At 44.9% G+C, this 107,258-nt stretch overlaps 6 protein-coding genes across 32 annotated transcripts in view; 3 read left to right on the top strand and 3 right to left on the bottom strand.

Annotated features, from left to right (window-relative positions):
- Positions 1-6,664: 6,664 nt before the first annotated feature.
- On the bottom strand, positions 6,665-25,721 carry clcn5b (chloride channel, voltage-sensitive 5b). Of its 4 annotated transcripts, none has more exons than XM_029137630.3 (17): positions 25,387-25,721; positions 24,734-24,883; positions 16,691-16,857; positions 16,237-16,336; positions 15,525-15,709; positions 15,179-15,301; positions 14,082-14,288; positions 13,602-13,682; positions 13,112-13,346; positions 12,830-13,005; positions 12,475-12,615; positions 11,939-12,125; positions 11,044-11,186; positions 10,730-10,879; positions 10,496-10,601; positions 10,143-10,359; positions 6,665-7,681 (listed from the first exon to the last, which is right to left on the bottom strand). In XM_029137630.3, exons 2-17 carry the CDS (start codon positions 24,870-24,872, stop codon positions 7,591-7,593), a joined length of 2,448 nt encoding a protein of 815 aa, XP_028993463.1. In that variant the 5' UTR covers positions 24,873-24,883; positions 25,387-25,721; the 3' UTR covers positions 6,665-7,590. The 4 variants fall into 4 exon arrangements, with proteins under 4 accessions (XP_028993463.1, XP_028993455.1, XP_028993471.1 ...); XM_029137622.3 differs by lacking the exon at positions 25,387-25,721 and adding an exon at positions 24,963-25,358; XM_029137638.3 differs by lacking the exons at positions 24,734-24,883; positions 25,387-25,721 and adding an exon at positions 18,994-21,531.
- Positions 25,722-27,300: 1,579 nt separating this feature from the next.
- On the bottom strand, positions 27,301-68,993 carry shroom4 (shroom family member 4). Of its 6 annotated transcripts, none has more exons than XM_029137283.2 (13): positions 68,859-68,993; positions 66,625-66,844; positions 54,106-54,257; positions 41,796-42,008; positions 34,936-37,858; positions 33,138-33,199; positions 31,885-32,661; positions 31,131-31,790; positions 30,139-30,268; positions 29,950-30,051; positions 29,695-29,865; positions 29,462-29,604; positions 27,301-29,390 (listed from the first exon to the last, which is right to left on the bottom strand). In XM_029137283.2, exons 2-13 carry the CDS (start codon positions 66,745-66,747, stop codon positions 29,234-29,236), a joined length of 5,613 nt encoding a protein of 1,870 aa, XP_028993116.1. In that variant the 5' UTR covers positions 66,748-66,844; positions 68,859-68,993; the 3' UTR covers positions 27,301-29,233. The 6 variants fall into 6 exon arrangements, with proteins under 6 accessions (XP_028993116.1, XP_028993125.1, XP_028993136.1 ...); XM_029137292.2 differs by lacking the exon at positions 68,859-68,993 and adding an exon at positions 67,063-67,185; XM_029137303.3 differs by lacking the exon at positions 68,859-68,993 and having other exon boundaries at positions 29,950-30,048; positions 66,625-66,932.
- A 30-nt stretch (positions 68,994-69,023) lies between these two features.
- On the top strand, positions 69,024-71,681 carry bmp15 (bone morphogenetic protein 15). Its single transcript, XM_029137888.3, has 2 exons — positions 69,024-69,417; positions 69,863-71,681. Exons 1-2 carry the CDS (start codon positions 69,024-69,026, stop codon positions 70,861-70,863), a joined length of 1,395 nt encoding a protein of 464 aa, XP_028993721.1. The 3' UTR covers positions 70,864-71,681.
- A 4,419-nt stretch (positions 71,682-76,100) lies between these two features.
- leap2 (liver-expressed antimicrobial peptide 2) lies at positions 76,101-77,774 on the top strand. The gene is made up of 3 exons (XM_029138439.3): positions 76,101-76,284; positions 76,380-76,564; positions 76,824-77,774. Exons 1-3 carry the CDS (start codon positions 76,228-76,230, stop codon positions 76,876-76,878), a joined length of 297 nt encoding a protein of 98 aa, XP_028994272.1. The 5' UTR covers positions 76,101-76,227; the 3' UTR covers positions 76,879-77,774.
- A 2,529-nt stretch (positions 77,775-80,303) lies between these two features.
- Positions 80,304-93,494, bottom strand: phka1a (phosphorylase kinase, alpha 1a (muscle)). 15 transcript variants are annotated; one of them, XM_029137351.3, is made up of 35 exons: positions 93,203-93,494; positions 92,484-92,642; positions 92,280-92,327; positions 91,627-91,795; positions 91,450-91,532; positions 91,236-91,316; positions 90,334-90,432; positions 90,090-90,236; positions 89,924-89,977; positions 89,612-89,734; positions 89,425-89,520; positions 89,233-89,340; positions 89,054-89,132; positions 88,839-88,973; positions 88,631-88,740; positions 88,292-88,436; positions 88,132-88,210; positions 87,878-88,026; positions 87,576-87,737; positions 87,374-87,468; positions 87,086-87,231; positions 86,775-86,928; positions 86,463-86,621; positions 86,266-86,395; positions 86,083-86,184; positions 85,773-85,888; positions 85,567-85,602; positions 85,236-85,271; positions 84,982-85,017; positions 84,764-84,799; positions 83,904-83,948; positions 82,749-82,910; positions 82,491-82,544; positions 81,996-82,196; positions 80,304-81,916 (listed from the first exon to the last, which is right to left on the bottom strand). In XM_029137351.3, exons 1-35 carry the CDS (start codon positions 93,278-93,280, stop codon positions 81,743-81,745), a joined length of 3,786 nt encoding a protein of 1,261 aa, XP_028993184.1. In that variant the 5' UTR covers positions 93,281-93,494; the 3' UTR covers positions 80,304-81,742. The 15 variants fall into 15 exon arrangements, with proteins under 15 accessions (XP_028993184.1, XP_028993177.1, XP_028993213.1 ...); XM_029137344.3 differs by having other exon boundaries at positions 85,561-85,602; XM_029137380.3 differs by lacking the exon at positions 85,567-85,602.
- Positions 93,495-94,649: 1,155 nt separating this feature from the next.
- Positions 94,650-107,258, top strand: part of hdac8 (histone deacetylase 8) — a 17,051-nt gene continuing 4,442 nt past the window's right edge. The window contains exons 1-11 of one of the 5 annotated variants that reach the window (XM_055507004.1): positions 94,656-94,813; positions 94,915-95,017; positions 95,102-95,154; positions 95,569-95,699; positions 96,188-96,329; positions 96,607-96,719; positions 96,825-96,902; positions 96,995-97,103; positions 97,211-97,383; positions 98,056-98,150; positions 104,652-104,757. In XM_055507004.1, coding sequence (XP_055362979.1) covers positions 95,108-95,154; positions 95,569-95,699; positions 96,188-96,329; positions 96,607-96,719; positions 96,825-96,902; positions 96,995-97,103; positions 97,211-97,383; positions 98,056-98,150; positions 104,652-104,757 — 994 coding nt within the window. In that variant the 5' untranslated portion in view covers positions 94,656-94,813; positions 94,915-95,017; positions 95,102-95,107. Of the gene's footprint in view, positions 95,018-95,101; positions 95,155-95,568; positions 95,700-96,187; positions 96,330-96,606; positions 96,720-96,824; positions 96,903-96,994; positions 97,104-97,210; positions 97,384-98,055; positions 98,151-104,651; positions 104,758-107,258 lie in introns of all 5 variants that reach the window. The other 4 variants (XM_055507003.1, XM_055507001.1, XM_029137934.3 and 1 more) reach the window with 4 other exon arrangements.

Consider the following 107,258-nt stretch of genomic DNA (forward strand, 5'->3'; position numbering starts at 1 on the left):
TGGACCCCTCTCAGACCGAACCACATGCTAAAGACAAAGCACAAATCCACATCCAGTATGTACTGTAGCAGCACAGAGTGCCTAAGAGGACACAAGTAAACACACTAAGCTGCAGCTTCCCTGGTGACTTAAAAACAACCACCCACATCTTTTAACACAATGACAAACAACCATGCGCACACACACACACACACTCACACCTACAAGCAATCAACCTGAACGCGTGTCTGACCATGGGAGGAAGCCGGAGAACCCGGAGAGAACCCCTGGGCACGGGGGAGAACGGGGGGAACATGCAAAACTCCACACAGAGTGTGAAAAATGACGCTGGACATATGATTCGCTTTATCTACTTTTCTTTGACCTACTGTGTTTTTATATGAGTGTTAACAAAAGGCCTATTGGCTTTTCTGGCCTCCCGATACAGGAACACCCTTCCTGACACGCATGCACACTTGCTCACCTACAGTAGTTATCTCCATATCAGCATTCTCCTCATACTACACCCGTTTTCCCTCCGTCCCCCTATTCTCTCACACACACACACCAACAACACATCCATCACTGTGCTGTCAGAAAGCCTTCACATCAACAGCGCTGCCGTTCTCCCAACTTCTCCTTTATTTTTGCTCCACATACTTTCTGTTTTCTTTGGAGCCAGCCAGGAAATGATTTTTATAAAGCTAGAAAGCGCACACAGAAAAACCCAAAACATCCTGAAGAGACTAAGTGGGGCCAGACAGGCACTCAACCTGACACACACACACTTTTTTTAAAGAGAACAATACTACTGTTTCAACCCTGCTGCCCCAACTACCGGCCATTGGAAACGGGGAATTTCAGAATCAGTGGGAGTGGTGGTGTCAGAATACCTTGCAGGGCACCTAAACAATGCAGTTATTCCTACAATAAAGAAACAAACATTATTAAGCTTTTGATAAGGTCTTTAAAGGAGCCTCTGTGGCACAGGGGGCTTGTTGCAGGAAGCTGAAGGAAACAGCCCGTGGAGAATGAGAAAATGGAAAGCTGCTGCTTTTCCATGCACAGCTGACGTGGAGAAGCCAATCGTGACCACTTATACAAATCATTTCTTTAGAAAAAGATTTGTTAACATCATCTAGTCCAAGAACACACTACAAATTAACAATATACAGTATTATAGTGACAAGGTGTGCATGTTTAACATGTTTTTCTTCTCTTAATCTGAATCTCTCATGTAATAACACATCAGTTCAGATAACTGTGAATAACATCAGATTTAGAAAAGTACAATAAAAAGGAACATCAGATCCAAGACAAACAGGCCGAAACTCTCTCCAAAGAGGCTATTTTCTGAAAACCACACAGAAAAAAAGGATTTCCATGAATGCAAACTCGGGGCATCATGAGAATGATGGAAGCGCTGGCAGTGAACTACTCACACAGGACCCATAAATCACTGAGAGGTTTTATAAACCTTTGTGAAATATTAACCAAATGTCATCTTATATCTGCTATTTTAGATATTTTAGACATGTTAAATCATTTAAAAACACATTTATTTGGGGGCATGTAAGGTTTCTGTAACATGGCGGTGGGCACGGACATAAACTTGACTGGAGGTCCCTGTATTGGCTGCATGAACCTCGCTTGGAAAAGTTTCAGATACAATATATTGTAGACATTAGGACACACATGTGATCCCAATTCCTGTCAGTACCTACAGTTATTTTATTAGGAACAGGAGACGTGTTCCATGAGTTTATGGATGTGGCGATGCAGTAAAATGGTGGTGCCACCGATTCTGCTACATGAAACACGTACAACATGTCTGGTCCGTGGTCGATATCAGACCTCCAGGAAACATTTGAGACGGTTCAGACTAAACATAGAACCGCAAAGAGGCTGCTAGTGCTAAACAACTCTCAAAACATACCTTCTCTAAGTTATTGAAACATGGCGTCTGCTGAGCTTTTTAATGTGAGAACCCATCCAGGTATTGTCAGTTCAACAAACATAACACAAGCCATAAACACACAAAATTAACCACAAACACATTTTCTGGATGAGAAAAAAAAGAAAAAAAAAAAGAAAAGCCATAAAATACATGTTCTGACATATAAATTACTATGCTAACCTGACACACAGATGCACTATAGCATTTTATAGCATTAGCGCTATACAGAGAAGACACCATACATCAGGAATGTGAATGAATGGCTGATGGTCAAATATGCACTATGCAGGTGTTAGCACATATTACAGGTTAGTTAAATAAAAAAAATACAGCAAGCACATACATGTTTCAAACGCAATACTGCAGAAATAGCAGTAAATAAATATTATCTTAAATATAGTGAAAGTATCAGAAGCTCCACAACTACGTTTCATATTATGGCAAGAATTAAGAATAATAATTATTAACAGTAATAAGACTGTATTGTATTATTTTTCTTCTTACAGCTTCAAACAAGTGTTGCAGTAGTAACCTAGCTAACCTAGCTAACAAGCTAGCGCTAGCTTAGCATTAAATAGTTTAACGTTTCTACATTTTCTATGACGTTAAAGCTACTTTGTTAGCTATACTGACATAGCAAAATTGTGTCTTGCTACAGACACAAACGTTTACAACATTTTTACCCTACACTAAAAATATCAAAATCCGAATTTAGCTGGTTCACCTACTGGACACCTGACACGCGTCCCTCAGCAGCATTTACCAAACGGCGTCATCTAACATCATCTGCATCTAACGGCATTATCTAGGGCATTAATATTAAAACAATAGTTTTGGTTTGTCAGATTAGATACTGTATGAAACAAGAATAGTGTTCAATAATAAAACAACCATTTTAAGGTGCTCCGTTTAAAACGCTAGTGTCACATTTTTACACATTTTGGCTGTAACACTAAACGTGTGGAACAACATCAACACGGCTCGTCTCTGTTTCCATAAGTGCCCACAATGCGCAAACAATAAAAAGCCACGTGGGGTTGATATCAAAGCGACCCATGGAAGAATGTCTGCGCTTGGCTGGGTCAAATGTCAGGCATTCATGCTGGGAGGTTATAGAAAGAGCCCGGCTTCTACAGAAATAGGATTAAATTGCAGCTTGGGGGACATAAATTGGCTCATCGCACTGCGTGACCTTGAGCGAAGTTTCCAACGCACCACAGAGGAAATGTTCAGCAGTGGAACAGCCTGTTGGACCGACACCAATCTGATTTCATCTGCAAACAGGCCTCGAGTTCACTGGCGATGGCGCTGAGCAACCTCTCAGTCTGACAGCGTCTGGTCCAGTACGTGATGCTTCTGGAGTTAAGTTCAAACCACCAGAAACAGTTGACCGATACGAACCATCATTTAGAACCTCACTCCCCATTTCCTACGGCTCTGGAATCAATCACACCCTTCTCACCTCTTTACACTTTAAGGTTCTTCAACATTTCTGCTTTACGAGCCATTAAAGTGAAGCGGCGCCTGCACTTGTCACCCTCTCTGCGGCGTCATTTGCAATTCAACCACAGGCCGACTTCCAGCCGAGGTCCAGAGGCCCGAACCGCCTCACAATGTCATGCAGAGTCGAAACCATTTGGGCTTCAAACACGACAAGGAATTTGGTTTGTCATTACCTGACCTTTCCCCAGAAATGAGTTCAGGTTCAGTTCAAACTATTTGATTACCAGTTCAGTTAGTTCTGCAGGGAGAAATCAGTTCTCGAAAGCCCGTCACAGCAGTTCCCCAGTGCCATTACAATATAAACACATCTTCAGGCTGCAATCGTTCTTCTCTGGATAAACTGTGGTGATCTGTGGGAAACCAGGAGCCTGATTATTTTTAGTTTTTATTTACCTGACAAGTAGTGCTGCAGTAATAGAAATCCCTTCCAATGTGTACTTGGCTTCGGCGAAAGGTCAGAGTTTTTATTTAGTCTTAAATGAGCAGTGGAGGAGACAGAAAATAGCAAGTGGAGCTGTGGGAACTTCCACATCATAACCTCAGGTGAGGCCAAGATGGCGGAGAAGCCACACACACTGGGGAGCAGATTAGATTGCATTCCTTGAAAGACACACACACACACACACACACACACACACACACACACACACACACACACACACACACACACACACACACACACACACACACACACACACACACACACACACACACACACACACACACATCCTAAACATTTGTTTGCTCTGTCCAGCCCTCTGGTAAAAGCCCTTACAAGCTCTGAAGCTCCTTCCTCACACATACATAACTCTCACATACTGATAGAAAAGGTAAGTGGTGTAGGATGACACCCTGAATTGGCCCATTACCACACTGAAATGTTTTTGGGCTTTGTAATGTGCACCGAGACAATGGCAGGCCTGGGAACAGGTAGACATCACAGAACATGAGAGAAGCCATGAGGTAAGCAGTGTTAGAAGAAGAAGACACCTAAAAGAAAAATAGGTATAAAAATGAAGCATAGTGAAAATAATGTCAAAGTGTGTGTGTGTGTGTGTGTGTGTGTGTGAGGTGCGAGTATGCAGAGGCCACAAGCAGGTCGGTAACTCGAGCCCCATGTGAAGCCTCAGCTACAGGAACTGAGCTCAGGAATACAGTCATTACCAAAAAGCTACAGTACAAGTCACTCACATTCCTTGATGCACACACACACACACACACCCAGAAGTTCGTTTGGTGGCACGTTGCTGCCAACCACGCACAAAAACTGAATCCATATGCAAACACCCACTCACCTTTAAACACACGTTATCTCCATTTCAAATGCACTAATTTGACTTCTCACAGAGATTATGTGGCGAATGTGACTCAGACGGTGAGTCAAGAATGACTACATGACTCCTAGGCGGCAATGCTACAAGTGCTTATAGCAATCAGCATTAAAACATTGTGTTCATAACACAAGGCTACAAACGTTACTTCAGAACCTGCCACAGCCCGAGTTAGTGATTTGTCTGATGGTCGGCCCCAAGTGACAAACAATGTATTAGTGAAGTTACAGTTGCTTGAAACAGCGGCTGTGGCTCAGCGGCTCCCAGGCCTCTCGGGGACTGTGGGTTCGTGCCCAGTCGGCCTGTTCGGTAATAGATCTGCAGCGTGTGGGGTTATGTGTGAATTATCTGCTGCGGTTTGGAGTCCATCCGTACAATTATCTGTAACAAACACATTATTAAACGGGTTTTTTCTCTGGCAGTGACTCAATCAAGTAAATCACAGTGAAAGCCAAGGCTAATTCATTCACTGGATCTGTCATCTGGAAACACATTCATCAGTAAAGACATTATTCATGCAGGTGGGAAATCAAAACGAACAATGCTCCGTTTGATTCGACGCACTCGAGATTCAGGTTTGTTGAAACTATGTCTGTGTTGGTTCATGACAGCAGATCTGACAGAACATTAATTATTAACCAATTAACCTTGAGTCTGAAATACCCAATCTGTTGAAAATGTCTAACATATATAGGCATATATATATATATATATATATATATATATATATATATATATATATATATATATATTTATAAAGACAAGTCTAACAACAATAAGCAGCACTGAAGTAAGAATTGTTTTCTAGGCACTGAACAATCAGAGAAAATGTCATTCAAATGTTTGGGTTCAAATGATGTAAACACAAAGCCAATGTATTATATTAAAAGCTTATATTTCATTTGTGTTGATAAAAGATGATATGGTTGTTACGTTAAAAACATGCTTATCTACTGTATATTATAATGCCTCTGTATGAAGCAGCCCCTGTGGCTTAATGTGCTTATCTGCAGCACCACAGTCAATGTGATACATTTAAAAAATTGTGTTTTTATTTATTTTATATTTATATTCATTTGCAGTCATAATTTTCCCCACAGAACCTAATTTTGGGTTTACAATAACCCCTTGGGGAAACATCTGACCCTTGGTGGTGAACAGTTTGAGGACCGTTTTTGCTGAAAACAACACTGTGAACAGTAAAAGCAAAGCCATGCAATGAGTTTAACAATGCTAAAGTCAGGTGGACGTTATTTGTGTCTCATCATTACAAATGTGCTGTGAAAGCGTCTGAAAGTTTGAACTACAGCTGGTTCAGTTCGACACTGCCCTATTTTACTGCCTGCTCGGAGCAGCTCCCAGGTTCCACACAGTGGAAAATCAGTTCAGTGGATAAATAAAGAGCTCGGAGACCTGGACTGAAAAACCAACTCCCTGCTAGAGAGAGAGGCCCAGACGCGCTGACCTGCTGAACCTTCAAAGTGTTAAAAATAGTGCAGAATAACATTATTCTGTTTATGATGGAGAATTAGCAGAGAACTGGGTTGTGATATAATGTTTCAAATTTCATGAGCTGCTGTTCTCAGGAACCATCATGTGGGTTTAATAGTTGAATTTCAGTTTCACACTAGAGATGTTGTCTCTCTCTCTCTGCCCCTAAGATGACTGCGAAACACAACTCCCACAATACAAGGTTTTTTATCTAATTAGCTTAAATTAAATCTGCAACTCATATCAGACAGAGAGATGAGGAGGCGGGTTTTCTGTAGACGCCAATTAAAAAATTATAGTAACAAATGGAATGAAAGCATTACTTACTTACTTAAATAAATGACAAGGCAATAAATCAGACACCAAAGACCAACAAGTCAGTTGAAATAATTTAGTAGGACAATTTAACATTTACATCTATTAATTTATTTAACTTATGATTCTTTGTGTTTTACCAGCCCTTCCACAGAAGCCCAGGAAAACATCAATCTTTCTCTAAGGCATGACATGATTTTAGTTATTTTTGTATATGTGTAAATTTTATATATACAGCCCATCTGAAAGTCTGTATAATAAGACAACACTGCATAGTTCTCAGGCCTGACAAATTGTCTGTGTGACATAAAGACACGTCTGGAATTCCCAGGCTGAAGTTTGAATAGAGGGTAAAATCAATGTGAGCTTCAGATCTTCTTCTCACACTCTCGTATCCTTCGCCCTAAGGCTGCAGGATCCCTCGCAGTGGGAGGGAGGGAGGGAAGAAAAAACAAGGGGAGGTGTCTGAGGATCCATCAGCCTCACTCTGGGTGCGCTGTCTGGGCTTGCTGCGACAGCCAGAGGGCAGGTACGGAGCTCCCCAAGCAAATGTCTTTATCCCCCCCCCCCGCCCCTCCTCTTGTCAGTACCTATAACAGAGGATTTTCTCTTCTCGTCTCCTTTTGACCAGTTTCCTCTCAGGTGCAGCGGAGCAAGATGGCCAACGGGGGAGATGCAACATTCAAAGTTTCTGTGCGCTCCACCAACAGGCCGACGGGAACAAATGTGATCATCCACTGCACATCTGTCCTACATCTGGGTCAATGGGGGGCCAACGGTGTCAGTTAGGATGAGTCATTGTTTCTGAGTTTTCATTCCCAGAGTTGCACTGGCTTTCACAATGCTAAATACGCCCCCAACCTACAAAAATATATCCTTTGTCTTCACCTGTGCAAATGCAGCTCAACAATCAATCAAGTTGAAGCAATAAAGGTGCATTTCTTTCAACTGTACATGCTGATGTCTTCTTCCCCTGGTCTACAGAGAGAAGGTGAACAGGAAGGATGGAGGGGTTCAGTTGAAGAGGATGGAATCAGGGTCTCTGTTTGCCATTTGTGCCATGTGTTTCAATATGTCCTTTTTAGTGATGATGCCCAACAGCCTCCTAACGACACAGACAGAGACAAGAACAGAAAAATAGATGTTACTTTATATTGCAGTCAAAAGAGGCTGAGAGCGCGGAATGCATTTATCAGACCAGGGTCTGACTTTGTATCTTTACACCGTGATTTGGCTTAGTTTTATCTGTCCCAAAGGGGAATCGCCTCATAGCTGGAGATCAGCGTTCCCTCTCTGTTAAAACACAGAGAGAGAACAGAGTCTGCTACATTTGCCATTAGATACAAATTAAATACAGGCTTTCACTCTGGGTGTTCAAAGCAACAAGTTCTTCATGTGCAGTGGAGATTGTGTGACTTTTGGAGATTTACACACGCTTTACACCTCGGGGTCTCTGCTGGATATTATATTACAAGGCTAGATCCCAAGTCCCCATCTACTTACAGCAAGGCACCCAGAGAAACTCACTGTCTCTGGGTGTCTCTAACGTTTTGTAGCAAAATGTATTTAATAAAACGAAGGGTGATAGCACTAAACAACAGAATAACTAAAAGCATTAAGTGATGTCAAGGGTGGGAGGATATTTTTATGATCTCTGTCATGTTTCCAAGTAAAGCTCTTTAAAAACATGCCTGTTTGTGCATAATGGATTGTTACTATATGTGACCTAATAAACAAAAAGAAACAAAGGGAGGTGAAGACTAATTTCAAGCCCACATACCAAATAATGACACTACATGAATTGACCTTTAACTAAAGTCAGTCTGGGAAAAAACCTTTGCTGCTGGTGAAATAACAGATACAATTTATACTGCCTCAAGGTTTTCTTTATGTGTCAAACCATCTCCATTCCCAGACAATAAGTGACTCGCCAGCTTTAAAGCTTCATGGGAAAACAGATCCTGTCTCATCAAGCAGCCCAGACGAATGTTTTTCCAGGTCAGCTTCCTCTTTCTCACTCATTGCCCCTATTAGTTTTCAGTGTCATAAACAATGTGTGATTTGTCCATTAATATCTGCGCTGGTAAAACCTCAGCCTCTTTTTGTTGGCCTTTAAGCAGCCCATCTGAATTAAACATGTGAGAGGTCTGCAGCAGCCTTTCAACAGTCATGTGTGCTGACACAAGTGCCCATAGGCAAGGCAGCGAGTGATTAGAAAATTGCTCAACCACAATGAGATCTTCGAGGGGAAAGGAGTGGCTGAGCGCCCAGTGTAAACATACAGAGCTGAAACGACAAGCATTTCTGCGAGTTTTGTTGAAGGAGGCTGGTTTTCATTTCATGTCCTCTCACATTTGTTTGAGGTGCCGCAGATACAGGACAGAAATGATAGGAAATGAAGGGAGATAGAGATGAGAGCAACAAAGCCGCACAGTCGCACGCGAGCTGGGGTGGATGCAGCTCATGCTCAGTGTCTCCATCCCTGGGCCGTAATGGCATCAAAGCGTTTAACTGAAATAAATCTAGAACATCAGGGTGAGTGTTCCTGAAGTAGCTCTCTGCTCTTACACATTCTGTTTTCATGGCTCTGTATTTGGATCCTCTCTCATCCCTCCTCTACAACAGCATATTTATGTACTACATAATACTACGTGAAATGCTCAATAAATGCTTTGGGCCCATGTACTTCTACAGGCTGCTCACAGGTGAAGGCTGAAAATATTTGATAGGCCATTCAGACACAAACACAGGTAAAATAATATATAAAAATTCATAATTCAGTTTCCAACAGCACATCAATCAGGGCCTGATCACATTAAATCACTTTCAAGTGGAAAACTTCAAACTCTGAAGGATTTTATGAGCTATACAAAACACGAAAATAGCCGGAAACTGGTTTGATGCCAAAACTTCCCTGTTAACTGGTCTCACGGGTCAGATATCCGGCAAGAATTAATGCTATATCTGTAACATTTTTCATCTGGCCAACGGGAATGTTTTCCATTAGAGGGGTCTGCATACGGTACAGGTACGATGATGGACAGGGTCTCTAAAAATCTCCTCATAAAGTTCGCGATAATGGACTTGGGGTCAATGGCAGTGCAAGGATTTAGGCAAAGACACCTCGAGAATGTTACTGCCTCCTCCTCCATTATCAGCCACTCTTGTTCTCCATACGTCCGGTGCCTCCTTTCTTTGCCTTTAATGCATGAGCTGACAGAGGAATGATGCAAAAGATCTCTTACACATAAATCGTTCACTCCTTCACTCCCTGGAAGCATAATTTCCTGAAGATGTCTCACTTTAATGTCTTCAGAAGTAGGAGTGTGGCCACTTAGTGGATTCATTTGTCCTCCCTCCCATCTGTCAGTCCCTTGTTGTCAATACAAACACGAGCAAATGCCACACGAGCAAATGAGAAGACACTCTAGCCTAACAAAATTGTAGTATGGGGTGTGAATTCTCATTATTTCTATATTTCAGGGACTTTTTGAACTACACTGCTCAAAATGAAAACAGATATAAAGCCAACGCCTACTGTGTATGGACAGAATATGTGTTCTCACCCATTGTGTGTAACTAGACACTGGCGCAGCCCCAATTTCCTGAAAATATCCACAGTGATGTCCATGGGCGTGAGGTCAGTGACGGTGAAGGGACTGAGGTCCATGATTCCTCTGAGGCGCAGAGGGGGTGGGGCATCAGGAGGCTGGGAAGAAGCATGGTCAGTAAAGACCACCTTGGAGGCACTCACGACACCCTCCTGACGCTTCCGGGCGTTGTCTGAAAGGAGCAGAGAGCAAAATTTGAAAAAGCCTGTAGCAAGGTTTAAAATTTCAGATTACACTCAGTCACTTTTAGCTTTCACCTAATGTCACCTCAGCTGATTGTAAAGCAAAGAATGAAAGGTTTTTCTGACCTATCGATATGAGCAGATCTCTCCTGAAAACGAACCCAACGAGCCTCTGGGACTCCTGTGAGATGACCACAGGGAAGCCGCTGTAGTGTGTGGTCTCCACCAGGGTCTGGTAACAAGCAAACACTATGTTAAGTGGAGACATACGTGCAGCATTTGTGTAGAATAACATTTATTCCATTTGTTTGTCATGAGTTCTAGTAGGGGCCCGGATCCGTGCATGTGACTTCACTGTACCTCCACCTCCCCTACAGTCATGCCATCTTGGGTGAGCACAGCCAGTGCCGGGTCTGAGCGCCTTGGCCTCATTACGTCCACAGCCAGGCTGCTGTGCTCGAACTCTTCTTTGGGCTCCAGGAACGGGTAGCCATTCAGCCTGATGTGAGCCTGTAAACACAAATTTTTGATGCACTTTTAGAGGACGTACATGTTTAACTCAAAAGGAAGCAAGTCTCATGTTTAGAGTTTGCCAGAGTAACATAAAAGAAAACCTCACAGACAGAAAGAGACATTTAAAAAATCTTCAGCGACCACAAAGTTGCACATCTTACCTCATAGATTCCCTCTCTTCCAAAAGCATCTGCAACCCATTTGCTGGTCATGGTCGCAGCCATGAGAGGGACAATGTACTCTAGACCGCCAGTCAGCTCAAACATGATGACTACCAGCGACACAGTCATCCGAGTCGCTCCACCTGGAGGGAGACAGGAGGTAAAATACCCTTGTCTTTGACTAGACTGGAGATGATTCATCTTGACTCACTCATTAAACACAGCAGCTTCACATCCTTCATGTAAGTGAAACCCATCAGTCACATTATGAAACTATTACTGGCATTAATACTACAGTCTAGAGCCTGTGTGTGTGTCTTATTAATGAAACTATTTAAATTATGAGCTAACGGAGAATCCATTAAATGCTGTCGGACACTTTAAACTGCTTTTGTATGAGCGTGTTGTAGTTAAAGTCAGTGGCTCATCTTTGGACCCAGTTGTAGTATATTTTCCTCTGTTGCAGCTAGAGACAAGGAATAGATTTTAAACTTGATGCCACATGTCAGAGCTGTGGCTTCCTCCATCAAAACAACTGGTCTAAATCTACGTTTCACTGTGAGTGTTATATGTCACGTTCCAAAGATATGTAACACAACTCTTTTATGTATTAGTCGGTATTTCACAACTCAAAATGGAAATGATTATACTGTCTCAAAACGGTCCCCGATGTTTAATTTTCAACAGTAAAACAACTCCAGGACTCCACTACAGATACGGTACACTTCAGTAGATCGATGTGCTTGTTGTGGCATTGTTTGTTATAACCCCATGTCACCTACAAAACTTCCTGATAAAATGTCCAAACAACAACCAGTTTTCTTTTATTGACTGCAAGTTTCACCTCTGGTTACACAGAACAACAGTAACAATCAAGGGCCAGAGCATGTCTCACCTAAACATGCAGCAGCACCGACCATGGCGTAGAGCCCTGGTGTGATGCAGTCTGCTCCAGGTGAGCACCACCCTTTAAAGATAAGCCAGTCGTGGTGGTAGTAGGCCAGCTGCTCCATCCCAACGCCCAGCAGCCTGCCAGCTATGGCTCCAACAGCCATGCTGGGGATGAAGAGTCCAGAAGGAACCTGGATGAAGGAGTGGAAAAAGAAAACAGCAATTAGACCATTAGATCAACAGTTTTACACCACTGTACATTTCATTTAGATGTGTACTAAATTAATGATGTCAGTGGAACAAAAAGCTGCAATCACAGCAGCCTCCAATCTAAATAAACGAGTAACAGACTTTGATGATGACAATTAAATAGAAATATATCCTCATCCTCTTGAGCTTTTATCCCAGATGGTGCCCGGTTTTCTTCCCTTTCAAAGCTTCTGCCTAAATCTAATAATGTAAACCCCAAAGGCATCTTTACAGTACTAATAATGCAACACACATTGCACTACTTGTGTATGCAGATGGGTTCACACCAACCTTCATGCCAAAGGTAATCACAGTGATCAGCATCTTGAAGATTAAGGCGAGGGCCAGCTGCCACAGAGCTGTGTAGAGGGGAGCTCCTGCTGGCCGGTCTGCCAGGCTGTTGCCCACACCTGTTTCTGATGTGTTGGTTGGCTAGCAAGTTTGTGTGAGATGTACAAAAGGGGAGAAAGATAAACATGGAGAAACAAAACTAAGAGGAAACAATTTGAAAACTGAAGAGGCATCAGGAGACAAGCACAAAAAAAAACAATGGCAGAAAATTCATTAAAAAAGAGTAAAAAAAGTAAAAATCACTTTATTTGCTTAATGAAAAATCTAACAAAACTCTCCAAGGTGAAAAGCTGACCTGTTTGTAGCCGCACAGCTGAGAGGAGTCAAGCAGGGAGCAGTCGTTGAACAGCTCAGAAATCAGCTCAGAGCCGCTCATCCTGGTATAACTGTTAGGAAAGGCGAGCAGTGCAGTCAACGCAGCTACGGCCAGTACCTCAATGACAGGGTAGTGTCCAAGACGAGTGGTTTTACCTTGTGAGGAAAAAGACACCAAAGGGTTAAATGGGTGCTCAGGGTCAAAAGGAACCAATAACCCACCTGTTTATGGCACAGGCGTTTACTAGGCTTCACTACTCACGTATCCTGCACCATGCAATGTTGGCCCTGATGAACATCGCCCCCCACAGGCCTCCAAATATTCCCAACAGGATGAAGGGACCCAACTCCACCAGGTGCCAAGGAGCGTGAAACTCCACGTAGAACAGCACCAGTCGGCTGTTTCCAAATGGGTTGATGGAGCGTAGTGTGAAGGCTGCAACCAAAGCAGCAAAGAACGACCGCCACAGAGTCTTCAGAGGGAAGTAGTAACTCACCTGGAGAGGAGAGGGGCACGTCACACCTTCACATGATAACTAGTCTATCTGATAAATGAATAACAACAAAAGAAATAAAATGCATTTAATTTGGTTTTCATCTAGTTTGTGCATTTCACTGGAAAAGTCACTTTTAGATCCCATCTAGCATCAGATTATGTTTCTGATAATGAGCAAACAAACTCAGAGAGAGAATTAGCAGGAAATTCACAGCACATGAAAGATTTCATATGTCAGGATAATAATACTACCTACCTCTTCCAGACTAAATAGGACTCCTCCAATTGGAGCACCAAAAGCCACGGACACACCCACTGCTGCTGCTGCAGAGAGCACCTAAATCAAGACAAGGACAAAAAACAAAACCTTTCAGAATTCTTCGTGAACAGGGAAGTACTGCTACAGCTTTTTGACTGTCCCACAGTCAGTGGCATTTAAATATACAATCATATAAAGAGAAAGAGAGCCCATCTCTACAATACTGGAACTAAATGCGAATTAAAAGACATTTGGGTCTTTTGTATTTACAGTTTCAGATTATATTAACTGGAAAACACTAAACATTTGTAGTTTACATCTGTAAACTACATTGCAGGCACACTACCAGAACAGTAATCTGTTGGTTCTACTGGAATGTTTTTATCTACTGGACAATATTTTTTCATTATCTGTATTTAGATTTTGAAACACTGAACTGAATTTAAGACCGGAGGGTAGAATTGCCCAAGAGTTTACCTCCCGCCTTTTGGCCTCATTCTTGCGGTATTTGGTGAACAGATGACAGAGTATATTAGCACAGCAGCAGGCTACATGAACCAGGGGGCCTTCCTTCCCCAAACTGAGCCCAGAAGAGACAGCTAAAACCAGGGTGATGGTCTTTATGATGAGCGTCCACTTCCCCAGGTAGCCTCGGATGATGAACCCGCTGAGGATGGTTTTAATCTGAGAGGAGACGGAGAACAAAGGAAGAGTTTATGTGTGTGTGAGGAGAGGATCAGGGTATGTTTGTGTTTGTGTGTGTTTATGCAAGGGAGGGATCCGTTTAGATAAGCCTGTGCAAGCACATAACCAGAAGAGAGAGTGTAAACATTGATGCAAAGGAAAGAGAGAAAATAGAGCCTCCGCTCAGAATATTTTGCTTTTAAATAAGTGTTGATGTGGTGTGTGAGCCCACTGACCATTGTCTGACCTCACAGTGAAGAGGTTTTTACAAGAAACTGATTCAAGTTCACTGAAATCCAGGAAGAGAGGAGTGCGAGGAGCGATTTTTGTGTATACAGGAAAGAGCGGCGTTTGTGTGTTTTGATCTGTATATATGAAATGGGTGAATCCATTTGGATGTGTGTGCCCTCAATCTGGTCTTCCAGTTGTATTTTCAGATAGTAGGCAAACCTTCAGCTTTCCACTTCCTCAGAAGAGCGAAAGAAACGGAGCAGAAGACAAAGTAAATACAGAGAGCTGGCTGTTAAAAACAGAGCAACGGATGCTGTAAGGAAGAAACAAAGCAGTCGCCCTGATCCACAAAAAGTTTTTAACAATAAACAAACTGAATAACAATATTTTTAATTTCATAAATTAAAAATAAAACTATGCTGGAGTAACATTACTGTCAAAACAAAGAACTTAGCCAACATCAGTAAATTGTTTATTCCTGCCTCATCACTTGGGTGATTACATTCATTTAAAAAGATTTTAAAAAAAGATAAAAACTAATATATGATATTGTGGAATTTTATAATAAACTCTAACATAAACGAAATGTAGAATAGAAGACAAAGAATCTCTCACTGAAGAATCAACACAAAACTACACCGATCAGAGGGCAGCCTCACCTCAGGTATTCCTGAGCCACAGGCATAGGGAGCGAAGGCCCGGACCAGCGTGACGGCCAGCAGGGAGAAGAGCAGAGCCCAGAAAATGTACATCAGGTAGTTCATGATGTAGGCAAACGCGCCCTGCAGGTGACACAAACCACACATTCACCACATGCACACAATGGACTTATGTGCTATGACTGCCTCCAACCAGCAGATGGAAGCAAAGCAGCATTTACTAGTTCAACAAGGATACAGACGCCTATGAAGGATGACAAACCCTAATTTTTTTATAATTTTGGAGCAGACAAACTTGTGTGCAAACTCATTAGTTTACTGCAGCATAGTGTTGCCATTCTCCTACCTGTGAAGTCCCAGTTATCAGCTCAGCCCAGCTCTGCCACTCTGGACAGCGGTCCCTGTCCTCGAAGGTCTCGTTGGACATCCAGCAGCAGTGCTCATGGTTGAACCAGAAACCAGTGAGACACACCCCGTCCTTCATGTCTGTCAGCCAATGGGCTGCAATATCGATGCCGGCAGCCAGAGCACCTGGAAGCCAGCAAAAGAGAGAAAAGGTTAGAAAACGCAAGGATCTTCAGACTGGAAGTGTTATCACCACAATCAAAACCTTACGAAGCCTTTGTGGTTAAAGGTGTGTTCATGTGTACATAGCAAACACTCAATATCAAATAGCTGGTGCATCATTGTGTTCAGTGAAAAATCCTGACATTAGGTTTTTGCTCACCTGGAAATAAAATAAAAAAAGAGAAATATAATGACCCTCCAGGAGTTTTGGCAACGTAATAGATATTTTCTCAGGTTATTCATCACCCTGGCTATTTGCAGATGCTATTTTCTGGTTCTACACCTGCTGTCTGTCACGACATGGGAACAAACCTTCAGACGATGCAGGAAGCGCAGAAAATAAGAGGAAACAAGATGAACACGCGCCAGTCATGTTGTGTTCAATGAAGAATTTTGAGGAGCTAACCGTCTACACTAACTGGTGATAAATGCTGCATTGTGTCCTAAGATCAGGGAGCATGGGTGCGTGAGCATGAGTGTGTTCACGCTACCTGCCATGAGTCCCACCAGCAGCATGAGGAGCCACCCAGAGAAGGCATCGCCGAGACTGAGCAGCTGAGCCACAGTCGACTGTCTGCTCTTATTAGCGATCTGGAGGGAAACGGAGAAGAACGTGGGTTAAAAGTAATCAACACCACTATGATGTTGTTTTCTGTATTACATTAGATTATATTTTATGTGGCATTGCACAATTTATTTTTCGGTACTTAATCTCAATCTAGAATTTAACTCTCAACTTGGATTTTCCCACCCTTTCACTAAATGGGGTAATTTACAAAGCATAGAACTATAATTCCCAGTTCTATGTGTAAAAACAAACATCATGAGGGTAATTACTGAGTGTGACATGACATAAACACAGGTTATAGTGGTGGCAGGTTCTCACTCACTTACTCACTCACTCACTCACTCCTGAACTGCGTGCTGTAGCCAGCGTTCCTGTACCTCTCTGTGTCTGTCCCGGTCCTTGCTCTTCTCTCTGACCCAGTCGATAGTGTTGAAGTCTTCATACGTGCCGACTCCCGGCACTGGGTCGTCCAGTGGGTCCACGAGTCTGCTGGGGCCGTTGCCGTTCATACCTGCTCTGCCGCTGCTGTACTCCTCATAACCTCCTGAGTGGGAGAAGCGGGGGGTGAGAGAGCGCTATGGTAGACATGGTCACACACAAACACCAGCTTTTCTCTCACACCACACTGCTCTTCACTTCTGAAGCTATTCCTTCCAGTTCTTAAAATTATATTATTAATACCACTAATTTTGAATTCAGATGTAATATTCTGTTTGTGTTGTCAGCCGAGATCAGCAATAACAGAATGGATCAACCCTGTGACCGCTTTAAAGACGAGGAGGTATAAAGCGTCCCGTAGTGCTTCCCACACATACACAGTGCTCAGTGTGACTTACAGTAGTATCACGCATGCCTGGCGTGAAGCTATTTCAACATATTTCAACACCCATTTCAAATAAGCTCACATCCAGGCCATTATCTTAGGAGCACAGGTTCAGCCAGGGGTTTAACTTAAGGCATATTCGTGCTCGTCTTACAAGTCTTTCAAGCAGACTGTAGATTCTTCTTGGGGAAGAGAGAAGTTACAGATCAAACAAACCATTTCTCAGTTTGGAACTATAAAAGCTAGATTCGGGTATAGACTGTACACGGCGGGTGAAATCCATTGCAAAACTCTCAGCAAACGTCTTCAATTTGAGTTCAAAAGCATCCGACATTTGCTGTTGTACAAAATGAATGAGTCAGGCCTGAATATCCATATTGTGCACACACACATTGGCCTTGGGAAAGTGCTAGCAGCACACTCATTGCTATTGCTGACCGTTGCTATTGAGTTAAGTAAATTAGTAGAGCAGTGCACAAAAAAGCGGGGTGTTTGTTCATCCTAGTAGAAGCTACGAATATAAATGAAAAATACATGTAAATATCAGTGTTTTTTTTGTTCTGACAGCACATTTACATGCAACCCAACCAGCCAGGCTTTCTAAGTAGCCATCGTTTAAAGCTGTATTTCATCCTGTGTTACAGTCATGTCTGTGTTAAGCTCGTTCTCACATGCAAGATACCTCAATCAATAGAATCATCACATTTAGAATGTCAATAACATCAACACCGGACCAGAAAGCATCAACATCTGCAGTCCTTTACCTATAAGCGTTCAAATCTTCAATGTGGTCATCATCACCGTATTCCCTGTCGTCACATTGCCAAGTAGACAGAAGAAATGAAACCTGCTACACATCAGAGTGTGTACAAGTCTGGGCTGGCTGGTTAGACTTGTTTGAAACATTTTGTAGATACAAGAATAACCTGGGTGAGTTATTTAAATGCTTTACCTTGTTCTGTGTCTGTGAATGAACAAAAAGCCCAGAACACATTTAAAATATTTAAAGCTATCATTTCATTATTGAAAAATGCCAAACCAACCAGACACGGGCAATGGTTTATAACCATTTATGGATGCACATATCTAAATGCTCAGTCTCAAACATTATGATGCAGTTGGGAGTGACAGTGCCTTGCTCACAGGCAGGCTGACGACAAACCATGTGAACCAGGGTGGCAAGACATGTAGCGTTTTTACATTACAAAACTCTGTTTCAAGTTACACACAGAAATACAACACTTACAACACTCTCTATGACAACACTGCATGTCTGGTGTCTGCAATGAGAACTAGAATGTAACAAGTGTGAGTGGGAACGAGGACCATCACTCTGCGTAGAATTATTACTGCACGGACGTTCGGAATGCTTGACGCAATTGTCTTCCAATTGTTTTATCACAAATATTCAGCTGTGACTGACCTTTGCACCCAATAAAGTTCACATGACCCCAAACATCCTCATAGAGAAAAATCAAATTCAGACATTAAGATGAATAAGAACATGGATTTAACATACAATGGAACAAGCTACTATGACATGAAGCTGCTTGAAACAGTGAGTTACACAACTTCACTGTACACCAAACACCAGAGGCGAGTAGCAGCAGCTGTACTGACCTCATGACTCAGTCCCTGATGGTAAATGGTCTTAATGATTAAACTCTGCTGTGTTAAAGTTAAAGCTATCAGCAAAAACACCACAAAGACTGTGTGCCTCATCCAACGCAATTCAACACACCGAAGGACCGACAGACAACGACACACAGGCTCCTTTAGTGAAGAGGATGAGGGTATAAATGTAGCAAGTGAAGTACAAGCGTTTGAGTAAAGCCACAAACACACTATCAAGCTCACCACTTTCAACCAGCTCCTCTTCGTCCAGCTGTTTAGTCCAAAATTCCCATGACATCTTTCTAACAAGATCCCCCAAACCCATCAACAATCAGTCACACAACTCAAACTGGAAGCTCTTGCCTGCTCAAAATCACGCAGGAAATGGACTTCGGCAGGCCACTCTCTCATTGGCCACAAATCCCAGAGAGGATTGCTAATTGGCCACTGCGTCCAGGAAGTAGCTGAAGATTTGCTGAGTGGTGAGGGACTGTTTATAATAAGCTGGGAGACCCTGTGACTTTCAGTGATTGGCTAAGGTGGGTCAGTGCGTAAAACAAAGTTATGTGCGTTTAAAAACCTTGTGGGATCCTTGCAGTTTCAGGACGGGTCACAGTGGTAGGACGCACTAGGTTCATTTTAAACCAGCCCAGTCGGTTGTTATTGTAAACTGGCTTACGTGAAACAATTTGGAGGAAATTAAAAACATAAATCAGATATAAGATTAGTAAAGTCTTCCATAAAGTTCAGAATAAAGGACTAAACTTCACTAGAACTGCAGTGACATGATCCTCACCCTGCTGTGACCTCAGGAAAACTCTCACATTAGTTGTCCCCACACAAACGATCTGGGCCATTTGACAGTGTGCGACTGCATGACTAGTACGATTTCTGTTCTTTCTTATGTTACTTTATTTATTGTTAAAGTGTGATGTCTAGATGCAGATTCTTTTTACCTTTCAGAGAGAAACAGGAAGCCGTGACAGAAAGAGGGAGGTGTGACAATGACATGCCTCTACAAGGGTCCTGCTGGTGGGGTGGGAGGGATGTGTTGTGACCGCTAACAGAAGCTGATAATGTGATGTTAGAAAACAAAACAACAAATCTTGCCTTTAATTAAAATGCCAGAGGAGAACCTATCCAGACTAAATGTGCCCTGCGCAAACTCACAGTGTTTGCGGTTGTCAGAAAATAGGTCAGGAACAGAGTCTCTGCAGCAACCCTGATTGTTTCCAGCATGATATTTCATGCTGAGCTCAGCACTCACTGTGTGTGTGGGGGTGAATCCTGAAGGGAAAGAGCTGATCTTACGCTTCCACAGAGTATCAGCACATAGCAAAGCATAACCCTGGCAAGCCGTCTGCACTGCTGTCTGCCATGACTGACAGTGTCAGCTCGGGCTGAATGATGTGCACACACATGCACAAACGCAGACCTTCACAGACACACAAACATACCGTCTCCAGTGAGGGTCTGAACCTTGAACTCTTGAGACCAGGTCGCCATGGGAACCGGCGTCTTAAGTGACCCCTGTGACGCTTGGTGACTACAAACAAGCATGTCTGGAACAAGGTTAATGTTGTGTACCGTCATTACTGTACTGTACTTTACTGAGCTTATGCTTATAAATCATATTTACTGGGTCAGAGGAAATTGAGTAAAGTAGGAACAAGCGACCCTGCAGCTGATTCCAATAAATATCATGTCCACAAAATGAAGTTTTCCACTTGTGGAATAATTCTAATTAGTATATGAGGATGCGACGCAGCTGTGGTGCTAGAAACTCTAGATGCACACAGAGATCTGACATCACAGCAAAAGAAGCTGAAGAGAGAAGCTCTTTATATAAGGAAAATGTTTAAAATTTGAACTTCTAGTCAGTCGATGCACAGCGTGTACCACAGAGCCTCTTACCCTGGCCAGCGTCCTTGTTGTAAAGCAGACGGTATGAGGACTTTACTGTAGTAACATCAATGACTTTCACAGCATCTGGACAGGATTTCCTGTGTGCAAGCTCCGGGACATGGTTTGATCTCTAAACAATGACTGATCCTACACATCCAACAGCTATTTATTCATGACAGGAGTATATGGGAACCAGGGTTTTACTTTACCAGTATGTGTTAACTATTGATTGCATCCTTCCATGACCGCACAGAACACATGATCATGCTATGGACACACGCTGGGATGAATTCCATCAACCTCACACTGACAACCGACTGTAAACAATCACATAACAGCACCAACATGATGTTAAGGAGCACCTAACTCATGATTGGACCTATGGGGCATCTCGTGTGGTTGAACTCAGCATTGTTCCTTGAGGAGATAACACATTTTACTATAGCAGATGCAAACCCGTGACTAACAGACAGCTCTTATGAAATACACGGTTGTTAAAAAGTTCCATGATGACTTTTACTTTCTTCACAAAGCAGTGTTGTAACATTTTGTTTTTTACAGAAGGAAAATGGTTTTGAGAAGTACATGATGTATCGTCTTTCCTTCTCAGAATATACAATACCAGCTTCCCTTGGTTCATTTGAACACATCTAGTCTTTACAAAGATTTATTAACTAAAAGCTCCACATAGTCAAAATGTAGCTAAACCATTGGCTCATTCCCTGTCAATCATTACATCCTACAGCTACCAGCAGTTAAAGCTTTGACTGTGTAGCTGAGAAAGTCCACTGTCTACTGCAGCAGAACAGAAAAGATTTAATGCCATATAACCAGCAATAATAGCTTTATTGTCTGCACAACAGCAGCAGTGAAACACAGCTGGAATGAAACATGCCCAGCAACGAAACAAGAAATGTTAGCAATCTCACCACAACTGCATAGGACAATGTGAATTAACTGTTAATCTCATCCCCAAAACACACATTAGTTAGCTTCAAGCAACCTCCTCCCTCAGTGATGACCCAGGACATCAACAACCTCTTTTCTACCCTCGGCTGGTTGCCTGGATCACGTGAACCCAGACAGCGCAAAGCTGAGAGACACCATCTCAGCAGATGACAGGGACAAAGGGTGGAACACAATGAGCTTCTAATCAATCTTCTAACCTCAGCATGTGCCACAGACTGAAGTACGTTCTCCACCTTAGAAAGGCCAAGAGATCGCTGGTTTCTGACTCTGTCCAGTTAGTGACTCTATAAACTCAATCAGGAGCCAGGTCAGTCATGCTGCCTAGACAGAACGCTCAGTTCCTCAGAAACAACAGCAAGAAGGCTGAGAGTAACACATGCGTGTGTTAAGGGGAGATATCATCATCAGTACACCAGTGATTATCTGTCATACAAACCTCAGCAACAGCAGCCTTTAGAGGAGCAGCATTTGTATGAGCAACTCCGCCCCAGCCTCAAGTGACAGGTCACATGAGGCCAAGTGATTACGGCTACACTTAGGGTGGCTGCGTGGAGCCTGCCTGGCAACGGGTTCAAATGCACGCTAATGAGTAGTTACACAACAACATTAGCCTGAAGGAGATCAAGAGTGAAACTAAATAGTCACAAAAACCTGAAGGTTTGTCTCTCACTGCATTACAAGCATCCACCAAATTCTGCCTTTGCAACCACAAGGCAAATACCAACAGTTAATACTGCAGCTTGGCTGATTCTGCTGTTATTACATATCGTTAATCACTGTGCATACACTCACAGCCCACTATGTAATTTCTTGGCTCTGTTTCAACTAGAGGATTAATAAAGTCACAGTGATATCAGCAATAATTAAGTAGTTCAGCTGACAGTTAAATGATTGAGGCTCATTATTTATTCATCTTGGTCAGCAGTTATGTTCAAGATTCTATGACAGTAGTAAAACCCTGACAACATCCGTCCCTGTGATTTCCACTGCACTTTCAAACAGCTTTTAATTAGATGCTCTATTTCCAGTGAAATCTAGAAGTGTCTTACAACAGTGTTTACACATGCATTTAAGCATAGCTGCTTACTGTCAACAACTTAAGCCACTGTATATGAGAGCACTAAGATTTCAAGCGTGTTTTTATCAACACTCCCGAGGAGCAGACAGCTTTGACTGAGGCGCTAGCCAAGTTATCTGTCTGTTTAGACGCAGAGATGAGGAGCCATCCAAATAGTGTGACAATATCAGCGGCCTTTTCTTGGTTTATAGATATGCACGGGAACAAACGACATGCATCACACTTTACTGCACCGCCTAAAGGACAAGCTTCTCTGGCTCAATATATGAGAACAAAGGGAACTACAATACTGGATCAATACAAGTCACTCTGCTGGAACTGTTGCCAGAACCTGCAGCTTGGAAACAGATGAAAAACGTCTTTTTTCACAAGTGATAAACGCAAACGACCAGCTCATATAGATGAACTTCCTGTAGAAGCAACACCACAGAGAATTGCTGTGGTTATGCAAAGGGGTCAAGATGTCGACAGATTCATCAATACTCATTCACTTTAGATATTTAACTGTAAATGTATCGTTGGCCTTGTTGGATGAGACAGACGTTGCGAAACCGATGACATCATCAGTAACCGGGCAGAAACATGGATTTGAAAAGCGAGGAGAGAGGAACTCAGCAAACTCTGTGGATCATAACAGTTTGCACGGTGTGATGTGAACCTAAATAGATTAAATAGCTGATAGCTGACTAATGTGATTATAGATGCTTAACTGCAGGAAGACTGAGAATGAGCAAGTATTAACTAATCACTATGACACACACAGCTCTCTGCAGATTTACTTGACCTGAAGACAGTTACTTCAAGGGCACGAATGCTCAGAATGGACTCCACTGTCTTTTCACATTAGTAATGTGCAGGCGCAGGTTCTTGCTGCAGCCTTTTGTGATCGCTCTCCGTTTGTGGTGGTTGGGTGTTTTATTTCCTATTTATAACTACTGCGTGTCACTGGCAGCTAGTTTTGGTGGTTACGTTAGAACCTCTTTGATCATGTTGAGAGTTCCTATGTTCGTTTTTACACCTGGATTTACCCTTTCACTTTCACAGCGGCTGCATCATCATAACCATGGAGTTGACTCCTCTGTTTATCCTGCTGATCTCGCTGAGATCCAAGGAAATCTACTTTGTGCGGGACTTTAAGCATTTGTGCGCAGAGAGAAAAGATTCAAGCTGCATCATATCAACAACACACGGCGTCATCCTGGACTAGTAACAGTCAAAGGGCAGGTTTGCAGCTCGATGTCAAGCTCCCGGTCGTGGAACCCCGTCCATAATACTTGCCCAGAGAGTTTTCACACGCTATACTCATCGCCGCCATGCAGACGTCAACTCCAGACCAGACCAGACATCCCGACACCTTCTTTATGATATCTGGAGACTTGAATTACACCAGCATCACAAAGTCACAGTCAACATTCACCTAGTTTTTGAGTTGTCCCACCAGGGGGTAGAGAACACTGTTTGATGTATGCTAATGTTAGAGAGACCTATTGTTCCACTGCCCTCCTCTCTCTGGGTAAGTATGATCACAACCTGATTCATCTCCTGCCATAGCACACACCATTGATTCAAAGTCAGCATGTCGTGAGCTACAGGGTGTGCAAGAGCTCAACCTGGAATCTGTTGAAAAGACTCATTATATTTGTTGGCCCTGTCTCCAGTCCCCTCAATCGCCTGCACACCCCTCCACACTTCCCTGGTATTGTTACGCTAAAGGTTGTGTTCCCGTTTTCTCCTGTAAGCCTCTTTCACTCTTCCTGATAGCACTCTCTGGCCACTTTCTGCCTTCCTGACCTAAATGTTCTTTTTCAGGATGACTTTGATGTCTTCAGTGACCCGTGGCTTGTTGTTGGAAAGCCATAAGTGGTTTGAGTTGGTACCTGGGTGTCCAGACAGAAACCAATGTAGTCTACAATGCACTCTATCGGTCCATCAATGTGTAATAACTCTGTAACAACATATAGATACTGTGACTTCCAAGCGTTCGTGCAGCCCCGCGTGGAGCTCGCGCAACAGTTACACGCGTGTAGCTACCGCTGCTCAGAGGAGGGACGTCGTCCGTGGAGGAGAAGTCCAGCGTGGCTCCTGCGATGTCCACCAACTCGTCATCATCATCGTCACTGGGGAGATGAAGGCCGTCAAAGCCCCCCCTGTGGTACCCGGGGTTGTCCATGCCGTCAAAGCCTGTTCACAGCACAAGGGCGGGTCAGACACCGGCGGCGCGCTGCGGAGCAGCAGGTTCGAGCGCGAGCCCGCACGGTACCTCTGTCGTGTCTCCGGAGCAAGTTCGCCCTAAAGTGAAACATTCTGAGATTCCACTGAAACACGGCAAAACGGCTAAAATGGCCCCCGTGCTTTAAAGCGGCAGCTTAAACTGTTCAGCATGACAAACCCGCGGCTCGTGGGTCGTTGTGATACTTAATGACGACAAAGCTACTTTCGCAGGGAACTTTTCGCAACCACTTCCGCTCCTGCCGAGCGCGTCGGTTCCTCCTGTGAGCTGGTGGCAGGAGCCGGACCCGGTTCGACGGGAGCCCGGACGCTGGCGGTACGGTTCGGTGTAGCTGCGGCTCCTGTCAAACCAGTACAACTGCTGCGTTACGCTACGCTAGCTTTACGCTGCGCCCACGCCTGGTCCGACGCTACACACTCAGTTTTATACGTAACGGCAGAAAGCACCGACTTACGGGTCCGCCGTTGTTCCGTCCCGCGGAGGAAAGCGGCTTCAGCTCAGGCAGGTCTCGTGACTCGGATTTACGCCGCCGTCCAGGCTGCTGACGACGGGATCGGCGGCCAATGTAAACTTTGACGCTGCGTAACGGCAGCTCAGAGAGAATCCACAGAATCCTCCAAAAAACTGTATTAAAACGCAGGGCGGAAGTAAAATACCTGAATACAGTCAGCAGCCTTCGTTGTAAATCACCAATAGTACAATTATGTACTAGATACGTGATATTTATTAGCCTTTTACACAGCAAGCGCCAAGATGGCGTCAAATAGCGTACATAACATTAGTTACGACTTCCGTTTAAGACCTTATAGACAATTGCGTCACATTTCTGCTTTACGTCATACATTTTATAAAATACTATGCGCATGTTGACTCTATAGCTGTAATATGTGCATGTTGACGCTGTATATTATTCGAAATGTTAAATAATTTGTATTTATATACATTAATAATCTCGTCGCTTAGACTACTTCTGTTTTATTTTGAAATCCAAATAACCCCTTTCTTTTAAACGGTGCAATCACTGAGATGACAAACTAGGAAAGTTAGTCGAGTGAAGATTTGTCGATTCTCCAGTTGTGTCAACGGATCAGTTCGAGTAGTCGATTCCCAACAGTCATTTGGGACTGTCCGGAATGAAGTTCGTTATTAAAGGGGCAATTGTTAGCAAAAGTAATAAAAGACGTGTGGTCTGTGTAAGCATGAAACTACAACTAACTACGTTTTACTTATAAAAGCATTGGTGACTCGGCAGATACTTGGTGAACGTGCGACACCTTATGGTCACGCGTGGAAGTGAACGACCGTCCTTTATCCACAGCAACAGCAAAGACTTGAACAGCGAAAACGACACTGCAGTGTGTTTGCGTGTGTAGCAACAAGGGATCCCAGTTTTTACCCGCACAGCTCACATGATGACGTGATGAACTGGTTCTCTCTGCCTCCCACTCATTCATGCTCTTCTCTTTGTCCAGTCTAAAACAAGCAGAAACAGGCACCCAGCCTGCCTCCCACCGTGTTTCTTCCCTAAGAGTTTATTTTGCCCCATTCCATTTTTCCTTTCACTAATTCAATCAGTTATTCATGTTTACACCCTTTATATCCCATAACCCTCCCACTTAACGATATGTTCTTCTTTTTTCCTTACATTCTCATCGGTTCTGCTCTCCCAAACTGCACATGCTTAAATTTGACAATAGCTCTTTCCTATATCATTTCCTCAGGCCAGTTCACCCACTTCCCCCATCATCACCACCAACCCTTCGCGTTGCTGCAAGTCCAAACCACATCCGCTTTTTCAATCTGCGTTTACATTATTTAGAATGACCTCAGCAGCATTGGGATCTATTTACGGATCCCCCACAGGTCAAGAGCTAAAGCGTGTGTAAGATGTGAACTCAGGGTGATGTGTGATGAAACATAGTCTCATACACAAACAGAGCTGTATCCTGTTAATGATGCTGAACACTGAAAGGTAATAAACATCTGGACTTGCTCATCATTAACCACTTTTTGCTCGCATCATGTTACATGACACAGGCTTCTGCTTCGTGTACCACTGCTGTTTTATGCTGGTGATTTTTGATCTCGGGTTCAGTCTCCTGCTGTGTTTTACAGCTCAACTGAACTACACCCTATTAATGATATACATACTCCATCCCTCGCATTACTTTCCTGACTGAGACTCTCCAGCTCTTGCAGAGGCTCTGAAAGACTCTCTCATCATGTGTCAGCCTCCATTTACCCTCATCGTCCCACCACATTCACTCGACTGCTCCCCAGAAGGACATAAATTTCAGCACTGGACATTGAGGCGGCACAGAGAGACCACTAGCTCCGGAGGGCTATAACTCACAACAGTAGACGTAAAGAGAGTTTAAAATATTATTATTATTTATGGTACTTTATCATCACACAAGTGTTTTGGCAGATAAAAAATGTTTTTGTGATTTTTTTACATGAATGTTTTTTTAGATAACCCAAAATAACATATTAAAACATGAACAGAAGAAAAATACTGATCCTACAAGCACCTTCTCTCTTAAGTCAACAAGTTACCAGTCAGTCTAGAAAACAGCTGATATAATACACAATTACAATGTAATATGTACAGACAGAGTTAGGCTTATATGGACATTGTCAGTTCTTGGTATTAAAGCAGCAGGAGTCATCAAACAAAGGAGAAATCAAGAAAATGAACAAAACAACAACAAAAAAAGTAACATCTGTAACTTTTAACATTTTTTAAGCTGTAAATGAGCTGCTTCTTACCAGAAGAGCTGCTGCATTATCACGTAGCCTGACCCCACCCTTCATCAGGTAACACACACACGCGCACACACGCACTCCTCCAAAGCACCATTATCACTGTTAGAGCTGCAGTCGAATACATCAGCCGGTGCTGAACACCCTCGTTCAGGTCCACTACAACTGGTGAAAGAGGAGCAAATCACGAGGCATCAAGCGAGACGAGGGCTGAACGGAGAGAACGTTGAAAGTTGTGGGACAAAAAAATTAGAGATGCTTCAGGCACAACTGCTCAACTATTTATTGGCCACTGTTCTGCTGCTTTTCATTGTCTTACAGTACAGATTATATAGTAAATCCGAGCTTGGAGGGTTCGTGCCTAGCTACAGGATGCCACCGTATCATTTTACATACAGATATGAGTGCTACCAATCGCCAACACTCAGCAAACAAACTTTCCAAAAAACCTGTTGCAACCTATGCTTTCTCTGAATATTAAGGGTGATGAAAATATAAATCGGGAAGAACAAAAAAAATGCAGACCAACAACATAAAATCTGCAACTCTGGTTATGAGATTCATTTCCATCAAAATATACAGTAAACCTTGGCTCTTTTTTTGTCTTTCCTTTATCGTTTACAACCAATTCCAGTCATTCAAACCCTAAACTCACATATACACATGGTGGACATTATAAACACGAGTCATCATGTGACAGGATAACCAGAAGGTGGTGTCTCAAACTCCACACAGTGAAACAGGCAACAGCCACAGACATTACAGTAATGAGCAATACAACGTGATATGATATTATGCTTGATAATACAGTATGTGTTTGCCCAGTGCGGGTCTCAGCAAAGGATGGCAGGTTATAGTGCTCAATAAGGCATATCGCTATAGTGACTTTAGTGTTAATAACAGAAACACAGTTTGTTGGTGGGAAGCACCGAAAAAGTCTCCTTTAATTCTCTGAACCAGGAGACAACAACAAAACAAACAATGCAAAACAAGCAGCGTCTCATTGACACATTCAACAAATCTTTGGCAACGTCGTGCGTGTGGAGCCTTTTGTGTCACTAGGACAGTGAAACACACACACAGGCACCAAACGTGTGGCCTCCAAGGCAACTGTGATAAACAGACTTCATTCCATTCATCTTATGAGACTTTGGTTTGTGATGAATAAACAATGATCTGTTGCTACTTTGAGCCTTTCACTCGGAGAACGAGCCTCGCGTTCGGAGCCCGCGGTTTCCCTTTCCATCTGTCAACGTGTCCTCAGCTCTGGAGATGAGCCGCGAAACGTCTCTGTGGTATTAGTAGATTTATCAGGTTGTTGAAATCTCTGCTTGATCAAGTGTCGTCTTCTTCCTCACGCCAGTGTTTTTTTCTTCTGTGTGAAACATCAGGCTTTTTGCTGAATGGACAGACTCCAGAGGCAACAGAGGCATTAACCAAAATACAAACTCTTTTAAGAAAAGAGCAGCTATTGTGTACATTTTGCACTGGAGCGCTTGTGGTCTTCATATTCTTTATTGCTTTGGTCGTTCTTTGTTTTAATAGTGTCCATATCCCAGCGACATGCCCATTCCTATCCCCAGCCCCAGCCCCAGACTTTCCCTCAGCCCCCTCAGCTGTTCCTCCCCCAGCCGGATCTTGTCTTCCAGCTGCCTCTGCTCCACCAGCAGCGCGGCCTTCATCTTCACAAAGTGGCTGCGGAGACGAGAACAGCGATGAACACTGATGCAACGCTAACCTCTGTGAAGCCGTGCGTGTTTCAGTACCTGTAGTCTCGGTGGTGCTCGGGGGACAGGCAGCGGCCCAGCACGCGGCTCACCGCCTGCTCTCTGCGGTCGACGTGGTCCTTCAGGTCCTGGGCCTCAGACAGCTGCCGCATGAGCTGACGCTTCTTCTCCTGCAGAGGGAGCTGGAGGGCAGCGAGAGGGGTCAGAGCGTCAATAAGGACAACAGCTCCTCCGAAGAGGAGGGGAACGTGACCGCCACGTCCTGGGCTCACCCGCTCGTCCTGCTCCGTCTCAGGGTCCAGTGCATCCAGCGTGGCCTCCACTCGCAGCAGCCGCCCAGACAGCGACAGCAGCAGGCTCACCACCTTGTCCAGGTCGCCGATGAACATGCGGAACTTGTCCACCTCGTTGGGTTTACACACCGACACCACCATGCCCTCCACCTGAGGAGGAGCACGACACACAGCTCAGCGTGACTCTAAACTGCAGGAACGGAAGCAGCATGCGGGTCGTCTGAGGGCCCCCACCTCCTCCCCCAGCTGTGCGTTGGCTCTGATGTCCTCCTGCAGCCCCCTCTGGGCTTCTCTCAGCACGCCCAGCTTCTTGCGGAGGCTCTCCATCAGCTGCTTCTGCGACAACAACACGAGAGCTGTTTGAGGGGGAAGAAAAAAATAACAAAGCGAAATAGTACCGAGACGGTAGCAGCCCCGCGCTACCTTGTAAGTCAGCTCGTCGTCCTCGTCCTTCTCTCTGGTATCAGCCAAGTCCTTCATCTGTGACAGGAGCTGAGCTTTGCCTGCCGACGTGCTGTAATAGGACGAGCAGCTGGAGCTGGCCCCGGAGCGCCTGAGGGCGAGAGAGGGGAGTTGATTTGATTTACCCAGAGGCCGAGCGATAAAACAGACACAGTCATAAAACATAGTGAAAACTGGACATAAGTATATAAGTAAGAGACCCAATCAATTATCTGGGCTGAGAGAGAGAGAAGAGTGAGGAGCAGATGTAAAAGGTCTAAATGCCAAGAACCAATCAGACTAAACTGTCAAACATTCACCAGTTTAAACTGGATTAATTCCACCAGTGATTTATGTCACTGTAAACTAAATATTTTTAGGGTTTCCTTTTGACAAGAGGTCACTGGAACATGTCAACAGGAAACATCTATAAAACAAATCATATCAATCTGACAAAGTAGACCGAGGAAAGGTTCATTTAATCCTAATGAAGTCTAAGTCTGTTTGAGGTCTTCATGCACACAATCCATTCATTTTGCCAGTAACCTGTTTCGATTCAATGTTCAGGTTTTATACATCACACTTTTAAACAATGCTGTTAGAAAAACTGCAGTTTTATCTAAATAACTGACAGCTTTGAGCGAATTACGGAGGAATGGGACCAAAGTGATCAGACAAACTGCGTCTTGGTTAGGACGCTGTTGACGCTGTCTGCGTTGGTTAATGAACACTCGCTCCCTCGGCTGCCTTCATGGTTTATGTAGTAACTAAAGCCCATCTGGCACCTGTGATGACAGAAACACTATCTTGAAACGGCCAACGGAGAACTGGCTGCAGCGCTGGTGGGAGCGAGAGAATGAGCTCAGTGACAGCAACAGTTGGGTCTTGTGCAGATCAAATGGTGTGTGTAATTCCTACACAGACACATTCCGGCGCTGGGAGTCGAGCGTGTCGCTGCCCCGCGCTCCCGTTACCTGTCCAAGCTGTCGGTGCTGGGCTCCATGGCCGTGTAGGCTCCTCTCCACCCGTCGGGACCCGACTCGCCCTCGCCGCCGTGGGGGAAGAGCTCCTCCAGGCTCAGCCTCTCCCGGCCGCTCTCCGCGGCCTCCAGCTCCTCCTCCACGGAGCTGCTGTCCTCCCTCGTCCTGCCAGACGACGACGCCTCCGACTCCGGTACCGCGTCCATGTCCGTCTCCAGCACCGTGACCGGCAGCGCGAAGCACGGGAGCTCGCTGGTGATGGCTTCCTCCTTCACGGGCAGGTCTTCCTCCTGGAAGTCGTCAATGTCCGTTTCCATGGGGACGTCCAGGTCAGCCTCCAGGCTGTGTGCGGGACTCGCGCTGAGGGTGGTCTCCGATTCCGTTCCCGCTTCTTGACTCTTGTGCTGCTCGACGCTCTGGAAGCCTCTGTCCATAAGCTGCTGCTGTTCACAGTCTATAGCAAAGTAGGATCGGGAAGGTAACGCTCCACCAGCGTCTCCACTGTCTGCAGCAGGAAGATGGGGTGTGCTGCTGTGCATTATGGGGGATGGTGCTCTCTGCCACTCAGCTCCAGGTCTCACATTGTGATGTTGTTTGTCTCTTTCTTGTGCTCTCTCCTGCTCTGGGCTGTGGCTGACGTCAGTCACAGATAAACTGAAAAAAAAAAAACAGATGTAAAACATAAACTTATATTGAATAAAAACTGTAGCTAAACTATCATGAATTCATATTAATAATTATGTCTCACCTGCTCTCTGCTGGTGGGGGGGGCAGGAACAACAGCTCCTCTCTCTGGGTTGGGGTGACTGGTCTGAAGGACCTCCTGGAAAACCTGGGACTTGGTGGAGCAGCAGTAACGGGCTGTTGCTGAACGTGAGCCGGATTCTGGTTATAGTGGTTGTGGTAGAATGGGTGATGCTCCTGCAGCTGCGCCTGATTGTGAGCAGGAAGGTTGTGGGCAATTGCACGTTCCTGGGCGTGGGTTTGGCTGCAGCTGCATCGAGGGCAACCCTCCGGCGCTTCCTGCCGCTCGGGGGGAAGGCTGTAGGACCGCTGCCTGGACGCTTCAGGCTGCGGGATGAAGGAGGAGGAGTGCGTCACGTAGCGTCCCTGCGGGTGTGAAGCAGCAGATGAGGGGGAAGGGGTGGCGAACAGGGTGTGGTGGGAGGCGCGTCTGCGGTGGAACTGCTCCCACTTGGGAGGAGGCGGGCGTGGGGGGGGCGGCGTCCTCTTCTTGTCTGGCCTGGCGCCGATGGCCGCTTCGCCCCCTCCCACGCCGCCCACGCCTTCCTCCAGCTCGTTCAGTGTCTGGCTGGTCGCCGTGGAAACCGAGGGCGACCAGCGCTGGCTGCTAACGTATCGCAGGTCGTTCTCGGACATGGCCCGTCCTCGGTGGGACAGAGGAGCTGGGGCCGGAGCCGGACCACCGCGGCCGCCGCTGCTGCTGCTGCTGCTATCGGTCTGTCCCAGGCCCCACTGAGCCCGGTGGTGCTGGTGCTGGGAGCTGTGCTCCTGTCTCCAGTCCCTGAGAACAGAGACATGGAGGCTTCCTTTGAATTCTATACGATTAAAGCAAGAGCTCAACATTTTGAGGATGAACAAAAACAGATGCAGCGACTGGTCGACTTGCAGGGAATATTTCCCTTTCACATTCCAGCCTCACTCAACTGTTTCAGTTTTACAAGCCATGCATGTCCTAAATGCCGCTACGTGCTAAAACACAGGAATGAGCAATCATGCAACCACGTCATTACGGTCACATCTATGATTGCCCTGCACACTTAAAGCCCATTACAGTCCAGCCAGGCATGACTGAGTGCCCGTCAGCGCACAGTTCGCCAAGCCTCCTGAGAAACACTTGCAGATAATCAGACGGAGGCGAGCGAGCGAGCGAGCGAGCATCTGCGCTGATGTGGAGAAGATAATCACACCAGAGAAAGGAAGATTGCTTCGGATGACGCTACGCTACGCGTCTGTGGTTTGCTAAAGGAAGCGGCTCACCTCTCGGTCAGGCTGTACTTCCTGTTGAGTTTGGTTGTGTCCTGTTGCCGGGCAGGAAAGGTCTGTGGAAGAGATTTAAAGCCGGTTAATAACTCCAAAGGAATGAAGGAAGGCCGGTCCCAAGCGTGGGTCAGGACACGTTCCTGCTGATGGGGAGTGGGTGTGTTCCTCCACCCTGCAATGCAACGCTGACAGGACGGAGGGTGGCTCAGTTCATATCAAAAGCATTTGTCTTCAATATATCAACCATCATCTACTAATCATTTATTGATGATTATGAACATGGCTACAATATAAACAAAATTTAATACATAATCTTGCCCAACAGTTCAACAGTTCATGTGACCCATTTCCAAACACCAGTATAATCAAACAAGCGGCCACTGAGTGAGTGACCACAAATAATAATGGTAATAAGTTAAAGGCAGCCTGGCGATAATGTTTCCACCTGCCCTTTTCTTTTTTCTACTGAGCCAAATCACACACACTAGAACACAAACCCTAAAGCATGAACCCACTTTATTTCCCTGTTTGATCGTGTTTGTTGCAGTTCTTTCTCACAGTTCTCATGTTAAAGATTCTGGACGCTGAAAGCAGCGCATATGAACCAAGACTTGAGGGGTTATCCATGAGGCATCGCACTGACAGACTTAAAAGGCAGCCGGGGTCAAAGACGCTGGGGTCCGAGGTTTGTCTGAGCTCTCAGCACCGCGCAAAACCACACAGAACCAACACAGCAATGTCAGCTTCGAGGAAACCTGCCCAAAATACATTTAGCGTCCGACGACCATGTTTTTAATATGCTGAAGTTCACAGAAGCTTCCACAGTTCACAGGAGGGGCTGCACCCCCTGCCGAGTAACTCAAATGTGCTTGCGGTAGAGATGTAACCCAATGCCGCCGTTACTGCTGACACAAGTGTCCGGTGATGTTGCCTAATCTCCCTCCGTTCCCCGAACGACTCCAATAATCTGCTGAATTTGACAAAGTCAGACTCCAACCGCACGCAGGATGCAAGGCTCAACTTTAAACCAACACTTCAGCCACAGGCTGCTTGGAGCGACGCGCTGCTTTGCTCCAGCATCCAAATGTGGCCACCCGATCCCTCTCTGGTGCTGCTTCACAGAACCAAGATAGTTCTGGGTCTCCCGCGGTCGTTTCAGTTCAGCCCTAAACCACAGCCTCATTTCACTCAGCTGCAAAGTTTATCTTATATTCTAAAATGACGTTGGTGGGTTTCAGCGCTGGGACACAGGCAGTAATTTAGCTCCGAAAACCAGCTGCTGAAAATTGGCCAAGAGACTAGTAAAATAACTGTAAATGGATCCAATTACAACTACCAGCATGTTTACTGCAGATAAAACAGGATAATTGCCTCTAATACTGTACAGTAAGCCGAGGCCAAGCTCCGCTGTCCACACTTCAGGTGCCTGTTCCCCTCACTGTATGTCAGGTACCACTGCTCTGCTGGTTTTCCACCCCTGCCCAGAAGCTCAGAACCGAAGACATGACATGACATGATATCTAGATTCTGACTGACTGATGTCACCTGATCCAGGCTCAGCAGTGAGCAGGACAGGGATAGCTGGACTTCAGAACCACTACACTAATTAATCTAACAAAACACTGATGGAGGAGCTGTAACCATGCTCTTCATGTTTAGTCCACCTGAATGAATAGATTTCAAACCCACTATTACCTTTTACCCTATTTTTCTTTCGTCAACAAACCCATGAGCGCTAACCAGGCAACCTTTGACCTTTTACCACAACACAACGCTGCGATGTGAGGAGCCTTACCTCTGTAGGTGTGTAGCTTCTCACTGCGTAGCCCTGGTGCAGAGGTTGTTGGTTCTCCGGGGGGCGAGACGTCACGCTGACTGGATGAAAGGCTGATCGCGGGACTTGATTCTGGGCCTGGCTGTGGGAGAACACCTGTGGCCTGGGCTGGAAGCTGTGGAAGTTGTCTTTGTGTTGGAACTCTTGGTGTCTGTCTGTGCTGTGAAACTCCTGATGTGAGACGAGCTGAGTAAGTTCTTCCTTCCGCCTTTCTAGCTCTTTCTCAAACTCCTTCTCTCTTTCTTTTTTGAGTCTTTCCTTCTCTCTGACCATTTCCATCTCTTTGTCTCTCTCCAGCTCCAGCTCCCTCGCTCTTTCCATTTCCCATCGTCTCACCTGCTCCTCGCGCTCTCTCTCCCGCTGAATCTCCAACAGCCTCATTCTCTCCGCTTCTAATTCCCTCGCTTGTCTTTCCTTCTCTTGCCGCCTCTCCCTTTCTCTCAGGCTTTCTTCCCACTCCTCCCTCTCTCTTGCTTGTTCCCGGGCCTTTTCATTCAGCCTCTCTCTGCTAGTACTCACAGACTGCCTCCTGGCTTCCATACTGTTTGAAAACTGGCCGCTCTCTTGCTGAAGACCTCCCTGGTAGGAGTATCTCCTCTGTGTGGAATGCACTCCAAGTTCCCCTTCATGTTCAGGTGGGTTGGGGGGCTTCTTTTGCTTGTGACTTGGTAGACTTGATATGTTTGGTCCAGACATACCCCTGCTTGTCTGCTCGAAAAACTTCATTCTATCTGCAAATGGTAGGATGTCACATTCGTCCTTCCGGGAAGAAGAGGAGGAGCGACTGTAGGAAGATGTGGAGGTGAAGGCACAAACCCCATGTCGTGACCCTGTGACCCCTAACACCTTGTCATCCGGGGCTGGACACCGTCGCTCTGGTTCAGTCTCTGGTTGGAGTTTATGCTCAGGAGTCCAACGCCAGCGCCGGGCTTTGCCAGCGGGGGCTGGTTCTTCCACCACTCGGATGCCAACGCCAAAACTGGGAACACCAGGGTCCAGAACATGAACAGATTTTGAAAGGTTGTTGTTTTGAGTGTAGGTTGTTGACTGAGCCTGACTCTGATCAAAACTATGCTTTGATTCTCTTGAGGTGCTGGATTTTTCAACAGAAGCTGCGATTCCTACATTAGAACATACAGATGAGGGAGTTTCAGCCTTAGTATGACTTTCCTGAGTACACAGGTCTGGGTCTGCTCCCTCCTCATGGAGGTCTGGACCCTCCTCCTCCTGGACAGTTTCACCACTACAGAGCAACCCTCCTGGACCACGGCTCCTCTGAAGCTGGGCCTTTTTTCTCTGAATCTCATTACGAAGATTGGTAGCAAATCGGTCACTGCGACGCCGGTTCCGTCTGTGGTTCCTGGATGTGTTCGACTTCTTCAGAGATGACCCTGCCTCTACTTGCTGCTCATTTTTTCCTGCAATGCTCTCCCTGTCCACTGATCTCTGCTCTTCCAGTAACGTGTCCATACTGGCAGCAGAACTAAGTGGCTCAAATTCTCTCTCCGCTATCTGGTCAGAGCTCAATGTCTTCTGGCTCGACAGTCCCTTGGAGTCCCCTGGTACACTCACAGAGCGGCCCCAGTGGTGGGGAATCTGAACTGGGGAGAGGCGCCCGCCGTTTACACCTGCCCCTTCAAGCCTTTCACCCGTATCATTAGCATCCTCTTCAAAAAAAACAGATCCTGGGGTTGAGCACCGACTGCCTCCCCATTTGGCTGATGAAGCATGGAGAGGTTCCTGAGAAGCTTCCTGGTATTCCTTGGCTTGCTGGTATGATGACTGGGAGCACTGGCTGCTATGGGACATGGAGGATCCAGACAGGTTCGAGGTTTGATTGTAAGGCTCTAGTGAAGTGCTGTCATTGTCAAACTTTAATAACTGTAGTTGTGTAGCGAGGAGCTTTTCAGGAGCACTGTGTCGATGCAGTGATGTGGAGGAGTGCTTGAGCTTGGATTGAGTCTGACACTGCTCTTGAGCTTCCATGGAGGTTTCTGCTAATATGGGTCCAGTAAGACAGGATGGGCTGGGGATTAACAAGGTTCTCACTTGGTCAGAAAGTTCATCTGAGGCGGTTTCTGAACTGTGGTCTATATTAGCACCCGTGTCACACTCAACATGTCTGTCTTTAGGATGTCTTTGGATATAGTGCAGGTCTAAAGTATCCTCCTTAAAGTTCCCAACTTTGTCACCATCTTGGGGTGTAGGAAAGCCATTCTGACCCCCCGATTCAACCATCAGAGAGGAGTCGCTCTCTTTACAGTAAGAAGGAACACTAGAAATTTCAACAGGAGCCGAAGAGCAACGTTTGTTTGCAATATTACGGCGACCCCGGGTTGCCCGAAAGCTGTCCTTCCTGGTTGGAGGCTGAGGAGGATTCATCTTTCTCTCTAATCCTCGTCCATTTCTTATGATCTCGTAGTCTCCCCCCCTCGGTTCCTTCTCGTAACAGCAGGAGGAAGGCCTCTCTTTTACCTCAACAGGCTTTGGTCTCGGCCTGGTCAGTGACCTGGACTTGTGTAAAATGGCTTGTGCCTCATCAAGGACCTCGCCTGATGAACCCCCCAGGTTTGAGGCGTCACCACCAGGGTAGCCTCGACAAGCTGGCCCCAGGCTCTGCAGGAGGTTATCCATGGAGCAGGACTCACCGGGCCTCAGCGCTACAGTCGTGTAGTCGGATGTGTTGGAGCTGGCAGAGAAAGAGCTGTACGCAGAGTCTCTTTTGTTGTTAAAGAGGGTGGGGTCAACAGGTGAATTATGGGAGTCGGAGTATGGCTGTGTGGCGGGTGTCGGTGTGTCTAAGCTCTCCATGGAGCCCAGGGAACTGCTTCGGTCAGTAGAGGAGTATGGTCTGGACAGCTGAGCCCACTGCATGGACAAGTCACTAAAGAGGGACAGAAACACAGAAGGTCAGAAATGACATTTTACGGACGCTGCTGAAAAACAAACACACAAATAAAGTAGTATTAAAGTAAAGTAAAGTATTAAAATATTTGTTTTTGTCATAAGCAGCATGTGGGACAAAATGTTCACGCAGTATATTATATTTCATTTTCAAGTGGCAAGTTCCAATTTCCCCCCTCAGACAAAGGCTGAAGTCAAAGTTTTAACAGCACAGCTGGGGAATGTGTTTCCTATCAGTGGTCAGCTGAAGATCACAGCAGCCCCATGTGTTTTTAAATACCCTGCGAGGAAGCCTCTTTAGGTGGTGAGGGATTTCCTCCTCATCAAGTCCCACTGCCTGAAGTCAGACTCTCTAAGTCATCCCTTGATTTCTTTTGATCTCCTTTATTTCCCTTCTTCCTCCTCTGGAACCCTCCAGTCCCATCTTCTTCACATCAACTCTACATTTATGCCAAAAAGATAACTGCCTTTAGCAACAGATGAAACTTGGTCACTGCATGTGATTGACAGCATAAAATAAAAAGGATATTTGCTTATTTTTGTTTTTGCTGTAACAGCTTGAGAGGACGTATTCACTTACTAATAACAAATGTGTGTTTAACCACATTATTTTATATAAACACAACAAAAACAAGTTACAGTATTTTTCTATAAAGATAAGAAACTTGTCATCGACTTCTCCGGCTCATTTGAACACAGAGGAGAGGTTACAGCTGAAACACATCTCTGAGGGACTTTGATCTCAGACGATCAGGAGGAGAAGCAGAACAGTATCTCCAGGCTGTTTCTGTGGAATTTATGGTTTACAATGAAGGCCATCAGGGAAGAATGCTGATGGGTGCTAACTCGTATCAAAATATCATTTCACGCTCATGCAACGTCTTCATGCAAGCCACCCTTTTCTTCCAGTCGTGAAGCATGACGGTGACTAAGAATCACGTTTTAACTGTTGTTTTATTTGCCTGGTGCCCATTTACCAATATTAAAGCCTGATTTAGTTTCAGAAGTAACTTTTATTCTTTTCATTTACAGTAGACTTTGTGATATAAATACTAACAACGGCTTAATTGATGGGAATTAGTTCAAGTTAAGAAAATAGACTTCAGCACAGAACAAATTTCACTGTAATTATGTTCATTTGTAAAACCCTGATTTCAAAACAGTCTTTTTAGAATGAATCCACAGTAACTGTAAGTAGACTGTCAGAAGCAAGTTTCATCATCCATATGAGAAAGTGAGACGACGCTGCTATAAAAATGACCTGGGTGGAAGAGAGCAGAAGAGAGGAAATGAGACGGGAGCTGGACAGGAAATCATAGTCACTCTTGTTCAATCAGAAGTCAATGTGGAACATGTGAGAGTGCGGCCTGACACAGATAAACCGGTTCACACACATGTTGCTCCGACTGAATGAACGTCCAGTGTAAACACACACAAGTTGACTTCATGTACTGTAAAGTTTGAAACTCAAAAGCTGCTAAATCTTGTCACAAAAACACACACTGTGTGAAATGATGGCACACACAGATGCACACTGGACAAAATGTCCCACTGCTTCACACAAACAGTTTATTGAATGTCTTCCTCTCTTTGTCCACATGTTCTGAGAGTCACATGCTATTGTCCAAAGTTATGCTGGAGCGGCCTCCTCATCAGATGCTTTTTACGCGTGTGTGTGATGAGCTCAGGCCTGAGAGGCTGTGGGAATAAGAGACCCATACACGCTGTACGTGGCATGTGCGCGCACACACACATACACACAGTGAGGACCTCCATTGACATAATGCCTTCCCTAGACCCTGACCCTACTCCTGACCATCACAACTAAAGGCAGACATCTAACCCTATCTAACCCACATCTAACTGGCCAAAATGTCCTCACTTTGTCAAAATGTCCTCACTTTGGTAGGAAAGTGTTTTGGTTCTCACTTCAAGTACAAGTACAAGTACAAGTACAAGTACAAGTACACGCACGCGCGCGCGCGCACACACACACACACACACACACACACACACACACACACACACACACACACACACACACACACACACACACACACACACACACACACACACACACACACACACACAGGTATCTATCTATGCCATGTGCGACTATAAAATTCAAGAGCGGTACATCATATCAGTCATTCTTATCAAACCCCTGACGACCATGAGGCTGACAAACAAAGGCTCACAGGCTATTTTAGTTATGAGTTAACCACACACTGTGGTCACTTCCTTTCCCCCTTGAAGAGTTACACTTTAGCTTTGTGAGCTCATGCTGTAATACAAAGCCTTCTGTATCTACATGCCTTGTATTGTATTCACTGAACCTGACGTTGGCCTAAAAATACCCATCACTGCATTTAAAGATGAAACAAATAAATGAAGCAATTTAAAAGTGCAAACCCAATTTAACCTTTGGGTCATTTTTCATCCGTTCCATAGCAGACGTTTCTATGAATAACTGAATATTTTAGGCTTTGCTTATAAATCTGGAGATGACACCTCCAAGAGAGCTGTGCTGCATATTTTCCATGTTCCAAAGACCAAATATAGATGATAACTCAGGTACATCATTTATTATACCACACTTCATGATTTCCTAGCCCTGTTTTTCCACAGCTACTTTACAGTGAGGCTCTACGCATGTTATGAGGACAAATTCCCCATACTATCAAATTCATCACACTCATTTTGGCACTGTATGAACAGTAGCACATTTTGGCTAAAGAAACGTTGGGTTAAACATCATTTATTTATTCATCATTCATCCAGTCTGTTGCCTGAAAAAACGAGTAATCGACTTTTCTGTTTCATTAGATCAAATGACACATGCTGACTTTGTCATTACAGTGGAAAATATCCATCTGGACACCAAAGACAGACCCCAAGACAGAGAGCAGGTCACCAGAGGAGCTGATTGGTTATCATTTTGTTCAAATGGAATCTAAAAATAGTTCAATGGGCTTCCTGCGTGGGCAGTGTTGACGTTAGAACATGATGATTTCACCTATTTCCGGGCTACTGTTGCGTCTATGGGCCAAAAATCCCCCAACGTCCCGTTTGGGGACTTTGGCTTATTTGGATTATTCTTACAGCCAGTTTCGTAAGCCGTGACAGAATCACTGCGTATGAATCAAAACCACAGTATGACACACTCTGGTGAATAAGCAATGTCAACACGCACATTCACATGAAAATATTTGCGTTATTTTCCCAAATTCTGAGAATTTTGAGGGAATCACCTTCTGAGTGTAATTTATCTGTTGCAGTATTCATGACTATTAAAATAAATTAAGTCTCAAAGGTTGGTGACCAAATCACTTACTCTGTGACTAAAGAGGAAATTCACATGAATTTTGAGAATTGTGAAAGCAGCTGGTTTGTTTTAATATTAATTGTTCTCTACTCAATAATTGTGACTATTTTCTGTATTTGCCTGTAAACGGGCCACTAAAAAACACACAATCTAAATAGGTGTTAAAATTTTGCAGCCCATCGATCAACAATGACGAACCAGCAAAGACAATTGTGACTTTGTGACTCATCATTATCAGTTGAGCCCATTCACACAGGACATGACATGATCGTAGTAACAATGACCTCACTAAATAAATGGGCTGTGCCAGGAGAAGAAAGGTGTTAAAGTGTGCTACAACAACAATCTGTTTATGTCAAAGGGCTATTACTCAATGATTAAGGCTCAACGATTAATATCACCACCACAAACATACTGCAGCTTCATAGTGTGAGAGACATGAACATAAAACTGACTGTAGGGAATAAATGGTTGAAAATATTAACAAAGACAGATTTCAGCAGTGAACGTAATGCATCAAAATGTATTAAACATTTACAAAAAAGGGGAAGTAATAGATGACTGATTATTTATCTGAGTGGCGGTATCTCACCTGGTGTCAGATGTGTGCCAGGGTAGTGTGTAGGGGCTGGGGTGGAGCTGCATGGCAGAAGGAGGTGGAGGAGGGGGGAAAGGAGGGGAGTCCGTCGCGGTGGGACCGGCCAGCGGAGGGGGAGGAGATGGGGGTGGGGGAGGCGGGGGAAGGGGCAGCTCCGATAGCTTTGCCAGGTGCCACGAGTGAGGCCTGATGAGAGGAACGCTGCGTCTGTGGAAGAGACAGGCGGGAGTTACCAGCAGTGACCAGTCCACGGGGGGGGACGCTGGGCGGGTGAGACGGGGGTCCACCACCTGGGAACACGGGCAACCACTAACGCCTTCCCTGCACTACATCCTCATTACATCTTCAAAAAGTGTGACATTACATAAAAGAAATGCTCTCTCACCTCTGACATGAGGTGTATTTGTTACTATAAATACGTTCATATGTTACTGTAACATGGCCACAGACTTGGATTCAGGGTTATGTCCTTATCCTTTGTATCTGCTTATGATGGTTCAACCAGTCAAGATAATTTACGGTCCTCATTTGCAGCCACAGTTGTGGTGTGGAAGGTAAGGGTTGCGATAAAACTCTTTGCCAACGCAAACTCTGTGGAAACGGCTTCCCAAAGTTATTTGGACTTCGATGCGCTGTCATTAAAAACTAATCTAACATGGACAGTGAGTTCTGCAGTCTGATCTGAAGCCAGGCATTCCAGCAGGATCCCAAGGCGTTCACTAATTCCCTTCAAGCAGACTTCCGATCGGACACGCCGGCCAGATACAACCCGACCTCCCGCAGACTGAGTGTGTGTGAAAGAATTAAGACAGAAAGAGGAAAAACAGTCCGATATAAACGTGACACCCTTGGAGCGTGTGCTCAGCTCTATGTGAGTAATCCAACCTTCAGACACCGAGCAGGGAATAACTTTTTACAAAGATATAGTAAAAACACCGGAGCTGTTGACTGCAGACTTGAACTTCAGTCACAAAAGAGAGAACCTTATATATGTCATTAAGCTTCTTGACTTGACAAATATCTCCAACGCCATAAAGTCTAGCTGGTACACTAGCATTCCAGAACAACTTGGTATTGGCTCCATTGACTGTAAAATTGAACTTGAAAATAGTACAATAGTAATAGTGAGATTTCAGATCCGTTTTATAAGCCTGATGGACAACCGGACCTTCTGAGGTTCCTCTAGACATAGAGGAGCTGCACCTGGACACAGATCTGGAGGAAATGGTGTCTTGGCGAAGTACAGACTCACCAGGATGGTGACTATTTTTGCCTTAAACACATCCAGACATATAGTGTCACAATTGGACCTGAACAAAAATATAACAACTGTTGCCTCAACAGCATCTGGACGGCTGCTCGTAATGAAGAACCACAGGTCTGACCCACTACAGCACCTTAAATGAGGATGTTAAACTCAACTTAGGTGATAAAATGTGAGGCTTCTGCGAGTTTTAGCACCAGTAAATCTGGAGGTTGGACGTTTGGAGAGGAATGTAGCTCCTGGCACGGGGCGGAAAGGAAAGGGGCATTTCTGACTATTATTCTTTATGATAAACCATTTCCAAAACAAACACTCGTGTTTCCTGGTTCTGGCTCCTTAAGAGGGATTTCTATCTGTTCAACTCTGCTGACAATGTCCTTAAATTATCCCCTGAGAAAGTTTATGTAGGCTCTATGCATCCGCGTGTGTGCGCATGAAAACGTGTGGGAACCACACAAACGCAACCAGACAAAATAGCATTACTGAGCACACAAACATTAGCGGACCCCCCCTCAGCGCCACCGCCTCCTTATGGCCGAGTTTAGCCTTAAGAGATTGATGACTGCGAGAATCAAAACAAACCGTGTGACGCCAAAGTTAGAGGGAGACTGGATCTAAGATGAAGAATAATACAATGGAAAAATGAGAATGGCCTCAGAACGCAACAGAACAGTTGAATGTTCTGACCACATAACCGATCGCTGTTTTCCACATGGATCAGAGCGGATTCTAAGGAAGGCTTGCGAAAATCTATCAGCTTTGGGGATATACAGTACAGTTAGTAGAGCTGTGTCCATACATAGCAAAGCTATATCAGCAGGAGGCCACAACAGATGGGAGTGAAAACATCAGCATCGCATCTACGAGTCAGCAGATTGGGATTAATCTAACACATAACATGTGATGTCTAAAAACGTCAGTCACCTATTAGGTTCACGTTCTCGAACTTTCAGTGAAACGCTATTAAAGGTTAGCTGTTAAAACCACACAGTTTTCTCCGAAAAACTTCAGAGCTCCAGCTAACAATTACAGCATTTGTGCTACTGCTTAATCTTATTTAATGCCTCATGATCACGACGCCAGCAAAAAAAGGGACGGAGCAAGAAATCTTGCCAGGACAGCAAAGTGTTAACAAAGCTTTTAAATCTTTTGTCAGCGCTGCATTCAGCAGCATCCAAGCAGGCTCCATAAAGTCTGTGTCTTTCATTTATAGGACACAGGAAACACAGAGGCCTGAGTAAAACTCTCCTTCTGACCACGCTGGCTGGACCAGCACCTGTCACTTCATAATAATATACTCTTTCCTGCTTCAGACGCCGTGACCCAGTTGGCCACCTGCAAAGAGGTCACATGAAGTGAAACAGGCACTGGTGCTACAAACACAACATTTAGTTTGACTTACAAACACATCTTATCATGTGCTGACAAAATAGTATTCATAAAGTCATATTATCTATACGTCATATATCTTGTTCTTGGACACTAAAGGCGTGAAATGGATACTGACACACTGAGAGTGGTTGAAACAGAGGAGCAGGGAACAGACGCTCTGATGAGACTCGTTGAAACTGGACAATCAGAGTCGGAGACATTATGAATTCCTCCTCTGGCAGCTCTGAATGCGCCTCTATGAAAGGATCCCGAGGAATGTCCACTTATTGGTCAGAAACTGCAACAGCTGACTGATACCGCAAAGGTCAACACACATAATCTGACTCACACAGAGTCTGAATACAGAACAGAAAGAAGCCCAGACGAGCAGTCAGATAAACAGATTAGGACTCCTCACAGTCTCACACACGAAACGCGTGGAATACACTAACTGACAGCAGAGAACGAACCAGCAGAAAGCTGAAAACAGGTTTACAGTAACTACATGTTTGCATTGGGGTGATGAAAAAGTGCATCATGGGAGAATAAAGCATGGACGCTTTACAAAGAAGCCAAAGTTTTGGATATACAACGACAACGTCAAGAGAATTAAATATAGCCGAGCTTCACATCCGCAGTCATTGTGATGAATGAGAAATCATTCATGCGGTGCCTCAGTGACGACTGTCAGACCTACCAGGGAGCGGGAGCATCCACCATCAACCTGATCCCAGTTCAGCTCCCAGCCTCACCGAAAGCCGGTGCTCCAGTTCAAAGCGCCGGGCTGCTGTCGCCAACTCAAACGCCTCTGAGTCGCTCTCACGAGTTGTCCGAGCACAATCAGCTCTTCTCTTTCATCACCCGTTTGGCTGAGCTCAGCTGAGACGCTCGGGTCGTGCCTGTCGCTCCGAGACTTGGCAGAAAGAGTCCAAGTCCAGGAGCTGATGTCCATCTGAAGTAGCTGGCAGCTTTTGGCCAAGAGGGAACATTCAAGCAACGCTCCTCACATCCCCTCTCCCTCCGTTTCCTCTCCTCCTCCTCCTCCTCCTCCTCCCTCGCTGCTGTAGCTGGAAGACAAAACACGGCTACTTCTCCCTCCTGTCCGTCCCGCATTCTGCCCTTCTCTCTCCCACCCCTCTCTCTTTCTCTCCCTGCCTCGCTCGCCCACTAGCCGGCAGGATGCGTGAGTCAGTGAGAGAGGAAGTATTGTGCAGAACAGATAAAGTGGTTGAGAGCTACTAAAATAATACTGAGTTCCACACTGTTATTGTATGTGGGGGGTGGGGGGTGCAGAGGTACTTCCTCCTGTGTGTGTGTGTGTGTGTGTGTGTGTGTGTGTGTGTGTGTGTGTGTGTGTGTGTGTGTGTGTGTGTGTGTGTGTGTGTGTGTGCGTGTGTGCGTGTGTGCGTGTGTGTGTGTGTGTGTGTGTGTGTGTTGCACCTGTGTTTGTAGATCATGAAAAAGAAATAGAAAGAGCAAGGAAAGCCGCCGACAAGTTGCTGGTGGATTTTACTTTGGCAGAGAGACGTGTTAAACAAAACGTGGTGAAAGGAGAATGTGAGAATGGACGACGGGATGAAGGAGTCTGAAAAACAATCAGGAGGAGAGGATACTGCCAGTTTTCCTCTCCCCCAAAAGTCACACTGGCTCACCAGCTCAGGCAGTTACTGCAGTAGTACTGCAGTAGCTCCGTGTTTATATACCTTTCTAGACAAAGAGATACGACAATCTAAATTAAAACAGTGCATCCTGGTGGACTGGGGTCGAACCCTGGTTGAGTCCAAACTGGGAGCTTATGTTACATCCCTTTCCCCTCATTTCCTGTCAACTCCCGAATGTGCTCCATGAACGAGTGCATAAGCACAAATTAAACAAAGACACTGTGACGTTGTTGCTGTTTTGTCCATACAAGTGGGTTTTTGAGCTTGAATACACTTTCCGTAGTGGGTACATGACCTGACGGTCATATGTGAACTGAAGGTCACAGCTCAAGCACATTAAACTGATATAATCTGAGCTGAGGCTCCTATATCGACGATCAACCAGCTCAATCCCTCCTGTTAGAAAGCGATGTAGTAAAGCTTTCATTACAACCTTAACATTTCAGCTGTGTCTCAGTGTTGTTGCGATGCTGTGTGTGTCTTTGTGTGTGTCCTTGTTTCCCTCAGTACAGTGACTAGACTTGACTGTCGTAGAACAAACAGGCACGAGTGTCTGAGCTTATCCTTGTTGAAGTTTAGCTAAGCACACAACAGCAGGCATTTAATAACATGAGTCCCTCAGCAGGCTTCAAAGGACATCTCCAGCAGACCTGTGTGTGCGTGTGTGTGCATGTGTGCGTGTACGTGCGTGCGTGCGTGATGTACATGTGTTTGAGTGAATTCCTTACATTCTCCAGTCTGCTCTTCAAAAGGGTCAGGGGTCAACTATGCTAGTGACTAAACAAGCTCACCTCCTCCTCTCAGCCTTTGTGATCGCTTCCAATGATTTGTGTGTGTTCTGTGTATCTGTGTGTGTGTGTGTGTGTGTGTGTGTGTGTGTGTGTGTGTGTGTGTGTGTGTGTGTGTGTGTGTGTGTGTGTGTGTGTGTGTGTCTAAGTAATCAGATTTCTGTGTGTTTACCCTGTTGGCCCTTTTCACCCTTGACTATAGGTTTCTGAATAATAAACACACACTGGGAGACATGCATGTAGCGCTCAGACGTATTGCACACACACACACACACGCATGCATACCAGGTAATCAGTACAGTGAGACTAGTCTCATACCAAAAGTCGATGGCAGGAAGGGTGAAGTCCACTTTAGCCTGGGCAGCACAATGCATTGTTTGTTTGGACTTGATGCCCTAGACTGCGTGTGTGTTTGTATATGTGTGTGCGTGCGCTTGTGCCACATCTAGTCAGGACGTTGGCTGATCTCGGGCAAGATTTATTCTGATGCTGGTAATCAAAGGTAAGATGCAGATAAGTGGAGATAAGAAGTGTATTCAAACAGTTTGTTTTCATCTCCAGTTTCCAGTGCAGCAGTGATTTTGTTTGGCCAACACACTTTAGGCCCCTTTTATCTTCACTGCTGCTTTAGCGGCTGTTCACAGACTAAGCCTGTAACAGTGATGTGAGTCCATCAAGTGATTTATGATGTGTAAACATTAATTATTTGCAGCTTGTACACATATACATTTGATTTTATTATAATTGCTGGCATGACCAAAGCATCTTGTTTGTTATTATTTTTACAGCTTATAGACTCCTGATTAACACTAGCACAGTTTTAAAGCATACACGTGTACAGGTGAGGTGGTTCTCGCTGATTTAGCATCATATTTACTGTCCTTGTTTTTCTTCCCTCCTATAAAATAGAAACATCTTTTTAACATGTGTCTGAGTCCGAGTTGGACACTAGGAATTTGTGTCTGCGTGCAAGTGTGTGCCTCATCGATCATGGAGTTTCTGTTTAATGGGCCAGTTAATAAAAACCAGGCCAGAGAAGACAGATAAACTCCAGCAGACCACACGCGTTGAGGATACGGGAACACGCACGCACGCACGCACGCACGCACGCACGGTTACCAGTTAAACTGCTGGGAACCTTTCTGAATGTGAGCACAGCTCTAGATGGAGCCATGACACAAACATGAATCATAGATGTGAACTAACTGATGTGGTGAGCAGGGATTCTAATAGTGATGCTCCCAAAGATTCACAGCATGTTTGTCTTCACAGCTACACTGTTTACTGAGGGGACTAACAGTGTTTGCTTTGGTGCTGTACACTGCTATTAGGCCTCTTCATTAGCACCCCATGAAAATGCGCTGTCATGTGCAGTACATGACATCGGAACGCAGAGGTCACTACCATGAAAGAAAACACACCGAACCCCAGAATAAACGTAACAAACCACCACAGCTACTGTACTTTTGGACTTAAAGACAGGAGCTTTGCTTTATTTGGTTTTGAAATCAAAATCGGGTACTTTAAATGACAATTGTTAAAATTATTCTGGCCACTTCCTTCCATTCACGGCTGAAAACGAGGACGAACACACACAGCTAGCCGCAGACGCCTAAATGAGTCACGTCCACTGTTTACGCTCATCCGTCTGCAGACGTACAGTAAACGTCTATCCAGCAGCGGAGAGGATCTCCGCCTTTAATTTAAGCCTTTAATTTACTCCTGTTTTGACAGTCTCCCCTGCTGAAGGCAGCCAGGCTGCTGTTAGTCTGGCGTGAGCGTGGCACACAGTACGTGCACACGCCCTCCAGATGCCGTGGACAGATTCGCAGCCTTCGTTAAGATGAAGGTGGCTTTAAAAACCTTTTATCGTTACTAGATCCTGAGCATCCATTTCTTTAATCCATCCGTTTCCCACCCTAATAAACCGCCAAGCTCGTAACGTCACATCTCCATCCTTAAGGCTACGACCGGCACTGTTTCGCTCATCCTGTGGTTTTAATATGTTTCAGCCGTTGAGGAATCCACAGACTATACCAGAAACAAACACACACACACTTCTCTCGTGTCTATGTCAATAACTGCTCTTAAACGGTCTCACGGCTAAAATCATTTACGGTCCAGGCTCTAATCGAACCCAGAGCGATATACGTGAGTGTGTGTTTGTGTGAGGAAGAGGTCTTGAAGAATCCCAGGAATGCCTATTGTTCAGTATGGGAAGGAGTGATGGGGGGCAGACTATTGTGTTTCATGGTTCTTGGCACCGCAGACCTCAGTCTTGCCCCGGTCTCCAGGGACCCTGTGGTACGAAAATCTAAACAGAGGGATGTGTGTGTGTGTCTGCCTGCGTGTGTGCATTTTGCCCATCCGCCTGTCTGCGGTAAAATTCCAAACAAGCCGATGGATGTGCGCCTGGGTCCAGTAAGTTGTGTGTCTGAGCCTTCTGACAGCATGAAACCGGCATCTGTGAGCAAGGAAAAACAAACAGCACAACACAAACAGAGTCGGCGCGCAGACGGAGCTGGCTGCACAGACTCCTGCAGGACAAACAGTGTGAAAGTGAGCAGTGCAGCTGAACCGCGGGGCGCCAGACAGAGGCTCCATTCACACACAATTCACTGGCCAGGAGCCGACGTGCAACAGGTTGCGTTATCTCATTATTAACATCTAAACTGGTCCCAGAGCAGCGGCTCAACTCAGCAACCGGCAAATATTATCAGCATCAATTAATCTGCCAATTGTTTTATTTAGAGCTGCACTTGGGAGAAGAAGTAATATATTAATGTGGACGGCAGAGCGTGTTGTGATTGTGATATAGTTAATAAGTGATGCTTGGTAATCATGGAAACACACAGAGGAATGATTGTTCTCATAATGTAATCAGAGAGAATGTTTTCAGTGGTTGCCGCACGCACTGAATGCTTATTCTTCATCAAGCCTAATCATTTTAATCTTATATTTGACAACAGCGTGATCCAGATGTTAATGCTTGTTTTTAACATGCAGCGTCCACAATGAAATTCTGTGGGAAGCAGATTCGCAAATTCCTTGATTAGGTTTGGGGACTTGTAGAACAAACAGGCTGTTGAACTAAATCAATTATCATGACAACTTCAGATTTATTTATAACAATAGGTTTCCACTTCATGAATAAGTTTGTATTCGCAACAGCTTTTTTGTTTATAAAACACAGTCCATGCTCCATTTTCAAAAATCTGAACTATGCTGTCTTCGAACCGTCCCCAGTTTTACTGGGAAGGAGGCAGGACACAGTCAGCAGCCGATCTCAGGGCTGATGTTGGAACATACAGGCACCATTGACTTCAGTCCCACTTACATTCACGCCTACAGGCCGTTTAGCATGAGTCTGGACTATGCTACAGAACCAGTACTGAACCCACCAGACAGCTGGGATCTGGACCAAGCTCGGGGGCGGCAGCGCGGGCCCCTGTGCCACCGCTCTGCTCCGCCGGCCTGGTTGAAACCACTGCCAACTCTGGCAAACGCTGGACGAGGGCTGGGAGCTAATAGCTGCCGGTGAATTCTGTTAACACAATGCTCACATTATTCATAGAAGAAACGTGTGAGCGTAGGGTGTGGCTTCCTGCTGTGAATAATACAAGCATAAGCTTAATCAGGCCTGAAATGTGTAGAGATGCGAACAGGCGCCATGAGCAGGTAGACGACGCTAGCTCAGTATTACATGTGAGCCTTGTGTTCACGCCGGAGTCTGGGAATATGTTAAAATGTTAATGCCACAAAACCCAAGTCCTCATGAGCTCGTCTCTCTCACCCTCCGTGCTTTCGTCTGGTCTGCCTCCTCCCTGTGTAAGTCTGCCCCGAAAAGAAATGTTTAGTTAATGTGTAGCAGAAATTAAAGAGTGAACGCAGATCAAAGAGCTTCATCCCAAAGTCCTGTTTACGCCGTCAAGACATCAGGCGTCTTGTAATTATCAGTCTAATTTCTCCATGTTCGCTCCTCCTGCCACGTATGAGTCCTGCCCTGTCATCTCACATGGTTTTTCCTGTTCTAACCTTTGGTTTGCTGTTGAATATGAGAAGGGAGTTTCATTCCAGTTGTAGCGGCTTCATTTTCTGTTTTTACTGTTTTTACTGCATGCGCGCAAGCAAATGCACACGGCATCAAGCAAGAACATCTGCATCTAAAGAGCGGTTTCCTATTCCATCAGCAGCAGTAAATAGTATGTTTAGTCTTTGTTCTCCTCCCATTCATGCAGCTTGTTTTCATGCAAACATACACAATTTTTGCAGACACATTAAGTTGCACAGGAAACTTAAGAAAGGACAGGAAGTGATGCAAAAGTTGAAGAATGTCCTCCTGCTTTGTCCACGCCTGCTCAATGAGAGACGCTTGCGCACACACACGCAACCAGCAAACTATCTGTGAAAACAGGAAGTAGTACAGAAGATACATTTCCAGGTCGAGCCAACAAAACATCCTCAAAGATCTTCCTCCTGCATAAATATATGGGAAAAATATGGAGAATAGTCCTGTTTGTATATTGTCTGCTGGGTTTTCAGTGTGTGTGTGTGTGTGTGTGTGTGTGTGTGTGTGTGTGTGTGTGTGTGTGTGTGTGTGTGTCTGACACCTGTCCAGCCCTTTCAGCTGAGACAGGCTCCAGGATGCTCTTGTCCCTCTCAATTAAGCCTGGAGGCTTTGTTCTGAACTTACAAATGTTGTCTACATCCTTGAAAGAAAGTCCAGAGTAAACCTCCACATCAAAGCAAAGTCTGAAGAAGTGGCACAAAGTCTGGAAAAGGACCATTATCCAACAGGAAATGAACAAATCCATCATCTCTCCTTTCCAGCTGCACTTTACCTTCCTCTGATGATATAATTACATCCTTGTAAATACAGGCGATAAACACTAGCAAAACAATAAAACACCGTACAAACACCACGAGCTGCCTCCTTCTCACTTTAACCGACCTGGGTTCTATATTTGTGCTTCATATCAGACCCACCTGATGATTAGCTCTGGTTGCCTTCGGTGCAGGGGTGTGTTCATTGCCACTAGTGGCTCTTTAACTGCATTTGAGTCCTCCTTTTAACGACACTTATGGGCCTCATCTTTGCTACAACATGAATGAAACAGGTATGTGTCACGCTCAATGAGCTTAAGTTGAGTTATGGAGGCTTGTATCAGACGCTCCAACCTAATAAAGTGCAGATAAGTCGGGCATACTGGACTGCTGGGACTGGGTATGTGTGAATCATGGGCATCTCAAACTCTCTTATACAACAACCTTATGGTTCATCAGCCCACATTACACATCGACAAAGTATTCACTCACCAAAAAATTGCTGCTAGGACCATTTGATGATAATCACACTGAGCTTTGCTGCTGACCTGAAAACAGCATGACACACAGCAGGTTGTACAGTACTGTATGTGTCTAATAATGACCTCATGGGTCAGACGGTCCATTCACGTCTCTGAACCAACAGTCCCGCTGCGTTTTCACAAGAGGTGCTAATGAGCTCTGGCTTTTGACTAAGCGCCCTTTTCCACTGGTAAAACTACACAAGTAGAGCCAAGTGAGCAAATGTGGGCATTTCACCATCCCTCAGTGAGCAGTGTGTGTGTGTGTGTGTGTGTGTGTGTGTGTGTGTGTGTGTGTGTGTGTGTGTGTGTGTGTGTGTGTGTGTGTGTGTGTGTGTGTTGGCAGCGGCCAGGCTTCCTTTAAACGCCGTGACGCTAGCTGGCACAGACTCCGGGTCAAAGTGCAACAGAGTCCCACCCGACATTAATGTGGAGCTGGTGATTAGTGTCAGGAATGTCTGCCACTCAAGTAGAGTTTGATTTGTGTGTGAGCATGATAGCAGAAACACTAACTACAGCTCAGATCAGGCAAAGAGGGAGTAGTATAAAAACATATGGGGCATTTCCCACAAAGTACGGGTCAATATATTGTTAATTATCAGTGCACAGACTCACTCTGCTTGTTTATTAAGGCCTAGTTTGGTGTTGTCACCCTCTCATGTTAGTCGCAGTAACATTCATTTCCTCCTTCTGGGAAACTTCCTTCACCTTCAGCTGTTTCATACTACATGTTACAAAACCCAAGCAGAACATGTTAAACTCTAAAACACTTGTATGTCAACGTCTCTCTCTCTCTCTCTCTCTCTTGGAAAGCCCCTTAAGACCGATACACTCAGCACATACCAGACACTGACACACACGCACACACGCACACACACACACACACACACACACACACACACACACACACACACACACACACACACACACACACACACACACACACACACACACACACACACACACACACACACACACACACATTTTTTTTTTTTTTTTAACTGGGTGGAATTGTCAAAACCAGTAGCATTCCTACAACATTTGGATGGAGTCTGCTGTAAATCCATAGTATACTGCACATGCGGGTGTGTGTACCGCGAGTACATATGTGTGTATCCAACATTACACAGAAGCAGAAAACCCAGCTACGCTCTGACTGCTGCTCTGGTTTCGACGCCAGAACAAGATGCGTCGCTGCCAAACAGCTGTCAGAAACAGTCTTTCACAGAGGTTTAGGTTAGAAGTCAGAGCAAAACGAAAACATTTCACTTCTCTCTCTGTGCAAAGTCAAACTCACTACAGTCCTGAGACTGTGCTGCACTTCAACCAACCTCCACTAAGTGGCAACAGTTATAAAGTCAGGACTTACCTGATACCTGCACATCAAGATGCAGTGAACACACTTTAATGTTAAGACAGAGAAGTTGCTGATGCTCCTGTTGTGAGATTTCGTTACTTTCACACCAATTAATCACTGTGGACCACGGCAGCCAACAAACAGTATTAGTTGGGCAGGTGCCATTATTTGACTTGGTTCAGATCACAAGTCAGGAATTTTTCAGCCTCCCTAATCCAATCTCCGTGGAGTCGTCTACTGTTCTGTGGTACATACGCCGGTCTCATCATTATCTGATGATCACATGGATCCTGTAAAGGAAACCTAAGTCTCGATTTCTTATCTTGTGAACTGACTTGATGCCTGTCCACATGATGACAAACACAGTCACTGACACTTATCAGCTTCCGTGACACTGTGGACAGCAAACGTCACTTCCTATCTATCTGCTTCACCCTTCTTCCGCTTTCACGAAGTCAACAAGGAGCAGAACAAAACAATGGGTGACATCATCTGTTTGAGGCGGACGAGACGTTTACCTCCTGACTGTCAGCTTGAGGATCCTGTACGAGCCTTTGATGAGGATGAGCGCTTCCTGTCTGCTGCCGTAGAGGGCCGATCCGTTTATGTTGATGAGCTCGTCGCCCACTTTCAGCTTCTTGCACAAGGCCGCCTTGCCTCCATCCTCGATCTGAGACAAAGACCACAATTGGTTGGGAGAAAAAAGTTGGAAGTCAAACAGAAGGACATTCAGAGTAAGACAAAACAATAACTGTAAGAATTAAAAAAAAGTCACTCAAGACTACATCTGCACTGCCAAGCGCCCATTTAAAACCCATTCTGGGGACATTTTTCTGAAACCGTCTCTGTCCCCATGACAACGGCGCCACAAGGAGCATCTCAAAACAGCCTGAACCAAACAGGCCACAAACACCCATGGCATTCTTCTGTGTGCGTCTGTTCACACAGCGGTGAAGCTTACGCTGTTCCTGCATTGCTGGGATGCTTCGGAGCGTTTTCAGCCTGTCGAGGGCTGAGACGTTGACAAGTGTGTGGTGTCGGGCGGCGTGAGCTTAGAGGTCAGCCATAAATCTCGGGAGGGGATGTAAAGAGGAAATAAAAGAGGAGCAGAAACATGTACGGGGGATGTGTCACAACTGTCCAGCTGAAAGAAAACCAGTGTCTGTACCTACGTATGCAGCTGTTTTCCACTTTACCTATGTCTGTTACCCAATATGTTGAGAATCCAGGCCTTCACCTCGACGCAGGCAGTGCTGCCCTGTCCCCTGATAAGAGGAGGGAGAAGGGCCTTGAACCAAAGAGTTAGTGTACATCAGTGTAAATGCCTCCATAACCTCACAGGTGACTGGGCTGTGTTCATTCTTTAACGCTGAGTTCTCAACTGTTTTTCCCGCATACGATGAAAAAATGGCCCCTGACGTCGCATTTCTCATCTTCGTCGAATGTCAACAAACAGGCGAGAATTTGGGGTTTTCAAAATCAAAGCCATGTGAAGGCCAACACCAGCAATCCAGTAAATACAGTTTAATCATGATTTAAGGGCCATATATCAAGAGGGAACCCGTTCGGAACATGGTGTGAAAACACAAAACAGACCGGTCCCTCCCTCCATCATTCATTCAATCTCTCGCTTGTTGCTAAAGCTACAAATATCAAAAGAATGTGTGTCATGGAAACGGGTCTAATTTTATGCGTTCTCCTTTTCACAGACACACAACAGGAGCTCCGTCTTGTGAGCCTCTAACATAAATCGGCATGTGTCATACATGAACTTCTACCGTGATCTCTAGGGTCTAAAGCCGACAGGAAGGAAGACTTCAAAGGCCCGGTTGGAAAAACATTTTGGTTTTAAGGATGGTTGGGTTTAAAAAGGCAGTTCCTATATTTGGATTCTAACGCTTTGACACCTGTTCATATGCAGTGTGATAGTTCATAGCTCAGGACTTTAGCCTGTGGGTAGGAGCCAGAGTATCCAGACAAACTCCCACATGCAAACACCCAAACACAGGCACCAGTTTGCCCAGTGGCTCCAGCTCCATGAGAATAAGTGAGGTGCCCAGTGCCTCCAAGACAGAAAACCACTGTGGTGTTTGAGCAGCGACTATTTGTTCCACTCGGCATCTTACTAAAAATGGGTTCTTCTTGGTGGATAATTAACACTGTCAGTGACCAACATGTCTGTGCTGTGTGTGTGTGTGTGTGTGTGTGTGTGTGTGTGTGTGTGTGTGTGTGTGTGTGTGTGTGTGTGTGTGTGTGTGTGTGTGTGTGTGTGTGTGTGTGTGTGTGCGCGCCATGCTGCTGTGGGACACCCCAACACCCCAGGTCCAGACAGGCGGAGGTCAACGCTGGGCACTGGCGCATGGAGAAGAAAGCCCTCTCTGTGTGCTGAGACACACACACACACACACACACACACACTTTTATTTTTAGACCCAAGCGGTGACTTCATGGCCCCGGTGTGAGTGTGCATGAAGGTGTGTGTACTGTGGCTCTGTGTCTGTCATTGTGCCCTGGAAAAAATGGGAATTCCCATTCTGGTCACAGGTTGTCAGCACTCAGCCGTCACCTGACACAAGAACGCGCACACACAGCAAACTGTACTGAACAACAGCCCTTTATCAGGACTTGAAAGGTTCAGATCCAGCCTGAAGATCCCGAACCGTGGGCCACAAAGCGATCCGGCACAGTGTGTGTCTGTGTGCGCCTGCATTTCAATAACAGAAGGACTTCATCGAGATGCTTTACTGCACACTTCACCTCTCACTCCCAAACAGGTAGTTATAAATGCCCACCTCACTGAAAGATTGAGAAGTTCACAACACACACACAAACCTACACAACTATGTGCAAGATTCTGGAAGTGAGTCCAGTTTAGGAAAAGTTGTGTCATTTCTCTTACTGTGAAGTTGCAATGGACACAATCACTGGAGAAGGAGAAGGAAACGCTCTCTCATTTGTTTACATGGCAATATACAGAGGATTAATGCAGTATTTACATTCAACTATTGAATCAATGTGTCTCACACACACACACACACACACACACACACACACACACACACACACACACACACACACACACACACACACACACACACACACACACACACACACACCGTAGAAGAACTTTACTGTAGTTTCAAACATTTGAGTATGTCGCCCAGTGTACTGTATTTATCTGTGATGTGGCAGCTGATATAACATTATTTTTAAATAAAAGACAGTTGGTGGAGGAGTTTTCTGTCCACTCCAAGAAAAACCTCTACTTTCTCATAAAATCCGATGTCTCCACAGACCAGGTGCTGCTCGACTGAAGCGATGAGAGCTGTGTAATGAAACCCCGTTTCACGCAGCCTCTCACCTCAGCTACTGTCCCCGTGTGCAGCCTAACGACACACACGTCCTCTAGTAACAGGTTGATTATAAACCTGTATTATTGTCATGTGTGGTGACTGTGTTGCTCCGCTGTCACACGGCCCCAAAACCAGAGAAAACGCTGCGTGTCGGTTCATAGAGCCAGGGCCCATAATGGAGCCATCAGCCTGACAGGCCAGCTCGCGCTCTGGGACCCTGCAGGAACCCCCACAGCTCTTTGTGGCCCTACCAGGACAAAGACCCCGAGGGAGAGGGAGGAGAGGAGCTCCTCGGACCCCCTGCTGCACGCCCGTTTCATGGTGCTGCTATTGTGGGCACCACCAGCTTTCAGCTCCCAAACAGCTCGGCTCAGCTGTGTCGCGACTGTGGTGCAACATGGAACACGGCTGAGGAGTTGAAGACTGATGCCGCCAGGTCTTTTTCAGCCCAGCCACACGTCTTAGTCACCTCGTTTGACTGCAGAGGACAACCTACGAACGTCACGGCTCAAAAATGTAACCTTCGGGTTCCTGCGTTAATGCTTCATGAGTCTAGAGGCCATTTAATACATTCCATGTCTGCGTGTTCCCTGTGGAATCTGAGTCAAGAATTTTTTTACAAAATTAGTCCATTAACTTCAGCACAGACCCCCTGTGGTGAATACATGTACTCAGCCCAACGTGAGCAAGAGTAAACCAAGCAACCGTAAGGTTCAAAGCAAGTTAATCATGCTATTTGATTTCTTTAGCTTTTGTAGAGCGTGTGTGAAAAAAAAAGTTTAAAGCATCAACCGGGTCCTATATTGTTCAGATTAAACATTAGATCTCCACGTTAGCGCTATGTTTGCTACTCTTGGGCTCTATCTTATCCAACTATCCTCAGACACAGAAGCACACACCCTTCATCAACCTCTGCCCTCCAGTCTAAGCCTTGTGAGGCTCCTCACACCCACGCTCACACAAGGCCTTCTTTATCAGGGCGGGAGGAGGGGAAGAGCAGAGATGGAAAAAGAAGAAAGCTCCCACGCTCACACCAAAAGCACCAACAGTTTGCATGTTTGTCTCCTAGCTCGAGCTCTATTGATCCCTGCAACCAGGGTGTGCTGCCCTCCCAACAAGACAATGATGCTCCACCAAGACCAAGACGACCTTTGTAGGTGAGGGCACAGCATTAGGAAAGGAAAGGAAAGGAAAGGAAAGGAAAGGAAAGGAAAGGAAAGGAAAGGAAAGGAAAGGAAAGGAGATTGTAAAAAGCTAAATAAATAAAGTGAGAAAAGGAAAATAAACAATGGAAGAATATGACAGAGAAAAGGAAACAGACAAGATAAATATCCCAGACAATGTTCCATTAACATTGCACCGTCTGGTTATTCCCAATCAAGAACTCAACACTAATTGATCGATGGTTAACATCCTGAGGTGGAACCACGGAGACGTCCTGCGAGCTCAGTCACATGGACGAACACCAGCATGTGAGCAAACGCTCAGCAGCCTGTGAACATCCCTCCTCTCAGTCGAACAACGCGAGTCTTGTTTCACCGAGGGGAGGGGTGCTGCTTGACTTGTGCCGCCCACAGCCTCTGATGGACAGGTGATCTTCGGAAAATCCGGTTCAGAAAAACCCGCCGGCTCAACACCAAAGGCCTTTTTACCACACTGCGCTCCAGTAATACCAGTAAAATCTTGCCTAATCTGTCAAAACAAGCTCTTCGTTACATACCATGCCACCGGCCACATCAAAGCTCACTACCCAGAATCCTTAGCAAATAAGCACAGCAGCAACTAACTCCACAGGCATGAATAAAGGCAACCCATCAAACTTTAACCCTCAGTCACCACCTAAATAACCACATCATAAAACACCCAGCCTCCAACTCCCATAATCCACCAAACAACCCATTCCCTTAATCCAAATACACACGCTAACAAAGAAACAACAGAGATTTGAACACCCAGGGCCAGTCAACACGGTTGATGTAGCGTGTGGCCAACTAATCAGTGCTTCCATAAGGAATAACACAGTGCATGGTGGAGCACTGCTCCAGCTCAGATGGATGGTGTGTCTGGACGTGATACGAGTACGACACAAATACACAAACACAATCAGTTCAGCTCTGAGAGGTTCAGTACGGAGACTCTGAGGCTAGAGCTCACACACACACACAAAGGAAACAACCTCCAACTTGGCTGTGAAACGCTTGTTTTGACATTTGGAACAAATAGAATGTGCCGTTACGGGAAAATACTTGACATGAAGGTTGTTCAAATGCAGAAAACGAAACACATTCTTTTTATTTGATGACCTAAATAATTCCCACCTTACAGTAGGTCTTTAACTAATTGTTGGGATAGAGTTGTTACATGTAAAACGGAAAAAGCATCCTACCCCCCCCCACACACACACACACACACACACACACACACACACACACACACACACACACACACACACACACACACACACACACACACACACACACACACACACACACACACACACACACACACCTGGCTGTGTGTTTCTGGTGCAGTATGGAAGCCATTATATCCGATGACCAGCGCTGACATTAGCAGAGGTCACAAGGTCGGCGGCCTGGTGGGAGCAGAGACGGACTGCTTTGATTCATCAATGTCACATGTGTGTGTGTCCATGTGTGTCTCTATCCCTTTATCTCTCCCACACAAACACACACGCACAAACACACACACACGCACAAACACAGGAAAACTTAAATACAGGTGAAACATTAACTCCTTAACGCTCTGAAGGGCTGCCTTTCCTCACACTTTTTGAAAAAAGCAGAGTAAGTGCTTTTTATTTTGCTCCTGTTAAGAACTTAAGTTGTTTTCCTTTCTAGACTCCTGATGCGCTATTTTAGCATCAATTAGAGCAGGTCTTCCTTAAGGCAGGATCTTTTATTTAATACGTAGCTTCTTTATTTAAAAGAAGCTGCAGAGGTGAACTACATCTGTCAAAAGGTCAAACATCTTTATTGTTGTAAATAATTTATTTTAGTGCTAAAGAGGTTTATTACAGCTGAAAGAAATCACCATTTATCATGAAATTAATATGATAATGATGTTGATAACTAAAGCTTTGTTTGTGTTGTGTTCAGCGACTTTTGGTCAAGAAATGAATTGGTGCATCCAGAAATCTGAAACCACGTGCTCCTCGCTGGCTGCTCTTCATGTCACCACCTCCTCCATATCTGACCCGTTATCTCTCCATCCACTACCCATGCATCAGGACAACCACACTCCCACTCCAGCCTTTCTATCAGCTCATCTTTGCTGACTAACTAACCAATAAGTAGACCATTCAGATGTGCTCTCCTATAGATTTGCAGAGGCAGGTACAGTGTTTAAGTGTTTAACATGCAAACAAACAAATATAAACTGTATAGTTGTTTTATTAAAAACTGTCGCATTACAGATCCATGTTTTCTCTGTTACTGCAGCTAAACCAACAAAACATTTGTTTTGAATATTTTAGAAACGTTTAGGGTTTTTAAATTAAAGTCAGACAGAATGACCCCCCCGAATTATGAGCAGGAAGCCTGACTATTGATTATCGGGTTCAGGAACTCAAACCCAGCCAAAATGACTCAACAACGAGTTGAATAAACAATTTGGGTAAATTCCACATCAATTCTAACCTAGAAGAATGTAACACACCCCCTCTGTCTCCTCTGCTGTAACCACAAATGTCTACGAAGTTCCATTCGTCCCACTTTAATAAGAACATAAAGGAAGTTATGACTCTCAAAATCCCATATGTTCCCCAAGATCGCCTGAGAAGAACGGAGAAAGGGATGAAAGGACGTCTCCATCGGACACTAACACTGGCTGACTGGATGAAGAGAGGGACGGGACCACGGCGAGAGACGAGCAAGTAAACAAAGAGACTTCTGTGTCAATTTGGGCCTCAAACTGGAATCGACTTGCCAGAGAAGCCACGAGAGTGGACCACATCGCCTGGTGTGTGTGCGTGGTGCATTCTTTGGTTTGGAACATGACTACATTATAATAAACTGTAATCATATCAGCACTCATACTGAAGCGCACACGAATTATGGCTACGGCTTTATTGGTGCAGTAAGAGAGTAAAATAATGACTGTGGTACATATGTTATGACTAACAAGTGGGACTGAATCAACAGAATACAATTTTATTTTACACGTCACGTCATAAAACAAGCAGCATACTCATACAGCATACAGTCTCTACTGCTACAGATTCTCATCACCCAAACTCAATCTGTGACCACAATCCATTACAATGATGATGATGTACTGAAATCATGTCCTACAAAACTAGCCACGATGACGAAACCATTAGTGCTGGTTCCTGTATAAGGTGGAAGCTTCTTTTGGGCAGCTGCTTTAAGTTCTGTAACCCCCCCAACACACACACACACACACACACACACACGCGCGCACGCACGCACACACACGCACGCACGCACACGCACGCACGCACATACAATGCACATTGTTATTACTGTATATGTCCTGCATGTGTGCGTGCGTGTGTGTGTGTGTGTGCATGCGCCTAAAGAATGAATTAAACGGCCTAAAGAAACAGCTAAAGGCTCTGCAGATTGAAGATAGAGACATTCCAATCCCACCCCAGTGTGCGCACTCACACACACACACACACACACACACACACACACACACACACACACACACACACACACACACACACACACACACACACACACACACACACACACACACACACACACACACACACACACACACACGCAGCTGTATAGTCAGCGATATGCATCCATTACACTTCTCTCCGTGTCTCTCTGTCGGTGGTAATATGTGACCATTCCAGTTAAATCCAGTTCGACTTATTTGATGATTTAATGGTCTCGCCAATTTCCCAAAATACACGCAAAACCTTAATGTACTAAGTTGCAACTGCCTCTCTCATCAATACACTCTATTGTGTACTGACTGGCTGCACAACATATGTTTTGGGTTAGTTAGGACAGTTCACATCGCGAGTCAGGGCAGAGGACATGAAAACACAAACACACAGTTAAGACAATAGCATCTCTATCTGATGGCATTCTCATCTACCCCCTGCGGAGACGGCTGCTACTGGAGGCTGCCTTTACAGGAATGCAGGCAGTAACACAGACACGCACACATTTGGTTGCATACCTGGGACCACATGTCAAAACATCCTCGTCTAAAGTCCCGGGATTTCTGCTGCTGCTGAAAACAGCAAGACAAGAGAAGATGATGGTTTTCATCTTTGTCCCCAACTGCTCACAGTGTTTCACTCTTGCTCTGTAAGGTTCTCTATAAGAAACCTGGCCTTTTGTCTGACAGGAAGTCAGATGGACACAACACTGATCCACAGCATCCTTTGTGTCCAGTGTCCATGTTGGACCTGTGCACCAAGATGTTTTAAATTCCGACAGGCAAATGTAAGTATGTGTTTTCATTAGACCTGATTTATGATTCGTCGAGAGCAGGTCATCACAGAGGATCAATCATTTTAAGGAGTGTTCAGCAGATTTTAGTCCAGTGAGAAACAGTCACACACGACAGAGACACATTGCTAACAAAATAATTTAAAAACCGTAAGAAAACACCACGGAAAATAAACACCCGCTTAAAACACCCAAACAATGTCTGCAACACACATAAACACACACCAGCACGCAACAGGGGGATAATGAAGGTCCCACAGCAGCGAGGCTGCGCTCCCGTCCACTCACACACTCGTCTGGTGCAACGCGTAGAGGCTGATATGCGTGGAGATAACGGTCGGGTCTGGGCTGCAGATGTCTGGTGGGAAAACACGGAGCCGGCGGCTCACATGAGCTGCTACATGACTAACTCTCTTTCATGTTAGCAGCTACGAGAAGAGGGAAAAGTGGCAGAACCTCCCAGGAACCAGTCGTCACCGCGAGTCACCCGAGGAGCTCGTGAACACACACATCCCGAGCTGATGAACACAAACTCAACTCCACGTGTCCACGTCTTCTGCAGGCGCGTTCATGACTGATGAGTCCCATTTGGGACGCGCACGCTCGGCCGCAGCCAATTAACCCGACCAGAAAACACAGAGGAAGGCTGCGTTTTGAATCATACTTGCTTTTTAGGTCTGTAAATGAATATGTGGTCTTTTACTGTCCAGCGTCAGGTCCCGCTAAGTCTGGAACTCAGGAAATATTGAATTTCCAGAACATTGTATATAATTTGCCAGCAACAGGAAGCCACTATTACGCCGCTCAACAAAGGATGGCGGCCATCTTTGTTGTGGTTTTGGTTTCGTGGTGTTGCGTTTCAGAGGCGTCACGCCCCCCGGGAGCACTGAGCCAGGCGAAGGCACGGCTGCAGAGGTTTGTGCCACCTTTTCCACGAAGCACGAAGCAGGTTCTGGGCAGCTGCAGACGTCATGTTTCATTTTACGTCCTTCACACGAATGACTGGAGTCATCGCTGGGGACCGAGGTCACTGAACACAACAACTGTTAGCTGGCACAAACCCACATGAACCAGTAGGCCTGTTTGGCCCTGGTTGGTTGTTATGGGGCCAATATGTGTTTGCATTCAGAGCCATATATAACATATACCCCACTTCATATTTCGGGGCAGTCCGGACCCCTGCTCCCCTGTGGCCACGTCCCAAACGGCTGAGTAACGATCTAAACACTGGGCGTCTTACTTTCTGAGCAGATTAAAAGCTTCGAACTCACCATGTCGTCTCGTGGCTCATCACCGACGGAGAAAAACAAGTTTTCAATTTAGAGAATGATGTGTATGAAACTCCACGTGTATATATACACACACGTGCATGCCCATCTCCACACCCATTCCCCCGTGCACACAGTAGTAATTTGTTATGCTCCTGGAGGAATGTTGACCAAATGGCTTATATCCCTCTGCTGTCTGTGCCTGGAGAAGCCACCCTTCCCCCTCCTACAGCGCACACGCTCTCCGAAAAGCCACAAACACACTCAAAACATGGAGACGCTGGCACAGTGCAGCACCGTGTCTCATGCTCACAAGTCTACTGCCTTTAGAGACGGGCCGACCGGCTCTATGGAGGACCGGCATGCCTGCCAGAATGTTAGCTGGTGCTAACTGGTGGCAAGTTGACTGTAATCAGCTGATCTGTTAACTTCTGTCCATGTGGACCCAGACTGGGCTGGAGGGGTTGTGTATCTCATCTGGACTGGGACTCATGGTCTCACCTACGGGAACCTGGACAGAGTATTTACTCTTGGATGCACTAGTAGCTCAGGCAAAAAGCAGCAAATGCACTCATTTGCTTAGGTGTTAAGAATAAAACTCATGAATCTCCCTGGAGTCAGGAAAGACAAATAACGAACTCGCAAAAATGAATGAATGAAAAACCACCGATTTTAAGCAGGTTCTGACAAATCTAGGACAGCCACATCTTGTGAAGGCCAAGAAGACCAAGAGAAGTTTGTATGAAAGCGTCCGTTGGACAATTTATTGACTATTTCAATGAGTGTTAATATTTGCGTCCTCTAGCGCAGACACGTGCGCACCAGCCTTGCGTCCCATCCCTCTCCTTCAGCAGTGACAGCATTACGCTCGTGCTCCATACAGAGACACAGTGAACCTCTGTGTGTGGATGTTGATGGAAACTCTCACGAAACCTATAACACATCATACACTCACGCGCGTAAAAACCTCAGCTCAGTTCTGTGTGCGCTCCTGCCGCTCGCCTCTTCCCTTCAAGGACTTAGCACTTAATCATTAAACACTTTAAAGACTTTTTTGCAGCACCGTTCGCTGTCACTCAGCGCCTGAGCAACTTTATGTGTGTGTGAGTTTCAACCCGGCCACTGGACACAACAGCCAAAAAACATAGTGTGATTTTTATCTCCTTTAGCAGTCCCAGTCACATTTTCCCATGGGCCGTGTAACATTGTGTGTGTGTGTGTGTGTGTGTGTGTGTGTGTGTGTGTGTGTGTGTGTGTGTGTGTGTGTGTGTGTGTGTGTTTCCAGATGACTGAGCCAGGCGTTTCCATTCCCTGCTGTGGTGAATATAGATGTGCACCGGCCAACACTCAAACCGCCGTTGCTGCAACTTCTCAGTAGAGTGGGTTAAAGACAGAAGGAGAGCAGCGGCTGCGTGTCGGTCGGCCTACATATGCACTGGACTGAACGCGCGCACACACACACACACAGACATAGACCACCCCCAGCAGAACACACACCAATAATTATTTGCAGTAATTCAAAGACACCCTCCTCATTTCCAGCAGTTCACCGCCCGCGGCGTGTAACCATGAGAAGAGGCCGAGAGGAAACGTTGCCCCCCACGACTTGGACGGGGCCATGTCAAAGCCTGAGAGCGCACACTAAATCTCTTATAAAGCCTCCTACTCCCCCTGTATACACAGGGAGAGAACAGGAGACAGCACCACTATAGATGCCATTATGTCCATAGAGAAAGTCCAAAACTTGACTTTGCTTTCTGCAAAACAAGCATCAACGTCGGCTTTGACAAAATGGTACATCCCACCATGGCCCCACTGAAGCACATTTCTGCATCTGAATGGCTTTTAGTCGTCTGTCAGCACATTTTTACCTTCCAGTGAATGAATTAACAGGAAGATGAACTAAGCCTCATTTGGTCAGGGATCCCCCAGGGAAGCCCTTTTAGCACCTCTGTGGGGACCTTTTGACCCCAGACTTTAAAAATGCAACTCTGCGCTAGATAATAATAATATTATTACTATTCACGGACAGTGACAGCTGACAAACATAAAGGAGCACCGAATATTTGCCTTAGAGCTGGACAATAACTTTTTATTTTCTGCAGAGTGGAAGGAGGAGGTGGGTTCCGGGAGACGAAATCCGGCTGCGAAGAAGCCAAAAGAACTCAACAGCATACAGGGAAAAGTGTTCCATGGAGTTTTCAGGGGTTATTTTGGTTTTTGGGCAGGAGTTGAAAAGTTGAAACCAAGTGACCAACAGCCAAGCAGATTGGAAAACACGTATGAAAGAAGGAGCGAGGCTTTCAAGACTACAAAGCTGACCACAGAGTTGCTGTTTTGGAGAAACTGTACAGCTGCAATTCACCAAATACAATTGCTCTGGTGAGATACAGTTCAAATATGAAGCAAACACTGCACTCACATAACCGGGTAAAAAACCCCGGAGTCCCACGCGCGCAAAGATGTAATCACAGCCTGGTGCTCCATGCTATAAAACCCACCACTGTGATTATCATGTGTTGTTCTTGTTGTTGATTATTACCAGCTATGCATTAAAGCCACATTCTAAGCTTTGCTTGATTACGTGAATCTCACATGGTTGAAACCAATGATCATTTTCATTAATCTCATTATTCTGTCAATGAACTGAGTGATTGTTTGGTTTCTAAGATCAAACCCACAATGGCCAATCAACCACATGTTATTAAGCCATTAAAAAAGAAACACTAAACTAACTATTGTTTATATATAACAGACAGACTGAAAAACGTACTATATGAAGCCAGAGAGCCTTTAGATTCAGCTCTGCTCCTCACTTGTGTACAAACATTAAATGACTAAAGTAACAGGGAACTCAGGAGGACATGACGTAAAATACCCATGTTTAAAACGCAGAGTGTGAGTGCGGCAGTTCTACCTTGAAGGCCGTGTAATTCAGATTTTCCGCACACATGCTCACTTACTTTAGTGATGATGAGCGGCTCGCCGTGCTCGAGCCCTCCCTTCAGCGTGAAGCCCCAAGGCGCGCCCCCGCTCAGCTGGACCTGAATGTGGTGGAACGAAACGAGCTGCTCGACCGTTTCCATGCCGACTCCGCCGCTCCGGCGTCCGCCGCGCGCTTCTCCCGGGCTCCCCGAGTCGTTCGGCTAGCTTAGCGGCAGCGCCTCGGCTTCTCCATCACCGCTGCAACAACAACAAGGGAAGGATGGATGGATGAGTGGAGGGACGTGGAGCGACCGAGGCAGGGGGAGGGCAGAAAGTTTAGGCTGGTGTCAAAGTCACGCCGACACGTTGGATTCAACTTCCGGTCCAGACGTATAACGTCAACGAAAAGTGGACAACACGATTTAGCTCTCGCTTTGGACCTAATTAGACGAATCTATATGTTATTCAATACATACCATTCACACAGAAAATGTTATTTTTCTCCAAAATATTTAGGTGAAAGGCTTTTATTGTTTGTTTTTTAAGTATTTCCTGTCGTACGTCAGGCGACTCGACGCAGCCAGAGACTTTAGAAAAACTTTTTCCCAAGCAAGGTAGATAAGCCCCGCCCACCATTTGAATGGGGGCTGTGATTGACAGAAGAGGACGCCATTAGCACAGGAGGTCTTCTTGCAAGTGGCCAATAAGAAGTTTGAGGGGGAGGGGCTACCACTTCAACGACTGCTATGTTGTTATAATATCGGCGAACTCACGGTGGCAAATGTGTCTTTGGACAATTACAGCAGAATAACCGCGTTCACGCATTTGTGAAACCAGATATACTAACAATTAAATATATAAACAATACATTCCTGGTTAAATAAAGTTTAATAATATAAAATGAGTATATACTGTAGAAATATCTTGTTAGGGTAATATCACAGATTAGAGTAACTTTGGCCACAAGATCTAACATGAAATACATGAACAACAATAAATACAAGAACTGTTTACATGTGCAAGTATAGCCCTAAAGTCAAAGTCTTCATTCTTCACTGATCTTCAGGCGAAACCTGGGACCAATTAGAAAACTTAGAAAAACAAATTTATAATAAGAACAATTATTCATCTCCCTCACTTCACCAGATAGAGAAAATATATCTGCAAGATTATTTCATGTATATATAGTTTAGAAACAAAAATCAAATGGCTGCAAAACTATTACTACAGGCAGACTATTTTATAATATATATCCAGTGGTAACACCAGTGATTTGCAGAACTGAAGAGGAACTAGTCCTATTTATTCTGCTCCCGCTTCCAAAACATAGTAAAAGGATGATCCTACAAGGCTGATATTCTCAACAGCCTCTAAATACACATACCGGCATGGTAATTAAAGCTGCATTACAGTGTAGTAGAGTCTGAAAGAAGACCTTCATGTTCAGCTGAAGCGATGATGATTGTACTGTAGATAGTCAGTGGTATGCAGACACAATGCAGTGCCACTTACTGTAGCTGCACTCCTACGTGGAGGAAGGAGAGATACAGAGAATCAAAGAGTGGGGGAAACAGATGTTAACATGCCCAGACATCTCACTTTTCATCCAGAGCATGAGGACTTTGTTTTGGTCAGATCAGACAACGCTTTGTCTTCTCAACACAGTTTTGTTCCCAGAAACTCTCAACTGTAATATTTAGTTTGCTGGGGAGTGATGCTTTTAAGTCAGCTCGAGTTTAAAGAACAAAAAAAGGGGGAAAGACACAGCGCTTCTACATTATGTGTTTCTTTCGTTCCGTTTAGGGTTCTTCTCAAGGTCTTGTATTACAGGCTGAAGAACAACAGGATGTTGTTCGTCCAGCTCCTCCCTGCTGAGAACAATTCATTTACCAGAAACTCTGTGATCCTTCAAATTATCCTGTATCAAATGAACATCACCTCAAAAACTGAGTCTGGGAGAAATTAAAGCAAGACCCAAAAAGGGAAAACGTGTGCAGCTTTCCTACACTACACATTGTAGTTTAAAGGTTACAGGACGTCTTCATGAAAGCCATAAGCTTAATTTGATTGTAGAATGTAATAATACTATGGCAAACGTTTGTACAAACACAACAAGCCCAGTGGAAAACAGTTGTGTTAGTTGCCACACGACGGCACTACTGCGCAGATAGCGGAAATATGTAACAAATATGAATCCGTACCTTATTTATCATTTATCAGATATCTGAATGAACACATGAACCAAGGTGCGTCTTTACGCACGTTCACGTACCAGTCACGTGGCTGCCGTGGCTCCTGTGGGCGGCTTCCGCAGATCACAAGGGTTAATTGGGGTCACCGTCAATTCCAGGAAGTTAATTGTCATGTCTGAAATGGCCACCGCTCAGGTGAGCGTGTAAATCGGCCGTGTGGGGAACGGTTGCCAACTAAAGCCTCGATGGTGGAGCCCGCTAGCACCAGAGGTTTTATATCCACCATGACGGCGACCCGCACCAAACACAGCGTACTGTGCGTCTGCGTCCTCTCCTGTCTCTTCCTCCTGCTGTGCTCCACCTGCGCCGGAGCCGCCGGCGGCCGGAAAATGGCCCCGCGTCCGTCGACGCCGAGGCGCGTCCGTCGGAGTGCGCAGAGCGCGAGGCACCGAGGCGCGCACCACCGACCGCTGACGGACGAGCAGGAAGCCGACCGGAACCTGCAGTTCATGCTCAGTTTGTACCGCAGCGCGGCCGAACCGGACGGGAGGCCCAAGCAGCACCGGAAGTTCGGCTCTAACACGGTGCGCCTGCTGAGGCCGACGGCGTCGTCTGTGCATTACCTGCCACGCTCCAGAGGTGAGCGGGCCGATTTACTAATGTGACCGGTCATCTGCTGAGTTCAGACGAGGGGACGTAGACAGCGTTTGCTTTACTGTGTGGCACCATGCGTTTGTGTTTTCTGCATATGTTCGAGCCCGAGGACGTGTTGCGCTGCTGAATACGTAGTGGCAGCCATGTGTCCAACGGAAGAATGTGGTTAAATGCCAATGGGTTTTACTGAGTCAAGATGACACGTGGGCCTGTTTGCTTGTACGTTTCAGCGCACAAAAACTAGTTTTCATGCACCGCCATGATATTTCAGTTTACTAACACATGACATAACGTGTGGAGGAATTGTCTAATTCCTCCATGTTGGGTTTTATGTAGGGAGAGGAAATGCTCAAAAATACTAGAGCCTTTGAATGCACCGTCCTGACCCATGACAGTCAGTTAATTCCATCTGCTTCTGTTTCACCTTCAGATCACCACTACACCTTTACAGTGCAGTACAACCTGGACACTGTCCCCTCAGATCAGCTGATCAGAGCCTCGTTCATCCACCTCCGCTCCTCTCCACCCAATTCCTCCTCCACTCCCTCCAGCAGCGACGCCCAGGCCCCCAGGCCTCCGCGTTGCAGGGCTCAGGTCTCCGCGCTGGGTAAAGAGAACCTGGTCACCCTGGAGCCCAACGAGCCGTGGACGGAGACCGACATCACGGCGCATGTCAGCGGCCACGTGGTGCAGAGGGGGAACCAGGCGGCGGGGGGCCACCTGACCCTCACGGCCCAGTACTGGTGCACACAACCTGGGCTCGCTGAGGAGGACGACAGCCTGCTGTGGTGGTGGAGTCGGCTGCGAGAAAAGCAGAAAGAGGAGCCACACCTTGAAGTCCCATCTCTTCTTTTGTACTTGGAAGAAGAGCGGGCGGTGAAGGACTGGATGGGAGAGCTGCTGGGGGTCGGAGGAGAGCACATCCTGAGGCGGATGGGACCGTGGCGCCCCCCGGTCCGCCGCCGGCGCTCCGACGACGCCCAGTCCTCGGAGCCGAAGGACCCTTCGCTGGACGCGCTGAAAAACGCGCCCACGTCCTCCTCGTCCTTCTCCACCTCGCGCGCGGCCTCCATCGTCTCGGAAATCCCCGAGTACAAGCGCAAGGCGAGCGCGCCCAAGAACCGCTGCAAGCTGCACTCCTTCCGCCTCTCCTTCGACGAGCTGGGCTGGGGCCACTACTTCATCGCGCCGCCCGTCTACAACCCGCGCTTCTGCCAGGGCGACTGCCCCCGGGTGCTGCACTACGGCTACCACTCCCCCAACCACGCCATCATCCAGACGGTCATCAACGACCTGGGCGTGGGGGACGTCCCCCCGCCGTCCTGCGTGCCCTATAAATACATGCCCATGAGCGTGCTGGTGGTGCACAAGAAGAAGGTGGAGTACAGGGAGCTGGAGGACATGGTGGCGGAGTCCTGCACGTGCCGCTAAAGGCGCCGGAGGGGCTCTTAAAGGACTTGAGCTGAGAAAAGAGACTGAAGGGAACGGACTTGACGGCTCTGCAGCTTCCCAACTAATAGTCTTGGGACTGGCAGGAGGAAGTTGTGGTTTCAGATTTTCATTTTCCCTGTTAAAGCACTTTAATATGCAGCTACTGGCTGTGCAGATGGAGGGAGAGTCCCTCCACTCTGATTTAATAACTGTACTGGGATCCTGTGTGTAGAAGTCATAGCCACCAGTGTGATTTTCTGACCCACCAGAGATCTGGCAGATTTGGAAGCACTTTAAACCACTTGAGGGTAAATTAACTAATTTAAGTGTATTTAACTTTGGCAGTAACTTGATAAACTTGACTAAACATCAGGGTTACCTTTTTTAAGAATTCGGATCTAACTCTAGAAGTAACCGCTGGTTTGTTTGTAGTAAATGAAATGACTTGAATCTGCAGAAACACCTGAGACGGCAGTCTTTCAGATGATGGGATGCGTGAGCTCGCGTTCCTCTGAGAAGAGACTGCGACGAATCGTTTTAACGGACAGGAGGTTGAACACGTTGGGCGGAAGCGAAGACATTGTGACGTTGCATGTTCGCTGTGTGGGATCTGATCGTTTGCATTTTGTATTTATTAATGATGAGAGGGGTCTCGATAACTTGCCGCTACCGACCCAGCTTCTGAAACAGAATGATGAATTATGACGACAAAGTGTAACCGTGTTGAATGTTAAACACCGCAATCAAGTGTTGTGGTGCAAAAGAGACTTTTATTGCATGTGACATTAAATAATAAAGTAAAATGCATATTTTGTTAAGTTTGCTCTAGTTTACTAAAATATTCCAGCAGGTGACAGAGAAAAGAGGCGCCTGGAACAACTAACGGGAGAGTTTGCAAGCGAGATGGTTTAGACAACAAAACTAACAAATATAAACGCATCATTATTTTAATTTTATGTTGGACTCAGGCAATGATTTTTACGACACAATGCTCTAGATGTCCAGTAGAGGTCGCTCTTCACCAGGAACAAACACCATGTTCACTAGCAGAAACCAGTTTAACGTCCAGTCCAGACTAAATGAACAGAACACCATGTGTTAATTTCTAATTATATCTAAAACTTTAATGATACGTTATTCAACAATCAACACATTTGTCTAGTATGAACCCAGTGGCCTCTCACCATTGGCTGAGCCTTGTGTTATTTCTCCCTGAGCTCACTATCTTCCTCAAAGGAATCTTGATAATGTGAAATGTACATGAAGGAGGACGGTCACACTGGACATAAACAATCAAAGCACACAAACAGATAACTCCTGTTTTCCTCCATACGTTCTCCCCTGATCGACGAGTACTGACGAGTACGAGGAAAACACACTGTACTGTCAGTTTAATGAAATGGAAAAGCAAAGAGAAAATGCAGGAAAGATAAGAAAAACTGAGAGCAAGCACAGATGACAGGATCTGAGGGATTGAATGACAAACAATGTTTGGATAATCTGAATAACGTAACGCGGTTTTCTCTCGTCAGGCCGCATTTATAAATCATATCCATAAATGCACCGGTTTACATATAGTAGGTCACGCTGTTTACATATGGAAACTAGGTCAAATACAATATTAATCAAATATTTGCTTCGTTTCAGTGTCTCTGTATTATTTCCTGGCCTGATTAAGAGCAGAGTTGCCAGATTGTGGTAAATTCTCAGCATTAATTATATCGTTTACGCTCTTTGAAGTGTTGCAATGTGTCAGAATCACTATTGTACCTTGGTCTGTATCAGTCTGATGCTCAAGTGGGTCACAGAGAAGCTATTCCTACTGTTTACTGACTAACTACGTGGTTTGGATGAAACACACACACACACACACACACACACACTTTAGCGTGTGTGTGTGTGTGTGTGTGTGTGTGTGTGTGTGTGTGTGTGTGTGTGTGTGTGTGTGTGTGTGTGTGTGTGTGTGTGTGTGTGTGTGTGTGTGTGTGTGTGTGTGTGTGTGTGTGTGTGTGTGTGTGTGTGAGAATCATGTGAATCATGATAAGGACTGACCTGTTTTGCTTCATTTGACTATTTCATGTTTGGTTTGCGTCAATTTCGAACATTCAAAGTTGCCTTAAATGGTCAATGATTGAGTTCGGTTTGCTACAGGTCTCAGGTCACTTTTGAATCACACTCAGTCACTTGCTGTTCTCAAGCCGTGCTTTCTTTCCTTCACGTATGCTGCATCACATAAACAACAGAACATCTGACACATTTGTTCTCACCCGAGGTCCAACCTCGCAACCTCGTATCTCTATGGTTGTTGATCAATGTGTGCCGGCGATAAACTTTCACATTAAGAAACTCTTGACCTTGAGAATGTCATGAGTTGGTATTTATGAGAAATAAATAAGCAGTTGGAGCAGCGTCATGTGTCTCTGCCCTGTTACCATAATGTTTCATAACTGGGTGACAGTAAATCATTGTTTTTACAGAACCTCCCTGTCTCCTCGAGGGACTTCATATGTGTGTGTGGCTGCGCTGCCTTTCCCATCTCACCCTAATTTCCTGTGACAGATGCTGAAGTCATCTGACTGAAGGACACTTTAGCCCGAGCGCTTCCAGTAAACGTCACCCTCTGAAGTCTTCCACCGAGGGGAAGTGACGCTGCGCAGCACTCAAAGGTCAGAACACCAGCGCTTCTGTGACGGAGGAGAGTCCAGGTGACGCGTGATGAAGATGATGATGATGAAGGTGACGACCAGACACTGCTTCAGTTTACCTTACTGGAAGCTTCCTTTTATAAGCTAATTCACCCACCAGATCAATGTGTTTTTACAGTATGTTTATTTAGAGCTAACTTAAAATGATCTGAACTATTCATTCAAACATGAGGCGTTTAGTAACGAGCAGCTCAGACCGTGTGACTCTGCAGACGAGCGTCGACCCTGCGGAGCCTGTACGCATGAACCTGGGGTCAGTTCACTGACGGCTGGCAGTTTTACAGAACACAGGAAAATAGAACAGCCAAGAAAATGTCCAAGTCAACAGTGAGTTCATGCATACGGAAACCAATTAAATAACACTACGTGCTGTCGGCTTTTCATCTGTTTAAATATTACAGCTCCTCGAACACCTGAGTCTCTCACTGAGCCAAGGCTGTGGTATTAAAACCAGAGCAGAGACACTGTAGCTTCTCCTGGGCCAAATATGTTGAAGCTTTTAAAACATCTAGGACACGTGAACATACTGTAATAAATCAAATTTAATATTTCTATAAATATGTTTCTTAGCATATAATAAATGCAAATGTAAGGATCTTCTGAACTGAATTTGGTTTGTTGCTGGTCTGAATATGTTGATCCTCCAGTCATTTGGTTTCATTTCTTAATATTCTTAGTTAATATTACTGAAGGTTTGACCTCCCAGGAGCGATAAGAGATGAACTATCACCACATCCACTATCTGATGATTACTGGCTTTGATTCAAGGCCTGAGCACATTTATAGGAACTGCTGGGTTCACAGTTCTGTGAACGTCGCCTCTCACAGATGAGGTCATGAGCAGATTACATGTAACAGTGCTGCATGCAGCCCAGACCACACAGCATATTCTATCCAGCAGGTGTGTGTGTGTGTGTGTGTGTGTGTGTGTGTGTGTGTGTGTGTGTGTGTGTGTGTGGATGTGGACTAAGTGAATTATGATGCATTCATGTTCGATAAATACAGTTTTTCCCCACTTGTTTCTTTCTGTTTGATGCTTTCATGACCACTGCATCCTAACGCCTCACCGAGCGTTTTGCTTCAGCTTCCAGCTGCTCAGGCTGCAGTGAGTCATGCTCAGCAGTGTGAGGCTTCCTGACAGGCCTGTGAACCTCTGGGGGTCTGTCAGTCATGAACATCTTACTGGAACCTTCCGTTACATCCCTCCGCCCTTTGACCCCTACAACTACATCCATTTGTGATCCTGTTGCTGTGGTGTGTTGCAGTTTAACAGAGCTCTGATTAACTCTGTGCTCCCTGAATGTGTCTTCAGCAGCCTCTTTGTCAAAAGCAGCAGCCGTTGACCTTCTGACCCATCGCGCTGCCACATCAAGACCCTTCAACGAGGCTCCGCATTGGTTTTCATCAGGCCTGTGATTCTCACGCCACGTGAACACGCCGGCGCCGCCACCTTTGTCTCACTGACCCACTAATACGTGACACCATCGACGGCGTCTCCATCGATCGCGGTGTCGATTCACAGCACTAAAATGGCGTCAAAGCTCCTGTAAACCACACCTCCTCTCTGCTGTGCCCTGTTAATGCAGGACGCCTGAACCTGTGTGGAGCCGGTTACATGTGGCCGCTGGCTCACGTGTGCAACGATGAGCATCAGGAACATTTCTGTGACTCGCCTTAACAAGCGTGTGACCTTAGGACTGGACTTGGTCCCTGCTGCTGCTCTGTTATGAATACAATAAACATAACATGGTCCAACCATGGATACATGAAACCACCAGTGTGTCAATATTTGATGTAGATGGTTTTGTCCTGGCCACAATTCATTCATCTCCGTCTCAGACGCACTGTATGATCAGTGTAGAGGCTGAAGGTGCCGATCTTTGCATTTGTAACCAAAGCAACCACAGCCCACCCTCCTCAGGTGTGTGGGTGCGTCTGCGTGCATGCGAGCGTCGGGCCCAGACGGTGCACACGTGCCGGGCCGCTCAGCCCGCTTGCGTCTGCTTATGTAAACCACATTCACGCCGTCTCCGCCGCCTGAGCGGATCGGGACGATTACGTCACGTCAGGGGCATCGGGAGCCGGAGATAAAGTCGGCTAACGGTCGATAAACTCTTATCTTATTGCGAGTTCATTCGCACACACCATCCCTTCGCGTCTGACCTCCTTCTACATGCAGAGTGTCATGTGCTGTGTCTGGCTCCACAGGTTTTGATGGTCATCTGGCATCACAGGGACCAAATACACTGAGGAAAACCCCACCTGAGCGGAGATGTGGGTGTTTTTAGTGGACCTGCCGCTCCACTGGCAATAAATCCTACTATCATCACCGTCTGGACCCTTGAGATGAACTTAACAAGTCCGAACTTGGACTCTGTATTGAGAAATATGCATAATGTCACATTTTGGCCGGGAGACAAGATAAGGAGAGAGAAAGGGGTGAGGGTGGATGCAGCGTGCATGGCGTCTCTCCCTCCCTCACCCCCTCCTCCCCTCCTTCTGGGATCAGGGCCTATCTATATAAAGAAGAGCCCAGAGAGAGCGACAGCTGAGTTCGCTTCCAGCTGCAACGCTCAACCCCCTCACTGACAGAACGAGAAAGGTTGACTGGTCGCTAAGAAGAAGCCTCCATAGCAGCCAACAAGTGGAATAAGCAAAGATGCAGAAGAACACGACGGCGATTCTGTGCTTTGTGCTGCTCGTGCTGACTCAGCAGGTGAGTGAGGTGGATCATTTACATGTTTAGACATTGTTCACAACTGCTGCTTGTTCTTTTCTGAGGTTTTGTGACTTTTTAACGCTCGTGTCCAGGTGTGCGCGGGTCCACTGGGCTCTCAGCTGTCCAGCCCTGAGCAGAGTCCACGTTCAAGGGGGGGCGACAGGGTCCAGACGCTGCGGAGAGCGGCTCGGATGACCCCTCTGTGGAGGATCATGAACAGCAAACCGCTCGGGGCTTTCTGCCAGAACAACTACGAATGCACCACGGGAATCTGCAGGTGAGCGATTTGAAACAGGCACAGGATGAATGAGCGCATTATTCAATTCTAGTTTGCACATGACTCGTCTAAAACAAGCTCAATAAGATGTTGTAGCACAGGTACAGGTAGAGACATGGTGCAATTTGTAGCTGTACAGAACAAAGTCACATTATTTACAGAAAACAGGCAGAAAAGGAAACATGACAGGATTTTCTAAAATATTTCCAAACCAAAACGGTTTGTGTGAAAGTGAAGGGATTGTGTGTGTGCTCCTCAGGGCGGGACACTGCTCCACCAGCCATCACTCCTCCTCAGAAGCTGCCAAGTACTAGGCAGCCGTTTCGGCGGCTGTGGATGATTGGGACGGAAACTGATCCAGGTCTTCAGTTCTATTCAGTAGCTAACGAACGTCCAAAACTACAAATATGAACAAACATTTGCTTAGCACGCACTTATTGAATGTTCACTGCTCCAGCTAGAGTTCAAAATGAGAAAAGTGGTTGAAATAACAGCAGCAGGTTCATATGTAAAGTTCATAAATGTGGGAGGGGAGTCAGTCAGTCTGACTCATTTATACTTGAAATCTTCTGTGTTTTTCTCAAACCATTCACAGATTTTCACCAAAGCTACAAACAAGCAAAAATCTTTGACTGTTAATGGACCAAACTTGTGCTCTAGTTCCACAGCAGAGCAAACTTCAGAGCCACCGTGGCCTTGAACCAACTTCTGCCATTATATAATTAAGATCAATGTCTGCACAGCTGATAGCCGGTGCTATTCATCACAGCCCGTGGTTTCACCGATAGCGTCCGAGACCAAACACATCTTCACTAATGAACGTGAGTCGTCTGACGACTTTAAAAATCTGACCAACCAGCAGTGAAGGGTTTATTATTATTATAATGGTAGAAGGAGCAGAGATCTGTGATTAAAATCATCAAGTTGAAAAGTGGAAGAATAGAATCCTGCAGCTCAGACAAAGTACAGAAAAGGAGCAGTGGTTACAATATAACAATGCACAAGCCCATCGTCATTTGTATTTAAAATGGGCACAGTTATCGAACCATGGCCACATAACACAGACAATGCAAATGCAACATCCACATCATTTTATGAAATGGATATTTTATTTATTGTTTTCTGTTTGTATCCAAATGTATCAGTTTGCATTAATATATTTACTATTTTTACATTTGTTGATGCTAGAGTTGTTTTTAAAATAATCAATTACCAAAATGAATTTGTCCTTTTTTTTCAGCCAAAAACAAAATGTTTTTGCTCATATCAAATCTTTCTCGAATCAGTGTCTGGGGAGAACTGCACTTTGAAGCTGATCTATCGTTGTACTGTGCACTATCCACTGTATGTACTATGTTACCTACATGTAAGTTAAAAGTGAAATAAAGGCATCAGAAAAAAACTTGGCCTCTGGATTTATTTTAAATATGTCACGTTAATGAAGTTTAACTACTGTAAAGTCAGATCATTATCAAACAGGCTCATGATGTTCTGATTGGATGGTTGGCTTTGCTTGTAAAGACAATGTGTGGATGTAACACATTAGCAGCCTCGATTTCTGGAAACGGGCGACCTGCGAACACAAAACGTCCCATGAAGCTCAGCAACTCGTTCAGCATGTTTCCCCACGACACGTCGCTTCCTGTTGGCTGTGGCTCTGATGCCGAACCCGTTTGTAATATGTGGCAGGAGACTCTTCCACCGGCTGCTGCACGGAGGCTGCAGACGCTGGTCAAAGGTCAAACAGCTGTTGGCGTTCAGACGTTGACTCTTTCACAACGGTGGAGCTGAGCCAAGTGTGGAGCAGCGGCTGCGGGAAGAATGTGCAGGGATTCGATAGCGCGGGTTCATCTGGGAGCATGAGTAGTTGTCAAGTTATCAACCCTGGCACAAAAAAACACTAAGATGTTCCAGGTCAAAGTATAATAACTATAAACACCAAGATGCAAGGACGACAACAAGGCGAACGAAGGGCTGAACACAGAACGCTTACTCTCAAGATGCTAAATTAAACAGTCTGCTGTAATAACAACAGTAACTCAAGTCTAAAGCTACAGCAGATCAGTAAAGACTGTTGGATGTGGAGGAAAAAGCAATTTTATTTTAAAATTTGCTTAATAAGGTGATACATGTGCCTCAAATCAAAACCATTTGATCTTCATTCAGTTACTGTAATAATAATAATTTGGATCTGACACTCGTTTGGTTCTGGCATGTCGGCCCACAGGCGCTACTCTCCGTGTAACTGGGACGATGCCGTGATGGAAATCTCCCGTCCACTCTCAATGCTAATATCAGCTGGGCTTTAAAAATGTGTTTACTGTTCCTTGTTTGTGAACTTGGCCATTTCCTCCACTTCGCCATCCACCTAACGCGGTCTGAGCAGGAGTCATCTGGCTCGCTTCACTCGCACACAGTGTTCTCCACGCGAGCCCCGCTTCGGCCCGCGTGACAGAGCGGATCTGGTAACGAGACTGTGGCGTCTGAAGAGTGGCAGGCAGCGGATGGGTCATCGCTGACTAATGTCCCAGGCTGCAGATTTAAAATGTCTGCACACAATAATTGTTTCCCACTGAGAAACTCCGCTGTGTCCTGTGGAGGTAGTTTCTGCTTTCATTCAGTCATCAGCATCCGTGGAGGTGCCAGACATAGTGAGACACCTCTGCACCCAATCAGATAAAAAAGCTTCTTTCCTAACATAATAATGGTGATAATGGACAATCAGTAAAATAAACCTTGACAGTGCATTTTCTGCCACGATGCAGCACAACAGTTAGAGAAAGATTATGTTTAATAATAATGGTAAAGCAAAGTCTTCCTTCTATTTTTATCTGGTTTGGAGAAACAGGTGCAAAAGGTTGTGTCCTGTAGACAATAAATAATCCAGACACCAGGTTTTAGCCACATTCACTGTCTGTGCAGGTTAAATCAACCACAGCTGCTGGAACTGTCCATTTAACCATCTAGTTACAGTATCTTCTGTCTGTCATTGTGTGCACCTGATTAGTTATGATGATGCAGATTTGTTCCAGGTGAGACCTGAATGGCTCAGACACTTGATTCCTGGTACCAACTGAACACGGCAGTGATGGAGGACTCATCTTATTGTACATTCACTTTACACTGTGATGAGACAGGGGAACCTTCCGTCTCTGCTTTCTCACTACCAGCTAAATGGAAAATCCTAAAGACGGAGTCTCTCACATTTGTCAACATAAATGTTAGATTTAACATGTAAACATTTGTTTTTTTTGCCACACGTGACACATGAGCTAAAGTAAGAAATATTTATGGCAGATAATGAGTGCAGGCTTTCACTAACCCTGGCAGTGTCAGATAAAAGGATCCAGCAGTCAGACACGGGGAAGCAACAGTAAAGCCTTTCTGGCCCTGAAGCCGTTCTTCTCATTGTGGTACAAATTTCACAGGGCAGATAAGGTGTTGACATTCTCCCTACTGGCCTTGACCTGCAGCCCAGACGTTAAACTGATGCTGGAGTCAGTCTGTGCACATGTAGCTCCTCCTGCTGGACAGTCTGACACAAGAATCACATTCTTAGGAGATGAGGAGACTTATAAAAGTTGAGAAAAAGCCCCATAACTGGGAGCAGGCACATCCTCGACTCCATTAACACAACAAGGTCGAGATATGGAGCAAGGGCTGAACTAGAAAAGGAACCTCTAAACTGAAACGAGAGCCAGAAAATGAAATATAACAAAGACAACACACATGTAGCACATCTATTTCCCTATTTTATTAGACAAGTCATTTCAAAAACAAAAACGCCCAACAACAGGTTTGTTCAAACTGTTAAAGCAGTGACATGAACTTCACGACCTGCTTCCTGTGCTTGATGTAACACACTTTACTGTCTGATCATTTGCCTTCATGTGGAGTGTGACACTCACGTCTTTGTCCTATCAGGTGGTTATTATTATTACGCATTTCATATTCAAATACAGCTTAGTCATGTTTTCTCTTTTAAGCTGACAGTGAGGGTTAGAATAATGGCTAAAATACACCAGTGATAAAGAAACAAATCTAAGCAGCATTAATTCTTACATACACTAAGCACAATTCCACATCAGCTCATGACCATGTTTAAGAAGTTAAGGCATTTCTCTGAATTGCACTTTTTTGCTTCAGCACCTATATGAACACACCTACTGTATATGTACCCTACTGTAGACCCTAAAAGCTTAAACCTCTATCCAATTAAAAATATAATCTCTCCTTATTTTGATTTCTGTGCAATTTCATACTCAATTTCTGCATCAACATTCCAGTAGTCATTTCATTCTATTACAAGTGCAACAATGTGAAGGCAAGTGAGAAATCCAAGTTCTCTTTAAGACACGTCTATCTTATAGTGACAAACTCATTCTGTATGTTGTCTATTATTTATGTTTGTTTCCATTACATAATAAATAAGACTTGAGTTATCCAAAGGGTCTTATGAAGTGAGTCTTATGAACCACAGTCTTAACATACTTGTGACAATAAATTAGACTGAACAAAGAACATTAAGTCCTCAGAGTTTGTAAAACTAGGTTTCCAGTGCGATGGGCTACAGTGAGATACAGAAAAATGCAGATGTGTCCTGATGTGTTTCAGGTTGGTTTAACAGCTGCAACAGCTCCGTGGTTCGTCTGTGGATGAAGTGGAGGCTCCTCACTTTAAAGACGTAACTATGAAACTATGTCTGCTATTTGTACCAAAGAGTTGTTATTAAACTGGATCTGATCTCACATATAACCTACTAAGTGTTGTAACGAGTGTCTGACCTTCCAAGCTTTTCAACAGTTCATGCTCCATCTCACACACATTAGAAAACAAGTCCTGCTTATGTTCACCCACCGTTTCACTATCATAAAAGAAAAAACATTTATAAAGACACACTTTCTTGTTTAGACTTTCATGGGATCTTGCTCAGTTAGCTGCTGCCATTAGCCAGTTAGTTAGCTTAGCTTAGCTGCAACAAAGGCTCTAACCAGTTAGTGTGGCTCTAAATATTAACACCTACTGTAACATGTCTCGCACCACCAGGTTCTCCCGTGTCTGTCGCTGATCCACTACACAAATCCTATTTTTTATTTACTATTTCTTCTATTTTATGGTTCAGCTTCAACGTCATCCACCAGTGGTTTCACACCTGCTCTGGTCCATCACAGCATCCTTTCACTGCACAGCGCACGCCCCGCTGGGCAGGAAGTCTTGCACGTACACCGCCACCGCTTTGGTGAGGTAGGTCATGCTACCAAAGCGGCCACTGGGGGCGCTGTCGTACAGCAGCCTGCACACCCCCGTGGCTGGGTCTTTCTCTAGGATGTGCTCCTCTGCCCCCAGGTCCATCTGGAGAAGGGAGGACAGATACAATAAGAGTGTGGACATCAGAGTTTTACTGTATATTTGTGTGTGATGTGAGTCGAACCTGATCCTTGTAGAACATGTCGTTGGCAATGTGAACAATCTTCTCCACGTGGATGATGGAGCCAATGCTCTGGATATCCACGTCTGCCAGCATAGTGAGGACCAGGATGGCCTCCACCAGCAGCTGCCGGTACTCGGGCTGAGGGACGCGATTCAGAACCGTCTCCACATGGACAGAGAACTTGATCTCACCTGGGGTCATCTGGAAAAGAAAGACTTGAATATCAACACACCCTGTAGGAGGACAAACAAAAAGAAATACCAATCACAGGGTCTTTGACGCATTTGTCTAATTTACACAGTTAATCATTTTCTGGCATCACTAAAATAATATTATTTAGCCAATTATATTCATGTTGCCAAAAATAGCATTATGGCAACTGTTCGATATCTCAAAAATAATTTTTAAAAGAAAGAAACAAACAAATAATTCAATCTTCAACAGTATATTTTTACAGTAACCTCTACTGGATGTGGCAGCTCATGGATGTCTTACCTCCCTGGTGGTTGAAGAAGGAAGAACAAACCCCTCGATGGACAAACCATGGCACTGGAATAGTAACAACAGTTAATGTCTATGGTCATTACTTCAGAGAATCAACAGTTTCTCACAACCCCATCATTTTGGAGCATTTAACCTGCATCCTCCTTATAATTTCCTGCAGGCTAAAGAACTATCCACATAATAAAAAATGTTTATCTGAAGTGATAATCTGCAAACAGCCTCCATCAGGCTGTTTATGTGCAGACTGACCTTCTGCAGGATCTTCCAGACCTTCTGGTAAAACCCGACAGGGACTCTGTTCAGCGCCCCGTCCAGACGTCTCCTCCGCAGCCACTGACCGTGTCTGGTGTCTTTGGCAAATGGAATCGAGTCTGGAATGTCCAGTGATTCAAAGGACGGCAGTCTGTATCTCTGAAAAAGACAACAAAAACACGGCTTAAAGCTCAGTATTATCTGCAAGAGCAGAAACCTCTTTCCTCATCTGTAGACAAAAGCTATTAGAATTAGTTTTGGACATGAATAAAAGAAGGAAACAAAGTAAAAGGTAAAACCCTTCATCAGACTTATCACGTAAATGCAAGAATACCAGAGGTCTAAGATTTTCAATTTCATAGGATGTTATTGTAGGTGCCAGCTACATTCTTCAGTTTCAATATGTTTTCATCTTGTCTTCTGATTTGAAACAAATGTCCATTACAATGACTGCAGGACGGACTGATTATATTTCAACAGTCAAAGATAATAGTCAGCCATCCCTGTGACCTCACGCCCAGAATCCATGCCTCTCCTGTAAATGTGTTGTCTTAGAAACATCTTAAGGAAACAGTGTCGTAATAGCTACAAATGATCTGCTGGCTGTGAGAATAAACTGATCAATCTTTGATTCTTGGAATAAAACATTATGTTCCAGTCTCCTTCGTGTGGTACATCAGAAACACCCAGAGGATGAGGAAATATCATCACCCATCCAATTACGGTTGAACAGATCAGGATAGGAGTGAGGACAGACTTGCATGCAGGTGGTGAGGAGGTAAATCTAGACTGTTAGGAGTGAAGCTGCTGATCAAGCAGGGTTTGTCAGTAGATAAGTGTTCAAATAGGAAGACGCTGCTGAGTTGACCACTCTGAGCGAGTGTCAGAGCTCTGAACCTGAGAGAGGCTCCCACCAAAGTCAGTGCAAACATGTCAGCAGAGAAGTGAGGTGTTGAGTCACCTGGTGAGGAGAGCTGTTAAGGTTAGTTTGAATGATGGTTGTAGGGAGAAGATCAGTTGGTTTAGTTGAATTGTATGCAGGTAAATGCAGAGATTGTGGATGATGTTCACGGTTGTTATTAGACCGTTTTAGTACATATGGTAGTATAAAAATATGGCATCAAAGTGCTGATTAATTAGACGGATCTTTACCCCAGGGTCAATGCTTTCTATGTCCACTGACTGAGACCTCCAGCCCTGAAAAGAAGGAACAGAAGAGGATGGAGGAGAAAAAAGAAGAAAGACATCAATAAAATGAAGAAAAAGACTAATCAAAGATGAGTCATGGATCTAAATATGAATGACGGCGGATCAACCCCACGGCCAGTGACCCCTGGCTGTTTACATGGCTGAAAAATTAAAATCACATCATGCGTGAACCACAATAAAGATGAGAAGAGATTAGAATGAAGTTAGAAGAAAAAAAAAAGAATCAGGTAACGGCAAGTTAACGAGCAGACGGGCAACATTTACCCTAGAACTAGAACAAGAGGTTAATTACTTCAAAACCCTTGTTTTACTTTACTTGGACCCCAGTCAAAGAAATTATTTCGTCTAAATAAATGAATTATTAGGATTTAAATTTGATTTGATCAATCAATCACTGAACAGACTAATAATTAAAAGAGAGTAGTTACAGCTTCAGAAACATACTTAATAAAAAATATCTTTATTTGTACTTGATTGAAATCAATTAATTGATTTTGATCGATTCTTGCTGATTAACCAACACCCAGAAAGCAAATTTATTATCGCTGTCAGCTTGAAAGGAGCTTTGATTTGGCTTTCAAACCAACTTAAAGTACAAACAAATCACCAAGAGCCTAAATTCTTCCCATCAGCAGGAAATACAGGATAAAAGCCAGGGCCAATCACCAACACAATCAGCACAGTCCCTCTGATCAGCTCTATTAAAGGCCTGTGATTTGACTGCAGAATTCACGTTTGAACCCTACTTCATCAAATCCCCTGTCTCCTACTTCCTGATTCTAATCCTATATTGTCATCATCACCTTGACTGCCTCAGTCAAAGACACCCTGCGGTCCATCTGCAACAAAGGAGACACAATGAAAGGCAAACCAACTGCGTGTTGACCATCTACTGCTAGTTGTATCAGCAAAGACACACTTCTGTCCAAAAGCAAAGCCACTGAGGAGTTAATGTTATGCTCTCATCATTATTAGAACCACTCCACATCCAGGTGAATAAACCCAACAACACCATTATCACCTCTAAAGCTGGATCTGTCAAAGACAACCTCGGGTCCTGGATTAAAAAAAAAACAAGCAGCGTTATCAAGTTGTGCTTGAATTCAGAATTACTCATTCGGTAGCTTTCAGTCGTGTCACATGGTCTCATTATTATCGTCTACACTGCAATGGCATTTACACATAGACCAGAACCTGGATTTCCAAACATATATTGTTGTCTCTATAGGAAACATTTTGGAAATTTGTTGAAAGAATAGTGAGAAACTATTTAACCTTGAATGGATCCGCCAAGGACAACCTGTGCTCCGCCTGCAACATAGAAGCCTAGTTATAAATAAATCACAGTCAATCAGATGATGTGGTGATTTATTTAAAACTGCAGATTCATATTCATTTATATTAACCACAACCATTCATTCATTGCCCTCTAGGTTTGATTTTGTATGTAAAAAAAACAACTATTGTTGCAAATTGAAATCCCATGAATTAGTTATTTAATTATGTCCACCAAAGCACGGCAGCATTTCATTTTTAAACAGATCATTCAGCAGCTGCAGCCAGGTGAATAAGCGTTTATTGGATCATTATCTTTACACACCATCACCTTACTCGGATCCGTCAAAGACAACCTGTGCTCCAGCTGCAAGAAGACAAGTGTCAGTCACAATAAGACACTCTTAACCAGTTCTGGTGTTAGCAGCACTTTAAGGGAACACACATCTCTCACTTAAGTCTAGTGGTGAAAATTAAGTCCCTACTCCTGTCGACACTGAAGTACAGTATTTTGAGTGGACTGGCAGAAGCTCCTACCATCTTAATGTCACTCTTCAGTTTGCTGATGCCGGCTCGCTCGCTCTTGGTGGCGCCGACGTTGCCTAGGTGATGAATGGAGATGGCTGGACTGACCCCAGAATCCATGTCTCGCACTGAGACAGGAAAAACAACGGAAGAGGTTAGAGACACAAGTATATAATTCATAGGCTGCTGTTGTTTGTATCATCATTTTAAATACATACAGTACATTATAGTAAATGATTATACGATACATACTATGTACTCTAACACTGGCTAACAGATAACCAAAGGTTGGTTACTGTTAAGCCGATGATTAATGACTCACCACTACGCTGGACCCCAAACTCCTTCCCACTGAGGATGTGATGGAGGAGACTCTTCAGTTCAGAAGGGCTCATGCTCATCAAACTTTCTGTAGCCTCCTCTCCTAAAACCCAATTGTTTACAAAAAAATGTTTTTTTTATTCCATTGACTGACTGAACATCACTCCTGTATGTAACTCGTTACCTGAGCAGTTGAGTGACTGGGCCAATTCAGTGGCCATGACCTGAATGATGAGACCGACACGCAGTCGAAACATCTCACTGAACAGACGAGGCTGAGTGCGGATGCTCATCGCCAGGTAAACCATGATCTCCTGCAGGGGGGAGGAACGGTTAGGAACAGCACGTAACGACTAACTGACAGTGGAGGGTGAGACTAACCTGGGTGAGTATGGCCACGCTGATGTTGTTGTCGCTGGCCTCTTCGATCAGAGCAGCCAGCTGGTCTAATGGGATTGGAGCGGTGATGGTTTTCTCTCTGGGCTCAGGAGGGAGACCCACAGTCAGGTGCTTCTGGTGAGCCAGTAAATCAGAGCAGGCCTATGGACAGACCACATCCAATCAGAGAAGGGCTGTGTTAATACACAAGGCAACACAAGGTTACTATCTACTATCTGGTTTTACTACATTTCATATTGACCAGATTAAACTCTAGGATTTATTGGAGCATCTACAGCTTCATCTGTGTCATACCGAGTCAAGCTCCTCCACCTTCTTCCTTAGAATGCCGGAGATCATCCTGATGAGGCCCCACTGCTTGAGCTCACCTACTTTCTCATACAGCTCGGTCAGCAGTGATCTCACCGTGGAGCCTATCCCATGCAGACGCGTGTCCCAATCCATACCCCTGTAACAACACAGTCTGATGAGGACAGCTTCCCAGTGAGAGCACAACTGGGAACACACCATCATCTAATGTCTCTGCAACCTGAAACAGCTCAAAGAATAACACTGATCAGAATACTGATTAACACAACAGGGCTCTATCAGAATTAGTGCCTCACTTGTCTTTGAAGAGGATAAATAGGATGTCAGCCTGGTCCTGGAGACTCTGTGTGTCTTTCAGCAGCTGGACCAAAGCGTTGTAATCGATGGCTCCAGTAGCATCCCGGGGGATACCGCTCTCTGTTGAGACCGACACCTCTGGAGTCTGAGGCACCAAGAGAGAGACGTAGGAACAAAAGCACAGAGTTCAAGTTCTCGCACATCAAATCATATTGCTATTGGAGGGTTCATCACATTTAGGGAAGAAAACTATGTGAATAAAAAGAGAAAATAAACAGAAGATCAACCTGAGTTTCTTGTGGAGCAGTGGAGTCTGGGAGATTTAGGTTGAGTGACGGCTGAGAAGACCGAAACAGTTTGCTCGGCAGGTACATGTTAACATCTGAAAAGCATCACAAAAGGTAGACTGTGAGAACTATTAGCGCCAAATATTGGTCACCTCTGCACGCGAAGACACTGGTCTGTGTTTACGGTGATGGATCCACTCACTGTGCACATTCAGATCTTGTGCCTTGTTCATCAGAGTCACCATCTCCTTGGTTTTAGTGGCTACAGCTTTGAACCTGCCCAGTCCTTTAACGGGCTGTTTGGCCTTCTTGGGAGCAGCGTGGGCCATGAGGTGATCCAGGTATTGAGCGAGGTCGTCAGCATCTACGGAAGAAGAAGAAGCAAAGATAAAGACAGGATGTACAGTACATCAAAATACAAACATTGAACATAACAGAAAAAAGTAGTAGTTTTGTTTCACAAATGTTTACAAATGTTCTTATGTGTGATTTTTTTGTTCTCACCATCATCATGACGTAGCTCATGCACATATCCATCGTCATCATCATCGTCGTCGCGGTGGCCCAAGCCACCAGGACCCTTCACATTTAGGAAACTAAGGTGAGCGAAGCAGGAAGTGGTCAAGAACTCAGACAGCTTCCCTGTCTGGATCCTACAGAGGGAGGACAAGGGGAGACATAACCTCAAGCACTGCGTCTTCAAAACTGGCATAAGCAGATTTAGGTTTGTGTTGTACAGTACTTCACTAACAATTCACCTTGCACCTCCAAAATATCCGTCCTGTAGCTTTCTCAGTGTAGCCAACACTGCAGGGTCCAGGTTTAGGTGATCTTCAGCTAAAACAGACAACAATATATCCTTAATGAAACTGCAGATGCTTCACATAATCCTCAGCCAACATGCAGCTCCACACTCACTTAACATGGTCTGTGAAATGGGAAACGTGACGGTGGGTCGTCCGGTCATTCTCCACCTGGAAGACAGGTAGGAGATTTCTGTCCTCAACATCTCCACGATCATTTTGTTGTCCAACGCCAGGTAGAACTGCTGGTGATCAATGAACTGCAGCGTTGCACAAACCAGACAGAGACATAACAGAATTGTCTTAAATGTTGCAGTCTGATGATATACTGTAGTAAGCATCATAATCCAGGACTTAAAATCAATATATTACAGTACTGTAAGCAAGTTAATATAGTATTTCCTAAAAGCTGATTTACCATGACTGCATTAAGAACCTCATTGCTGTGCATTACCTGAGGTGTGAATGAGAAGATGTTGTTCCTGATGATGTATAACTTGGAGGTTCCCAGCACTCCGATCCTCCTGTAAGGTCGCCCGGTCAGACCCAGCCTCGTGTTACGGCCTAAAACAAAGGAGGGGCACAACTGATTATTATCCTTTACTGTATAGCAGCCACAAACAGGCAGCAGCTAGAACAATTGTCCCTGTGTGACATTGTACCAAGTCTGGCGTAAATGTGGCTGAGGACTCTGGAGGGCTGCACGTGGATGGGATGGATGTCGGCCACAGTCTCCACATCGATACCGTTCTTCAGCAGCAGGTCTTTAATCTCCTCAGTCTCTGCAAGAATGGACACTGCAAGAGCACAGCTTTGTTGGCCAATCAAAAGAACACTGCATATCAATTGGCACCGTTCACTTTCCAAGAGAACTGACCCTGTACAACCACGTCAGGCTTAGGGATGGTGGAGAAACGCCGGTTGAGAGGGTCAATTTCTCCGGGGGCGAGGAAACCCTGTATAATGACACAGCCAATGAAAAGTCTAATCTGGTGATTCAAAGGACGACTTACTGTGAATAGATAGAGATCTCACATTTGGCTAATGAGAACTCACCTCACTCAAAAGGTTACCCAGGACATACAGAGACTGACCCCATTTCAGAGGACATTTGCCCATAGGAATCCTCTGAACAGTGTGAGGGTTCATGTACTCCTCCTCCACCTGAATGGAAACACAAGGACACATAACCATTAAAAAGGAGCCGTGCCCTAAACATCAACTCATGACTTTCTGCATCACCATCACCTTCTCTGGCGGGACACTATAGAGCTCCGGCACCAGCCGTATCCCGTCTTTCTGTTTGATGAGGATGCCCTCCAGAGCCTCCTGGTACTCCTGGACCTGGGTCAACGAGCAGCGTTCACACCAACACGGGTCACGTTACTGCCTACAGAGACTGACGCTTCTGAACACACACCCAGGTGTCTGTTACCTGCTCAGGGCTGTTGATGAAAATGCCATCCAGTATGAGGTAGGTCCAGAACAGCGGCCACTCACACTCAATGTTCTCAAACAGCTTCAGCTCTGCAGACTCGTAATACAGCCTGTTTGGATCCTGAAGAAACAAAGAGATTGAGATGCTGAGCAAGGATTTGAATGAGTCACAACAGAATACATCTCCTCTCCTTTCTTTTAAAACCACTTGTTGGATTAGTTTTTGAAATATAGTAATGAATAATACATTAAACTGATACTCAAACAAATGGGCACCTAAAATCTGAAACTAAATTCAATGGCTGTTTACCTCTTTAGGTGTTTTGTGTCCGTCTCTGAGAAACCTGCAGCAACCGTATCGACCCTGAGAAGAGAGAAAGAGAAACCTACATTCAGTGCGATTAACAATGCATGAGATACAGTATGACAGGGCCGTGCTGGTACTGACTGTAAAGCTTCCAAAACAATGAACACACCTGCAGTTTGGAGATGATCTCCTCCTTGGTCATGTTGACTATGCTCATGTCCTCTACAGCAAAGGCTGGGTATGAGATGATGGCCAGGACTCCAGCATCCACCTCTTTAGAGATAGATGCTCTGGGTAACATGGAGGTCAGGATGGACTGATGAACACAAGACAAAAGAGGAAATCATTTTGTGATGATGATGATAATTTTAGATGACACATAAGTCGACCTCACTGCTCTGCTTTGTAAGTACCTGACAGTGCTGTATGTCATCAGCCAAGGCGTGGACCACGGACCCAGGGCCTCCTTTAGCTCCGAACAAGTTGAGGTCGTCCAACGCCTCCAGAGCTGCCTGGAGGAAACACAGCAGCTGCATGAGCATCACGAACAAGTAAACTGTTTGAAACCGTAAAGACAATATCAAACAACTGCTGACCAGTAGCCATAACTACTAGTAAACTGTGATATTATAGCGCATTCCATACAAAACCAAATATTATGCTTATGCAAAATACAAACTCTATTGCTGAAATAAAATCTGTCTTCTTCGCCTGAACAAATATGAAGCTACATGAACAGAGCAGAGAACATCATGTTCCCGCAGTCCTAAATTAAACTGCTGTGTTATTTCTCAGAAGGCCACAGAGAACCTGACACCACGTCTGCTGTCAGCCAAGGACTGTCCTGGATCAGGCACAGAGGACAGCATTATGTAGAATTTCACCACATTGTTTGTCAAGGATTTATAACTTCCCCAGAACGGAGGCATGTGGCTCTTTATGTTTGCCAAAAAACATTAGACGGCATCATAAAACATGTTCTTGATTAGCTAAAAACAATCTGCTGACAAACGAAAACATTCATCTCTCTCTGACTGCAGGATATGGAGGCATCAGACAGTGGCTCTGCATTCGCACGTTTACATTTACCCTCACAGAACTTGTCCAACCTGATCCAGGGTCTGTTCCAGAGTCTCAGTCTTCTAAAGGTCAGAGGAAATTCTGCTCAAGTGACCAAACACCTTCCATCGTGCCAGAGATCTTTACTAGAGCACCTGTTCAGCCTTAGTGGGTTCAGCTCTTATTCTCCTGAGGCCATTAACGTCCTACATAAACAGTACACGTCATCGTATTCACAGTATGTGCGGGTACCAACCTTGGCCATGCCTATGGAGCTGGCGTTAATCTCAGTGATGCCCTGGTTGGTTTTGTCTCCTCTTTCCCACATCCCATAATCCTGTAAGGAATCAGAAAGAAGGAGAACACCATCAATGAAACACAAATGCTCCTCAAGGCATTAAGAGAAGACTGAAACACTGACTCTGACTGCGTCCTTCTGCTTAATGCAGCAGAAATCAATGAGCACTCACCGCCACTTTGTAAGCTGCCTCAATGTAGAACATCAGATTCTGAACCACGTCCACTTCATCTTGGGTGTAGACAATATGAAGACCTGCAGCACATGTACACATTCTGAGTATCAGAGCTGTAGCAGTAAACCCCATGTACATGAAAGCACATCAGATAAAGAAACGATTCCCATTTACCAGACGCAGTCATCTGAGCGAGGAAAAGCAGGAAGAGAGAGGTGGCGTCGACCTGCAGGTGACCCCACTGGTCGTCCTCAACAACTGTAGCACAGGTCCGGGTGTTGTACTTGGCATGAAGCGAGTCTGAGGTACTCCGAGTGTATTTAAACTTCTCCACCTTATCCAGCTGGGGGGACGGAGGGATGAAGTGAATAAACCCAACAAGATGTCATCAAATCAGTGTCGAAACACAGCAAAGTAATAAAGAAGCAGGTGAACTGAAGACATGTGGGACAGATGTGAAACATTGGTACAGATGTCACCTATCCACAATAAATACATCAGGTATTTTGTCAATAAAGCTGCTATTTTTAATAATTGTTTATAATAATAATTGTTAAAGAAGTGAAGATACAGTCACAAATATTACTGTTTTAATGTTTTCATTTGTCTCATGACTCAGGAGGTGATAGAGACCAAGGACAGGGCTAAAGTTTGAACTCAAATTCGCTTGGTAGACACACGATTCTTCTTAAACAATAATGTTCCTGTCTGTATAAATCTAAATATTTTAATGTTTGCCAACACACTAAAATATCACCTTTATGTGTGTGTAATACTGAGAAAAGCAAAAAGTAAAAAGTGTGTTTCAGCCGCTCATCATGACCTACCTGCCTCGTTATGCACTGTAGGACGCCTCTCATGAGCTTAACCACACTCTAGAGTCCGAAACAGAAGACAACGCATAAATGTCAGCCTTTCACGCGCCTCACATTTCTCTGACCAGGCAGAGATACAGGAAACCCGGACAGTGCCGTGCACTCTGCACTCTGCACTGCGGTACCTGAAGGGATTGAACGTGACGCGATACCCACCTGCTCCAGCTCGTAGGCCTTGGCCTTGTCCTCGTCCCTGTCGGCATTCTTCCTGTAGGCCAGGCTGAGGGCCCACACCGACACCACGCTGTACACGTTGTCTCGGACCCAGGCGTCCGGGTGATCTGGGCTGCCGGGCAGGAGACCCGTCACCGGATCCTGTCACACAGAGGTCAAGGGCCACGGTGAAACTACAGGGTTAGAGCCGAGGAGAGGCTGCACATCTGGACCAGGCCAGAAACTGACCTCTATCCAAATCTGCGATGTCCCACTAAAACATTGTTGTCTTCAACTGTATGCATAATGAATGACCCTCATCCTGCAGACACTGATCACTCTGCAGGGATCGACCTGAACACATTCAAAAGGTGACTTCGCACCAACTTGGTCCAGATTTAGTGGTAGTGACAGATTAACAGACCAGGTAAGGCCTGTGCATGTAGAGGTTATTGGACCGGTGGAGGACTGGTTGTGGCATCATACAAACCTGCAGCACGAAACTGACATCTTCTAGTGCAGCGAGTCACAGGTTGAGGAGAGTAAATAACGACCTCATAGCGTCTTTACGTGACGCAAACACTCACAGTAGCTTTGTGTAACGTGTGTTTTAAAAAGCTGCTGCCTTGCGAAACATGAGAGACACTTCAGCTCCTGCAGGCGTGACAACATTCGCTCGCCTGTCTGCTGTTCAGCTCCACACACGCCCGTCCAGCACTTACTTGGTGCCTCAGGATAGTTTGTTGAACTATCCGAGCATAGTTGTCCAGTTTGACGCCCGAGTTGCTCCTACTCCTCATGGTGACGACTCTACTTCAGTTCCGTTTCGGGAGGTGTGCAAGTGGTGGACGACACGAAGGCGGTAAATCATCGAGTCATATCTGGTGGGAGCTCGTTCGAGGGCGAGCAGGAGCCCGGCCGGCAGCCTAGCCGTCAAACACAGCTCACGGTGGCCACAAACCGAGGGTCCATCCAGCGCTGTAACCTGAAGCTGCGCCAAGTTCCCCACAGGAAGCCGGAAAGGTGCACACAGGTTTCAAAGTAAAAGCACGTGCGACCCAAAAAAAAAAGGAAATCGTTCTGAACCTTAAAACTCTGGCGACGCTGATTATACGAATGTGAGCACGAGCAGCATGTTTTTAGCTCTCTCCAAACACCAAGAGTAACAACTGGAGACAGGAGACGGCAGAATTACCAACGATTTAAATAAACATAATTTTAAGGTACAATTTAATGCACGTGCATATAAGTGGGGCATCATAATGATTTAACAGACTTACTAGTAACACAGAATCTACACGTATTCATTTATTTAATGCATTATTACATTTTGCAATGGATCGTTGCATCTGTGACACATTTGTACGTTTGGAAACCGGAAGTGCTTTCTTTTTGTCTGGTAGCTTGATGTCCGAAAAGAGTTTCTAAGCAATTAGAAAGAACGACGGGCTTAAAAACAGCACACAACTGCTTGTAGAAATACAGGAACAGCCGCTGTGACGCTGTCAAATTCAACCAGAAAACAAACTGGAGTTGGTATAAAGTTGGCCGCTTCTGGCGTCTCTGTTTTACCCCAAAGCCTCAAAGTAACCGCTTTCTAATATTTACTTTACTTTACAGTGTTAACACAACAGATCGACTGATGGGTTATGATTTATTTGTAACATTTTACCTACATTATTTTATGTGATACAAATTGTAATGATTTTATTCGTATTTAATTTACACAAACAAATAAGTAAGTGAAGTTTGTGATGCTAAACTTAAAAAAAAAACTCGTGGAAAACAGATTATTTTGTGCGGTATACAAACCTGCAGAAAACATATTTTGTGACCAATATAGTCAAACATTTATTGGATTGAGAACAACTGAACTACATATGTTGAAGGTGTTTTCTTGTTTAGGTAAACCATGACACAAACTTTTATTTTATTTAATACTCTATGTACAAAGGCATGATCCAGTCATCCACCATTATGGAAACAGCTTGTCTATAGGGTAGGAGAAAGAGTCGCGGTGCACTGGAATTTGTCCCTGTGTCGTCATTACCAAACAGTTATAAGAAATTTATCCTATCAGAGTAAAAACTACAAGCGTTCCCAGAATGCTTCTCGCTCCATGTGCGTACTACTTAAAAAAAAGTCCGTGCAGCGGGAAGCTATAATATAGTGCCACGCTTAGGAAACGATTTCAATCATTAATAAGAATCTACTTTAATTCACATAGAGACATGTATTTGTAATTTATCATCTTTTTTTTGATCCGAGTCGAGTAAGGAACACAGACAAGAAGCGTCTGTATTTGGGGGATTGTTGACGATGTAACACCAGAAGTGAGAAAAGCCAAACGCCTCTCGCATCCTTTCGTTGTGAATGCATTTTACCTTTATTCTCACGGATTATTTATCTAATTCCCTTCGTAAATGAGTTGCAGAGGAGACAGTGATGATGATGGCAGCAGTAAACGGAGAGTCGCCTACGTTTACAGCCCGGAGTACATCGAAACCTGCGACACTTTATCCAAAGTACCGAACCGGGTGAGTTGGACTGAATGAGAAACATCAGATATGTTTTGTACTAGACGGTTTTGTAATAGACGGTCTCCACTTTTCTATTTCTAGGCGAGTATGGTTCACTCGTTAATAGAAGCTTATGGTTTACTTGAACACATGAGGTGAGTTGTTGTTATACTGCTATAACCTAGTTAGTTAGCTAGACACTAACTTAAAGATCACTTACAGAGAGCTAGCTCCGGCCTCGGGTAAAGAAGTAAACAAACTGTTGGATTAAACAGGTGTGTGAAATAATTTAAACAAGATGCGTTGAGTCTATGAGGATGAACCCTTATTCTGTGCTGTGAGGAGCTCCCATTAAAAGCCTTTTTACTGTGACAAAGTTCGAGCTCAGGACCCACTTTAGAGGCACTGTCCTGCTGCATCGCTTCAGCTGGTGATAAGCCTGTAATTATACCATACTGTACCCCAATAAACTGGAAAATAGTCTGCGAAAATCACAAGTTACTCTGACTATTTGTTTACAGCATCTTACTGTGAAAGTAGCATGTAACATTAAATAATGTTTTCTTTAGCGTTGTGAAGCCTCGAGTCGCCACCATAGAGGAAATGGCCAAGTTCCACACAGATTCCTACTTGGAGCATCTACATAAGATCAGCCAGGACGGAGACAATGATGACCCCCAGTCAGTCGACTATGGCCTGGGTAAGAATCGCCCAGGATAAGGTTAACTTCGAAACCTGTAACATTTATTAATGACATTTGCAAATTGTATCTAAATGTCTAACTGTAACCAAGCAACCAAGCCCTTTAATCATCAGTCGTAAACTGATCTGTTTTTGTGAACAAAATTCAATTCAACAGAGAACATTTACACTATAAAAATGTTTGTCTATAGACTTAGACTCAGTGAAATATGTAACATTACAGTGTAATGGTAGGTATAGCATACAAACCAGGTTGTTCATGATGGTCTGCAGGTTAGCAGCGGAGGGCAGTGCAACACTTCTAAATCTAAATCTAAATCTATAAAATGTTGCACTAATCAAAAACGTCAGTGTCTGTTTTGGTTGAGACACCATCACATTTATATAAATTCTGTAAGTTATTTTAATTCTACCCACACTCGATTCAGTTTACCGCCATGTTTAGTTAATCTTACATCTCTGCTACCTGTGATTTTCTTCCTTCAGGTTATGACTGTCCGGTGGTGGAGGGGATATTTGACTATGCAGCAGCAGTAGGAGGAGCTACGCTCACAGCAGCCCAGTGTCTACTGGACCACAAGTGTGGTGTTGCCATCAACTGGGCAGGAGGCTGGCACCACGCTAAAAAGTAAGAACTGCAGTTCAACACTGGTGTTTAGTCTGCACAAACATCTTGTGTTCATATAGTATTAACCGTATTAGAATGTTTAAAGGAAAGTAGAAACAAAAAAATATGATTTGATATGAGGTCTACTTGGGTAATATTGTGCATTTAATTAAGCTACAACATTCATTTTAATGTATCCTGTCTGCTGCTGTCATCACTTACACCAACTGTCCTAGAGGTGGTGCTGTAGCTAAAGGTCAGAATTTCAAAGCTTTACCTTATGTCTGTTTTTCTGCAGAGACGAGGCATCAGGTTTTTGTTATGTGAACGATGCAGTGCTGGGAATCCTCCGGCTGAGAGAGAAGTACGAGCGAGTTCTCTATGTGGACGTTGACCTGCATCATGGGGATGGTACACAAACAGTGAATTTAACAGAACACAGCTAATACTGTATTGTCTTCCTTGCTTTTATTGATCTGTCATCTTGTTTCCCCCCATCTCCTTCTCCGTCTGTAGGAGTTGAAGATGCCTTTAGTTTCACATCTAAGGTTATGACCGTCTCCCTGCACAAGTTCTCTCCTGGTTTCTTTCCCGGTCAGTCCATCTAATATAATAATAGTCAGCATCCTACACATTTAAATCTGATAATCAAAGTCAGACAGACAGATATGCTTGTGTATGTTCAGGTACAGGTGACCTGAGTGACACTGGACTGGGTAAAGGCCGCTGGTATGCTGTAAACGTCCCCCTGGAGGACGGCATCAAGGATGACCGATACTACCAGGTTTTCACCAGGTAAACACACTTAAACAATATACCAAGTATATTCCTTTCCTGTGCACAGCTTAACAAGCTGGCCCACTGTTAGATAGCAACATGTATGCTGTGGCTGTGCTCTGCAGTGTGATGCAGGAGGTGCGGGCACAGTTCAACCCAGAAGCTGTGGTGATGCAGCTGGGTGCCGACACCATGGCCGGCGACCCTATGTGCTCCTTCAACATGACTCCAGTGGGGGTGGGCAAGTGTCTGCAGCATGTCCTGCAGTGGCAGCTTCCTACACTGCTGCTTGGAGGAGGTACGCTGAGCGTGTGTGTGTTTACTCTTCTTGCTGGTGTTGTTTATGACTGCATGGATGTATGACTTTGTGTGTTTATTTACTTTTAAAGTACTCCTCATAGATAATGTCCCACAGCATCTGTGTGGTTGTATCTGTGTAAGTCTTAGTGAATCACTTACTTGTGCACAATAAAACGCACACACACACCACAGACTCATGCACGCACACCCACATCTTACTCCGTTCCAGACCCTTCAGCCCTTGGCCAGATGATAGCTACTAATTATACGACACAATGAAGCCATTTTACTCAACTACAATCCCACCTCTCTTCCTTTCCCTCCCTCCCTCTCTGTCCTACATACTTTCTCTCTGTTATATCCTCCTCTTTTTCTTGGTTCTCTTGATTTTAAGTCCATCCTCTTCATTTTTCATTCTTCCTTCTTCTATTAGTCTTTTGTGCACTGGAGACAGTTTTGACCTAACAATTTGTTTTCCTGGCTTTCAGGCTGTTGTAGTGAGTTGCTTTTAGACTATGATGTCAATAATGAAATAAAAAAAAATTAAAACACTAACACTTTCTGTCTTTTTATATTCTTCAAACTTCAAAACTATAATATTTCATATTCAATGTTTAGTTATAAATCTAGAGTGACCTAGTGTTTCTTGTATCCCACTCTGTCCCATCAGGAGGTTATAACCTGGCTAACACGGCTCGCTGTTGGACCTACCTGACGGCAGCAGTGCTGGGAAAGACTCTTTCATCTGAGATACCAGACCACGAGGTATCACAACACACACACTCTGTCTGTGTCATGGCCACAGTCACACACATTTACATATTTCCACATGAACACAAACACCCTCTTCATTATGTTCCACAAAAAATATCAGACACACACACACACACACACACACACACACACACACACACACACACACACACATTAAACACAAACACACCCCCTTGTGTTCACTGTCTGCTGAGTCATTCCATCTAATCAAAAATGGCTGCCCGCTTCTCAATAAAGGGGTTTGTCTCCAGGTGAGTCAGTGTGTATACATGGAAAGAGAAGGGTTGCGGTGTTGACAGTTGTTCTCTGTCTGCTGTATCTAGCACAGGCCACTCTTTCTCTCCATCTTAAAGACATTGGCTTTGTGTGAAGGGAGAAATAATAATGATATTATGAAGAAGAACATCAACAATTTGGGCTATATACTGTAGGCGAAATTGATTTTTAGGTTTCTTTTAGGTTTATATGAGAAGGTCTAGTTTGATGTGTAGTTTTGATGAGGAACTGCACATATGTTTAAGTCAGTTTATAGGTTGGTTGTGAATTAATAATCACTTTTATTAATCGGTTAAATAATTTAATAAAACAATAAAGGTTTTCCTCATGCATTTGGAAACCGACTTTTTAAAGGAGTGAACCAGATAAATGCACTTATCAGCAGAAGTCCAAGCTTTCATTGCATGGTTTTGTACTTCTATTGAGATGATTCCTTTCACACTCCACCTTTGACAGGATTCACAAACACTGACCCACAGACCTGTTTTATTGCAACAAGCAGGTCACTGTGAACCATGTAAACACTTCCCTGGAACCTATTGTGGTTATTCACTGCAATTAGGTCAAAGTGACCAGTGGATGTAAAACAAATGTACCTGCTCAAAAGATTCTGAAAGGAAGGAAACTTCCCAGCAAGATAAGTTTGGTACTGTATAAGCATCTGTCCCTCTTACTCACATGTTCACTCTTGACTGACTGATTTTTGGACCTTGTCTTGGTCATGAAGAATAGTATAGTAATAATTAGTATAGAATAGTAATGAATAGCTGCCACTGGCTGCTTGTGTCTGTGTTCTGAGTGTGATGAAGGTATCTTTTGTTTCTCCTCGTCAGTAGCCAATGGCCCTAAATAGCCTTTGACCTCATTAAGAAGCACCCATTGAATAAACAGCTGCCGTGGACACTTACAAGGAGGATCCACACTCCACACACACAAATCAGTCATTCAAGCAACAGCCACTGTACTGTTGTGTGTCAACCTGAACACCTGAAGTAGCTGGTGGCTTCTATTTCAAAGTTAGTACTTGTAGTAAGTCATATACATCTAGTCTAAAGGTGAACTTTATAAAAAACCGTGTGTGTTTGTAGCTCTGTCTGTGCCCATTGTGCTTGATAAGAGGACCATTTATCCATGATGACCAAGCAAAGCTGAAGTTCCAGCAACACAGGGAACAAAAACTACCTTTGTGCCCGTGTGTGTGTGTGTGTGTGTGTGTGTGTGTGTGTGTGTGTGTGTGTGTGTGTGTGTGTGTGTGTGTGTGTGTGTGTGTGTGTGTGTGTGTCCACTCTTCCCCTCTACTGTAGATAAAACCACATGAATACACACATTCACTACAGTCAGATAATGTACTGACCTGTTTTATAAAGCCTTTGAATTACGGTTGTGCAATAAGGGAACAAGAATAAATTTAATATTTAATAAATAATATAATGTTTGTTTGCACCACTTAAAAGGTGTCCTTAATGGTCGAAAAGTCTTTAAAACTAAAATGAACCTTTAGTTCTTGAAGTGCAAGAACAGCTAGTTCACTCAAAAAATTCTGTTATTTTACTATTGTTTAAAATAGTTGGGGGATTTATTTTTATTTTTAAAGTCAGCTGCCTGTGTCTGAGAGAGTTCACAATTTCTGATATGTACTTGGCAATGTGACTAATCACAGAAGTCTAAAAAACACAAACATCAATCAGAGTTAGCCAGTCACACTGACAATAGTGCTGTAATATTCCCTGATTAGCAGACAAAATATTACCCTGCAGATAACCTGCACAATGGCCCTGCTTCTATCACACGTATTATGCTGCAGTATCTTATAAAAACACTTTTGTAGTGTGATCCAGGCATTGAGCTGCAAGGTCAGAAGTCATTAAGCCTTTTCCGTTGGCATGTATTGTCCATCAGTGCTCAGCTGATTCTGATTAACCATCCCCCGCATTGTGTTATGGCAACAAAGGTAATCTGTGTGTTAATCGCGGGGCAGCAGTATGGAATCTGCTAAAAATAGCCACAGAGGTCAAATGCCAGTCAGTGCTGTGATGAGCTGAGCCCGGAATTGTCTTGGTGACCCACTTAGGTGTGTGAAGAAGAGAAATCACGTCTGTATTTGGGATACTGACGAATCGGCTGTCTATTCATCACATCCTATATGTTTGTGATACATATGATAAAAGTTAATAAATCTCAGTCTGTAACAAATCTGAAGCCACTGTTCAGCTGCAGCCCAGCTCATATGTTACACATACTGGATCATACTCTCTATCAGTCTGTATCTCCTGTCTCTCCCGTCTGTACTGTTTGTCCATGAAGCGATTAGCTGAAGAGTATAGAAAATTTGTCACACTGCAATAATTATAAATAAACCATAAAACAGAACCCATAAAAGAGTATAGCTATTACATTGCAACAAAATATTGTAGGTATGGACACAAACACATGAACATTTATTTATTACACAGTGTGACTGGGAAACAGACTGTGACCACTGGCCATACAATTGCACAGCAGATATTTTAGTCTGTTTAAAGCCAGCTGTCACCTGTTACTATACAAACACTGATGATTATAGATGCAGTCGGTGCTTCGAGGAACACACACAGTACACAAGCTGCTCAGCTATGGCTTTAATGGCCGTCACATCTAGTGAAGGCAAGAGAAGTAGATGTGAATGCGCGTCTCAGGGCCACACAGGAAGGGAGGACGTCTCTGCTCCTAGATTGGCAGCAGGGAAGCGTCCCTCCTCTCTACTTCCTACTTCCTCGTTTCCTGTCTGCACCCACATCCTGTCCTGCCCCTCGCAGCCGTCAGGGATGTGTTGGCTCCCAGAATCATAGCTCAATCACCGGAAACATCACCAGCGTGTGTGTGTGTGTGTGTGTGTGTGTGTGTGTGTGTGTGTGTGTGTGTGTGTGTGTGTGTGTGTGTGTGTGTGTGTGTGTGTGTGTGTGTGTGTGTGTGTGCGCGTTCATTTTTCTGTAATGTTGTGTTATAAAGCTGACATTATTCTCATTATTACTTTATTATCTTCCCACCAGTTTTTGAGTTTTTGAAACTCCATTCCTGTAGATCATTTGACAGATTATGGAGCTGGAGAAAGTTGCTGCTGGATGTTGGGATGTTCTAACAAAGAGCAGAAGGTGTCAATTTCCTGTTCTGTTTCCTTTCAGGCAGTCTTGTTTTTGTTACACTTGTCTTTTTATCCCCTTTGTATTTCAAGTTCATGGACAGGCTTGATGCATGACAACAATATTTGACATTAGCCTCATGTTAATGTGGCAGTGTTTTGCCTATAATTCTTTAAATTCTCTCATAAAAATCCAGAATTACTTTCTCTTATATAATATTATAAGCACTAATATGCTCACCACAGAGCTACTGTATTGGATTGAATTAGACTTCACAGTGTGTATGTTTATACACTTGTTGTCAATATGCAAAGTGCTTGAAGGAATAAACTGACAGTCTTCAGATGTGACATATGTTCAATTAACTAAGGAGAAAGTGTTTACACAAAATCGGAATCGGTCATAAAAATAAAAGTGTTTATGGACTGTTTACCAGGCTGCTGACAGGAGAAGGACGTTTGAAGGTCAGATAACCAGCCCTGGTTGTTATCAGTCAGTAGAACCTTGCTTTGTTGCTCTTTCATCACTTGCTAACTCGCTTTAAACTAATGTGATCTAAGTGCATCTAACTTACACTCAGCAAAACCAACAAGTCACAGTTTTAGCAAATAATAAATCATGTTCATCTATCTTATGTATCCCAACATAGGTCACAGGATATATACTATAAAATATTCACTTAGTAAGTACAATAACTACTAAATAGACCACTGAGACTTAACAACTAGGTACTTTGTTGTTATTGTAATAACTACTACTGACTATATCTAATCAAAACAGTGATATTAAATATCACAAAATGTGTCACATCAGACAGTAAATAAAACAGTGCTGTTAACATAACACATCCAGTAGGTCTTTCATTATTATCTGTACTGATATGAATAATAAATATTTGATTCTGTCGTCCTTTGATTGAACATAGCAGAGATTAGTCAGTGAACATGGTGGTTCATGGACACAGTGTTCTCGGCACCAAGGCCGGTGGTTCTCACAGGGAGTGATGGGCAGAGGGTCCATGTTAGGGACTATAGTAAATAATCAGAGACCTTCCACTATTTATCTCCCTGCACGTCTCTAGCAGAGACACTGGAGCCAGACAGCGGGATCTCTGTCTCGTGACCTTGTGCAGATGACGGAGCTGTGCCGTGTCACATGATCATGGGCTCAAACCCTTTATTATTTTTGGTCAGTCTCATGCTCATTTCACAGCATCGCTCACTGTCCTCTCCTCTCGCTCCACAGCTGACTGCAGTCTAACTCGTTCAGGAGTTTAATATGATTGGTGCAGAGCTGTAATAGTAACTGTGTGTGTGTGCGTGTTTTGCTGGACAGCAGGGGACAGAGCACCGGGTTCGTGGGAATACCGTTCCGTGTGTGTGTGTGTGTGTGTGTGTGTGTGTGTGTGTGTGCGTGTGTGCGTGCGTGCGTGCGTGCGTGCGTGCGTGCGTGCGTGCGTGCGTGAGCGCTCTCATGTTGAGCTCTGCTACGGCCGGAGGTAGGACAGAAACCCATTGTGCCTAATTGGAAACATACACACCGTTGTGTTAACCATGGACATTTACACCCGAGTGCATCCACTTTTAACTTCAGCTACACTTACTATACACTCACTCACACACACATGAACACGGGCCTATTAAACAGAGACGGAGGTAAACAACCGCACAGCCCCACCGCATCCTGGCTCACATCAGCTGTGTGTGTATCTGCCCAAACATGTGTGTGTGATGTCAATAGACTGTCTGAAGCCTCTGTAATGAAATCCACCTAATCCTCTGTCTGAATCCAAAGCAGTTCATTACTCTGAAAGTGACGGTCTTTGTGTTTTGAAGAATACACCGTGATATAAATATTTAACTAAATAACAATGAATGCAAGATACATTTAGTGACATTTAGTTCTCTAATAAATTATTAAGCATCTCCTATACTATATGGGACATCACAGCTATTCACTGTCTCAGGATCATGAGGAGACTCTAGGAGACTTCAACTGGAGCTCGCTCTGTGCTTTCTGCTGATTCCACAGAGTCCAAGGCTTTCACAACAGATGCTGCGAGTAGACTGACGCACTTGTGGTCAGACCTGGCCTTCGACTTTGTTTTGCTCTCATGGTACCAAGCGTTGGCCCGGCAGATTCCCTGGAAATCTAGTTTCTCCGCTGCTCTGCTCTGGTTTTAACTCCCAGTTCAACCTCCCCACTGGATTTCCACCTGCTCTTTGTGCTGCCTGCCTTTGTTTTCGTAGACGGGGTCCGGCTCTGCTTGAAATGCCTGGACTCTTTGGTATTTGTTGAAATCATCTCCGACCGCTTTAGTCCGTGCTGGTGAGGCCCAGACTGTCAGAGAGTTTCACTGATTTGTGGTTTCTCCTGTGTTCTGTGTTGCATTTTCTTTCTGTACACGAACCAGGAAACGCTGTCAAACATTAAACAAGACACAGAATCCTGGAAATATAAGGAACATGTGTCAGAGCTGAGTTTGTTTTTATCCACACTGGATGTTTGTCTCCAATGTGATTTGTGTAACGCAGTGATGGTTGAACATTCCAGGCATCAGCTTTACTTTTTTTAGCATTGTGTTACTATAACAAACAAACACACAGTCAATCCACCAGTCACTTCTGCTACTGTTTGTACTTAACATGAATTTATACCTTATGATTAAAAATAAACGGGAACATCTAGAAGAAAAGGCTAAACAAATAGATGGAAGGATGAAATAAAACCAAAATGGGGATTGTAGATTGAGGAGAGAAGACAAATTGTATGTAAAACATTTGAGCCAAGTCTTTGAAAGGGTGTCATGATTTTTTATTATTTTCTACCTTTTGGAACCTATTTCAAAAAAATTTAATAAAAAAGACTCCGCCATTAAAGGCTGTCCAGTCAAGTTCACAATCCAGTTTGTGAAAGCACAAAGTGAGCCCAGAGTTTTCCAGGAAAGGAGGCTGCATTCTTTAAAGCGGAGTCAAAGAGGAGAGAGTGTTCTTTGGCGCAGTGCTGCAGCGACCGTGTGCAGAGGGAAGGATGAAAGTTCAACTGGGAATAAGAGAAAAGAAAAAGTCTGTGCTCAATGTGCGTATGTGTTCTTCAGTTTTTTACAGAATATGGGCCGGACTATTCACTGGAGATCAGCCCGAGCTGCCGACCGGACCGCAATGACACAAAACACCTGGACCAGGTCGTCAGCACCATCAAAGGTGTGCGTGCGTGTGTGCGTGCACGTGCGTGTGCATGTGTGTGTGCATGTGTGTGTGTGGATGCACAGGTGTGTCTGTTTGTGTGATAGTGACTGGGAGGGTAAACAGGTGTCTGAACCCAGTCACCCAAAGCCCCTTTGTCTGCACATGGCCCTTTTTATGTGTGGTTTCATGTGTCTATTCTCGTTTCTATACGTCTGTGGGGGATGAAAGTATGACTTCTTCCTCCCTCCTGTTGCCTGTGGGTGAGTCTGGGTCTTGATACATGTGGTATTGTCCCTTTTACATCTCCTTTCCTATAAGGTTTGGGATTTTTGTGAAGCCATCTTTGTGTGTGTGTGTGTGTGTGTGTGTGTGTGTGTGTGTGTGTGTGTGTGTGTGTGTGTGTGTGTGTGTGTGTGTGTGTGTGTGTGTGTGTGTACGTGTGTGTGTGTGTGTGTGTGCGGTTAGGCCCAGTGCTGACAACCCACAGTACCCAGGAGAGGGTGAAACTCTGGCGAAGAGTTGAGCAGCAGGAGCGTTACTGTAGAGATGTGAGGTCAGGAACTCTAAACAGAGGAGGAGGGTACGTGTAACGGTGGAGTTCATGTTCCAGACACTCGTGTGTACATGACCGAGGTCTGGAGGGAGGGGAAAGTGTGATTGTGTGTCCTGCAAATGTCAAGGCTCAGAGTTTAGGAGCAGTGTTTGGTGAGTGAGGAGAGACTGCTCTTCATCAGCTCCATCAGCAGTTTAGATTTTGAACCTTTCTGTCTTATCAAGTCAGGGAGGTGTCGAGAGGCCAGAAGGTTCTTTCTGCACCAGCTATTAAGCTGTTTCTGAATGTATTCGTGAAAGTAAAACGTAAGTAAGTGTCTCATATTAGGACAGGTCAGGTTTTGCTTTGCTTCCTACACAAGCTGTGTCCAGATTCACCCACTGCTACATCCAGGGAATCAGCAGAGGTTGATGCTGGGAAAAGTAGCTGGACTGTGGCTTAGCAACCCACGAAATAGAGCATGTTCACACAAGCTGATTGTCTATGATGATGTAAAATGACCTGACTATCATTCACGGGCAAATGTGTAATTAAAGGAAAGCACATCCTCAGCCTTACTTTTAAAAGTGTTCACTGGGGAGGATGTTTGCATTTCTGTGGTGGGACTGATTAGCAGCCAAGGCGTCTTCAAATCAGACAGAACAGGTCAGTGTAATGTAGACTGTAATATCGAATAGATGGACATTAGAGCAGTTTGTCCAAACAACGTTAAACTGTCAGCTTGGAAAAATCCTCAGGTCGCATTGAATCAGAGGAGCAGAAATGGACTTGAATTGAGTTGGTGTGTTGGCTTTGATTAAATCAACACTGGAAGGCCTGAAAGCACCGCTGCTCTCCAGTCATACGGCTTTTATTAGCGCAGCAGATGGGGTGAGGATGAAAGCGGGGATGGGGAGAAGAAAGGGAGGACAAATGAAAGGCAGAGGAGCTGAAGAAGGAGGGAAGCGGCGAAAGGACGCGTTTGGCTGCTGCCGCTGATGTTTGAGTCCACTTTGTTTTAGTGTGTCTGTGATTCTTTATGCTATATAACAATCCCAGTTTGTAGAAGCAATAAAGGAGTGTAGCTTGGCATCGCTGCCCATCCGTCAGGGCCTGCGGTCCAGTGCGAGCTGATTCTCTGAGACCGTCCTCACCATTTAATCTCATGTGTTTCTTCCCGTTAGAATGTGAAAGCGGGGGATTTCTGCCCTCTTCTTCTCCATCTACCACCATACTTTCTGTCTGTTCTAATCCGTCACATCTGGTTCCTGTCTTCTCTCGCCCCCCCCCCCCCTCTCTTCATGTCTCTTCTGCCCACTTTCTCCCCCTGTCATGTGAGAAAGTGCGCTTCACGCACGATGCGCCGCAACATGCGAGACACCAAACCCTCAACGAGACGCGAGCGTGTCAACGTTTTTAATGTTGGAGCACATGTGCGTGCCTCCGGCCGAACAAAGACACGCATGCGGAGCGGCTCCATTAAATCATGCATATGAAGAATGAGTAAGGGTAGACAGCAGCCGGCAGCCCTGGGCAAACATTCACATGACGTCATGGGGCGGGTAAGTGTTCCTCTGGGTTTGGACGCGCCGCGTTCCTTGTAAACGCTGGTTTTCCTGAGAAACCGGCTGCGTGTGTGTGTGTCTGCGATTTAAGGCTTCCACAAAATCCATTGTTTTTCTCCTTTTTGTTTAGTTTGCTGTTTAGCTGGAGCTACAGACGTGCGTCACACACACGGGCGCTCACGGCGTAGTGTTGTGCACGGGGCAGTGCTGCGTGTGTGCAGCGCTGCTTTTAATAATCAGCTTTCCTGTTCTGCCTTGTTTGTGAGCGCGTGGAGGCCGTTTTCCCCATCATTCTGAGCTGGACCGCATCAGGCCCTGGTGCCACTGGCCTTGGCACAATGATGACGTTAGCACCTATGCTAACACTTCAGTCTTCTTCTGCTGCTCAGTCTGACGCCCGTTGAGCGTTTATTTGAACG

Source organism: Betta splendens, chromosome 2 (genome assembly GCF_900634795.4).
Source record: "Betta splendens chromosome 2, fBetSpl5.4, whole genome shotgun sequence".
Classification (NCBI taxonomy): domain Eukaryota; kingdom Metazoa; phylum Chordata; class Actinopteri; order Anabantiformes; family Osphronemidae; genus Betta; species Betta splendens.

Bases quoted from the DNA above. Each gene is read 5' to 3' on its own strand.
- leap2 (XM_029138439.3), top strand. From the start codon at position 76,228: ATGCAGAAGAACACGACGGCGATTCTGTGCTTTGTGCTGCTCGTGCTG. The intron at 76,285-76,379 runs GTGAGTGAGGTG...GCTCGTGTCCAG, and splicing joins TGCTCGTGCTGACTCAGCAG to GTGTGCGCGGGTCCACTGGG. The intron at 76,565-76,823 runs GTGAGCGATTTG...TGTGCTCCTCAG, and splicing joins TGCACCACGGGAATCTGCAG to GGCGGGACACTGCTCCACCA.
- clcn5b (XM_029137622.3), bottom strand. From the start codon at position 25,005: ATGTTTCACTTTAGGGCGAACTTGCTCCGGAGACACGACAGAG. The intron at 24,884-24,962 runs GTACCGTGCGGG...TGCTGTGAACAG, and splicing joins GCTCCGGAGACACGACAGAG to GCTTTGACGGCATGGACAAC. The intron at 13,347-13,601 runs GTAGGTAGTATT...TCTCCTCTCCAG, and splicing joins TCCTATTTAGTCTGGAAGAG to GTGAGTTACTACTTCCCTCT.
- bmp15 (XM_029137888.3), top strand. From the start codon at position 69,024: ATGGTGGAGCCCGCTAGCACCAGAGGTTTTATATCCACCATGACGGCG. The intron at 69,418-69,862 runs GTGAGCGGGCCG...TTTCACCTTCAG, and splicing joins TTACCTGCCACGCTCCAGAG to ATCACCACTACACCTTTACA.
- shroom4 (XM_029137283.2), bottom strand. From the start codon at position 66,747: ATGGAAACGGTCGAGCAGCTCGTTTCGTTCCACCACATTCAGGTCCAG. The intron at 42,009-54,105 runs GTAAACGTCTCG...TCTCTTCCACAG, and splicing joins CTCAAGCTGACAGTCAGGAG to ACGCAGCGTTCCTCTCATCA. The intron at 29,605-29,694 runs GTGAGCCCAGGA...GCTGCCCTCCAG, and splicing joins AGACGGAGCAGGACGAGCGG to CTCCCTCTGCAGGAGAAGAA.
- phka1a (XM_029137344.3), bottom strand. From the start codon at position 93,280: ATGAGGAGTAGGAGCAACTCGGGCGTCAAACTGGACAACTATGCTCGG. The intron at 86,185-86,265 runs GTAACGAGTTAC...ATTGGGTTTTAG, and splicing joins CCAGTCACTCAACTGCTCAG to GAGAGGAGGCTACAGAAAGT. The intron at 85,018-85,235 runs GTTAAATAGTTT...TTTTTAATCCAG, and splicing joins CCTTGGCGGATCCATTCAAG to GACCCGAGGTTGTCTTTGAC.